The 121,896-nt window shown below is 38.8% G+C and overlaps 1 protein-coding gene across 1 annotated transcript; it reads left to right on the plus strand.

Moving 5' to 3' along the window:
* The first annotated feature begins 52,798 nt into the window (after positions 1 to 52,798).
* Positions 52,799 to 108,147, plus strand: CWC22 (CWC22 spliceosome associated protein homolog). The gene is made up of 20 exons (XM_081096276.1): positions 52,799 to 53,039; positions 61,543 to 61,681; positions 69,244 to 69,311; positions 70,816 to 70,926; positions 73,630 to 73,881; positions 77,964 to 78,092; positions 79,518 to 79,686; positions 80,046 to 80,099; positions 83,963 to 84,098; positions 84,192 to 84,398; positions 84,493 to 84,555; positions 89,768 to 89,872; positions 91,463 to 91,544; positions 95,594 to 95,654; positions 99,699 to 99,776; positions 100,145 to 100,297; positions 101,691 to 101,818; positions 103,340 to 103,441; positions 103,532 to 103,752; positions 106,484 to 108,147. The coding sequence occupies exons 2-20, from the start codon at positions 61,655 to 61,657 to the stop codon at positions 107,068 to 107,070; spliced, it is 2,733 nt and encodes a 910-aa protein (XP_080952402.1). The 5' UTR covers positions 52,799 to 53,039; positions 61,543 to 61,654; the 3' UTR covers positions 107,071 to 108,147.
* Positions 108,148 to 121,896: the final 13,749 nt, after the last annotated feature.

A 121,896-nucleotide genomic window follows, 5' to 3' on the forward strand; every position in this document is an offset into this window, starting at 1 on the left:
ATGCACAGTTGGTTAAGAATGGCAGGGAGCCCTGGCCTGTTTGGCTCAGTGGATAGAGCATCGGCCTGCGGACTGAAGGGTCCTAGGTTTGATTCCGGTCAAGGGCATGTACCTTGGTTGCGGGCATATCCCCAGTGGGGGGTGTGCAGGAGGCAGCTGATCGATGTTTCTCTCTCATCAATGTTTCTAACTCTCTATCCTCTCCTTTCCTCTCTGTAAAAAGATCAGTAAAATATATTAAAAAAAGAATGGCAGGGAGATAAAATAGTAGTAGAAAGGAAGAATATTGAGGCCACCAGGTTCTTCTCAGTCACAAACACAAAATTTTCCTTAAAAACAATGATACAGAAGGAAAATTGCCAATATGCATATGAAAAATGTTCAACATCATTATTTATTACGGAAATGAAAATTAAAACCACAATAAGATACACTATATAATAATGAAATGGATAAAACAAATATCTATCTATAGGTATTTAGCAGAAAAAAAAGTTTTTTAAAAATCAGTGAGGATAAAAGTTTTGAAAAACACCATCAACTTAACCTAAATGATACCTAACAAATAAGGTCTACATAATCTCCTCAAGTGCACATGGCACTCTATGCTGGGCCACAAAACAAAAAAATCTTAACAAAGTAGATTTTCACTACTTATTTTCCAAACTACTTCATTTCAAAGCTACAATAATCAAAACAGTTCATTTTGATATAAAGCTAGGCAAACAGCTCAAAAGAGTGTAACACAGAAATAACCCCACATGCAAATGATCAATTGATTTTCAACAAAAGTGCCTAAGGGAAAGCATAATCTTTTCACTAAATGACGCTAGAACAACTGATATCTATAGAAAAAGAGTCCCATCCCCTAATCTACACCACACATAAAAATTAAATTGATATGGATTATAGACCAAAACATAAAAAAGCTTCTAAAAATATGTCACATATCTTTTATGATCTTGAGGTAGGCAAAATTTTTCAGGTCACTGAAAACATTAGCCATTAAAAATGATAAATTATTCATTACAAAAAATAAAAATTCTTTTAATCAATGCAAGTTGTAAGACTTGAACAGACTAGCCACAGACTTTGAAAAAAGTATTTGATACATCTACTTGACAAAGGACAAAGTGATATAAAATTGACAATGCTTAGACACTCAAGAAGGAAGATATTAGAAAGGATAATAATGCTTATTAGTCATTAGGGAAATGCATGTTAAAACCACCATAAGATATGACTGCACACTTTCTAGAAGGGCTACAATTAAAAAGGCTAACAACACCAAATGCTGATGAAAATGTCAAGTGATGAGCACTATCCTGCGTTGCTGATGGAAGTTTAAAGGTGTCCAATCACTTTCATTGGAAAATTATTTGTCAATTTCTCCTACAGCTGAATAAGCTCTTACTGTATTATCCAGCAATTCTACTTCTAAATATATATCCAAGTGAAAATATATATCCTCAAAAATCTCTGTACAAAAATATTCTTAGCAGCTTTATTCATAGAAGACAAAGCTAAAAACAACCCAAATGTCTATCACCAGGCAAATGGATAAGCAAATTGTAGTATATCCATATAATAGAAAGCTGCTCAACAATAAAATGAATTAATTACTGAAACACACAAAGGCATGCTGAGTGAAAGGCACCAGACGTAAAAGAGTATCTATATATATAAAAGCCAAGCGACCAGAATGACGGAACCACTGGAATGACTGGTCGTTATGGCTCACACTGCGGTGGCCAACCAGCCTGATCGGGGCCCCTATCGGGCCCCCTCCAACCTCTCTCAGTACCTGCACCCCCAGCAGGCCCGCCCCTGATTGGCCCCCATCGGGGCAGGCCAGCCGGACCCCACCTGTGCACGAATTTGTGCACCGGGCCTCTAGTACACTGTATGAATGTACCTATATGACATCATAGAACAGGCAAACAAAATTTATGGTAAAAATATTCAGAGCAGCCACTGCCTCAGCAATTGTGGAGACAGCCTGAGAAGGGATGTGACGGAAGTTTCTGGAAAAGTAGAAATACTCTGTATCTTATTAAAGTTACATGGTTAGATTACGCAGTGAATGAGTTTATTAAAACTCACTGATCTATAACACATAGGATCTGTGTGTTCCATAGTATGCATTTAATGTTACAGAGAAAGTCAAAGGCTAATGTGTTATTTCTAAACAGTAAGCACCAATGTTGGAAACAAGAGGCCATTTTCTATAAGATACCTGTGGTCCCTCTTCAGTTTTACGAATCACTGTTTATGGAATGCTGCATACAATCTTTATCTCTTTTTAAAAGATGGTTCCAACTATAAAACCTGATTTTTGACCAATTATTTGAATAGTTGTTCAATTCTTAACCCTGTAAGTTAGGACTTCAATCTGGTCTTCCTACTAGGCCATTATGAATGTTAATTAAAAAACATTTCAAATGTAAAGCAAAACATTAGGACCATATGTAGGATAAAAAACTCCTCAAAAAATTTAAAGATAAAAAAAAAATTTAAAGATAACATTCTATTCAACACAGTAAGTATATAATTTTCTTAACCTCCATTCAATACCATATATGGATGCTTCAAGTTTTGATGTTTTAAATATTCTATTTACTATTTATTATTAAATATCTTATAATATTTCAAATGTTATTTTAAACAATATTATGATAAACATATTAGTAGTATAAATTTAAATTATATTACCTGCTCTTGCTAATTAAAAAATACAAATTATTTCCCTGAGCCTAAAATTGGTGAGCCTAAATTTGGCATGTCCATGCCCATCTAGCCTCATATATTTTAAAAGTTTATATCAGATCTTTCCTTTACAAGCACAATTGAGATGGAACATTAATGTAATTATCTAGATTTATGGAAGAAAAGAATTAAAAGCATAATTTTACTGCAATTATCTACATTTGCTATCTATATTAATTCCATTACAGACTGACTTGGCATGATCAGAACATTAAATAGCTTAATTTGAACAATTTAGACATTTAAAATTACATGTTTATATTTAAAGAGAGTAAGTAGCAGAGAAGAGCTGAAGATGAAGACAGGAAATTGAGAAAATAAAGTTGGAAAATTCATCAGAATTTCAAAGACCTAATCCATAGCCATAGAGAAGAAATGAAAGCGTAAGCAGTGATATACATTCGAAAATAGTGGGAAAATAATGAGAGTTGGGGGTGGGGAGGAAGAAAAGGGGGGAAAGATAAGAAGGAAGAGGAAAGGAAAGGAGACTTTTCCTATGAGTGATGTAACATCTAATCCAGTTTCTTAGGGAAATTTCAAGGTGGGCAATGTTGTATACCCGACAGTTACCAGAAGCTACATATAAAATGTGCCTTGAGGAACATCATCAGGCCATGCAAATGTCCAGTGATCTCTCCTTCCCACCTTTCTCTTTCTGCCTAACATGTCCCACATGTCTACAAGATTGATCATAAATTCATATATGAAAATTCACATGCTGTAGAAAATAAGATATAATCCCCTCGCTTTCTATCCTTCACATGACAGTAATAGTGCATTTAGATCAACTAACTGCCTTTGGACAAAGTGAAGCGCCCATCTAAGAGATGAGCTACCCAACAGATCTATTGTCAAAGTGTTGACAAAAGAAATGGAGCCACAGAGAAAGGGAGCACATACATGTAAGTCTTGGGTAGTCAGAGGGTTACCATAACCTGTGCAGGTTGGGTCATAAGTGGCTGGTTCCAGGCCAGAAGAAACCTAAAACAATGAGCAAGGACCAATAAACCAAATGAAAGAAAGTAGGAAGAGGAGGAGAGAAAAGGAGGTGGAGGAGGAAGAGGAAGAGGGGAAGGAGGAGGGGGAGGAGGGTGTATGCACACACCAGCACATGCATGTGTGTGAGGGATGAATCCATAAGGAAAATATCCATGCCTCTGCCTACAACAAAAGCAGTGAACATAAAATGAGGAGCTGGATGTGAAAGGCAAACCTCTGTTTTGCAAAGGGGTAGCCCTGATTCTTACTTTCAGAAATAATTTATTTTGTTTACGTGTCATAAATATTCTCAAAATTGTGGCCTTAAGCCACTGAATTTTCAAAGAGTAATATCCCAGTGGTTGAGACCTCTATGGGAACTAAAAAACCCTGAGGTTAATCAGGGAAAGAAATGGAGTTTTACATATATATATATTTAAAAGATGGTTCCTCTTTTTAAATTCTCTGTCCTAGAAATTACAGCAGGAATCTGTCCTTGGCATTAGAATAAAGTACAGCTTGTCTCTTCCTAGGAGAACTGTATTCCTGTCCACTGTGCTCAGTGGGGTAAGCCAGGAACAGCTTGTCAGATTACACAGCATCACTAAGCGCGTACTGCTCTCAGCTGATTGCTTTTTAATCAGAACTGGGCCTCTTTTGCCAGATATAAATCATCTTATATAAAAGAGCTTTTGAGTACAAAGTCAATGAAATATTTTTTTTTCTGGAGGTCTTAATGCAATCCTTATTTGATTATGGAACTCAAACTTGCTCACTGTAGTCCACGAAGCGTGCTGTTTCTATAATACAAATGATATAAATACGAAATACATGACCATCCTACTAAACTGCAAAATATTCAAATGCAGTACCCCCTAAATTGGAAAAATAAAGTAAAGCTTATGTTACCTATTTCAAATTATAGTGCAATTACATAGTCTCTATCTCAATTCCCAAGAGTGAAGTGGAAAATAGAGTACTGACATGTATATGAACACATGGGAGTGGGAATTGTGTTGGGGAGAGAAAGGAAGGAGAATTGGACAACAGACAACAAAACTTTGCCTCATTAATCTCCAAGCTGGTGAATGGGAAATACCTCCAAATATTTTGGAATTGACTTAGTCGAGTAGCCTGGGTTTGAAATCTAGGACAAATTAATTCTGAGGTTTCTAGAAAATTACTTCACATCATTGAGTCTCAATATCCTCAGCTATAAAGAAGTGGTTTGATTTTATCAAATCCAAGAATTTTATTATTTTCAGATAAACTGATTATACTGTATACATGTAACAACTGTGATCTCTGCTTGTCTTCCATACATTTAAGTCCTGGCTAAAATGTAAATAGAAAAGGAAAAGACTAGTTAAATAGAAATGATTCCTCAGGTCATTGTTGAAAAGCAACAAGTTCATTATTCAATAATTAATCACTGAGCACTCTCACATCCTTAGCACAATACAGGGTATTAAATTGTAGAGAAATGAGTAAATAAATGGTAGACTAAACAGAAGATGGGCAAGAAAGGAGGGAGGGAGTTAGCTAGTTGGTCCTCGAGCCTGTAATAAACCACAGAATGTGGAGAGCATGAGCACTGCACTCATAAAAAAAGCTCCCAAAGTAAATATAACACTGATAAAATATACTGAGATATGATTTTAGATGATATACAAAGAAACAATTTTTATTTTAGTGGTTATTATATATACATGAATTATACATATGAAATAACCATTAAAATGAAAAGTAATATATATAATTCTAATATATATAAAACATGGCATATCATACTTATATTTTCAGAAATAGTATTGATCAAAATAAGGTAACATAAAATAAGTGAGTTGAATTAAGATCAATTAAAAATACACTAATAAAAGAGAAACATGCAAATTAACCATCACTCTATCACTCCACCACTCCGCTACACCCACCAGCCAATCAGAGCGACTATGCAAATTAACCCAACAAAGATGGCAGTTAATTTGCATACGCAGGCTCGGAGTGACCACTGACAATGACTGAAGATGGCAGCAGCCACAGAGCTGGAGCAAGCAGGAGGCTTGGGTTGCTCCTGGCGACGGAGGAAGCCAAGTTTCCTGCTGGCCCTGGACTCTGCTCAAGCAGGGGCTAAGGGCCTGGGCTGTGCTCAAGGAGTGGCTGGGAGCCTGGGTGGCCACGAGCGACCCAGGCTTCCAGCCAGCCCTGGCCTCCACTGGAGGAACTGGGGGGGGGGGGGGGAAGGATTGACTGGGAGCAGCTGGAGTGGAGAAACCATGCCTCACTGCTGCGGCCGGACCAAAGGCCTGGGTCCCGGGTGCCAGAGGAAAACCAATGCCGGCAGCCAGGGGAAGAAAGGCCTATTGCGCGAATCTTCATGCAATGGGCCACCAGTTACATAATAATTCTGTAGCAAGCAAAAATCTTGAAGATGCATTAAAATGACTAAACATGAGAAAATATAAAAGATAAGCCTCTGATTTATTGCTTTTGAATTCATGGTCCTTCCCTAATTCTATAATTTTTTAACTCTTAAACTAGAAAAGAGTAGCATATCTCTAGACTCAGGTTTTAAGAATTTTACACTCACACATATACACCCTAGGCCAGCGTTCTGTCAAGAGATGAACTCTTATCTCAGTGTGAACATTACATAACTGGAAGAGTTTCCGGGGGGGGTTGGAGGGGAAAAAAGCTAGAATAGAAGACATAGTAAAAACAATAACCATTTATTGAATATCCACTCTGTGCCATGCTTTGGGCTTAACATTATTTCTAATCTTTATAACAACCCTAAAAGTTAGGGTTGTTGTTTTTTTCCCAGTTTTACCTATAAGAAAACTGATAGTGAAGTTTTCTTTTTTAATCTTCACCCAAGAATATGATTTTTATTGATTTTGAGAGAGAGAGAGAAAGAAACAGTGATGTGAGAGAGAAACATCAATCGATTATCTTCCCAAATGTGCCCTGGAACCCTCAACCTTTTGGTGTATGAGCTGATGCTCCAACCAACTGAGCCATAGTAGCCAGGGATGCTTGTCTATTTTATCTATCCTTCAAAAGTTACTTGGAAGATATGTCCTTCATATAGCCAAAATAATTTTTGAAGCATAATGCAAAGAGAATTATTGACAATCTGGTCTATAATACAGGTGATCTTAACATTAATATGTAATAGAAGGTAGGAGAGAAAACAGGAAAGTAAAAGTGCTTAAGTTTTTATTTAGATTAAGTTTAGACCTTGTTAGAATACTGTAAACAGATACACGACCTTATGTATGCACAAAAAATTTGGGGGTAATCTCCCTAAGAAAAGAAATAGAGTGTGTAACTTCCAAATAGCCAGAGAAAATTTTTAAAACAGTGTAATTAAAACACAATTAATCCAAGACAGGCAAGGAAATAAGAAGAAAAAATAAAAGAATATGACACGAATAAGTCCAAGATGAAATGACTCAATTTTTTAAAGAGAGAGAGCAACCACATGAAGAGGGCCATGTGGATAGGATCTGGATCTCTACCAGCATCTAGTCAACATCAACTGGCAGACATGTGAGTGAACACGTCTGCAGATAATTCTAGCTTAGAGACTTTGAGTCTTCCAGACACAAGCCATGCCCATTGGGCCCCATCCAAATTCCTGACCTATAGAATGCTTTTTGTATAATAAGTGGTTTTTAATGCCACTAAGTTTGGGGGGGGGGGGAATGTATTCTATACCTATAGTAATGAAATGCACAAATGCACACACATTCACACACTCATCGAGTGAAAGAGAGTACTAATTATAAAATGAATGGGTCGAAATAGTTCACAAACTATTAGCGAAGTCTAGTCCAGGGTATATGGGAGTGATTTTTACAACTTCTAAAGATTTGAATTATATCAAACTTTGAAGTTATTGAGGGCTAAATGAGGCCAATGAGCAAAAGTCCTCTATCATCTGTAAAGCACTCTGACAAATAAATTAATATTCTAGTAGTAGTTATTCCATGTAAAATGGTGTGTGAAGACCAAAACAGACACACAAAGATTTCACTAGAGTATAATCTTTCTAAACTGTAACATTTATGCTGCTCCCTGTTAATGCTAGACAACAGAAATAAGCATCCTGCCTGTATTTTTCTGCTACTAGTTGTTAATGTGTAAAAAATATTGGACACAGTACACAGTATTTAACGTTCGTTCTAAGTGAGATGTGCTATTTTTAAGAGAATTTACAAGCTTTTCTTTCTAATTTACTCTAATTCAATAACATGCCATGTTACAACACAAGGGGGCAGTATTTCTTTAAAAATTCCTTTGTCAGATGAGTAATGTAATTCACTGAGGTGGCACAATGGAACATCTTTTAATGATAGGTCAAAATCAAGACAATTTAGCACCCATGTCAACTATAACTCATAGCCACTGGGGTAAAGTCATAGTACTATATTTCTGGAAACACTTGAATAATTCCTAAAACAAGAAGTTTATGGGTTAACACAGATGTAGAGATGAAATGCCTCCCAACCAGAATAGTAAAAAACAAATATGTAGTTCTAGTCCCAGCTACTTGACCTGTCTTCTACTAGGACAGGTTAGGGCAGCCGTGGGCAAACTACGGCCTGCGGGCCGGATCCTGCCCGTTTGAAATGAATAAAACTAAAAAAAAAAAAAAAAAAAAAAAAAGACCGTACCCTTTTATGTAATGATGTTTACTTTGAATTTATATTAGTTCACACAAACACTCCATCCATGCTTTTGTTCCGGCCCTCCGGTCCAGTTTAAGAACCCATTGTGGCCCTCGAGTCAAAAAAGTTTGCCCACCCTGGGTTAGGGAGTGTGTCCCTGTTTAAGCAGCAGCAGCTATTAGTAGTTGGGTAAGAAACTTCACCACACTAATAGGGTCCATTTGGAAAATATCAAGTAAACTAAATGGCTATTTCCCTGGAAACGGGCAGCAAGAATCCCTCCAAAGAACTCTTTACTCCATGCTTAAAGTACTGACTTATATGAACTTCCATTCAGTATGTACAAGTAACTAGAGATAATAACCCATTATTTCATTCTGATGGTGGTCCTAATGGCCTTTTATTCAGGGGTCAAGTCATAGATCAACAGGAATCACCTCTCTAATGGGCTGAAAAAGTAAAACATGAAACACTACAGCATGGTCTGAAAGCAACAACCACTGAAGTGATTCTAAATAAATATAGGTCAAATGCAGAGCAGATCAGCCTCCTGAAAGCCATGTGGTATTATCAATATCTATGCAGTACCCACCAGGCCGGACTATCCTAAGCTTCATTTAGCAAATGTAATCTCAATAAGACTGAGGCAGATACTGGTACAGAGGCACAGTTTAAATAAATAGCCAGGGCTGGGCTAGAGCCAAAATGAAACCCAGAAGATCTAACTCCAGAGCCTGTGTTCTTAGCACATGATACACTGCTTTTCACAAGGCTGAGTTCTGTGCTAGCGTTTGAGCAGCCTGAATTTTAATCTTCCCCTGACACCATAACTGTGAGCTGGGAAAAGTGCATCATTTCTGGGCCTCAGGGTCCACTTCATCCCGCCCACTAACCACCACCACCACCATCACCTCCATAAATAAAGAAATTGGACTAGGTGATGCACAGGCCTTTCTTTGACTCAGTAATTCATGACAGTCTTATGAAAGCAGCTATCACATTGGTGCAAAGCATAGAATCTTCTATTTTTAGATACCTGCCTTCTGTGATCACTGATAGCCACAAAGACCACTTGGATTTTTTTTTTAATAATTTTTATTGCTTGAAGTATTACAAAGAGTATTACGTGTCTCCTTCCCCCCCCCCCCTTGACATTCCCCCGACCCCTACCCCCTAGTGTCTTGTGTCCATTGGTTATTCTTATATGCATGCATATAAGTCCTTCGGTTGATCTCTTAAACCTCCCCCCGCCCCCCCCCCGCAAACCCTCCCCATGCTTCCCACTGTAGTTTGACAGTCTGTTCAGTGCTGCTCTGCCTCTGCATCTACCGCTGTTCATCAATCTATACTGGTCCCCATTATCTGTCCCAACCTCACTGGGGCCGTCCCAGCCTCACTGGGGGTGTTTCGTTCTCACCAGGGCTGTCTTGACCTCACCGAGGCCGTCCCAACCTCATCGGGGCCGTCCCGACATCACTGGGGCCATCCCTACCTCACCAGGGCCGTTTCAACCTCACCGGGGCCGTCCCGACCTCACCTGGGCTGTATCGGCCTCACTGGGGCCGCCCCGACCTCACCAGGACTGTCCCAGCCTCACCGGGGAAACACGAAGTTTGGCACTCTGTCCCCTGCCCTGCGGCTCCCCACCAGACAAAATCTCCAGGCTTTCCTGGTGGCTGAACATCCAGTACGCCTGCTCGGACTTCGCCCTTCACCAAGTGCACAGACTGCCCATCTGCCGTCCCCCAGCATCCCACGCGAGACTGGAACCGGTGGGCGTGCTTGTGCACCTGCTGGTACAGCGGTTCCACATGGCCGGCCCAGCCGGGCCCGGCCCGGCCTGCCCTGAACCTGACTCTGCCCCCCGAGTGCGTCCCTCCTGGATGCAAGGAGTCGAAATCTGCAGCCTGCTGGGTTGGGCTCTGTACTTGGTGCCTCTGCACATCCTACTCAGTCTCAATGCTCTTCTTTCTTTCCTTTCAGTTGTAGAGCCTCCACTGGGCCAGCTTTCCCATGGTTCCGTATGATAGCTGTTTGTCCCACAGTTGGTAGCCTCGATGTTGTTGTGGGAGGCAGCACACACAGGTCTCTTCCTTACGGCGCCATCCTGGTTCTCCTGGGTCTGCTTCTTGAGCGCGTCTCCCATGGGTGTGAGGAGTTGAAGTCTGCAATTGGTTGGGTTAGGCTGCAAAAGCGCAGGTGGGTCTTTTTGAGCACCTGGCACAGCTTGGATGGGGATGTAAATTGATTAGGGCTGTCACCCTCAGGGAGTCACCAGGGCGGAGCAAATAGCAGTGGCGGTGTCTCCGCGGCTCCTCGCCACTCTGGGACACCGGGGCTTCGCGTCCCCCAGTGCCTGCGAGCAGCCGCGCGATAGAGCCTCCCTCGCTTTCTGCCCGCTGCAAGGCTGTGCCGCCTCTCCCCGTAGGGTCTGGTGGCTCATGATCCCGCTCAAACCAGCTCAGTGGATTCGAGAGTTTGTAAAAGCGGAGGCGTTTACTCTCCTGCCTCTGGCCCAGCCCCGACGGGGATGTAAATTGAGTAGGGCAGGGTCTCAGGAAGCCGCCAGGGCGGGGCAAACAGCAATGGCAGTGTTTCCACAGCGGCTCCTTGCCTCTCCGGGACACCGGGACTTCGTGTCCCCCAGTGCCTTTAAGCAGCCGCCAGAGCCTCCCCCGCTCTCCGACCACTGCAAGGCTGTGCTGCCTCTCCCCATGGGGTCTAGGACCTCAGAGACCAGCCCCGAGCATGCCCAGAGGATTCGAGGGTTCGTAACCACTTCCAAATGAAAAAATCCGCACATCCAGTTGCAGCCCGCCTGGTGCGTGACTGTGTACCTCTGTTTTTGGCGCCTCTATAGCTCCTACTCAGTCTCACTGCGCTTCTTTCTTTCCTTCCAGTTGTAGAGCTGCCACTGGGCCAAATTCCCCATGGTTCTGAATGGTGGTTGTTTGTCTTATAGTTGGTAGTTTCAATGATGTGGTGGGAGGCAGCACGCACAGGTCTACTCCCTACACTGCCATCTTGGTTCTTGGAACACTTAGATTTTTAATTTCTCAGTCAACGACATACAATAAATCACCAGGCTATTTTTTTGAATAAATTGATGGCTATGTCTTATCCACTCTTTATCTGCAAACAGGTGTTGGCATGAAAGACTATATATGAGCACTGTATTAAATGGGGATGAGGGGATACTCACATCAAGAATGTACAAAGGGCAGCAAATAAGGAAGCTCTGGGCAGTAACTATGAACTTCACCTCCCGTACTTCACAACTCTGACTTCAGCCGGCTCCTATCCTTTCACTGGACTTAACCAATGTGACGGCTTTGAGAAGCTTGATTATAGAACAGAACAGAAACTGCATGTGCTTTAAAGATTTTCTGACAGCAGTTGCTGACCTTTTCATTAAAGTTTTCTGAAATTTAATGCAAAACACTGAGATTGTATTAGGTAATTTTACAATCTCTAGATATTCTAATAGAATATAAATCCAGCATTCAACTGTACTGTTTCACCTTCATCATGAGTATTAAAATTGTTTCATAAAAGCATAGTTTCAAACTAGCCTTTTTACAAATGGAAGGAAATACTCTCTTCCTTTAATGCCTTTTTCAACTGTGAGTGTTATAAGTCCTTTGAGATTTTTTTAACATGAAGTTAATTTATTTCTGCTGATTCCTGTTCAGGCTGATGTTGCCAGAGGCTTAGTTGGAGAGAGAGAAAAAGAACATTACTTTCAAGTATAAAAAAATTTACAGCTCAACTAGATATCAAAATTGCTAAAATTTCATACTTGAAATAAATGCTAGAGGCTTAAAAATCTAGGGAGTAGCTTTTAAATAAAATTGTAAACCTTTAACATTTAGTATTCTAATTATGAAATAACAATGTCATCCTGTCAGACTTTATAATTCATGAATTAACTTTGGCATTTTCCCCTATAATGTAACTGCTGTAGAAACAACTATAAATTTTGAAAAAATAAGCTTCATTAAACACCTTACACCATATACAAGAATAAATTCAACCCATGCACCAAGCGGTCACCAGATTGATTCCTGGTTACGGCACATTCTCAGGTTGCAGGTTGCGGGCTTGATCCCCAGTAGGGGGTGTGCAGGAGGCAGCTGATCTATGTTTTTTATCTCCCTCACTCTCTAAAATCTATAAAAGCATTTTTAAATAAAAGAATAGATCAACCAATGGAGTTGTATGCATGCATATGAGCATAACCAATGGACACAGACAATGGCTTTGGGGAGTGAGGGCATGTGCTGGAGGGTGGGGGCTGCCGGGGAGAGGTCAATGGGGGGGAAAAGGAGACTTATGTAATACTTTATTTATTTATTTTTATGTTCTAAATTACTCTTCTATTTTTTTTGATTTTTTTAAATTAAATCTTTATTGTTCAGATTATTATATTTGTTCCTCTTTTCCCCCCTCCCCCCATAACTCCCCTCCACCCAGTTCCCTTTCTCCGCCCTCACTCCCCACTCACTGTCCTCATCTATAAGTGCACGATTTTTGTTCAGTCTCTTCCCGCATTCCCCTCACCCCTTTCCCCTCCAAGAATAGCCATTCCACTCCCTTTCTATGCCCCTGATTCTATTATAATCATCAGTTCATTCTGTTCATCAGATTATTCACTTGATTTTCAGATTCACTTGTTGGTAGATGTGTATTTGGTGTTCATAATTTGTATCTTTACCTTTTTCTTCTTCTTCCTATTCTTAAAGGATACCTTTCAGCATTTCATATAATACTGGTTTGGTGGTGATGAACTCCTTTAGCTTTTCCATATCTGTGAAGCTCTTTATCTGACTTTCAATTCTGAATGATAGCTTTGCTGGATAAAGTAATCTTGGTTGTAGGTTCTTGGCATTCATCACTTTGAATATTTCTTGCCACTCCCTTCTGGCCTGCAAAGTTTCTGTTGAGAAATCAGCTAACAGTCGTATGGGTGCTCCCTTGTAGGTAACTGACTGTCTTTCTTTTGCTGTTTGTAAGATTCTCTCTTTGTCTTTTGCTCTTGGCATTTTAATTATGATGTGTCTTGGTGTGGTCCTCTTTGGATTCCTTTTGTTTTGGGTTCTCTGCACTTCCTGGACTTGTAAGTCTATTTCTTTCACCAGGTAGGGGAAGTTTTCTGTCAATATTTCTTCAAATAGGTTTTCAATATCTTGCTCTCTCTCTTCTTCTGGCACCCCTATAATTCGGATGTTGGTATGCTTGAAGCTCTCCCAGAGTCTCCTTACACTATCTTCATATTTTTGGATTCTTTTTTCATTTTGCTTTTCTGGTTGGGTGTTTTTTGCTTCTTCGTATTTCAAATCATTGACTTGATTCTTGCAATCCTCTAGTCTGCTGTTGGGAGTCTGTATAATATTCTTTATTTCAGTCAGTGTATGCTTAATTTCTAGTTGGTCCTTTATCACAACATCGAGGGTCTCATTAGATTTCTTGTAGATCTCATTAAGTTTATCAGCAGTTTCAGGAAATTCTTGAAAAACCTTAAAAGTGTGGTTTTGAACTCTATATTCAGTAGTTTGCTTTCCTCCATTTCTGTCATTTGTGCCCTGTTTCTTTGTCTCCACTTTTTTTATGCTTCCTGTGTTGATAAAGTGGTTTTCTGTGCTGAGTGTCCTCTAGGGCCCAGTACTTCAGCCTCCCCAATTACCTGAGGAGGACACTCTTGGTGCACTCCCTTGTGGTCTTTGTGCACAGTCTTGTTGTAGTTAAGCCTTGATTGTTGTAGTTATCACTGGGAGGAACTGACCTCCAGGCCAATTGGCTGTGAGAATCAGCTGTGTCTGCAGTGGGAGAACTTCTGTGCTGGAGACACCCTTCTGGGGCAAGACTTGCTTCAATGGGGCTTTGGTGCTCACTGAGTCTGCCCTCTGAGTGTGTCCTTTATGGTTCCATGGAGCTGCGAACTGGATGGTCCCACTCTGACCTCTGGGTTTCCTGGCTCCTGTATCTCTAGGAAGGTGCTAATCTAGCCTTTGTCTGAAGCTATCCAGCAAAAGCCTCCCTGCAGTGCTTGGGTGGGGTGGGTCCCACGGGATCAACAGGGCAGGGCTAGCAGTTATGGCTGCTCTCAGTCCAGCCCTCAGAGGCTCTGCTTCTCATTGTCCTGGTAATCGCTGCAAGCCACTCAGAAAGATAGCTGCCCTCGAGTTCCGACCGATGCCAGACAGTCCTGCTTCTCCCATATGAGTCTGGGTCCCCAGAGACTAGCCCGGAACTGGAGCACAGAGCCTGAGACTCCCTTCTGATTGAAAACGACAACCGAGAGTGGGACCATCCAGTTTGCAGCTCCATGGAACCATAAAGGACACACTCAGGGGGCAGACTCAGTGAGCTCCAAAGTCCCATTAAAGCAAGTCTTGGAGGAAAACCAAGATGGTGGCATAGGTAAACACTGGAGATTGCTGCCTTGCACAACCACTTCAAAAATACAACTAAAAGATGGAACGGACATCATCCAGAACCACAGGAAGGCTGGCTGAGTGGACATTCTACAACTAGAGGGAAATAGAAAAGCATACCGAGACTCAGAGGAGGAGCGGTGCGGAAGTAGAATACTAAGGTGCGGAAGTGCATGCGGAGCGGGCTGGCGGCTGAGGGTGCGGTTGTCTTTTTCAATCAGGAGGGAGTCTCAGGCTCTGAGCTCCAGTTCCAGGCTAGTCTCTGGGGACCCAGACTCATATGGGAGAAGCGGGACTGTCTGGCATCAGTCGGAACTCTAGGGCAGCTTTCTCTCCAAGGGGCTTGCAGCGATTACTGGGACACTGAGAAGCATAGCCTCTGAGGACTGGACTGAGAGCAGCCATAACTGCTAGCCCTGCCCTGTTGATCCCATGGGACCCACACTGCCCAAGCACTGCAGGGAGGCTTTTGCTGGATAGCCTCAGACAAAGGCTAGATTAGCACTTTCCTAGAGATACAGGAGCCAGGAAACCCAGAGGTCAGAGTGGGACCATCCAGTTCGCAGCTCCATGGAACCATAAAGGACACACTCAGGGGGCAGACTCAGTGAGCACCAAAGCCCCATTGAAGCAAGTCTTGCCCCAGAAGGGTGTCTCCAGCACAGAAGTTCTCCCACTGCAGACACAGCTGATTCTCACAGCCAATTGGCCTGGAGGTCATTCCCTCCCAGTGTTAACTACAACAATCAAAGCTTAACTACAACAAGACTGTGCACAAAGACCACAAGGGAGTGCACCAAGAGTGTCCTCCTCAGGTAATTGGGGAGGCTGAAGTACTGGGCCCTAGAGGACACTCAGCACAGAAAACCACTTTATCAACACAGGAAGCATAAAAAAAGTGGAGACAAAGAAACAGGGCACAAATGACAGAAATGGAGGAAAGCAAACTACTGAATATAGAGTTCAAAACCACACTTTTAAGGTTTTTTCAAGAACTTTCTAGAAGCCACCGATAAATTTAGTAAGGCCCTCAAAAAGACTACTGAGACCGCCGATAAATGTAGTGAGATCCTCAAGAAATCTAGTCAGACCCTCAACATTATGATAAAGGACCAACTGGAAATTAAGCATACACTGACTGAAATAAAGAATATTGTACAGACTCCCAACAGCAGACTAGAGGATTGCAAGAATCAAGTCAACGATTTGAAATACGAAGAAGCAAAAAACACCCAACCAGAAAGGCAAAATGAAAAAAGAATCCAAAAACAACGAAGATAGTGTAAGGAGCCTCTGGGACAGCTTCAAGCATACCAACATCCGAATTATAGGGGTGCCAGAAGAAGAGAGAGAGCAAGATATTGAAAACCTATTTGAAGAAATAATGACAGAAAACTTCCCTTACCTGGTGAAAGAAATAGACTTACAAGTCCAGGAAGTGCAGAGAACCCAAAACAAAAGGAATCCAAAGAGGACCACACCAAGACACATCATAATTAAAATGCCAAGAGCAAAAGACAAAGAGAGAATCTTACAAACAGCAAAAGAAAGACAGTCAGTTACCTACAAGGGAGCACCCATACGACTGTTAGCTGATTTCTCAACAGAAACTTTGCAGGCCAGAAGGGAGTGGCAAGAAATATTCAAAGTGATGAATGCCAAGAACCTACAACCAAGATTACTTTATCCAGCAAAGCTATCATTCAGAATTGAAAGTCAGATAAAGAGCTTCATAGATATGGAAAAGCTAAAGGAGTTCATCACCACCAAACCAGTATTATATGAAATGCTGAAAGGTATCCTTTAAGAATAGGAAGAAGAAGAAAAAGGTAAAGATACAAATTATGAACACCAAATACACATCTATCAACAAGTGAATCTAAAAATTAAGTGAATAAATAATCTGATGAACAGAATGAACTGATGATTATAATAGAATCAGGGGCATAGAAAGGGAATGGACTGACTATTCATGGTGGGGAAAGGGGTGTGGGGGATGCGGGAAGAGATTGAATAATAATCGTGCACCTATGGAGGAGGACAGTGAGTGGGGAGTGAGGGCAGAGGGTGGGGTGGGAACTGGGTGGAGGGGGATTATGGGCGGGGAGAGGAACAAATATAATAATCTGAACAATAAAGATTTAATTTAAAAAAAGTAAAAACATAAAAAAGCTATATGCTCATTTGGGCACTTTCAGAAGCCTATAATCGATGTAGCATATTGAAAAAAATGATTGCCCATTTCTTTCTCTTTTTTGAGCTTGACTTTTCCCTTGACAGTTTTACCTTAAATGTCTTATCTTTGAGTCTGTATTTACCTTGCTGAAAGAGATCATTATGCTAAGAAAATATTCTATTCTGTTGATATTATTTAAGTAACTATTAATACAATTTCATAAATAGATATAATTAACTCAACACTGGCAATTTTCTTTGAAATTTTCTCTTTTCCTTCCTGAGCTTATTGTAATCTCTGACTGTAACTTGTAAACATCTGTCTAGAATTGATGAAACGTCCCCCATTTGGGTCCCAATCAGCTCAGCAACAGAGACTGTCATGTTTAAGAGCTGAGCATCACTGCAGTAAGGTAAAAATGAACAAACTAAAGTGTTCTAGTGGGAGAAGCTCACAGGCTAATAATCCCTCTAAAGATTCCCTTTATACAAAGCTGAGACTTTAGGAGGGAAGTGTTAAAGGAAAAAGATCACTAGAATAACATACATGTGATTAAAACACTCAATGTACCGAAAGTAACGATTTTTCTTATGAGTTTGAAATAAAATGTGCCAGAGGCTCCTCCAGTGTCCTCAAGCCCGCCTGCTCCCTCTCTGCCTCCATAAAGGGTAGAATTTGCCCCAACATATTACCCCACCCTTTGTACCTCTGCAGACATCCTTTCATCCAGAGAAGTCTTTTGTGTCATCTGAAAATGGATATTCAAAAGGTAAAAACACCTTGCAGCCTTACCGCAGGTCCAAACTTATTGCATCCTTAGCAAGTTCCAGTGGGAGGACGAATCATCTTCTTTCATCTTTACAGCGAGGCTCCTACCAGCTGGCTTTTCCTCAGTCTCACAAAGCAACCACACACCCGGAAACCCAGACTTCAGCCCTCCTCTGTCCCATCTTATCTGCCCCCAAAGCTGAGTGAGGACCGAACATAACTGTTTTTTAAAACGTTTTTATGAATCCCTTTGATTAAACAGTTGGCCATATTTTCTTTTGTTACCACAAGCTCTTCTGTTAATCCAGTGAACAAACATTTATTAAACACTTATTTTGTGGCCACTCACTGTGCTAGACTCAGGGAACACTATAGTTATGCTCTTCCCTTCATGGGAAAGACAGACAGTAAACAAGGCTCAGCCCCACTGTGGTCAGTGCTATGAAGATGACAAATGTGATGGCCTGAGTGAGACAGGTAGGAATGGATGGATCAGGGATATCTGAACTGAGAATTGGAGCATGAGAATAAGTCAGATTTTCCTCGCGCATGCATCTTATAGCGTTTTATTTTTAATAAAATATCAATCTAATATCCCACATAAACAAAAGTGTGTGTCTTTTGTTTTTTCTCAGAGTATAAGGGTCATGAGACCAAAAGTGAGAAAACCACTATGGTTTATCCCCAGCCATGATTGGTCCATTTCTTGCACTGACCTCATAAGGCACCATTGTGATGGAATTGCAAACCACTCCTATATAAGGCCCTGTCTGGGCCAAGGATTTCGTCCGTTATAGCCCAGGAAGCTGCTTGTGGTGACCTGTTGCACTTGGACGCCTTAGCCTGTTTTTGCCCTATTTTTTTTTTCATTTTTCTTTTATTTAATTTTTGTTTTTATTTTGTTTTCTTTTTTGTTATTTCTTTCTTTTTTTTTTTTTTTTTTTTTTGTTATTTTGGAGCTGCCATGTCTTCTGACTTCGCAACCTCCTCTTCTCACTTTTCAACCCCTCCCATCATCCAGGTGCACTTCGTTGGTGATTATGTGCTCCGGAGTATCATCGGCAAAGGAGCCTGGACCACAGTGAGCTTGGCCCGGCACGTGCCAACTGACACCGAGGTGGTTATAAAAGCTATTAGTCAGAAGGGCTGTCCTGGGTTCCCTCAGGAAGCCCATTGTCTTCAGAGCTTAAACCACCCAAACATCACGACATTATTTGAGGTGACTGCCACAAGTTTTACCTGGTGACGGAGCACATGAGGGGAGGGGACCTACGAGAGCACCTGGAGACCTACGGCCACCTGACGGAGCAAGAAGCGCGTGCCGCGTTCTGGCAGCTGGTGTCCGCGCTCCAGTGCTGCCACCACAGGGGCATCGTCCACCGGGACCTGAAGCCCGCCAACATTCTGTTAGACGCCAACATGACCATCAAACTGGCAGACTTTGGTTTCGGCAAGGAAGCGAAGGGCCAAAAACTGAGCACCTTCTGCAGCACCATCTACTACATGGCCCCCGAGATCTTGAAGAACCAAGACTACGACAGCTGCAAAGCTGAAGTCTGGAGCGTGGGGGCCACCTTGTACAAGATGGTGACGGGAAAGGTGCCGTTCTGGGGGGGCAACTTTGTACAACAGAGGGAGAAGATTCTGGCAGGGAAGTTCGAAGTGCCGCACTTCCTGAGCAGGCAAGGTAAAAGTTTCTTAAACAGGTTACTGACTGTGGACCCCAACCAGAGGCTGACTATGGAAGAGGTCATGGAGGACCCCTGGCTCAACATGGGCCAGGAGGAGGAGCCGCTGTGGCCCTACAGCGAGCAGCCCTGGGGGGACTTGGACCCCCACGTCACAGCAATGATGCTGGACCTGGGCTTCAAGCAGGATGAGATCCAGCAGTCAGTGACACAGAGGACATTCGACAGAGTGATGGGGACATACCAGATCCTAAGAATGATGCAGACCAAGATGACCGGCCGCACCATCCGGGTAAGGCCCTACCCCTCCCTTGAGGCCAGGAGCATTTTCTCCAGCCAGGAGGTGGGTTGTGGGCAGAGCTCAGGAGATCTATCTCAGTGCTGCGGCTGAAGCAACGCTGTGAGCACACTCCAGCGAACATGCTTCCTTGGTACACCAGGAAGTGGCAACGCCCGCCTGACAAATCTCCAGGAGCCACCTACTCTTGGCCCCGACCCTCACGCCCATTGGATAACATAGAAAGCGTGTCCCTATTGCATTGGCTGCTTACCCCTTTATATACAGCTGTACTTCCTCAATCAACTTGGATCTGTGTCTCTGAAAAAAAAAAGAAAACGACAACCGCGCCCTCAGCCTCCAGCCTGCTCCACATGCATCTCCGCACCTTAGTATTTTACTTCCGCACTACGCCTCCTCTGAGTCTCGGTAAGCTTTTCTATTTCCTTCTAGTTGTAGAATTTCCACTCAGCCAGCCTTCCTGTGGTTCTGGATGATGCCCATTCCGTCTTTTAGTTGTATTTTTGAAGTGGTTGTTCGAGGCAGCAAACTCCGGTGTTTACCTATGCCACCATCTTGGTTTCTCCTATGTAATACTTTAAACAATAAATAATTTAAATTTTTTAGAAAAGAATAAACAACCCTAGCTTGTTTGGCTCAGTGGATAGAGCGTCGGCCTGAGGACTGAAGGGTCCAGGGTTCGATTCTGGTCAAGGGCACATGCCCAGATTTCAGGCTTGATCCCCAGCTGGGGAGCGCACAGGAGGCAGCCAATCAATGATTCTCTCTTCCCATTGATGTTTCTATCTCTCACTCCCTCTCCCTTCCTCTCTGAAATCAATAAAACTATATTTTAAAAAAAGAATAAACAAAATGGATTAAAGACTTAAATGTAAGACTAGAAATCATAAAACTCCTAGAAGAAGACATAGGCAGTGAAATCTCAGACATTTCTCTTAGTAATATTTTTTTTATATATCTCCTCAGGCAAGGGAAACAAAAGGATAAAGAATAAACAAATGGGACTACATAAAACTAAAAAGTTTTTGCACAGCAAAGGAAACCATCAACAAAATGAAATGATTGGGAGAACATACTTGCCAATGATACATCTAATAAGGAATTAGTATCCAAAATTCATCAAGAACTCATACAACTCAACATCAAAAAACAAACGATCCATTTATAAATAGGTAAAGGACCTGAATAGACACTTCTCTAAAGAGCACATACAAGACGGCCAACAAACATATGAAAAGATGCTAATGTCATTAATCATTAGAGAACTTCATATTAAAACCACAAGATATCACCTCACCCCTGTCAGAATGACTGTCATCAATAAATTAACAAACAAATGTTGGTGAGGATGTGGAGAAAAGGGAACCCTCATGCACTGTTGGGGGGACTGCAAACTGGTGCAGCCACTGTGGCAAGCAGTATGGAGTTACCTCAAAAAATTAAAAATGGAACTGCCTTATGACCCAGTGATTCCATTTCTGGGTATATAACCAAAGGAACCCAAAACATCAATTCGAAAGAATATATGCACCCCTATGCTCATTGAAGCATTATTTACAACAGTCAGGCTCTGGAAGCAACCCAAGTGCCCATCAATAGATGAGTGGATAAAAAAGCTGTGGTACATATATACAATGAAATATTACTCTGCCATAAAAAGAATGAAATTTTACCATTTGTGAGAGCATAGATGGATCTAGATGATATTGTACTACATGAAAAAAGTCAGCCAGATAAATACAAATGCCATATGATTTCACTTATATGTGGAATCTAAATGCCAATATACATAAGCAAACAAACAGAAATAGATTCATGGATTCAGAGAACAAACTGATGGTTGCCAGAAGGAAAGTGGGTTAGAGGACTGGGTGGAAGAGGTGAAGGGATTGAGAAGTACAGATTGGTAGCTACAAAATAGTCGTGGGGATGTAAAATATAGCATAGGAATATAGCCAATAATACAGTAATAATTATGTATGGATACTGAAAAAATCAGGGGGACCACTATATCAATGGTATAGTATATCATTGTCTAACCACTATGCTGCACACCTAAAACTAATATAAAATAACATTGAATATAAACTGTAACTTTAAAACATTAGAAAAATATATATATATAAGCTATAAAAAAGAGAAAATAATTCATTAAAGCTGGACAATCCTCTTTTTCTATCTTCTTAATAATTTACTTCTTGTTGTATGGTACATTTATAAATCAGAAACTCAGTAAAAAAATAATCCTATATGATAGCTCTAAGGGCTGAAAATATTCTTTCCCAGACTGAACAATGCTAATCAAAATTTTGCATTCAGATTATGTTACATTTTCCTACCTAGAAGTAAAGAAATGGGCACAATCCTATAACATCAAAACTAAAAGAATTTTATTTCATTGCTATTATAATCTACTGTTAGGAAAGGAAATGTTAGGAAATAGTGAACATAATTTTAATATATTAAAGATTTAAATATACATCAATGTATTTTTATGAGCAAAACAGACCTAAAATAATAGTCAAATCTTTCACAGAATTCTTCTCTGAAATCCGCTCAAGTCTAATAGTTCTCAAAGGGCACATTAGACCAAACCAAAAAGCTTTTTTCAGAGTCATAAATGAAACTAGACAACAGGATTCCAGACAGTAATAACATAATGAGCAAACTAGCTCTATTTGTGCCAAAATTAATTGAAAAAGTTGTTTGGATTGATTTTTAGCTTGATCTAAACTACATTTAAACAAAACACTCAACACTGTATCTAGGCGAGAGTACTCAACTTTAATAAACTTCAAAAGCCATTTCGAATTTTATTACTTTATTCTCATCTTGTAGATTATATTTTTTCTTAAATTGTTATATTGGAAAGGAGAAAAGGAAACTAACATTCATTATGTTACAGCAAAGTACCAGTGGAAACTGAATTATCACTTAACCCACATAATTTCCCTGGAAGGAACACATTTTTTTCCAGAGATTTCAGAAGAGGGCCTTCCAATCTGAAAATAATGGTGACATGCTACTTATCATTGTACCTAAAAAGACTGACCGGGGAGCAAAAATCTTCCCATAGCACACTTCAGAATCCTTTATGTGGAAGAATGCCTGAACCAAGTGATTAATCTGGACTGCAGAAGTCATAGGATTGGCTGACAAGAGCCTGCCATACAATGGATGTGTCCTGGGGGCTCACAGAGGCTTTGGCAGGGAACTGGGATGAAGAGTAACACAGCATTCCTGGCCTTGGGGGCTTATAACTTGAGACATATATAGTGAGTTACATAAAGAATTAGCATTTACTTATATCAGTGGTTGGCAAACTGTGGCTCGCGAACCACATGCAGCTCTTTGGCCCCTTCAATGTGGCTCTTCCACAAAATACTGACTTCTGCGCATGGGCCACGAAATTTCAATCGCACTTATGTGCGCGCCCGCACGTGGTATTTTGTGGAAGAGCCACACTGCAGGGGCCAAAGAGCCGCATGTGGCTCGCGAGCCGCAGTTTGCCAACCATGGATTTAGATTCCCATAAAAGTCTGGTCCCACATGTGTTCTCCTTCTAACCCAAATTTCTCCCAAGTGCCTTCTAACCGTAGATAACGAGAACAAATCTCAGCCATACTCTGGTCTTTGATGACATCTTCTGGACCGGTCACATACCAACATAAACCGGCCTCTCTTTGAGCCCTGTGTTCTTCTTTAATGTTTGCAGGGGCTCTTGGACCTCTTCTCCATAGGGGAGGGCAGGACTCCGTTACATGAAACCTAGGCTTTCTGGACTAACTGCAAGGAAGCTGGAACTATGCACAACTTGGAGACTATATGTAATGGTGGCTCTCTGGTATCACTTGTGGGATATCAGAATAGGTTCCTTCCCAGTTCCCAAAAGAGCTCCTTTACTGGCTTTTAACAGCACATACAACTGCAAGCGTAGTCATTCCTTCACTAGATCTAGAACAGCCATGGCAAATCCATGGAGGGTGTTTGCCTCTTGGCTAATAGAATGTTTTGCAAGCGTACTGTGCAGTCCTGAGCCCAGGCTTTAAGAACCGATGGCTTCCACCTCTGTGGCATTTGAAGCATGCTGCCATGCTAGAAGGAAGTCTAAGCTATGCAGCTGGAGAGAAAGGCTGTAAGGAGAAGACCTGAAGCAGCTTGGCAACAGTGAGCACTAAGGCTCCAAACATGTGAAAGAGGTCTTCTTGGACCTTCTAGCCCAGCTGCAGCAGAACTCCCACTGGAATATAATGACATAAGCAACCGCAGCTACACTACATGAAGCAGAAGAGCTGCCCAACTGAGCCCAGTCCAGCCAGAGAATTGTGAGAAATAATAAACTGTCCTTGTTTTAAGGCACCACGTGTTGTGGGGACTTGTTTCACAGCAACAGGTAACTGAAATGGGGAACCTTGTACTTTAAGATGACAATAGTACTCCCTTCTCTCCCTCTCTTTGGGCCTTGATAAAAACATTCTAAAGGTCATCTGTGAGGCTACTCGATAATAACAGCCAATCGTTTTTTGAAAAGCAAAATAATGAGAGGATGCTTGACCTATGGAACACTGAAACATTTTTAAACTTCAGTAATCAGATAAAGAAGAACAGCTATCACGTATTGAATGCTGACAGTGTCTTAGGCATTGCTCAAAGTATTGCCATGACAAATAAATAATGTATTATTCTTCATGCTTACAGTTGAAAATCTGAAAGTAATATTCAAAGCTGTTATACTAATAATTATAGAGCATTAATGATAAACCAGAATAATAGAAAAGATAATAAAGCTACATATGTGTCAGAGTTTAAGATTAATTACATGTGTAAGAACACTGGTCCATCCATGCATTGTACTGAATGAACAATCATCAGAACTGAAGAGCCTTCAGATTTCTGAAGTGTTTCCTAAGGGATCTAGGACAACCATAACTCTCTCCCTAGGACAGTGATCGGCAAACTCATTAGTCAACAGAGCCAAATATCAACAGTAGAACGATTGAAATTTCTTTTGAGAGCCAAATTTTTTAAACTTAAACTATACAGGTAGGTACATTGTTATTCACTTAATTAGGGTACTCCTAAGGCTTAGGAAGAGCCACACTCAAGGGGCCAAAGAACCTCATGTGGCTCACGAGCCGCAGTTTGCCAACCACAGACCTAGGGGAAAAGAATGAATATTCCATGATTTCAGCCACTCTGTCATCTTGCTCTGTACAACAGGCTCCAGCAGATGTACAGTAAAGGGAACTGTAAAATGGCCTCTGCTTAGCACATAAACTCTGCTTTGGGAGAAACTCCCATCCTTGGGGCAAAGAGCCCATCACCTTCATTCATAAATGAAGGCTGGAAAAAACCTTTCCGATCAAAGAGCAATTCATTCATTCCCAGATGAAAGAACAGATGCCCAATGGGTAATGTGATTTGCTCAGGGTCACGTACTGGTGCCAGAGCTGTTCCCCTGACCCCACTCCCACTCTGCTCCAGAGGGAGTCTCTCCCTGTGTCCTCCCCACATTAAGCCCACTTTAGGAGCACCTCTCCAGCCCCAAACACTTCACTTTTATGAACCAACAGCCACTTAAGGAAAGAAGAGAGCAAAGGCAGTCTCTGCCTTTTTCACCTTGCGTCTCAGCACCTGGCACGATTCCTCTCCACTGAACACACTGGGGAGCATTGATCAAGGCAAGAAGTGCATATTAGCCAACAGTTACCTTCAACTCCCCTCAGCAAAGGCAAGCTATTTATGGAAGTGATTTTGTTGACTATGTCAATCATCTGTTAATACACAAACATTGATTTCTACGGTAACTGTTAGACAAAATAATTGTATCCTTTAAAATTAAAGATTTGTTTTCCCACCATAATAATGTTTTGGTTCCATAATTAATATAGTCATTAAATAGGAAGAAGTGCTTCTTTTCTTTTATCAGAAAGAGGACAAGATGTTTACTCTTAATTAATGATTGGGATGCTCTGAGGTGGGCAGCCTGCACTTTGCCTGAAGTGCCATTTCATCTCCAGGAATGCGACCCTCAGCTCATCAAACCATGTTAAAACCATACGTTTCTTTATTTAAAGACACCTGTTCACTAAAGTGCATGTTTTTCTCGTCCAGGTTTCTTCTCCCTACTGACGAGCACCACTGACATCCCAAAAAGTACAACAAACAAGCCAGACAGACTTATAGTAAGTTTAGATCAGGTTTTACAGGTCAACTACTCCATTCCAAAATGTCCCTTCACTCCAATTTCTTCACATTCCCCCCTCGTGGTTAAGAAAAATCAACAACTGCTATTACTTAATGATGTGATATTAAGACAGCTCCTAAATGGATGTTTAATTGATTTTCATCTAATTAAAACATTTGCTTGCAAATTTCACAGGATGGCAGTGGAAGGTATCAGTTACCAAGAATATGCTCTACCACAAGTTTTCGGTGTCTTTTCCTTTGCTTTGCTTTGCTTGCTGTTCCTTATGTGTTGATTAAGCTATCATAGTTTAAAGGAGGAAATACCCAAACTTAATTGCAGTTGACATTGGAAAATTTAAACTCATGCTAACTGGCTTCTTTGTTTGAACAGCCATTCTCATACTGAGTTTGTGATGTTCAGAAACTAAAGTTCTCCTATCAAATCACCATTCCTAACTTGTCTCAGTTCTTACTGATTTCTTTTTTTCCTTCCACATTTTTATGGTGGAATATACAAACATAATTTACTCTCTCAACCATTTATCAGTTCTAATGGATTTCTACAGGATATCATTCACAGGTGCAACAAAAAGCACACTATCTTTTATTACATTTTAGTTTTACCTCAAATAAACCTGATGATTTATTTTTATCAGACATTTTTCTTCAATTTCTGTCCAGCTCTCTTCTACTCCTCCCTGGAATTGCAGTTGATATAGCACACTCGCCTTGGCCAGTGTGGCTCAGGTAGTTGGAACGTCATCCCGTGCACGGAAAGGTTGCAGGTTTAATTCCTGGTCAAAGCACATACCTAGGTCCTGGGTTTAATTCCTGGTCAGGGCACGTGCCTAGGTTCTGGGTTTGATCCCCGGTGGGGAAGCATACCAGAGGCAATGGCTCGATGTTTCTCTCATACATGAGTTGCCCAGAGTTCTGTGGACTTAGAGATAAGAACCTTTTCTCTGAGGTTTAACTTCACTCTGGGTAGTCAGCAATCTGATCCCAGAGTAAACCTGACCTCAGCGGTGGTCCAGTCTGGGAGATGGTATATGGCAATAGGAGGGTTTCGGCAGTGCTGACACGCAAAGCTAGGGAGGCACCACCAGATCATCACATTATCCCCAAACAGACTCCAGACTGCAGCTGGGAGTAGAGAGGGCAGGGCTCCCTCTCTCCATAAAGAAGCAATTTAAAATAACTAACCAGATTCACCATCCTTATTAAACAGGACAGCCCTATAGCAGACTACCGTAGTAAGCGAGAAAAGGAGGCTAATCTCCAGCCTGGGCTCAGCCAGCAGGGATGTGGGTGGTATGCACCACTTGGAGGGTCCACTGGGGCTAAGGGCTCATGCTTGCCAAACCATACCGGTAGCAGCAAACTACATTCACAAGCATCAAGGAGTTTTTTTTGTTTGGTTGGTTTTTGGTACTTTATACCCTAGTTTTAATTATCTTAGGGATTTCTGAGCAGAAACCTGTGGGTAAAGGAGTATCAGAGACTATTATTGAATTTGGCTAAAAATGTGAGGGTGCTTTCATTTCTGGACATGAACTTGAGCTAAAGTATATAGACAGTATGGCAATAGCATTCATCCTTTACATAGAAGGACTCACATAAAGCCACTTCAGATAGAAATGGTATAGCAAGCACTGCTATTCTCCTTGGTTGAAGGGCAGATTAGAGTTCGTTACATTATGCTGTTTCCTAGTGGACTGTATCAATGCAGTTCTCAAGGATGATGTTGTGTTTTTTCTAAGTCAGTGATGGAAGCTGTGCTTTAAGGAGAACATATTTATTATTTGATACTATTTCCTCCTTCTTAATGTTTTGCATCTTCAGACTCATTCCTCTGAGTAGGTCTGACTCAGTGTGTCATCTGGCATATCCACACCTGCCACATTTCAGCCCTGCTCTGTCCAACACAAAAGTGCAAGCAACATGCTGTTTAAATGGAGCCATGCTGACAGTTTCCGTTCATTCAAATAACATTTGTGAGATTTGCATGGATTAATATTCAGATGACAGAAATCTAGTTTTTATTCAAATAGACAATTTATAACCAAACTCACATCTCCTCATTGCAATGAATCAGTGACTGTCATTTACCAAAGATTTTCCATGCAGCCTGCCAATAAATTTAGGCCAGGGTCCTTGTGCCTTTATAACGGAGATTTCTCTAGACATGCAAAGAATACTATTTTCTTCTTGTTGGGAAATAGCACTAAACTAATTAAAAACCTCATTAAGTGTCCCCTCGGCTCACTGCACCAAAAGAATCCACTTTTGAAATTGCTACATTTGTCCAAACTCATCCACAGACCTTAATTCTTCAAGAGGATGTAAAGGGCTGTGTAGATTAGAATGAAAGTCACCTTTCAGGGGTTGATTGTGGTCATTCAGATACCAATGATATGCTCTTTGACCTGAAGGAGACTGAAGAGGATGGTGGGAGAAAACGTAGGGGTAAAGATGCAGAACGCTGGGGTGCTTATAGATTCAGTCTATTGTGGGAGCTGATGGCCTTGGACTACAGATGCCTTGCAGAGAGGTGCCCATCAACATGTACAAGGACAATTTACAGAGCACCAGTCATAAGGAAGGTGGCTTTACGTAAGCTTCTTATTTGTGGAGCATAGGCCAGGTAGTCTTAGAGAGTAACTGCTTTTTATTTTCATTGTTTTAAATGCTGAATCATAAATATAAACATAGATAAAATCCTAGAATCTAGAGTTTATTGAACTCTTTTTCCCAGGCCATCCCTAGAGAAAATTGGGAGGTAGAGTACAAGTGCCTGATATTGCCTGTTGTTTGTTTCCACCATCCCACCAATGCCTCAGACACTCCCTGGGCCTCAGGTCTACTTTCTTTCTTAGCTCCATCAAAGCTGGTATCTTGTCTGGAAAAAAAAAAAATCAGAGTCATATTCACATCCACATTGAGCTTAAAAAACAATTACTGACTGTTGCTTTGCCTGAAACACATAGAAAACTGGGGGGGAGGAAGGGGATGAAACAATGGTTTTCAAGAAAGTAGACAATAAAGGACAGCGATCCCTGAGAAATAGGAGCCCTATGATGACCCCAACTTACTGCATTGCGAGAGCGCCCAGGCCGTGATGTGCTGGGAGGGGGAACCCAGCTGTAGCCTGGCAGTCCCTCTAAGTTGAGAAAAATGGGGATGTTTTTGGTTGTCTCAGTGCTGGGGATGCTGTAGACATCTAGTGGACAGAAGTTGATGGGGCAGTCCTAAATAACAGAATTTTCCCAACCAAACTGTGCAAGTGCACCGAGGAGGAACACTGGCAGGGGCTATCTGCCAGGAATGCTGAGAAGGCTTAGGGAATATCCAAGACTTTCTATTGTAATGACACTGGGGGAAATGTGACTTTCATGTTGTATATGTAGATAAAATCACCAGAATGTACACTTTATATATATCTTGTAGTTTTATTTGCCAATTATACCTCAATGAAGCTGAAAAATAAATAAAAATGTGACTTAAAAGATTGTTTACTTCATACGTCATTTGTCTGCTTTTCTCATTCTTGTGCTCCAACTCTAGTAGAAAGATAAAGATGACATAGGTGATAAGGGAAGGGATATGCAGTAAAATCTGCCTTGTGTTCAAAAGAATCTTGAAGCATTTCGTGAAAGCATAGGGGGCATAGTCTCTTGGTGGGAAGCAGAATGGGGCAAGAGGTACATTTTGGGAGATGATGGGAAATATTCCAACAATCTGAGAGAAAACAAGGGCAGGAAAGGGAACAGCAGCTGTCTCAGTGACTTATTGGCTTACTCTTCCCCAACCTGTCTTCAACATTTTCCCTTGTATTTCCATAGGATCTACCAGTACATTAGAAGATAGAGAATAAGCAGTATATGAGATGATTTTGAAAAAACAAGAAGAAAAGAAAGGGTGAAAAGATCCTAGGCTGGAGTAGATGAGAGGGAAGGGGGCAGCCTGAGCCCAGGGAATATGTCAGTGTGGCCATTCTGATAAATGGGAGATCCCATCATCTGGGCCAAAGTCCAGTGTTGTCAATGTTAGCCAAGCTAATCTCTCATGATTTCTCACCTGTATTCATGGTGGGCACTCTGTAGACATCGTAGCAGTGATGTGAACTAAGCATTTGCAAAAAACTATCCATGGTTAGGCACCGTTTTAGCAATGGTTTTTTCCTACTTCCTGTCTTAAAGCATAGTTTCAATTGTTATGTAATTCTAGACTCAAACAACTGAGAATAACATTTAAAATATTCACTTGGTTTCAAACACAAGGGTGTGTGTGTGTGTGTGTGTGTGTGTGTGTGTGTGTATTCTGGCTGGTTTATGTTACTAAAGTCAAGCAGAAATCTTTTCTGTATTCCTTTAGAAAAACAGTGAAATAATCAAAAAAAAAAAAAAGGAGAAAGAGAGGGCAGAAGTTGTTTTGTTGAATTCATTTTTGTAAATCTAACCAAAACATACTGAGTGGAACGTGTGACCTTCACTATTTTAACAAGGAAAAAGGAAGTCAACATCTCAAATTGACAATTTTGCTTGGAAGCCTCTCTGAACAATTTTAACTTGGTTGGTACAAATATTTTCTGCCAATTAAAATTGTGCAATATTCTCACAAGTGAAACTACTCTTGGCAACTACATCTCTTTGAGAAAAAATAAAATTAAGAGTTGAGTGTTTTAAGTGCTTAATTTAATAATATCTTAAGTAGGTATAGTCACTAATTATTTTTAAAAAATTATATTCTAAATTATTATTTTGGGGCACTGGGAACAAAAACCCAGAGATCTCTTCCTTATCAAAACAAAACATATTAAGTGCCTCATAGTTTGCAACATAATAATTTTCCAAGACAGAGAACTTCTAAAAATTATTAAAGTCATTTCCTGTTTTATCTACTACAAGTTTTTTTAAAAATATATTTTAGCGTGGAAGGGAGGGGGAGAGGGAGAGAAAGAGAGAAAGAGAAACATCATTGTGAAAGAGACACATCAATTAGTTGCCGACTGGGCCAAGATCAAACCTGCAACCCTGGTACTTGCCCTTGATCAGGAATTGAACCCATGACCCTTAGGTCCCTGGGCCAATGCTCTAACCACTTGGCAACCAGCCAGGGCTACAAGTTGATCTTTTTATCTGCTACCAGTCCAAGGCATTGGAAGTACGATCCAGAAGCATCAGCCTGATTTAGGTAAAATTTAGGTACGATTTACATAGCCAATTAAGTGGCTATGTAAATAAAACAAAAGACAAAGCATATAAAAAAATAGATCATTCAAATAAAAATAAATCCAAATGGACAATGAGAAAAAGATAGCATAACTCATTATGAAGAGCACAAGGCTTTAGTTTCAGAAGATCTAGGTTCAAGTCTAGGCTTTCACTTCCTAGCTGTGTGACCTTGAACAAGTTCCTGATCTCTCCATGCCTTTTCATCTGCAAGTAAAGATGGTCAGATATGCTACCTCACATGAATGCATACAGAAGTGAAGGAAGCAATCCATATATGAAATTGAGCATTACAATAAATGCCATGGTATCTGCACTCAATAACTGTTAGCTAGTATTGCTATTATTTTAAAAAATAGACTCAACCTCATTACCAATCAGGAAGCCACAAAGTACTTTATTTCACTATATTAAAATGGAAAATTTTATAAAGGATTGATAACAACCTGTGCTAGCAAGAGAGTAAAGAAAGTGGGGCACACATATATAATTAGTGGGAATACATATTGGTTCTGCCCTCTCTGAATGGCAAGTGTTCCCAAACTCATCTTATTAGAGGACATTATTTCATCATGATCATCATAATTTGTTACACTCTGTTCCTTGCAAGGCGTTAACTGGAAGTTGTTCATTAAGCTGTTGTATTTGAGGAAACAAGATCAAAAGAAACTGAGAACACGTAGACACTCATATTTGTGTGCGTGCTCTTTTCTAACCCAATTACAAACAACACTTGTATTTCAGTGAGTCTCTGTAGATTTTCAATTGAATTTATATTTAATAAAAGAACCATGTGGTATCTATTGGTTCTTTATTGTAAATACTCTTTGATATATATTACTTAATCTACATTTTTTTTCTTTCTCTTCTTTTTGTATTGGGAAATGTTCCCAAGACTTTATTCTTCTAACCTGAATCAGACTGAATCATACATCATATGGTGGCAAAATTCCCTTGGCTACAACGTTTAAAAATAAAACTAAATTAATAAAACGTTATGAAGTAGCTGTGGTGTAATGAAAGACAACTAGTGTAGTCAAGAAGCCTGAGTTGTAGCATGTTGAGCCCTCGGGCAAGTCTCTTAACCTCACTGAGACTCAATTTTCTCATCTGTAAAGCATAAGAATACTAAGATTTGCTGAAATTATTATATGGGAAACATATCACCCAAATTTGTTTTGTTAATTTTGGAACAACTTTCTCGTCTCAGTTTCTATGGCAATAGAGCTATGACCTTGTAGAGGCCTCCCTTGATACCATCCAAGTCTAAGAAAGGTAAGAATGTCGCTGGATCAGTGCTAAAATGAGATCCTCCAGTATTCAATATTATCATGACTGTGGGGGAGGGTTAGGAGAGAAGAGAGGGTTTAGAGAAAGGAGAGGGTATGAATTTAAAAGGAGATCAAAGTTCTTTCCCTCCTTTGGATCTTTACAGGGTGAAACAAAGGGATTACAAATCAAGCCAGAAGGATCAATTTTCTCTTCACAGCTCCTGGAAGAATAAAATCAAGAGAGGTCTAAGAGGAACGATGAAATAAATGAAACCTGGGGGTGTAAAATGGAAGAAAGCTTGGGCCTAAATTGACTCGAACATAAAAGTAATCCCTCAGATCTTGAATATGGGAAAAGAGGAGTGAAGCATAAGCAGGTGCAGAAATGGAGAATTTCCTGTGTCTTATTCATGACGTTCTAAACACAGTTCCAAGGGACTCTAAGGGCAGTTGAAATTTTAATATCGAGGCTTTGGCTCTAAATTGTATAATAAAAAAAGTTCAAGCTTTGAAGTCACACAAGCGCTAGAACTGGCCTCCTCCTTGCTTCTTCCTTCCAACACACACACAGGCTATTCACAATCCTGCATTTCCACTACATTCCCTATGATGACCTTGAACTCCTCAGTCTTAATGTAGGTTAGGACTATGAGGCAATGCCTGGAGGCCTGGTCTTTCATTACTTGAGGCTCTAGGTGTAGGAAAACTTGTTCTAGCAGAGTACAGAGCTTTAGAACTTTCGGGCATTATTTTTATCTCCCTGAACAATATCACCTCACTGGTGACACTGTGTGCAATTACAGTCCCCAAAAGGACACTCCTTTTTAGTATTGCTTCTTTTGGGGCATTAAATGTGTCTATAAAGACTGCTAAGTTTCTAAAGGCTTATTTCTCAAACATGAAAGTCCTACAAGCAACTCAAAGTGAGAGAGATCCAGAATCTCTGCATTCCTAAAGACTTATCCTGGCTAACCCTGGGGAACAGTATGGGAAGTACAGGGAGTGCACATTTGGGTCATTAAAAGTGATGAATATCCACCATTTCTTGCTGTCATGGGTTGATGCAATCTGAGGATGTGTCCCAAAACTATAAACGATGTTATTTAAAAATTAGTTAGCTAATACATAACCTTATGGCTTTTATATGTGTTAAGATCCAGAAGTGGTGATGCCCAGTTTGATGTCAACAGGGCAGAGTTAGCTGTAGGCAAATTAATGAAAAAGAAAAAGTCTTCTTTGGCCCCCTCCAAACACCATTTACTCTGCACTCTGTCTCTTTGACCCCTCAGCATGTAAATCCCTTTTAATGACTCTTGGGCTGCATACTCCTGTGCAGTGGCCTCCTCTAACTGGCCCACCCAAACAGGGCTCATCACCTAGCTCCTTACTTCACACTAACTTCTAATCAAAGCTTAGCTTGTCATATATTCTACTCTTAATAGACTCTTTTTATCTTAAGAATTATTTATTACTAAAAAGTGAAAGTCTATTAAGCAGGATTACTCATTGGTTCATTATATCATTAAAGTCGAACATATTTAAAAAATTTCATAAGAGCCACGATAATTTTCCACAGGACTCTTTGCCAAAGTTAGTGACGAAGCAATCTTCAGCAGCAGCCCCACTTCAAATGCCTCAAGCAAAGATTCTGTCATGTATCAAGGCACAATGCCATGTTGAGGACACATCATAAGGTCACCAGGAAATGATGCCTTGAACTCACCCTTCCCCAGTAGAAGCAAATGCAATGTGTTATGGGTAAATGAAGAATCACAGAAATGACATGACAACCTGCATTTGTTCTTCTCTATTGGTAAACCTTTGGTGATCCAGCCTTTTGTTTCAAGATACCTCTGTTGATAGCAGAGGGGATCAGGGTACAACCCAGAGAAAAAGAGGATTAATCTGGATGCCCACACCTTGGTCTTATGGTAATTTTAAGGGATGGTCATAAAAGAGGTATCCATGACTAACTCATTTGGAAAGGAAAGTGGGAAAATATTCAAGATAAAAGCCCTGTTTGGGAATGACAAGTGCATTCAACCAGGAATGTTTTCATTACTGTATCTCTTGAGTATCTAAGCATAGTAATGAGGACTAGAAGGTATGTGGGTTTCATGAAAGCAAATAAGGTTTTCAAGTGAATTACCCAGTGTTTTTTACTGACAATAATTATTGTTCTATATTATTCTATAATTTAAAGGAGGTCAAAGGTATTTCCCTCCTTTGGATATTTACAGGGAGAAACAAAGGGTTATAAATCATATAATCCTATAATCCTATAATTAAAATTTTTTCTTGTTCCTTTCTTTCTACAATTCTTTCTTGTTCCTTTCTTGTTTTGTTGCTTCCACACATGAAATCAGTCCCTCTTTTTACACTCAAGTTCATAAACTGAATTTTCTTCTTGTTTTTAACTTTTAGCAAGTTAAAAAGTCTTTCTCTTTCTCTTCTTGCAAGCAGAATTCTGGGCCCCCATTTGATCACTGGAAATTAGATCACTTCAAATCCAGTAGCAAATAATCTTCACAAAACAAGTTCATATCTATAAGAATATTTAAAGCTTGTCAGTAGAGACCTTTCAGCTTGTGCTATTTTCCCTTTGGGCACCATAAACACAGTGATCTTAATTTGTGATATTTGAGGGCCTTTGAAAAGTGAGAACATAAAAGAGTTATTAACTGAAAGATAAGAAAAGAAAAATAGACAATTCAATAATAATAGTTGGAGACTTCAGTACTCAACTTTCAATATTGGATAGAACAACTAACTATGCAGAAGATTAACAAGATAATAGAATACTGAAAAAACACTATACATCAATTAGCTTTAACATATCCTATATAATAAAAGGCTAATATGCAAATCAACCAAATGGTGGAACAATCAGTTGCTGTGATGTGCATTAAACACCAGGGGGCAGACACTCAATGCAGAAGCTGCCCCATAGTGGTCAGTGTGCTCCCACAGGGGGAACGCCACTCAGCCAGAAGCTGGGCTCATGGCTGGCTAGCGCAGCGGAGGCGTCCGGAGCCTCTCCTGCCTCCAAGGCAGTACTAAGGACCCCTAGGCGGGCCTAAGCTGGCAGGTGGACATCCCCCAAGGGCTCCTGGACTGCGAGAGGGCACAGGCCGGGCTGAGGGACCCCCCAAGTGCATGAATTTCATGCCCTGGGCCTCTAGTATCTATATAATACTCTACCCAAGAACAACAGAATGTACATTTTTCTCAAGTGCATATGGAATATTCTCCAGAATAGATCATATATTAGTACATCAAATGAATCTCAAAAAATTTTAAAGAGTTGAAGTAATACAAAATATGTTCACCAATCAAAATGAAATGAAAATAGAAATCAGTAACCAAAAAGTTGAGGGAAAACCACAGATATGTGGAAATTAAACAACATGCTGCTAAATAATCAATGGGTTAATGAAAAATCAAAAGAAAAAACAGAATATATTTTAAAATGAATTAAAATAAAGACATAACATATCAAAACTTACGAAATGATAAATGAGCCAAGAAAAAAGAGAGGAACTCAAGCTCCCAGAATTAAAAATGAAAGAGAGGACATTAATACCAACCTTAGAGGAATAAAAAGCATTATAAAGTAATACTATAAGTAGCTATATTCCAATAAATTAGATAACTTAGATGAAATGGGCAAATTTCTAGAAAGACACAAACTACTGAAATGACCTAAGAAAAATTAGACAATCTGAATAAATCTATAACAAGTGAAGACAATAAATTATTAACCAAAAAAAAAAATACCCCAAAGAAAAGCCAAGGCTCAGATGCTTTCACTGATGAATTATACCAAATACTTAAAGAATTAATACAAATTCTACACACTCTTCCAAAAACTGGAAGAGGAGGGAACACTTCCCAATGCATTATCCTGTATTACCCAGCTACAAAAAACAAAGACTTCACTAGAAAAAAAAGAAAAAAAACAACACCCTACAGACCAATATCCGCTACACATATGGATGCAAACATCTTCAACAAAATAGTAACAAACTGAATCCACAAACATAAAAAAATTACACACCATGACCAAGCGAGATTTACCCCAGGAATGTCAGGTTGGTTTAACGTCTGAAAATCAATTTATATAATTATATCATATCAATAGAATAATTTAAAAAATCACAACACTTTGGATTCTGACAAACTCCAACCCCTTTTCAGGATAAAGACACATGGCAATCAAAGAATACAAAGGAACTTCCTCAACCTGATAAAGGGCATCTATGTGGAACATATAACTAATATCATATATGATAACAGAAACTAGATGCCTTCCCCTAAGATCAGGAAAAAGACAAAAATGACCTTTTCCACTACTTATATTCAACATTGCGCTGGAAGATCAAGCCAGGACAATTAGTCAAGAAAAAAATAAAAGACATTCAGATTGGAAAGGAAGAATTAAAACTCTACACAGGTAACATAGTACTGTACATGGAAAATTATAGTGAATATGTTAAAACACCATTAGAACTAAAAAAAAAAATTCAACAAGGTTGCAGAATACAAGGTCAATATACAAAAATCGATTGTATTTCCACACACTGGCAATGAACAATCTGAAAATCAGAAGAAGAAGATAATTCCATTCACAAAAGCATCAAACAATAAAATATTTAGTAACACATTGAACCAAAAAAAGTGCAAAAAGTATTTAGAAATCTACAAAACGTTGAAATAAATTTTTAAAAAATCTAAATAAACGGGGGGAAAATCCAGGATTATGGATTTGGAGTTAAGATGGCAATACTCCCCAATTTGATCTATAGCTTTAAGATAATACTAATGAGAATCTCAATGGATTTCTTTATAGAAACTGACAGAATGATTATAAAATTTATATGAAATTACATGAGACCCAAAAGAGATAAAACAATCTTGAGCCAGCCAGCATGACTCAGTGTTTGACTGTTGACCTATGGACCAGAAGGTCACAGTTTGATTCCCAATCAGGGCATATGCCCAGGTTGTGGGTTCAACCCTAGTGGGGACCATGCAGGAGACAGCCAATCAATGATTCTCATCATTGATGTTTCTATCTCTCTCTCCCTCTCCCTTCCCCTCTGAAATCAATAAAAACATATATTTAAAAAAAATCTTGAAAAAAAAAGTAGAAGGACTTACAATTTCTGATTTCAAAACTTACTACAAAGCAATGGTAATCAAGACTGTGGTACTGGCAAAAGGACAGACATATTCATGAATTGGAACAGAATTTAGAGTCAAGAAATGAAATCATGTGTCACAGCCAACTGATTTTCAATAAGGTGCCAAGGCCATCTACTGGGAAGTCTTTCAAGAGATAGTGTTGAAATTACTGAATAGCCACAAAAGGTTGAAACTGGACCCTTTCTCCACACCACATACAATATTTAACTCAAAACGGATCAAATACATTATTGTAAGAGCTAAAACTATGAAACTTGTAAAAAAACAAATGGTAACTCCCATGACCTTAGATTTGGCATAATAGTCTTGGATATGACATCAAAAGCACAAGCAACAAAAGGAAAAATAGATCAGTTTAACTTCATCAGAATCGGAAATGTTTGTGCTTCAAAGAATACCACCAAGAAAGTGAAGAAAAAGAAAAAAAAATAACCCTCAAAATAGAAAAAATATTTGCAAATCATATTTGCAAATAAGGACCATGTATCCCAAATATATAAGAAACTGTTACAACTCAATAATAATAAGAGAATCCAATTTTTAAGATGAGCAAACATTTTGCAAAGACATTTCTCCAAGGAAGATATACAAATGGCAAATAAATGCCCTGGCTGGCTAGCTCAGCTGGTTAAAGATCGTCCTGATACAATAAGGTTTCAGGATTTATACCGGGTCCAATGACTGTATCAATGAGTGGAACAATAAATGGATATTCCTCTCTTTCTTTCTCTTTCTCTCTCCTCCCGCCCTCCCTCCTCCTCCCTTCCTCTTTTTAAAATCAAGAGATAGACTTTAAAAACATTTTAAAAACTTTAAAAATTCTTTTTGAATGGTACTAAGTGAATAAAAAGATGCTTAACACCGTTAGTCATCAGAAAAATGTTAACTAAAATCACAATGAGGTGCCACTTGATACCTGCTAGTGTCAGTAAGGATGTGAAGAAATTGGAACCCTCATACCTGCTGGTATGAATGTAAAATGGTGTCTACTAGTTCCTCAAACATTTAAACATAGAGTTACCATATGATCCAACAATTCTACTCCTTGCCTATACTCAAAAGAATTAAAAATAAGTATGCAAATAGTTGTATATAAATGCTTAAGCATGACCAAATGGGGTCTACCCCAGGAATGTCAGGTTGGTTTAACATCTGAAAATCAATTGATGTAATACATCATATCAATAAAATAAAAAAATAAAAATCACAACCCTTTGGGTTTTCACAAACTCCAACCCCTTTTCATGAAAAAGACACATGGCAAACAAAGAATACAAGGGAACTTCCTCAACTAATGAATAGATAAGCAAAATGTGATCTGTCCATATAATAGATGTGTTATTCAACCATAATAAATAATGAACTGCTGATACATGTTACAATATGAATGACCCTGAACACATTATGCTAACTAAAAAGAGCCAGTCACAAAATGACTACATATTATTCCATTCATGTGAAATCCCCAGAACTTAGAAATCTGTAGAGATAAAACATAGATTAGCAGTTGGTTGTGTAGGGCTGGTGAGGAAGTAAAGGGAAACCAGTAGGGAGGGTAACAGCTAAAACATATTTCTTTTGAGGTGATGAAATGTTCTAAAATTGATTATTGTGATCATAACATATATTTTTGAATATTAAAACCCATTGAATTGTACATGTTAATGGGTGACTTTGTGTAATATGTGAATAATATCTCAATAAAGTAGCTTTTTAAAAAACATTGCTCTAGTTTGAAAAATAAAAGTTATTGGCTCCAAGCACAAAAGAAAATAATTAAATGTCTACAAAGAAATGTTAAATTTACTTCTGATCTTTTAAATTTAATGCTACAAACAATTTAATTATCCTGGACAGCAATTTGTAGGTTAGATTGTCTCATTTCAAAATCATTCTCTAGTAAGCAGGATGATTCTTTAGAAATCAGAGCTAAACATAAATAATTTCAAAAACAAACCAATAAAAAGCAGTTACATTCTGTTCACTGCACAGAAATTACATTTAATGTGACATGTGGGTACATTTAAGTGTGTGTGATATGATGTAAGGCAGTATTTCGCAAAGTAAGTGACGGAGGCTAAGTTTTAAAATGTCCCTGCTTTTACCATGCCTTTCCCCCACGGGCACATGCACTGGCACTGTGTTTGTCAGTAAAAACGCCTTACTAATTTCAATCTCCTTCCTCTCAACTCAACACATTTTGGTTTCCAGGGACTCTGAGCTCCAGCTTTCTCCTCCAGGTTTTGAACATTAATTATCTGTTATCTTTCACACACTGAGGCCTACACTTTCAGGTAAGAAATGTGAACAGATAAACCATTGAGAAATTAGCTCATTTTCATGCAAATGTCTTTATGGAGAGAAAATGTCTTTGTGTCAAGAATGAAGACATAAAGCACCCAACTAAGAATGCCTAAAATGAATTTGGTATAGTATATATAATTATTCCTCCTTGAGATAAAATTATAGCTACTTAGTATTTTAAATTTGGCCAATTGTTAAGACAGAAAGAAGAGATAAACTTTAGAAACAGAATGTCCTGGGTTTGGATCCCTTGTCTTTCATTTACTGGTTATGTGATCTTGAACAAGTTGCCCAAGTTCAGTTCTCTTATCTGTATAAAAAAGGATAATGTATTATGCATGCATTATAACATTACATGGGGGAAAGGGCTATAACTAATAGCAGCAGGCACTCAAAAAACTTTTTTACCTTAATATTCTGGAATTTGAATGTAAAATGAAAATATCACTAATGGCACCATTGAGTCATTCATGAAATGTTGCTTGATCCCTAGTAACTAAGATTTATTTTGTTTGTTCTAAATACCAGAGATAGCCCTAACTGGTTTGGCTCAGTGGATAGAGGGTCGGCCTGCAGACTGAAAGGTCCCAGGTTCGATTCCGGTCAAGGGCATGTACCGTGGTTGCAGGAACATCCCCAGTAGGAGGTGTGCAGGAGGCAGCTGATTGATGTTTCTCTCTCATCGATGTTTCTAATTCTCTATCCCTCTCCCTTCCTCTCTGTAAAAAAATCAATAAAGTATATTAAAATAAATAAATAAATAAATAAATAAATAAATAAATACCAGAGATAGGTCAGACACTACTGATAAACTATAATAATAAATATCTTCCCTGCTCCCTCCTACTCTCTAGTATTTTATGATATCTAATAAAATAGTTCCAGTATAGTTCCCTGAACAAATTGAGAAGAACAGACTTGAGAGCAGGGCAATTCCTGGAGTACATGTAATAGGCCCTCACATTTGCTGATAGTAGAATAACTGGTCATTTTTTCCTCTCTTGTGTAGCATTGCATCTACAAACTGCTTTATATCACAGGGACATTGTGAAGAATTAAAGACCTAATAGAAACTCACAAGATGATTGCAGGCATTGAATAAATGAATGAATACATAAAGCAGAAAATAACTAAAGAAAGGAACAAAGGAAAGACAAAGTTACCTTCTGCTGTACGATTAAGAAAAAGCATCTTGAGTAAGGTCAGGGAACTTGTTACTAGAATGGTTAAGAGAGACCTAAATGTCTGCATATGTCTGATGTGATTTTGTTTCTCTCTCGACTTACAATTCTTTCTATTCCTGTTTTCACAAATTAATCCTTATGAAACTGTACTGTACCTATAAGGTAAGGGCACACAGTTAGTAATAGAAATTTTCTAATGGAATGTGGTGAGGATGAGAGATTCTGATCTTCTCATACACCTTCTCTGGACCATTCAAAGTTGAGCTCGAAAGAAATGGAATTGGGGAAAGCTGGGGCTTGATCTAGTTAAGTCAATTTCTAAAACAGCCGGGGAATGGGACACATGGGAGAGAAAGTGATTTGCTTGTTTGCTTGTTTTTGTTTATATTTTCCCATATGCAAACACAAGGTCTATATACTTCCTACTAGTGGAAGAAGGAATCATATAAAATTGTGAAGGTGTCTTTAAAAACAATTCTAAAATCTTGCCCATCCTTCCAGAAAATCTCCTGAAAGCTTTTGAGATAATGCTGACACCTTTAAGTAACCAATCCAGGAAAAAAAAAAATGAATGCAAATTGACTGGGGCCCAGGACCCAGAGTCTCATCCAGACCTATATTTCCAGGGAGGCGCCATCCAATCTTTGGTCCACACTGATCACTGCAGGGATGCCCGCTGATACTTGATTCGTGATGACTGCCACATCAGTACCAGGCTTAAAGGATGAAATCTTCACTAACCTGGGCTCCCGTCACCTTAGTGTGCAAGTAGTCATCTCGCAATCTTGCCATCTGACCTCTCCCCATATGCCAAGGCAATACCATTTGAATGGGGCCCAAATTCCCCCTACTTGCAGACTTACACCTTCTATCCCTCCTGCTTTCACTGTCTCTCACTGTGTGAGCCTCTTCCCCTCCATTACAGCATATGTATGTGCTGTATAACGACGCTTCAGCCAACAATAGGCCCACATATACCACGATGTACCATAAAATCATACTGAAGCTAGAAAATTCTATTGCCTAGTGATATCATAGCCATCCAATTGTTGTAGCACAAGACATGATTCACAGTTGTGTGGTGATGAGGTGTAAACATACTTGCTGCACTGATAGTTATATAAAAGTATAGCACATAGAATTATGTACAGTATATGATTTATAAGTAACTATGTTAGTGATTTATGCATTTACTGTACTATACTTTTATCATTACTGTACAGTGTACAGATAAAAAAAAGTTGCCTGTAAAACAGTATGCCATGTTATACTGGCAGCAGTAACATATTGTGTTTACTGCATCTCTTGATTGCATCATTTTCTCTTGGGTTTGCTTTAACCTCCTATTGCTTAAAATGTTTAGATACACAAATATCACAGGGTTACCACTGCCTAAAGTACTCAGTGCAGTAACATGCTGTACAGGTTCGTAGCCTGGAAGCAATAGGCCATACCATCTAGCCTAGGTGTATAGTAGGCTGTACCATCTAGACTTGTGTACACACCCTCTCTGATGGTCACACAATGATGAAATGGCCTAACAATGCATTTCAAAGAACACATTCAAGCCACCGCATGACTGTACTGCTTCCCAGAGGTATGGCCTTTAGAAAACAAAGGCAGCAATGTCTTAGGGCAAATGGCTTCTATTTCCAGACCTATCACTAACCTTCCCTGAGGCAAGAATAGCCTATCTGCAGGTTTGAAATGGGTTCAATAGAGTATATGGGGGAGGGAGGACCTCAGTACATTATCATATCATATTCAAGAGCAAAATCCTCTTTTGTTGAGGAGAAAAAACACACCACTTATTTAGTAATTTTCCTGATAAAGTCCTAATTTTATAACTAGTTTGGCCAATTTTGGCTAGCCTGGGACAGTACAGTGCCAACTACTATTTCAAGTGTTGTAGCGAATGCTGTTGATACTTTGATCATATTCCTTGGCCTCTGCAGAGGTCATCTGCAGCTCAGTGGAGAGTTCTCTAATGGCTTTTTAGCACAAGCACTGCCATCTTTGCCTGAGGCCTTTCTCTGGCTGTGGAGCCAGCTTGGCTGGAATGGACCAGCTAAAAGAAATGACCTCCCCCAGGAGTAGTTCTCAGTCAGTGAAGGATCACCCTGTCCTGTTGGGGGCAATGCCAAGGTATGTCCTCTATGCTGTCCAGTATAGTAGCTACTAGCAGACGTAGCCACTGAGTACCTGAAATGTGGCTTGTCCAAATAGATACACACTTTAAGTATAAACTACACATTGGACTTCAAAGGTATACTGTGAAAAAAATGTGAATTATCCCATTAATATTTTTATTGCCTGTAGGTTGAAATTACAATAGTTTGCTACATAAAATATGATAACAAACCTAATTTTACCTTTTTTTTTTACTTACTGGAAGATTTTAAATTACATGTGGCTTGCATGTCTACATATCCATTGAACAATACTGTATATCATTTATTAAAGGGTCTTCAGCAGAAATGAGCTGTAGATGCCCACACCAACAACCCAATCATCTTCCCCATTTTCCTCTGTATTGAAAATATTAAATATCTCTGTGATGGGGATTATAGAGAGGTTTTTATTTTTGGATGGAGTTTGGTGTAGATTGAAATTTGTGCCCTAACTGGTTTGGCTCAGTGGATAGAGCATCGGCCTGCGGACTGAAAGGTCCCAGGTTCAATTCCGGTCAAGGGCATGTACCTTGGTTGGGGGCACATCCCCAGTAGGAGGTGTGCAGGAGGCAGCTGATTGATGTTTCTAACTCTCTATCCCTCTCTCTTTCTCTCTATAAAAAAAATCAATAAAATATATTTTTAAAAAAGAAATTTGTGCCTACTGTTCTAGGTACAGAAAATTTATATTGGGGGAAAGACAGCTCTTTAGTAAAATACATTTTTATGGGCCACTAGGTTATGCAAAACAAAGGATAAAGTGGGAACTGAGAAGGGAATCTGCTCTATTTTTCTTGTTAGGTGTTATCGCTGCAGAGATTACGGCAATGTTGGCTAGGTTTTGTGTTTCCTTGAGAAAGCTGGGGAGAGGGGGGAGGGAGGGGGCGGGGCCTATACCCTGAGGATAGGCAGGAGTCAATGGACATCCATCTGGGGAAAAGAAGTCAAGCCCTGGACCATGTGGCAAAGTAGAGGAAGGGCAGAGATGGCCTTTCAAGGAGCCCCTTTGGAAGGGCCTGACTCATGGACTACAGGAGAAATGGCACCTAATTCCTTGCCTAGATTTGTGTAAGTAGATTTCTGAAAGTAGAGAACCATTCATGTTCCTCCTGATGACTCTTACTGTGACCCGTGCTTAGTCATAATTCCTAGTGATCAAACACACAAAATATGAGGAATGTCCTTTATTTATTTTTATTCCTACATGCTCCAATATATTGGATACCAACTTTCAAGCCATCCAGACAGTCAACATTTTCCCCAGAACAGCTTTGAGTGTATGACAAAATAGTCGTTGTATTCTAAGACAGTGTTAACTAGTCTGCTGACTACAGATATATGCCTTTTAAAATACTACCACGTGGTATTAAATTTTAACTCAATATAAACCTAAACTTGAGGCAGTGAAATCCCCATTATTGCTTTTTCAGGGTACTTTCATTCTATTTAATCCAGGGATTACAGAACACATGCTTCAGGATTGAATGAGGTTATAAAAACCTTCCCTTTTCATAATATACTGGGGCTATTTTCCTTCACTGACTTGCTTATTCAAATGTCCATCATTTTCACCAAATTGCTCACTCAAAATAATTAGAAAATATACCTTTTAAATAGGTTATGCCTGATTTAAGCAGAAGGAAGTTCAGCATTTGATCCATTCTTCCTTCCTGGCACCAGCTCTTTCCATACTGCTTTCCCATATATTTGGTCTCTACCCCAAACCTTCTGTTTCTATAAGAATCTAGGCTTTTGAGAACTAAACCAGGAATACCAGCAGACCTTCAGCTTCCCATTCTGCCATATCTCTTTCCTGAGGAATGAGCCAAAGAAATCAATTGCTTGATTAGGGGAAAGGGGAAGAAAAAATCCCGACGAGCAAAAAAAAATGGTCATTATTTCAAAATATTATTCTGTGTAAGATACTATGTCAGCATTTTACATACAGCATCTTAGTTCATCCTTAAACAGCTCAAATGCTGTTTATTGTATTGTTAAACGCTGTAAATGTTATCCTCATTTTAGAGTGAAGAAAATAGGCTTGGTAGGTTGGCTTAGCATAAAAAACAGCCTCTGAGATAACTTCCGGATAGGCACACCCTTGGGCCATCCCCTCCCCACTCTCTGGGCTATCATGTGTGGGATGACCCTAGCGATTTGACTCTAACAAAAGAAAGATGGCAAAAATAGTGAGACATCACTTTTGAAATTAGGCTGTGCCCTCTCTCACTTGTTCCCCCTGATGGAAGCCAGCAGCCATGTGTGAGCCGCTCCACAGAGGTTCACGTCAGGGGCAGGGAAGTGATGACTCCAGCCAACAGCCACTGAGGACCTGAGGCCTAACAACAACCATGGGAGGGAGCCAGGCTGGAGGCACCCTCCCCCAGTTGGGCCTTGAGATGACCGAAGCTCTGGCCAGCACCCTGATTGTGGCCTGTGAGAGGCCCTGACCAGAGGACTGGGCTCGCTGCACCCGATTCATGACTCTCAGGAAATGAGCTAACATGGCTGCAAGCACTGAGCATTAGGGTAATTATCCGGTACAATTAAACTTGGCTGCTTTGGCTCAGGACATGCTCTGCTGCTCCCTGGGACGTGGGATCGGCTCTCTAAGCTTCCCTCGCAGAGGCCGCCGCTTGTGGCTGGGCCTAGTATGCCGCCTCCTGTCTCCCACAGGCCTGGGCAGTGCTGAGATTCTGGCACACAGCACACACCCTAATCAATTCCTTCCCTTGTTCCAAAGAGAGATTCCTTGTTTTCTTGCTTGTACTACGTTACTGATAATTACTTGCACTATTGATAATTCCTTTTGCATGATGACTCAGAAATACCCATTCTTATTACCACTTCATTTATTTCTCTTTATTTCTCTACCTTCTCTTCTTTCACTGCCTTCAAGCTCCTTTGTTGCTCCTTTTTACTCTTCGGTCCCATTTTCCTCTTCATTTCCACTTTCCCCATAAACTGTTTTTTTTTATTGCTTCTGCTTTCACTGACAGAGAAAGGCACGACTTGCCTTCTGGAAACATAACATTTGTCTGAAAAGAACAGCTTCCTGGAAACATCATCAGAAAGAAAAACACGGGTGAGGGGGGCAGTGGTGCACGAGAACCTCTTCTTTAGTGGGTTTCTTGTTTTGGTTCCCACCCACCTCCCATATCAACACCTCCCCTGAGGCACTTCAAAACTGCTGGCCACCCCAATGGAAGTGCTTTCATAGCAGCTGTCAGAAAGAGTTCCAAGCGTACTTTTAAGTTATGACATGTGGGTTACATAAGCACTGGAGACTTGTTAAAACGTTCAGAACATGATACGAACTGAGTCACACAACAGTGGGACAAAGCGGCAGCTTTTCAGGGTGACTAACACGGTCAGCCAAGATTTAGGCACCCTGGACAAAAACACATCTTATGGAAAATCAGTGAAAGAACATATTTTGTTCCTTCCAAGCACCTATACTCCTAGCTTCAAAAATACCTATGGCTACAATGACTTGGTATTTGGGTTAATTATGCTTTCAAATATAGCTGTAACAGAACCAAATCACATTAGAAAATGGATATGGGATCCAAAGGTAATTATTTTATTTACATTAGTCTTATCTTCCCCAAGACCCCTACCCACTTGAGTATCTTCAGGGGAAATCAACAACAAGAAAAAATAAATGTTAAGCCACTCCTCTAAACCCAAGTGACTTAACTTCTTTCTGTATTTCTCATAATAACGCAAATGGCATGTGAGGTGGGACAGTTCTTCCTGGAGCTCTGCAGGCATTTAGCATCCTGTGCTCGCTCCTCATCCTTCTTCTTTTACAAAATGCAAGTAACATAGCATGTGACTCCACCAGCTTATCCACCCTCACTCATTTCCAAACACCCCCTTGCAGGTTAGTACTGCTGTCGCCCTAATAAAAGAATCCTAAGTAATGCTCAGGTACTTAGGCAAACCTTCTAGATCCATCCCCACCCACCTCCTCTCTAAAAGGGCATCTGGGCTTTCAAGGAAAAGGGGCCAGTGAGGATCCTCAGATGGGCGCAGTGTTCCCAGGTCCTCTGGTTTCCAAGGAAGTGGTCACTACTCCGCTGACTGCCCTTCCCAGCTAAAGTCAACGGCTGGTGCCATTCAGGAGCTGGTCACCACATAGAAAGTCAACCCTGTTGCCACATGATTAAATGAATATTATTCTCAAATGTGACACTGAGAATAACCTTGTTGCACAACTGATCTGTCCAATTATACCTTGGTAAAAGGGGGAAACATTCCTCCTTTTTTGATAGAAACATTCTTTTTTGAGAGAAAGTTATAATGCTATGACAGTAGGACATTCAGTTAAAAAATTTCTCAATTCTTAGGTATTGGTGAGAATTTCAGTCCCAAAGGTGGAGTGTACTAAATTAAAGATTTGAAATAGCTTCAGAAGAAAAAGAAAGGGCTCACTTATACATCTACAAAGAACAGAACATTAAAATACCCAAAATATTCTGAATAAATTAGCACATTGAAATTTCTTTCAACAGTTTATTAAGGTCACTGTCATTAATTCTTATCTCGCTGGGCCTTGGATGAAGCAATAAGCTTTGATGACATATGTCTGCTTTTGCACAGAAAAGAGCCCTGAAATACTGACGTGTTCCACTAGTCCGGTCTAAGTTTCCTAAGCAATGCCATCCTAGTAGATGGTATCTAAGACTTTGTTCTTTAAAAAACTTTTTTCTAATAAAGTACAGTTGGCATACAATAGTATATCAGTTTCAAGTGTACAACATAGTGATTCAACATGCATATGCCTATGATGTGATCACCACAAGAAGTCTAGTAGCCGTCAACATGCAAAGTTATGATAGCATTAACCACATTCCCTGTGCTATACACACTACAGTCCCTGTGGCTTATTTATTTTATAACTGGAAGCTTGTACTTCTTATTCCCTTCACCGTTTTCACTCACCCCCCCACCAACCTCCACTCTGGCAATCCTCAGTCTGTTTTCTGTCCCTATGCAAACAGGACTACATTAAACTAAAAAGCTTCTGCACAGTGGAAGAAACTATCAACAAAATAGTGACAACCTACTGAATAGGAGAAGGTATTTGCAAATGGTATATCCAATAAGGCATTAATATCCAAAATATATAAGGAACTCATACCACTCAAAATCAAAAAACAAATGATGCAATTTTAAAAATAGGCAGAGGACCTGAATAGTCATTTCTCTAAAGAGGACATACAGATAGCCAATAGACATATGAAAAAAATGCGCAACATCACTAGTCAACAGGGAAATGCAAATCAAAACCAAAATGAGATATCATCTCACACCTGTCAGAATGGCTATTATCAAAAAACAACAAATAACAAGTGTTGACAAGAATATGAAAAAGGGAGCCCTATGAGATTGTAAATTAGTGCAGACATTATGGAAGGGAATATGAAGGCTCCTCAAAAAATTAAAAATAGAACTACCATATGACCCAGCAATTTTCCTTCTGGCTATATACAAAACAAAAAAAAAAAAAAAGAAAGAAAACACTAATTATATATGCACCATATGCTTATTGCAGCATTATTTACAATAGTCAAGATATGAGAGCAACCTATGTGTCCATCCATAGGTGAATGGATAAAGATGTGGTATATATGTACAATGAAGCATTACTCCGCAACAACAACAAAAACAACAAAAAAGACTGTTCTTTGAAATACCCATAGTTCAGAGCACCTAGTTCAGTCTTTTCCACAGGGCTCTGAGACTTTTGTTTTTTCTGAAGACTCAATCACTAGCCTTTTGCCTAAACTAGAGTCTCAGACAAGCTTCAGAGAGAAGCAGAAACCTGCTTAATAATGAGACTGAATTGCTGTGGTCAATTTATTACAGTACCCTAAGAGCTATTTCATAAGGGTTTAATCAATGTTTCCCATGAACTAAGAACCTATTATGGATAGTGAGGGCAGTGACAAATTTCCAAGGCCTTCTTGTAAAATCTACAATTTCTGAAAATTTTAAATGAACTTAACTTAGTGAAGGCTCTGTCTGAAGTTTTCCCCATGCAATTCTTACAATAGCGGTGAGGTAGTTAAGAAATATGCAGCATACCACACAAATCTACATTTTTCTAGTATCTCTCTAGTGCTAATACTATTGTGGCAGATAGAGAAATGCATCCTTCAGATGTTCAGACTTTTCTTCAAGGAAGGACTGGTGGCCACTGGCTATTAACTCCTTCAAGTTGGCCTCAGCTTTTGAGTTTTGGCAATGCTCTTCTTGGCGTGGCCTCTGCTAATGACCAAGAAAGAGATGCTACAAGGACCGAGATTTTTGCCAAGTACAAGACACTTCTATTAGGTAATCCTCATGTTGGACCTTTCTGTTGGGCTTCCAGAGACTTTGTCAGATCTGCATTGTTGTCTGTTGACTATTCCTGCTCAATCTTGCTTTCTGCCTTTTCCTTTCACAGGTGTTACTTCTGTCTCTATCTCTGTTCACTTGTCAGAGGACCCAATAGTACCAGGATTGACCCTAAAAAGTTGTAAGTTGGGATTTTGAGACTGAATCCCTCACTGCCTGGCTGGCAAAACACACACACACACACAACAAACACACAAAAATCAAACAAAACCACCATCCCTGGTGATATATGGGGCACAATGAGTCCTTGGCCCAGTATGGTAGTGCAATTGCTAAAGCTCTTCACTGCCGGAAGCCGGTCCATCCTTGCTGCTTGACACAGTCACTGCAGGGAAGAAACATCTGCACAGCATATGTTTCAAGGGACCTGGCATATATGGCATATGTTTGCTCCCCTCTTAGTGCTATGTGTTTTAAACAGATCCACCCCCCTGAGAAAGGTTGTTTCCCCAGGTGAGGATTTTCCCCTGTGCTGGGGTCCAACCCCAGCAGGTCCAGGGGTCCCCAAAGGTGTGGACGGAGTCAGGGAAGAAGGAACGACACAGAGGCAGCGCTCAGTTGATCAGCAGCCTAGCCAGGATCTCTAGCCAAGTTCTGGTTAGGATCTCCAGCGAAGTTCTGTTAGGATCTCCAGCCAGGTTCTGTGTCCATGTTCTCTTGCTAGGTTCTCCAGGTTCTCCAGCCAGGTTCTGTAGCCATGTTCCCTCGCTAGGTTCTCCAGCCAGGTTCTGGCCAGGTTCTCCAGCCAGGTTCGGTCACCAGATTCTAGTCAAGTTCTCTTGCCATGTTCTATCCAGGTTCTGTAGCCAGGTTCTGTCTCTAGGTTCTTCAGCCAGGTTCTCTCGCTAGGTTCTGTCTCTAGGTTCTGTGGCCAGTTTCTGTCCAGGACCTTTTGCCATGTTCTCTACAGTGAAGTTCTTCTGTCTCTAGGTTCTGTGTAGGTTCTGTGTCTAGGTTCTGTGTCCTGCTGTCTTGTTACACCTGTATTTATACCAGTTGATTCCAATCCTATCAATCTCTATTCCAAAGGTTAGGGCGTTTCTTATCTCCATTCCAGGGAGTAAAGATTATGTAGCTTAAGCATGATTGTTCCTAGTTAAAGTGATTAATTACTCTCCTGGCACTTAGTTAAGGGGTTTTATTCCCTCCCTAACTTCAGGGGAAAATCCCTACCTGGGGAAACAACCTTTCTCAGAGAGGTGACCTTGGTTAAAACACATAGTGCCAAGAAGGTGAGCAAACATATTAAGAACAGTATGCCATATATGCCAGGTCCCTTGAAACAGCAAGGATGGACCGGCTCCTGGCACCCCTGGAGTTAGGGATTAACAGGATTAAGGAAGGGAATAAAACCCCTTAACTAAGTGCCAGGTGGGTAATTAATCACTTTAACGACGAACAATCATGCTTAAACTACATAATCTTTACTTAGGATAAGTAAAGATTACTCCTTTAGTTACTTCCTTGTAGCTTAACAGAACAATAGAGTAGTGACCTTGGAATGGAGATAACAAATGCCCTAACCTTTGGAATAGAAAGGATAGGATTAAAATCAACTGGTATAAATACAGATGTAACAGGAGAATAAAGAACAGAACCTGGCTGGAGACCCTGACTAGAGAAACTGGCTAGGCTGCTGATCAACTGAACGCTGTCTCTGTGTCATTTCTTCTTCGCCAACTCAGTCCACACCTTTGGGAACCCCTGGACCTGCTGGGGTTGGACCCCAACACTTCACTGGCAGAGAGCACTGGAACATAATACTACACAGGTTGAGTTTATTGACTTTGGGGAATGCTCTTTGAATATAGGATTAAACACTCTGGAAAGGACCCAAGGGGGTGGAGCAAATTCTCTGCCAGGGTGACTTCTAGACACCTAGAGAAAGCACTGTCCCCGGAATGTGTATAGAGTGAATCTCCATGGAGCAAGAAGTGAACCTGTTATGGGTTCACTCAGCGAGATAGACCACCGACTCAGAATTTAAATTTAAGAGCCTTTACTAAGCTGGCCAGCTGACTACAGTTACAGCACCCTGCCGAATCAGAGGCTGAACTGCAGCCCTGACTACTACAGGAGTTACATTTTATTATTAAATTCTGTGGAGGCCCAGAGAAACATGTGTCTTTCAATTCTGGGCCCCCCAATATGAAGGAAACTCTCTTTACTTATACTCTTTCCAGTCCTTTGTCTCTCAAATTTGGAATCAGACTTCTGGGCCTTCTGAGAAAGAAGGCCTGAGTGCTGGGAAGGGGCCATGAGACCATATCTCAAGGCCTGGCCTGATGTCAGTACCTTCCTATCTGTGTGTTTTAGGAACAGACAGCACAGCATGACCCGTCTGGCCAAAGCACCAGATATGCAGCCCAGCACAAACCATGACAGACACAGAGATGTGCTACTCAGATACCTCTTCAATGACAGCCTTCACCTGCTAACACTTTGAAGTCCACCTCAGGTGTTGAGGCCACATTCTCCTTGTGCTGGCTCAGGTCAATGACTAAGCAGGACTGTGTTACAAGGGGCTCTTACCCTACCAATTTATCCCAGTGTGGGACTCCCACCCCTGCCCCATCCAGTTTCCTGCCTTTTCCTCTCACCTTTCCACATTCTTAACTCTATCCACCGTTAGCTTCCTGAAGGACCTAATGTAGAGGCATCATCTTCTCTCTACAGAAATAGCTTCTCCTCATTGCTACACTTTGTTTATGGTCCAATATTTTCCCATTCATTTAGGCTTCAAATCTTGGAATTTAGTACGCATGTAACCACTTGGTAACATTTTTTTGCTTAGATTCTCCATCTAATTACCGAAAAAGTCTGAAAAAGGGAGTCTGCTCTGTTTAAAAATTTCACAGGAAATAACTACTAGAGTTTTCTTTTTTGCAAATGCGAAGAAATGGTTTTAAAGCAGATTTTGACATGTCTTAATCCCTACCAGGATTCCCATGAGCCACCTGATGGTACTCTCTGGCGCTTATCCAGAAGAACTACAATTCCCGTCGTACATTGCGGCATTCACATACAACTGCTTACGTCATTTCCACCCACACAGGCGGTGGATGCTGGATTTTGTAGTTTGTGTCAGCTTCTTTTTTGTCGCTGTCTGGGGAAGGGAACAGCGTGACCGGATAGACTGCTCTGATACGGTTTTTGAAATAAATCACTAGGAGAACGTATCAAAGGCAATGCAGCGTCAGGTTTTTATGTGTTTCACGTTTCTTTTTCCTCCTCCTGCCGTGGCCGGGAAGGGGAAGTGACGTACTTCCGGTGTAATGGCGGCGCGGTGGAGTTCCAGGTAATTGTCTAATTCGGTGGACCCGCCACCGGCGGCGAACCAGAGTGGGGGTGGTGGGTTGCCGGACCGGGTGGGAAGATCAGCGGGCCCCGGGGTGGGTGTGGGTTTGCTGGGGGGGCTGTCGGCGGCGCAGGGGCGCGCGCGGCCGCCTTCCCGCCGAGCGCCGGCCTGGCCCGCGAGGTTGGAGGGTGAGAAGCGGCCGGCGGAGTCTGAGCGGGTGGGTAAGGGGCGACCGTGAATGCCCGTCCGCCTGCGCGGATGGACCCAGCTTCCTCGCGAGGTTGTGGGCACTGTGCCTCCGCGGGGCCTTTGTTGCCGAAACCCTGCAGCGGCGCTGGCTCTCGCCTCCGTGTGGGGTGTGTTTGGGGCGCGAACCACTGGGAGCCTCTCGAGTCGTTCGGGCTCGCGGCCCCGCTCCGGGGGCTGCGCCGTGGCGTGGGATTCATTGTAGTTCCTGGAGAAGCAGTGGCAGTGCCGCCCCTGTGCTTCTCTCCGCCGTCATTTCCCGGTGACTGCTGCTCTCAGATGCCCGCAGTCCTTTCTTTTCCCTACGCGATGATTGTGCTCCGAGGGGGTCTCTGTTGCTCCGTATGGGCTGCCCTCCGCCGTCATCCGCTTTCCCCCCGTTAGCTGACCCACCTCCAGTGCCTGGAAGCTCCGAAATGGGCTCCCCAGTCACCGCCTCCCCGGAGCCCGGGCCTACACTGCACTTGCGCGTAACAGGAAAACAGTCGCCCGTGTCACCGAGGCTGAGCGCAGCACCGCCCCAGCGACAGCGAACCTAGGGCACGCGTGCCAGAGGTGACATGCGAACTCACTTTTTGGTTGATTTTTCTTTGTTAAATGGCATTTAAATATATAAAATAAATGTAAAAAACGTAAGTCTTTGTTTTACTATGGTTGCAAATATCAAAAAATTTCTACATGTCACAGGGCACCAGAGTTAAGTTAGGGTTTTTCGAAATGCTGACACGCCGATTCAAAAGGGTCGCCATCACTGGAACCTATTGTCACATAATCCTCACGACAACTTTTTGGGATCCACGAAGAAGGAAAAGGTTGGGGGAAAGACTATTTCAGATGCCAGACCTTGGTGATTGCAGGTGTGGTAAGGATTCCTTTTACATGGGTAGGGATCCCGACCAGAAATAGCAAATGGACAACCAAGCAGACTTGGGCTTCTGCAGACCGTCACCCTGCCTCCTCCTTACCTGGCCGGATTTTAGGACTGTCTGTGAGCTGGAGAGTTAACCTCAGTTACCACCCTACCTGGGAAAGCACCTTTAGGATTGCCGTTAAAAGTGTGATTTTGATCAGAAGCAGCATTGTTTCAGGCACCGTCTGGAGGAGGAGACAGATTGTGTTGGTGCTGGGGACAGAGATTTCCATCCGCCTTGAGCATGTTTAGTTAAGTCTCTCTCTCTCTTGGGGCAGGTTCCCTAACATCTTTAGTCTCGGCATCCTTATCTGAAGGTTGTGGTTAAGAGTAATACCTACCTCACTGGGTTGTTCTGAGGATAAAGGGAAGTAGCTCATGTAAGGAAGGCATTGTGCACAGTGCCGTCTTAGCTGCTCTATTATTGTTGCCACTGTAACACAGTTGATGAATTCCCTGTCTCGGTTCTTGTTCTTCGGTGTTGAATGTCGCCCTTCCTCTTCCATGTGCCCATGCCACTGTTACGGAGCCTTTCCCACTTCCTTTGACTGGAGCTCTGAAACTTGAGAAGCCAAGGACATGGGCCCAGTGGTTCTGAAAATGTGGTCTCCTGAATCAGCGGTACTAGCATCTTCTTGGAACTTGTTAGTAATGTAAATTATTGAGCTTAGTTAGCCCAGACCGGTTGATTTGGAAACCGCGGAATGGGTGGATCTTTCGGTGTCTTTGTTACCAAACCATCCATGCGATTCTCATGCCAGTTTGAGAGCCGCCGTTCTAGCCCATCTCCTAGGGATCTGTTATGGTCCACCCCGCCCCCGGAATTAGGTCTGCTGCCTTCCCTGTTGCAAAGGATTTCATCTGTAGCCAACCGGTACGGCCCTGGTACGCCGCCTGTGCCTCCCCACTTTGACTAGTTTCGTCCTATCATTTCTGAAATTCTGACACTTCCTGGACTGCTTAACTGTCTTTCCTAAACCAGCCAGAGCTCTGTCAGTTTTCCCAGCTTTTGAATTGTGAGAGGTCAACTCTCCTAGCTGGTGATTGTGCACTGCCAAGTGGCCTCCAGTGGCTGTTGTACCGGAGGCCACCTAAGAGCACACAGTGACACATTGTGTATGTATAAAGCCCATGCCTTAATTTGAGCATTGTTCTCTGTTTATTGCCCACTTGTATTTAGTCTAAATTTTGTACTACTTGGTGTAACCCTCACTTGGTATAAGTCATGGCTAGCCTAGAGCTAGTTTAAGAAAAAAGTGATTATTGGTAATAGAGCTGATCCCACTGATGACTTGGTGGGCTTTCTTGTATTTCTCTACTTTTCAGTTCCAGTCTGAGAATCCTAGCATGGAAGGGTGGTGGAACCAGAAGGCCTCTGGCATAGGAGTTTCAGCAAACTTCCAGACTTACTAAACCTATAGCCGAAATATTTTACCTCAGTATGTGTAGTTCCCAAGTGGACATTGGAAGAGACATTTCAATGCCTACGACGAAGGGCAAAGTTTCAAAGCATTCTCTTCAGAAATAATACATCAGGAGGAAGCAATGGATTAAAGCAAGCCTTTGCCCTTTGTAGCCAAGCTAATAAGTCTTTCCCAGTGAAGAAATACCAAAAAGATCATATGGGCTGTTTCGGCCTAGGGACATGTGCTCCTGTCATAGAATAGGTTAGCTGATGGGAAGGAGAGGCCCTTTGGAGATTTATGTTTAACTTGACTTGGAGCCTAATTCATAAATGTATTAGGCTAGGCAGAGCTCAGCACTTCCACCTGAAAAGCTACCTTGACTGCTCTTCCCTAAATTAGTTTATTAGGACACCTTTTTACCAGGACAGCTGGTGACTGGAGCCTCTGTGGTGGAACATAGTGCTGTGTGTCTAGGGGCTACTTCATAAATCTCTGGAGGCTACCACCTCCAGATTTCCTTGGAATGTGGTTTGCTAAATGGCTCTTGAATTAAATACTTAGAAAGCCCACTTTGAAAGCGGTGCACACCCCAACTGGGTATTGAACCGGAAAGCTGGGTATGTGCCCTGACTGGGAATCGAACCAGCAACCTTTTGCTGCATGGGATGATGCTCAACCAACTGAGCCACATGGGCCAGGGTAAGAGTGGTTTTTATAAATGTTAGTTGCAGGTGTGGAGGTAAAGATGTTCTTCCAGTGGGACTGTGGAGAAAAGATAATGACTATTCATTTAACAAACATGTATTGAGGGCTTTCTATATTGGGAGTATGGCAATGAACAAAACAGACAAAAATCCATGAGCAAAGATTAACCTCTACAGCAGCAGTTCTCAACCTGTGGGTTGCAATCCCTATGGCGGTCGAATGACCCTTTCACAGGGGTCGCCTAACACCATCCTGCATATCAGATATTTACATTATGATTCATAACAGTAGCAACATTACAGTTATGAAGTAGCAACGAAAATAATTTTATGGTTGGGTCACAACATGAGGAACTGTATTTAAAAGGCCAGAAGGTTGAGAACCACTGCTCTATAGAAAAGTAATGTTAGAGGGGTGGAAAGAATAATAGAGATAGGAGGAAAACCAGGTGAACCCAGTGTCCATTTAAGCAAGAACTTCAGTAGGAGGAGCTTAGCAGTACCAAATTATAGAGTAATCCTTTGTAATAAAAGGGGAATATGCAAATCGACCAAATAGCGCAATGACCACCAGGGGACAGATGCTCAATGCAGGTGCTGCCCCCTGGTGGTCAGTGCGCTCTCACAAGGGGAGCACCGCTCAGCCAGAAGCTGGGCTCATGGCTGGTGAGCGCAGCGACTGGTGGGGAGTGGGTCTAAGCCAGCCGTGGGCAAACTACGGCCCGCGGGCCGGATCCAGCCCGTTTGAAATGAATAAAACTATTGAAAAAAAAGACCGTACCCTTTTATGTAATGATGTTTACTTTGAATTTATATTAGTTCACACAAACACTCCATCCACGCTTTTGTTCCGGCCCTCCGGTCCAGTTTAAGAACCCATTGTGGCCCTCGGGTCAAAAAGTTTGCCCACCCCTGGTCTAAGCCATCAGTCAGACATCCCCCAAAGGCTCCCTGACTGCAAGAGGGCGCAGGCGGGCCTGAGGAACCCCCTCCCTTTTCGAGTGCTTGAATTTCGTGCACCAGGCCTCTAGTGTCAGGTAAAAGAAATGGTCCCTGGGTTTAGCAACAAAGAGGTCATTATGTAACTTTGATAAGTACTTTGTAGTGGGAATAGAAAACCAGATTTTGGTGGGTAGGTGGAGTTAATGGATGGTTAAGAATTGGAGGCATCAAGTGTAGACTTATCAAAAAAAAATTGGCTGTTTAAGGAAAGATAAGGAGTATGGGACTAGAGAGTGGACAGAGTAAAGGGAACTTGCCTCATAAATGCAATGATAAGTTCAACATGTAGAATATTTAAAAACCTCAATGGGAAATCAATACTATAAATCAAGAAATAGCTGATAGAAATTTTGAAACAAAAATTAACAAATTCCTGCTCTCATAGAGCCTATATTCTGGTAAAAAGGAGCACAGTAGAGGATGTTCCTATGTAACAGCAAAATATTTTTTTAAAACTTTAAGTAGTGTCCAGGTCAGTGTAGCTTAGTTGGTTGGGCTTCATCATCCAGTACACTGAAAGGTTGCCCGTTCACTTCCTGGCAGGAGGCCTGCAGAAGCAGTCAATCAATGTTATATTCTCACATAGATGTTTCTCCCCCTCTCCCTTCCTCTCTCTAAAAGTTAATAAACTATTAAAACATTTTAAGTAGCATATCAAAATGATCACATCACTAACTTTGATTTCTTTAGTTACTTAAATACCAGCCAATACGGACTTGCTTGGTGATATAGGAAATGAATGGTTATTCCCAGTTTATAATGAGTTCTTTTTAGTATGAATATTGGTATCACTGAGTTCATTAAAAAGATAAGAACTTTTAGACTCTTGTTTTTTGTTGTTGTTGTTTTAACTCATCAGAATCTGTCATGAGATGTCCTCAAATTGGTGTGGACTCCTCTATACATAGAGTCACAGACCAGAGACAAGTCAAACGCTTTTATATTGTTTGTTCCTCATCACTTACAAAATCCCAGCAGTATCCAGATACTGTCTGCACAGCTTCCAGCCCTGTACTTGAACATAGGAATATTCAGTCATTGAAATGGTTATGAGTGTGCAATGACTAAGAAAAAACAATAGGCAGTACAGGTCTGCAATTTTTTATTTGTAATTCTTGAAGTCAGAATGTTTTGACATTCAGAATTTTTCAGATTTTCGAGAAGAAATTTTAGAGCAGATTTTAGTGAAAATATGTTATGTAATCCCCCTTTTGGGGTTCTGTCCAAGTCCTCCAATCAAGCACATTAATATTTCTGCAGCACATCAAATGAGAGTCTCATGAAGTCTAAAGTTGGTGCATATCAAGAGTTGCAGCCAGTTGAGTTTACAACAAGCTTAAAAAGAAAAATCTTTCTATTTTCAGATTTCAGAATTGCAGAAAAGGGATTGTCACCCTGTAATACCTGGTGACTTTTTCTGAAAGGGATAGGAGTGTGTTGGCATTTTTTCCCCCTGAAATTGGGAACTATGCTAAAATCAAATTACATCACTTTCCTTTATGTGGTATACCATGGGCAGATTTTTTCTCTAATATGTACATATATAAAAGCCTAATATACAAATTGTGCCCTCTGGAGTTTGACTGAAAGACAGAGTTCGATTGCTTGCTATGACATGCACTGACCACCAGGGGGCGACGCGGAATAAAAGAAGGCCCCAGCTGGCAGCTAGCATCCAGGGAAGGGAGGCCCCGGCTGGCAGCTGCTAGGGACCTTACCCGTGCACAAATTTCTTGCACTGGGCCTCTAGTGTACATATATTTAAAAAATAGCAAGAAAAAAATAGAATGGTTTTCTTAAACAAAGGGGTTTTCCTTCAGTACCAACAGGGAAAGGCCCTAACAATCTTGTCATTAATGTTTAAGAACTGTGGCCAATCTGCTGCTACTGTCTTTTCCCTCAGAAGTAAAATCACTGTTCGGAAGGGGCAGGGGTTTGGATCCTATTTGAGGATTTTCCTCAAGATCTCCCCCCCCCCCCCCATTATATATTTTTTGCATTTAGAACAGATTTAAACTATATATATTTTGAATATTGATTAATATTCAATTAATCAATAATCAGTTATTCCCACTGGACAACTATGATTTATGGATTTATATATTTTTATTTTTTTAACTGTTAAAATGTCTGAAATTTGTCCAGTCTGCTGTTACTGTGTAGAATGCAGAAGAGCAAACTCAAGGGAATCCACTCCCCTTTTAACAATTTTATGACAGTATATTTTGGTGAGTTTCTCTAACCTGGGTTGAGGACTTATAAGGGATGATGGTAGAAATGTTGTTCTGAAATAATAGAGAAAACAGAGTGCATTTTGGCCATTGGTTGAATATATTTGCATTTTCTGAATTTTTGAGATAATTGCAGAATTTATAGTTTATTCATTTCCAGTTAAAGTCCTTCTTACAAATGTTATTAAATATTTGCTTTCTGACATAAAATTGTCATCATTTTTAAACTACATCTCCTTATAAAATCTCCTTGCTAAGGAAAGGAGGTGTGGTTTTGCTGAGTTGCTTACTTGTGACAAGGAGAGGAAAATTTAATAATTCTTCATAAAATCCTCATAGTGATGCTAAAAAGAGCAGTGAGAGCTATAAACTCTGGATAAATTGCTCTCGTTGCAAGAATTTCCAATTAGACCAAATATCAAGCATGTACATGTTGAACTCTAAGAATTTCCCTAGAGGGAAATTTATATAAATCTTGATGGTGATAATACTTTAAACATTTTGTTGTTGTTGTTAGAACTGCAGTACCAGTCTACCTTTCAATATTGTCAATTTCATACTTATATTTTGGGACATGGTATACTTGATTGCCAGAATTTTATTTGGTGATGATGATTGAAGGGTGGTAGAAAGAGGAAATGACACTGATCAGAAAGAAAACTAATTAAATTTAAATAACTAAGGTACATTTGAAATAAAATACATAGAAAGTTGCTTTTTTATTTTATTTTTAATGTGTTGGTAGGTTGAGAAGAGAGACCAGATTTAAGACCCAAGAGGAATATCAAAGGAAAATGTTAAATTTTGCACAATAGTTATGTGCTTTAGATTGAAATTATATTTTATATATTGTTAAGTTTATAAAGTATGTTACGTATATTGTACTTACTAATATTGATACCATGCTAACTATTGTAATAGAAACTTTCCTTGACTTAGTGGTTGTGTACATCCCCATCTATATTAAATGGTAGCAGCTCTATGTCACTTTATAGTGTCAAGGTTATTTGTGTACATGGTCTAATGAAAAGAATACTTATTTACCTGTCCTCAGGCTAGGTTTTTACTTATGGTCCACCACTAACTATCATAGCTTAGGGCATTAAATGAGTTATCTGACTTTCATCTTATCTTTAAAAAGAAGAAATTGTACTAGATAATATGTAACATTTTTTGCATTAAAATTAATATTTTTCCTAGTTGTATTCAGTTTTTTTGGTACTGAGAACAGTTCTTTCTCTAGATTCTTTATCTTAAAATTGTTCTTCTATTTTATATTGTTTTTGTAATTCTGTGCTATGCACCATATTATAAATCATTTAAATATGCAATTCTCATAAGCCCTAAATGACTTATACATGTAACTCCAATAAAATACTTGGAAACATAACTATCAATTTAGCATTTTTCAAAAATTCCTAAAATGTGTTTAACAGATGGATAGTGAAATTTAATTTTAGCATTTAATGTTGATGACTAGGTTTATTCTGAACAAATACTTAGTTCTCATAAGTGCATATACCTGAAGCCTTTGAGACTTGATTATGCTAGCTAGCTTGATTATGCTATTATTATAGTACCTTATATTTTCATACAGAGTATATTTATCTCTGATTGATCATTATTACAGGAACATTGGATATTTTACAATTGCTTCCTCTGTTCACTTGTTTTTTGTGTGTGTTTTTTATAATGTCACAATACTATTTTATGATGTAGATATATTTCTTTCATTGAGAACAAGTTGAATAAAGTTATCTGACATTAGTTTTTAAATTAACTTTTTTCTTCTCAATTATAAGAATAAAATACCTTATTGCCCTTAATATACCCTTCTTATTATTTGCTCTCTTGTTCAGAATCTTTGCTAATAATATGTGTTCTTTATACATTATTATGTGGAGCTATTTAAGGATTTTTTTATTATTGGTTATATCTATGCCTACTGACTACAAAAAATAAGTTGGTCAAAGTTAACAGAGCTTTCTTTGGTATATTTTATAGGTGATCCTTGCAGACAGAAAAAGTATACTGTCAGAAAATTCATACCATTTGGGACTTGTTATTTGGACCAGCTTACGGAGTCTTGATTGATAGGATCAGCGGGCAGCAGAAAATGAAAAGTAGTGTGGCGCAGATAAAAGTAAGTCTTTGAAACGTGTAATAAAAAAATAAACATGTAGTCAATTACCTATCCTTTAAACAAAAATGCATGTATATAATTCAGACAGTAAAGTGACATCGTGCATACATCTAACACAATTTCAAATGTGCATACTTGGTCAGGTGGGAGTAATAGTGTTCAAAAGGACAGTTGAGAGAACATACAGGGTGTGTATGCATGAATCAAGAAAGTGCATGTTAGTGGGCACATGAAAAAAAATAACAGGGCAGGAAATCCTTAATGCACATGAAATGAACTGTGATGCCCAAATGGTTATAGTTCCTGCATATCTGTCTACAAGTGAACCTTTTGTTGCATAGTTCATTATATATATGAGCTCTATATCCTGTGCTGTCCTTTAGACATTATACATTCAACAAATATTCACCGGATTCTTACTGTATCTCAGTGACTGCTCTAGGTACTTTGGGTAAAAGGGTGAACAAAACAAATCCTTGCTCTCATGGAGTTTGCATTTTAGTGGGAAGAGAAAATAAATCATAAACTTAACACATAAGTAAATTACATGGTCTGGTAGAGTACTAAGTGCTTGACTGTGCTATGAAGAAAAGAAATAGGGTAAGATTGAGCAGTAGCACTGGAGGTTGCAGTTTTTAACCCCTAGAGTGCCAGGGAGCGCAACTGCGCTCCTCCTGTCTTTCGCCAAAAGTGCCGGGAGCACTATCGCGCGCCTCCTGCAGTGTCACTGTTAGATGCTACTAGTTCACTCTTTATTGACAGATGACACCTAAGTGCAGATTACTTATGATGCCAAATGTTTGTAGTTCTAAAATTGACCACTGGCATTTATCTGCCTAATTTTTTACAGGTACTACGATTTTATGAAGTTTACTCAGATTTTGTAGCCCTAAAGCTTCGAAATGGCGTCCAGTTCTAAGTCTGCTTTTATTATCTAAATATTTTAGATTTTTTTTAATCAAAATCTTATTAAAATTTAATATCTTCATTCATGTATTCAAAGTCAACATTAATTTTATTTTAACATGTTTTGTTCAAATTTTTTTCTACTAGTATTTTATAATACAATCAGCAAACAATATATGTCAAAGATGAAAACAAATGTAGTAAGGTTTCTTTAAGTTTTTGAATATGTAACTTCATGTACTTGCGATTCATAATTTTTTTCCTAAACTGCTGTAAAACCAGCAAAAATGTCTTGGCAATTTTAGCATAGTTCCTAGGATATTGGTTGGCACTCAAAGGGTTAATTGGAAAGGCCCATTGAAAAGGTAGCCATTTGCCCTGACCGGTTTGGCTCAGTGGATAGAGTATAGGCCTGCGGACTGAAGGGTCCCAGGTATGATTCGGTCAAGGGCATGTACCTTGGTTGTGGGCACATCCCCAGTAGGGGGATGTGCAGGAGGCAGCTGATTGATGTTTCTCTCTCATCGATGTTTCTAATTCTCTATCCCTCTCCCTTCCTCTCTGTAAAAAATCAATAAAATATATTAAATAAAGAAAAGGTAGGCATTGAAGCAAGGGCTTAAAGGATATGAGGAAATTAGCCATGCAGGTGTTTGGTGGAAGCATGTGCCAGGCAGAGGGAACAGCAGGTGGTGGTCCAGTCTGGCTGGAACAGGTTATGAAAAAGGAAGCATAGGAGGCGATGAGTAATGGGTCAGTAACTCCAACTGCTTTCAAAATTGTTTCTCTGCCCAGATGGTGTGGCTCTGCGGTTGAGCATTGACCTATGAACTAGGAGGTCACAGTTCAATTTCTGCTCAGGGCACATGCCCAGGTTGTGACTTGATCCCCAGTGGGGGGCATGCAGGAGGCAGCCAATCAGTGATTCTCCCTCATCATTGATGTTTCTTTCTCCCTCTCCCTTCCTCTCTGAAATCAATATCCTATCTAATAATAGACAAACATGGTAATTAACCATACCTCCGCTATGCTTCCCATTGGCTAATCAGGGTGATATGCAAATTAACTGCCAACCAAGATGGCGGCCGGCAGCCAGGCAGCTGAAGCAAACAGGAGGCTTGCTTGCTCCAGTGATGGAGGAAGCCAAGATTCCCCGCCTGCCACTGCTGGGCTCTGAACTGCACTCTAAGCAACGATGTTGCAATTATAGAAGCTAACCAAACCCCAGATACCTGCTTTCAGCCGTCAGAGCTGGAGCTAGCAGGACTGCAACAGTGTTTCAATTATAGAAGCCAAGCAAACCCCAGATACCTGCTTTCAGCCAGCCGGCCTGGGAGCTGGAGCCGCAACAAAGTTTCAAGTACAGAAGGTAAATAAATCCCAGAATATAAAAGAAAAAGAAAAAAAGGAGCGACTGGGGGCTTCAGTTGCAGGCTTGGCTCACCTGAAAACAGCCCTCAGCCCCTCATCCAGGCTGGCCAGGCACCCCAGTGGGGCCCCCCACCCTGAAGGGAGTGCGGGCAGCCTGAAAACAGCCATCAGCCCCTCATCCAGGCACTCAGATTTAGACTGACATCTTTTCTACAGAAGGAGAAGTGTCTAGTCCAGCCGTGGGCAAACTATGGCCCGTGGGCCAGATCCGGCCCGTTTGAAATGAATAAAACTACAAAAAAAAAAGACCGTACCCTGTTATGTAATGATGTTTACTTTGAATTTATATTAGTTCACATAAAAACTCCATCCATGCTTTTGTTCCGGCCCTCTGGTCCAGTTTAAGAACCCATTGTGGCCCTCGAGTCAAAAAGTTTGCCCACCCCTGGTCTAGTCTCTCTCAGATCTTCCTGCTCCTCTTAGACCAGCGGTTCTCAACCTGTGGGTAGCGACTCCTTTGGGGGTCAAACGATCCTGTCACAGGGGTTGCCTAAGACCATCGGAAAACACATATGTAATTACATATTGTTTTTGTGATTAATCATTATGCTTTAATTATGTTCAATTTGGAACAATGAAAATACATCCTGCATATCAGATATTTACATTATGATTCATAACAGTAGCAAAATTACAGTTATGAAGTAGCAACGAAAATAATTTTATGGTTGGGGGTCACCACAACATGAGGAACTGGATTAAAGGGTGGCGTCATTAGGAAGGTTGAGAACCACTGTCTTAGACTATGCTTCTCCACCCTTCCCTCTTGTGTTACCAATGGGTCCTCTGTGATCCCTTGAGCCATGGTTTGGACCCTCCCAGTCATTTCTCAGTTTAGGGTGTTTCCCTCTATCCTGTAAGCCACAGGCAGGTCCACTAGCTGGGTTGGAACCAATCTTGCCTCAGGGGAAGCTCAGATCTTCCTTTGATGTTCTAAGCTCATCTGTTAGGCTCAAGAGGCTTGAGCTGAGGATCTTTCTTTTCCCATTGAGCTTTACTGTAGCTTCCTTAGCTAGCCAGAAGCAAGGTCCCTACCTCCAGCCATCCTGTCCCTTGCTCTTGACTTGCTCCCTGAGCCTAATGTATACCCAGAGCTTTGGACTCAGGCTCCCTGCTTCACTTACCTCCTTGTACTGCTCTCTCTCCATTGTTAGAGACTACAAGTGGCTGCGTGGTATACTGTATTTGTTTTGCTAAATGAACAGGATTTTTAAAGGTAATTTTGACAATAAGTTATTTTCAACTATTGCTCTGACTTACAATCTAACTCTATGATAGAGGAAATTGGGAAATTCTGGTTATTATTATTTGGATCTTACCTCAAAATGATTTTTCACATAGTGAAATCCTGTTCACCTACTAAAGCCTAGTTCAGGTCCCCCTTACTCACTGTCATCCCTTAGTACTCTGTACCGTGGTGGTTGTGCCCTACTCAAGATCTCCTGTTAGCACTTACTACGTGTGCCAGTCATCCATTAACGTCATCATATTTATGAAATCCTGATTCACGACTTCAATATTTTTGGTTTATCTTTCTCACAACAGATGTTATGGAGATGTGTTAAAAATCATTAGCACAGAATTGAGGCCATCTCCCTAATGTAATAAAAGTAATTGCAGTGCCTTGTAAAGGAAAAAGTAGAGTTTGCAGTTTTAGTGTCTCTTTCTTTTCCTCTTTCCTCTTTTTTCCCCTCCTCCCCCTCTTCCTCCTCTTCTCCTCCTCCTTCTCTTCCTCCTTCTTCTCCTTCTTCTCTCTCTTTCTCTCTCTCTCTCTGGAACATATAATCTGATATGTTTAATTGTGGAAGTCTTTATAACCATCTCTCCTACAAGATCATAACTTCCTTGAGGGGTTTCCCTTTGTATTCTCCAGACTATACAGGAAGGCCTATGTAATATAATAAATATCAGTAAATACTATGTTTGATGTTACCATGACTTGAATTAGTCTTGTGTTCCATATTTGGCTTAAGATCTTGATGTCAGGTTTTAAAACCTGTGTGTGTGTGTGTGTGTGAGTGTGTTTGTGTGTGTATATATATATATATATATCCTATATAATAAAAGAGAAACATGGTAATTAGCCGTACTTCCACTACCCTTCCCATTGGCTAATCAGGGTGATATGCAAATTAACTGCCAGCCAAGATGGCGGCCAGCAGCCAGGCAGCTTGAAGTGAACATGAGGCTTGCTTGCTTCAGTGACGGAGGACTCCAATGTTCCCCGCCTGCTGCTGCCGGCCTCTGAGCTTGCAGTTTGAAACATTGTTACAAATATAGAAGCTAAACAAAACCCCAGAAACCTGCTTTCAGCCAGCTGGGATCTCAGAGCTGGAGTTGAAACAGTGTTTCAATTATAGAATCCAAACAAACCAGATACCTGCTTTCAGCAGCCGAGGCCTAAGAGCTGGAGCCAAGCCTCAGAGCTAAAGCTGGCCCAGAATAAAAAAAAAGAAAAAGAAAAAAGGAGCGGTTGGGAACTTCAGTCACCCGCCAGCCTGAAAACAGCCCTCAGCCCCTCACCCAGACTGGCCAGGCACCCCAGTGGGGACCCACACCCTGAAGGGTGTGTGACCAGCTGCAAACAGCCATCATCCCCTCATCCAGGCTGGCCAGGCACCCCAGTGGGGACCCCCACCCTGATCCAGGACACCCTTCAGGGCAAACCAGCCGGCCCACACCCGTGCACCAGGCCTCTATCCTATATAGTAAAAGGGTAATATGCCTTCCAGCACTGGGATCAGCGGAACCGCGAGGCTTCCCGGCACCGGGATCAGCATGACGGGGCAGCGCCCAAACCCCCTGATTGCCCTGCGGCTCTGTGTGTGACAGGGGGCAGGGCCACAACCTCCTTATCTGCCCTGCTCTGTTCGTGACAGGGGAAGTCGCCCCAACCCCCTGATCAGCCATGCTCTGTGCCTGATAGGGGGGAGCTCTCCAACCCCCTGATTGCCCTGCGGCTCTGTGTGTGACAGGGTGTGGCGCCCCAATCACCCCCCCGCCACGGGCCCTGCTCTGTGTGTGACGGGGTAGAGCCATAACCTCCCCATCAGCCCTGCCCTGAGTGTGACAGGGTGCGGCGCCCCAACCGCCTGATCCGCCCTGCTCTGTGTGTGACGGGGCGGTACCCCAACTCTCCTATCGGCCCTGCTCTGTGCATGACAGGAGGGAGCTCCCCAACCCCCTGATGGGCCCTGCTCTGTGTGTGACAGGGGGGAGCTCCTCAACCCCCTGATTGACCCTGCTCTGTGCGTGACAGGGTACGGAGCCCCAACCCCCCTGATGGGCCCTGCTCTGTGCATGACAGGGTGGCACCGCAACCTCCCCAATGACCCTGCCTTGAGTGTGACAGAGGGCGGTGCCCCAACCCTCCAATCGGCCCTACCCTGAGTGTGACTGAGCGTGGCATCGCAACCTCCCGATCCGCCCTGCTCTGTGCATGACAAGGGTTGATGCCCCAACTCCCCAATCAGCCTGAGCCCAACCAGGGGCTGCACCTAGGGATTGGGCCTGCCCTCTGCAACCCGGGAGCAGTCCTAAGCCAGCAAGTTGTTATCTCCCGAGGGGTCCCAGACTGAGAGAGGGCACAGGCCGGGCTGAGGGCCCCCCCCACCCCCCCGCCCCAAGTACACAAATTTTTGTGCACTGGGCCTCTAGTATATATATAATAGAGGCCTGATGCACAAAAATTCATTCAAGAGTAGGCCTCCCTTCCCCTGGCTGCTGGCACTAGATCCCTCCAGCACCCAGGACTCGGGCTGCTTCCTTCAAGCTGCCCACGGGCACCTGGACCTGGCTGGCTTCCTTCAGGCCTCCCACAGGCACCTGGAACCCGGGCGAGCTTCCCTCGCCCGCAGTCACCTTGGACCCCTCCGGCCCTGGCTTAATCAGGAAGGATGTCTGGAATGACATCCGGAAGATATCTGGTCTAATTAGCATATTACCCTTTTGTTATTATAGATGATGTTGAACATTTCTACTTCATTGTGTTGTTAAGTGAAATAATTTAAAAACTTTCTTATACACATTAGAAACAGGGTTTTAAGATGGTTGCACTGAGTATAAAATGACAGCCTAACTATGGCTATTGTAAATTACAGATTTGATCACATGCTTATTTACTTACATAGATTAATCTAGTTTAAATGCTTCCTTCAATAGTTAATGAGATTGGAAATTTACTTGTGATAATGTTAGACTCCAACTTCTGTTAAATAGATAATCATAAAATAAGATGAAGTATGAGCACTTGTTTACATTTCTATGCAGTAATTTTCTATTTTTATATATATCTTTTCCCATTAAGAAGGCAAGTATGCAGAACAAGTTACTCATTATTTTATTTACTTTTCTTAGATTTCTAGATTAAGATATTTTAAAAAACGTACTGTTTTTCTTTTCTTGTAATTTGGTTAATTAAAATTATTTTAGTTCGTTTTAAAAACCTTGTCAATATTGATGTTGATCAATGGTATAAACATTTACCTATTTATAGAGGTAAATATTTTGGCTTCTTAAACATATTTGGATTTTTAAATTAGTATATGTTCTCAAACTAGATGGTTCATTTCTCCGTCTCACGTGACATGTCTCTTCAATCTCATGTTTATTGAAGTTATTTGTATGTCTGTTATTTTTAAAAGGAATTGACACAGGAGCTATATCTTTCAAGTTATATCTTTGAAATCCTTATAGCCTAATGTAGTGCCATACATATCAGACACTCGAATAATGTTTGCTGAAAACATGAATGAATTTCATAAATATATTAGAGTTTGTTTCTTCTAGCCATTTATTATATCTAGATTCATTAACTTGGACTAAAATTGTGATTATTATAAGCCAAAGGAAATAAGAAGGCCAGTGCAGTAGTAAGTCTTGGGCATAACCACAAAAGTGAGCTCTTGCTAGAAAACCTCTGGCCCTTAGTCATGTTTTTCACCAAAAGAAAGTTTTGATCTTATTTTTCACCAGGGGAGGTGAAATAAAAGTGGTATCCTATACATTTATAACATATATAGGAATAAAATATCAGCAAGGTGGCATGTGAGAAATATTTTCATCTACCTTGAATTTTGGGGGGTTTTTTGCTCCATAGTGAAAACAGATTTTTGAAAAATATTTTGAAGTAATTTCTAAAGCATTTCCAATTTTATGAGATATATATTTCATTGGCTATGTGTTAACATGATTTTATAAATACTTCTTTCTTTTCTTTTTGGAAGCATTCTTCAGGTCATGACAGAAGGGAAAACAACAGTTCATATCAAAGGACCGTCTCTCCAGAAGACAGGTAAACAGTTTTATGTGTTCTGAATTCAATTTAAATGTTTTATAAGTTTAAGAAATTACTTAACTCTTAGTTTCCCAATTTTAGAGTGGACAACTTCTTTTTTATGGTTTTATAAAGAATATTGAGTGGACTTGAGTATGAATCATTCTTGACTGACGTAGGTCTTTCTAGTAAATAAATCTAGATTTTAAGTAATTTTTTAGGTAAGAGGGAAGAACTTTAATATCTCTCTCTAGAATGAGTTTATAAAATGGAAAACTGAGTTGAAATTACATTATTTTGAGGTGCTGCTTTTGCTGTTACTACTATCCTTTACATTTACAGAGCTTTTTATAGTCTTTAAAATACTAGTATTGTTTATATATCATGTTAAGATCAAAGATGCAGAAATATTACCATTATATTCATCATGCTTTCATATGGACTTAAGTTATTTCACTTAGTAAACCGTGACTATTAAAAATAATTTATGAAGGGAAAAGCACCCTCCAAACTTTCTTTCATTTGTCTAATCTGTTCCTCTCCTTGCTAAAAATCTCCTTTCTCTGTGCTAAAAATCTTTCTTCATGGGCAAGTTAATTGCCATGGTTTGCAACTACTTACTACCTTTCATCAGTCATCTACTCTCTATATTTAAAAAAATAATCTCTCCAAACAAAGACTTAAATGTGTCTATAAAATATTGATTATGTTACTATGTATATTTATTATGTGGGTGTGTATTTAACTTCTGTTAAGGTTCTCTGATTTTACTGATTTTTAACATTCAAATAGCAGATTTTGTACTATTCATCCTTGTTTCTAGTAATTTTAATCCATTGCCACTGCTATCCAAAAATGCAGTTTCAAGAATAATCCTATATAATAAAAACCTAATATGCTAAGTGTCCAGTCGACCGGTTGGCCATTCAATCAATCAAAGCGTAATATGCTGATGATATGCTAAGGCTGCTCAACCGCTCGCTATGATGTGCACTGATCACCAGGGGGTAGACACTCCGACCTGTAGGTTAGCTTGCTGCTGGGGTCTGGCCGATCCGGGACTGAGCAAGATGGCTGGATACGCTTTGGAGCCCTCCTGCAGTCCCTCCCTTTTGGAGTGAAGTTAAACTGGTCTTTATAGACACCAACTGATGACATTGATCTCATTTATTCAGTGTTTTGATAAAATGAGTAGCTATAGACTAAGCAAAAGAAGTCATTTTCAGGATGAGTGTTTTTCATGCTGACTATATACGATATCCAGATACATATCTTGCTAAGGACAGTGTGAATCAGGATGACAAGTTTGGTTAAGTGAATTCCAGCAGTTGTTTTATTGTTGGGTACAACAAAGCTTTTATAATCAAGACTGAATGAATGGGTGTCAAATAATGAGCTGTCTGTTAAAAACAGTTTGATAAGACATATTTTAGTCATAGAGTTGCTTTACATTACCAATGTATGGCTTTCCTAAGTGTAACATAGCTGTTTTCAACTTTGGTTTTCTTATTTGCTGTGTTAGATATGCAGAACAAGAAAGATCCCCCCGGGATAGAGATTACTTTGAGTACAGCAGGTCAGACAATGAGCGTTCAAGAAGAGGACGTTCTTATGATGGCAGCATGGAGTCACGGTTAGTATTGGAAATTTTAACTATAGAAAGAGTGTATTAGTTTAACTTTTCTTTATTCTTTATAATAAAAACAATAATAGCATTAAGTGGATGATCTTCTAATAAGGACTTCATGTAAATTAGTTCTATTGCAGTAAGTGTATGATGGTGGATGCTGTTATATCTATTTATAGATCAAGAAACAGGCTTAGATGGGGGGTAACATGGGGATAAGGACACATGTAATAACAAAAAAATTTTAAAAAAAGAAACAGGCTTAGAGAAGTTAAAACATTTGTGTGTGTTCTAGAAGCATGTTAGTCTCAAATCTGTCTGACTCTAGAGCCAAAGCTCTTATTCATTATACTGTACTGCAAGAGGAGTTGGCTCGTGTGTTTTGAGGTTCTTTACTGAATGAAAGGAAGTTGTTTATATTATATGACCTAAAGTGATCTAAATTTACTTTCCTGCATAACGGCAAATGAACATTGAAAATGAAGTTACCAATCTGTGGTTTTAATCTAAATATGTTATTATTCTTAGTCTTGGAGAACTTGACTACCCACCTTATTAGTCATCTAGCTTCAAAAACTTGTCTACTATGTTTTAGTGTTCACTAAGTTCTTACTGATTTTGATATCTCTGTCAGTACCTAATCCATGACTTCTAAAACTGTATCCCTACTAGAATTTTGATCAAAACTCTGCAATTTGGTGCTTAAATGGATTATTTGATATCTGCAGCTCCAATTTCATTTTCACTTCTTTTACTTTTATATATATCTCCAGTCTTCAAATGTCAGATTAAATGAGCCTCCAAAAGCCAATCCCATCGTCTGTCACCTTAATGACACCTTAATAAGAACAACTATTATCACCATATTTAGTGTGCTAGGCTATTGGTCGGCAAACTGTGGCTCTTTGGCCCCTTGAGTGTGGCTCTTCCACAAAATACCGACTTCTGCGCATGGGCCATGAAGTTTCAATCGCACTGTACATGCGCATCCGCGTGTGGTATTTTGTGGAAGAGCCACACTCAAGGGGCCAAAGAGCCGCATGTAGCTCGTGAGCTGCAGTTTGCCAACCACTGTGCTAGGCATTTTGAATACTTTCTCACATATGAGCTAGATACTGTTTTTTCACAATTTAGAAAAGAGGACTGGTTTGAAGTGATTTGAGTAATTTACCTGAAGTGGCAGTTACCTGTCTGGTAGATGATGAAACTGGGATTTGAACTCATTTCTCACTCTAAAGCCCATGATTTTTCATCATCCCTGACTGTATTACTTCACTGTAGGTCTGTGTTTGGTTCATTTTATGTTCAAAAAGTCTCATTTGACCCACACAGTCACACTGAAGTATTAAGGTGGAATATAATGGCTAACAGTCCAAAAGCATTTGAAGAGAAATATTTCTATCTGGATTCAAAGGAGACTGTGTTGCTCATGCACTCTAAAGGAACCAGCACTATAATTATAAGGAGACGATTTTATCAGCCAGTTAATAGTTTTAGTCGGTGGTTCTCAGAAGAATCATAATCATTGCTGTTAGCTACTCTCTTGGAACATTTTATCTTCATAACAGGAAGCAACTCCATTGCAAATCAGTGCCTAGATTTCAGAGCACCTGACTTTGTGACTAATTGGGTTTCTAGACATCATTTTCAAACTGCCTGCTTTTCTCTGTCTCTAGGTTGCATTACTGTATATTAAGACAGTAATCTCACATGCCGTCTAGATTTAGGTAAAATCTATTCAGTGGTTTCCTGGTTGTGCAGCCCTTGCTTTCATATAAGATAATATAAAACAGTTTTTATTTACTGTATTCATATAACTCATCGTTGCACAAAGTGTGAGTAGAATGACCTGAGTTTCCAAGGCAGTATCTGTATATGTAAAAAATAGGTAAGTGGACAAGCTCTTCTCTGGGGAAAGATAGCAAAAATCAAGGATTTACCCTTTCCTGTTATTCTTGATAGTTTCAGAGAGCAATATTCTAATTATTTTAAAAGTGTTAGCTTAAGAAAGAATACTCACTTGCATTAATAGGGAAGAGTAATTGTGGCTAGAAAATGGTTGATTTTCTTTAAAAATTGTCTCAAACAGAAACTTCTGGTATTCTGAAGTTTTTGATAAAAATACCAGTTATATCAAGAAACAATTTCAAATGTTACATTTTTATGATAGTCTTACTCCTAAATTGTCATTATTGATGATAAACTCTGGTTTCTCCTTTATATAGTTTATATCATGTGTATCACAAGCCAATTTGTCTTCTTAAAACACTCTTTTTATGTCACTATTCCACTCTGAAACTATGTAAAGTGTATTGCTTGTCTTCGAAAATTTCAGCCTGACTTGAACACATACTTCCAACTACTGTTATACATGATTCTTTATTGTTTCCTGATTGTTCTTTTCATTCTGGCCTGAACACCCTTGCTCAGTTTTCCATTAGTTATTTTGTCTTCTGCTACTTGCAGAAAGCCATTCACCCTTCGCTCTCCCCTTGTCTTCTTGCCCCCAATATAAATTGTCAAGCCTTGATGACATAAGTTAATTTAATTACATTTTCTTGTGAAGTACTTTCTACCCATTCCAAACCACTTTTCCTTCTCTGAATTTATTGGGCCCACTTATGGTCTCACTCATTTGGTATGCAGAAATACATTTAAGATTGTATTTTATATTGTCTTTTCTCCATTTTCCAAAATTTAATGTTACAGAAGTAGGGACAGAGAGAAACGCAGAGAAAGAGAAAGAGAAAGAGATGTGGATCGGAAAAGGTACCGGAGATCTTCATCGCCCGGGAGAAGAAGCCCAGAACCATCGGTGACCCAAAGTTCCTCTGCTCAGGATGAGCCTACGGCAAAGAAGAAGAAAGAGGAGCTGGATCCTCTTCTTACTCGAACTGGTGGAGCATATATTCCTCCTGCAAAGCTCAGGATGATGCAAGAACAGATCACAGATAAAAACAGGCATGTTCATATCACTAACTATACAAGGCAATGATATCTCATTGAAAAACAAAAATCAGCTACGGTCTAATTAACCTTGGCTGTTGAGAATTTACATTAGTCCACAATGATAGATCCCTCAAATTAGACTTCTTCCCTTCTTCACTCTATAACCTTCATTGGAATGCTGCATACTATTTGTCCTACTCTGACACATTAGCTCAGCACTTCTTTATTTCTTTGCATGTATGAATTTAAAAATTTAAGGAAATAACACTTAGCTATTTTAGATTATTTCTTTCATAGTTGCATGCTTACCTATTGGTAGTGTCTCTTTTTCCTGGATAATCAAGAGTATTGATATTTTTTACCTAAAATGAATCTTCAGTTTTACCAAACCAGGAGTTGGCATACTTTTTCTGGAAAAGATCAGACAGTAGATATTTAAGTCTTTGTTATTCTATCTTTGTTGCAACTACTTGATGACTCTTGGGAATACAGCCATAAATAATATGTAAACAAATGAGCAGCTTTGTTCCAATAAAGCTTTATTTACACAAACAGGCAGCGGACCACATTTGGCTCATGGGTGTAATTTGCCAACCCCAGTATTAATCCATGGAACTAAGTTTACAATTTTCTTTTCCCTCCTTTTCTTTGACCATAACATCTTGGATTATAATGTTTTGCTACAATAAGGCAGACATTCAAAATTTATATATGACTATTCACACTGAAAATACCTTTCCTTCCCTTTTTAAAACAATTGGGATGTTGAGGAGCTATATAGGAAAGTGCAGTTAAGTTTTCTCTCATGGGATGAGATAACATCTAGGTGTAAGATTGAAATGCCCACTCAGTTGCTAGGTAGGTAGTAAAAAGATTGGGCTAGAAGATAGCTATACTTTAAGAAAAACAGATTCTAGGTTTGTCAAGAAAGAGTGTTCCTGCATCTTTTGTGGGTATTTTAATGGCAACTTGAAAGTACTTGATAACCTTGTATAAATGAAGTCTAAATGTGTTTCAAAACTGAGCTTGAAGTAGAAATGTCATTTGTGTAAGTGTAAAGACTTGAGATAAGTTAAAACTTAAAAAGTTATGTGCTAGAAAGGGATATTAGATGACATTAAATTTAAAACTGGTAAGTATGTTTCTCTTCATATGTCATGTCCCAACACTTGGTAGTGATGCTTGGAGTGTTATGCTGAGGAGGGATTTGGAGATGGCCTCTGTGGTTCGTGGGAGCTTCATGATCACATAGGCGTTTAGCTCTTGTAGAAGCAGTAGTGGCAGCATTAGTGAGAAGTATTAACTGTCCCCAGTCCAGCCCAAAGCAATCCTAATTGTAAAAAACAAGAAGCATTGTTAATGCAAGTTTTTCTTATGAATAAAGTGGGCAGTCAGCAATATGTGAAATTTTAAGTAATTCCTAGAACATAATTTTATCTAATCTAATAATAGACAAACATGGTAATTGACCGTACCTTCGCTATGCCTCCCATTGGCTAATCAGTGCAATATGCAAATTAACTGCCAACAAAGATGGCGGCTAATTTGCATACTGCAGGCAGGGTGGGCCAGCGCAAGCTGCCATCCGGCCCCCGTGTGCCGCCTAAGTCCCGCCCCCAGCCAGGACCCCTATGTTCGGCCCTGGGTGGAGGGTCTTGGCGGCGCAAACAGGCCACCTAAGCCCCGCCCCCAGCTGGGACCCCCGTGTGCAGCCCTGGGCGGAGGGGCTTGGCGGCGCAATTGGCCCGAGGAAGCCCTATTCTTGCAGGAATCCTCCTGCAACGGGCTTCTAGTATATATATATATATGTTTGAAGTCTGTTCAGAGGCTGTAAAGGGGACAAAGAAAATTAAGTCTCTAAGAGAAATCTATAGTCTTTGCTTTTAGTAGGTACTTAATCAGGTGAATTGTAGGCTTTCTAATTAAGTATAATTTTACTTGATACAGTTTTTTGATGAAAGTTTAATAGAAGTGATTATCAGTAATATTTTATTGGTCAAGTTGGTTATTAAGCCATAGATATATTTCTTTAGAGATAGTAGCATACCAAAAGGTTGGGGTTGAGGAACAGTGGGAGTGCAGGCACTAAGGGGTACATGATCTATAGCAAATTTAGAAACAGTAATAAAATTAACTACAATTCAGTCTGCTTAGTATCCTCAGTGTTTGCTGAGGATAGTATCAGTAATAAAATACTCTCCCCATCCCTCCTCAATATCTATAATAATAAAAGCATAATATACTAATTAGACTGGACGTCCTTCCAGATGAAGCCGGGGCTGTGAGGGAAGCCCAGGTCCTGGGTGCCAGAGGGAAGCTGGAGCCAGCAGCCAGGGGAAGGAAGACCTACTTTTGCACAAATTTTGTGCAAGTGGCCTCTAGTCACTCCAGAATAGGGAATCTTAACCTACACACCTTTAAGAGATCCATGAATAGAATTCAGGCAGTTCATGAACATAAATGGGGGGAAATGCATCTTTATTTTTACTAATATCTAACTAAAATTTATCATTTTTTTTTCTACGGGAATGTAGGTAACAGACCATAGTATTAATAGACTATTAGTTGCAAATATCTCATAATAATTCTTTATGCCATGGTATTTGGAAATTAAAGAAGTTATTAGGCCTACTACCAGTTCTTGTTATTTAATGTGTTAAGAAGCACAGAGAGTACTATATCAAACTTTTGTTCTTTTCATGTTTTAAAAACTATATTTCAGTATGATTGCTATCCTTTGTAATCCTATACATTTGTAAATATTATCCCAAGAAGTCTATCAGCTTCCTCAAAAATTTATATGTAAGAAAAAAAAATTAAAACTGCATCTGAAATGACATTCCACAAAGAAATAATTACAAAAAACCATAGAATCTTAGAGCTTTAGAAGGTTTTAGACAGTATCACGTTCAACCAAAGAAACTTTAAGGCTGAAAAATTTACCTACGACTTTAGTTAAAAAGTATAGCTATCTGGCATTCAGCTGGTACAGCTATGGGATTATTACATAAATGTAGAGACGTTCTTTAAATATTTAGAACAGTCTTTCAGCCCACGATTTCATATGACTTTCCTTTTCCTATAATTATTATTTCTTTACCAGAGGTCCGGTGCACAGGATTATGCACTAGTGGGGGGTGTGGCCTGCAGGGATCGGCCCACTATAGGGGTGCCGCTCAGTCGAGCAGCTATGGACCCGCCCTCTAAGCTGCTGCGAGAGCAGCCGCTCATCCCGGTCAGCTGAGTGGCGCTCCCACTGTGGTAGCGCACTGACCACCAGGGGGTAGTTCCTGCATTGAGGGCCTGCCCCCGGTGGTCAGTGTGCGTCATAGCGACTGGTTGACTGGTCTGGTCATTCTGCCGTTTGGTTGCTGGGCTTTTATTATATAGGATAGTTTAAAATAATTTTGTTTTCTCATGCTTTTAGGAGATGGAACATAATAAAAATTTCCTTTTTATGGTTTATATGTAGGTATTTCAGATTATAATTTAAAATAAAAAATAATAGCTTTTATCTAAAAAAATTTTTAAAGACAAGTTTGTATAAAGTGTTATAATGTAAAATAACCATGTATTGAATCTGATTAATGAATTAAATGTTGTAAAGTGCAATATATATGATTATTCTTATATGTCCTTAATAAATGTATGTTATTAAAGGGAAGCAGTCTGTGTGTAAGCATTATATGTACATAAAAATCAAATAGCTTAGGACAGTGGTCAGCAAACTGCGGCTCACAAGCCATATGCGGCTCTTTGGCCCTTTGAGTGTGGCTCTTCCACAAAATACCAACTTCTGTGCATGGGCCACGAAGTTTCAATCGCACTGTACATGCCCGCCTGCACGTGGTATTTTGTGGAAGAGCCACACTCAAGGGGCCAAAGAGCCGCATGTGGCTCGTGAGCCGCAGTTTGCCGACCACTGGCTTAGGATATAATCTGTGTTTATTTAGTAATATTTTACTGCATTTGTGGTCATTTTATGGAAATAATGTTAAAAATAAAGGCACCAAGTATTTTTTATGTTCAAATAACCTCTTGTTACTGTGATTGCTGATGGAATTTTAATCTTTATTAAAATCTATTCTTTCTAGCTTAGCATACCAGAGGATGAGCTGGGAAGCCCTAAAGAAGTCAATTAATGGTCTTATCAACAAAGTCAACATTTCTAATATAGGTATTATTATTCAGGAACTCCTTCAAGAAAACATAGTTAGAGGGAGGTAAGCATCAGCTATTTTATTTGTAGTATTTCATAGTGGTTTTTCAAAGGAACATAACCTACATGAACCATAATTATTGATTTATTATGCTACCTTATTTTAAAGGTAATTGTGGATATTTAAAATGCAATTTTTGTAAAAAGGTAACTATTAACAAATAGCCTGTACTTAACAATTGAAGGTTGTATGGAGATTTTGCTTTTAAGAAGCTTTGATGTGATATAAGATTTTTGAAGATATTTATGTATGGAATACTTCTAATAACTTAAACTCATGAACCAGTTTAATTTCTAATGAAAGCAAAGTGAGAATGTGAAAGAAGTGAGGAAGGTAAGTAATACATTTTAGAAAAGCAGAAGAGAATGACTTAGCATTTTCTTTGCGGTTTTAAGTAGTTGGTGATGTTGAAAAGGGTCAGGAAACAGATATCCTGTATTCATTCTATTTATTATTTAAATCTGAAGTCTGTTTTCACGTGACCCTGATTCCTTTCCAAACAGCATTGGGCATATAAACAAAGGTGCAGCATGTTGTGAGGAGAGAGGAAGGTGACCTAAGGTAGCCCCTGTTCTCAGAAGGAGGTAGTGCTCTTTCATTTTCTGAGAACTTATGTGGCTCGCTTAAGATCTTACCACTTATTAGCTGAGTCCTCTTTTCTCATTTTCTACTCTAATGATTTAATTGTCACACCTTAACCTGATGACTACTAAGACAATGTTTTCCTGCCTTTTGGCAGTCTAATAATTATTTGTCATTATTTTGCTAAAAATAACTGTTCAGCCCACTTTGCATCTTTCTCCTTGTCAAATGCATATAGAAACATGCTTATTTTAAAAATGAGTTAACAAAGAACTTTTTATATTTCTGTCACTGTTTTAGCATTATTCTTGCATTGCTTCCAAATCTTCATTTTTAATTTACTGAAAATAGGCTTAAAGATGGGAAATACCCAAGTTTGTCTTTAATCACATAATTTTATATAAAATAATGGTCCAGTAGTGGAAATCTTATTTTGTTTAAGTTTAGTACTTTTGAAGCAGGTCTTTTTTTCTTATACTATTTTGCAAATGTTTAATTACTTCTAAGAAGTTTAAAAAAACTCAAATTTATAATTAGATATAACAAACAGAAATTGGAAAAGAGGAATTATATTGTGAGAGAAAATTTTTTGAAGAAAAAATTGTAGTAAAATCTGTTTTGTGAAAGCACAAATTGAAGTTTGTTTTCTCAAAAGCAGTTTTTATTTGTTAGAAAGATAAGCTTTTCTCCCAAATAAAGTGATATAAATTTAATCCTGATTTAGCATTTGTGATTATTTACAGAGGAATAATATTACTGGATTTTAAATGAGTTTTTTATTCTTCTAATCAAATTGGTGATTATTGTTGATGTTTTTTTTTTGTGTGTGTGTGTGTTTTTAAACAGAGGCCTGCTGTCCAGATCTGTTTTGCAAGCACAGAGTGCTTCTCCAATCTTCACCCATGTTTATGCAGCCTTAGTGGCTATTATCAACTCAAAATTTCCACAAATCGGGGAATTAATTCTCAAGAGGTTAATTCTTAATTTTCGGAAAGGCTATCGAAGAAATGATAAGGTATATATGATGGGCTTGTAAGTAAACTGCCATATAAGGACAGATTAATAAATCAGTATCAACAATAGTGAGCTATGTTGATTTCTATGTAGGAATGCTTTTTTAAAACTGCATATTTCATGAGAACTTTTTTTTACTCTATTAAATATCTCTGGCTGCTAATGATGAGCCACAGAAATTTTAACTATTTTGCCAGAAATGGCACTCTTTCACATCTATTAGTTCTTATCCTTTAACTTTAATATAAAAATGATCCTGTGTATTACATATTTTAAAGAATGTGTAAGCTATAGATTTTTAGATAAATGAAAATTGGTTTTAGTTTATAGATTAACTTTTTCTCTACCTTCACTTACCAGCAACTTTGTCTGACTGCTTCAAAATTTGTGGCACATCTTATTAACCAAAATGTGGTAAGTAATTATCTTCAAAACTTAGTACCTTGTAGTGACATTAGACCACACAGACTTGATGCACTTCAATGACATATCTCTGTTTTTGTTTTGATTTTATAGTCTTTGGAAAAGTATCTTGGATAATATTTTAATGTTAAAACTATAATAAATGCCTTTAATATTATTTAATATGAAGAATAACCAGACATTGTTTTATCAAATTGATCTCGTAATTCTGTTCATGTTCACTTAACTACAAATCATTTTTTCAGAGAAAGTAATAGCACTTGTTTTTATAAAGCAATAAAGTTGGTATTTCCTCCACTCTTTCCCCCTGGGCATGGTGTTTATGAGAACCTAATAATATCTAATAATAAAAATTCCTGATCCCTGCAACTAGTATATATAGTATATGTAGCCATATATTCATAGAATCAGTTTATAAAATACTAGATGCCCGGTGCATGAATTTGTGCACTGGTGGGGTCCCTTGGGGTGGCCTGCAGAGATCGGGTCCCAGCTTGCGTCCCCACCCTGCAGCCCCACCTGGCATCCTGCGTTGGCCTGGCGCCGCCCACTCACCTGCTCCACCATTCCACTGCGGTCCCACTCTAGTCGGGGCCCATTGGGACCGGCAGCGCCTCCACTGCTGCCCACTGCCAGCACTGCATCGTTTACGCCTGCCATGTTTTGTGCCCCCCCCCCCCTGGTGGTCAGCACACATCATAGTGAGCAGTCAAACTCCTGGTCTCCCAGTCAAACTCCCGGGTTGAATGACCGTCCAAGGGGACAATTTGCATAATAGGCTTTTATTATATAGGATAGTAGATTAAGTAATTTTAAATACAAATAATGTTATCCAGTTTTGTGTTTATTTTGTATTTAATCACTATTTGAGAGTTTTGATTCTGTTTCAACTTGAAGGAGATAGTAAAATTGTTCTTGTTCACATTCAAAGTTTTTTTCAATATGTATTATGTTTGATGGTATCTATAAGAACAATTTTAAAATCACACTTTTATCTTATTTCTCTAGCATAAATATTATTTTAATTATTTCCTATGTGAAATTCTTGTCAGTGTTTACTCTTAGAAACCTTTTAGATTGTAACCTAATTAGTTATAACAATAATAACATGCTGTTTAAGACTATAAAAACTTCACATGTCTATGTCAGCACAACTATATGTTTCAGTTTTATAATGTATATCTTACTTTATATTAGAGATACTTTGGCATTGTCAAAAACAGTTAAAATGATAAATATTTTCTTCCCAACTGTGATACAGGGTGATGTTTTCTTGTAATTTATAAGACTGTTTGCCCCCTCCCATAAAAAGTAGTATGTATTTTTTATCTTGTGCTCAATGCAAAAAAAAATAATGTATTGAGTTGAAATTTAGACTTTTTCCCTTCCCATCTTAAATAAGTGTCCGACTTCAGAAAGGCTTATGTATAGTGTTTTTGAACATTTCTAGTTCATTTTCACAGCAAAGCTTCCCAATAGAATTTTATTCCCACTCTACCTGGCATTGTTTATAGGTGTTAACTTTTTTAATATGGTCAGTGTCAGTAGTTTGATTTTAGTCAGTGCCAGGATGTGGCATCTGTGACGCAGTCAGCATTCCTGTGATTCCGATGGCCACAGTCTTCCCTGCTTGCCAGTATTTGCTGCCACTGGGGCAAGGCTGGTCCTCCCAGGAAATTAGAGGAGAAATGGTAGAGCCCATATAGGGTTTCCATTTTAGTTTTCCAACAAGACAGGGACATCTGGGCCTTCATTTGGAAACATTTTTAAGTCATGCTTTAGGTAGAATTATAGCTGACATGCAACAAAGTGCAGTTTTCTCGTGTGTACTATTTGGTGAGCTGGATGGATGGTTAAAGCTGTAAACCAGCACGTGTGAAAGAAGCATTTCCCACTTATCTACAGCTTAGGGCCAAAGTAGACTTACTCAGGTGAGTATGCAAAACACAGAATTTATTCTCTTAATTTTTTAAAGAATATATTTTATTGATTTTTTTACAGAGAGGAAGGGAGAGTGATAGAGAGATAGAAACATCGATGAGAGAGAAACATTGATCAGCTGCCTCTTGCACACCTCCCACCAGGGATGTGCCCGCAACCAGGGTACATGCCCCCGACCGGAATCGAACCCGGGACACTTCAGTCCGCAGGTCAACGCTCTGTCCACTGAGCCAAACTGGTCAGGGCTATTATCTCTTTTTTTAAAAATATATTTAGCCCTGGCCAGTTTGCCTCAGTGGACAGAGTGTCAGCCTGTGGACTGAATGGTCCCAGGTTCGATTCTGGTCAAGGGTACGTGCCCAGGTTGCATACTCAATCAGCAATGGGGGGCAGGAGGACACAGCCGATCAATGATTCTCTCTCATCATTGATATTTCTATCTCTCTTCCTCTCCCTTTCTAAAATCAATAAAAATATTAAATATATATATATTTAAAATGTTTAAAAACATTTTTATTGACTTAGAAACAGGAAGGGAGAGAGAGAAATGGTGATATTAGTAAGAAACATCGAACTGCTGCCTCCTGCACGCCACCTACAGGGCATCCAGGCAGGCGTGTGCCCTGAGCTGGAATGGAACCCGTGACCTTTCAGAGCAAGGGATGGTGCCCACCCCGCCTCGGCTCACTGGCAGGGGGGAGTTTCTGCTTGTATTTTTATTTTTTAATTATTGTATTAGTTTCCATGCCAACAGCTCTACACCTGCTTTACCACACTCTGTATTTACCCCCTCCTGCCCTTTCATAATTCCTCTCTCTCTCTGCCTTCCCTGGCCCTCCATGCATTGATTTTCCTTCCTTTGCAAGATGAGTTCATATCTTTCACAGTTTTATGGTCACTGGAAGGTGTGTAGTCTTCCACAAATACTGGTCTACTTCAGCTACACAGTTACTTTGAGATTCAACCACTAATGCTTATGTGAATAATTATATTTTATTGCTGAGTACTCTGATGTTCTGTGGGTAACCACTTGATCCATTGATCTGTCTATGCTTTTTGTTATTTCCATGTTTGGGGCATTAAAAATAAATCTGCTGGAAAAAAAAAATAAGAGATATATTTAAAACTATAATTTCATACCAGAAATTAAGATATTTTCTGATAAAATAATTATGCATATAATTTAAGAATTGTTTTCTAATAGTTGCTGATAAAATGAAATGGACAATGGATATAAATATTTGTGCTTATAGAGAATCACTATTCTTAATATAGTGACTATGAAAATATCTCAGATTAAAGAATTTTAATTTATATTTTGAGGTTAATTATTGTATTTCCTATAGGTAATAAATGTTATAATTTTTTATATTATGTATAAGAATATTTCTCCTGGAGGTAAGTCAAATAGTTTTATTCAGTGCAATACACTAGGAATTTTGTAATAATCATTTGGGACTTCTTAACAGATGCATAATGAAAGCAAAAGAATAATTGTATTTCATATATGCAGTATTTTTATATACATTATAAAACTTTGCTAATACAATATTATCACTGCAAAAAACAGATTTAGTAACTTTTAAAATTACTGTTGCCGAAACCGGTTTGGCTCAGTGGATAGAGCGTCGGCCTGCGGACTGAGAGGTCCCAGGTTCGATTCCGGTCAAGGGCATGTACCTGGGTTGCGGGCATATCCCCAGTAGGAGATGTGCAGGAGGCAGCTGATCGATGATTCTCTCTCATCGAGTTTCTAACTCTCTATCTCTCTCCCTTCCTCTCTGTAAAAAATCAATAAAATATATTTAAATAAATAAATAAATAAATAAAAATAAAAATAAAATTACTGTCAATACTAGGCTTATAAATGTTAAAACATTTTCTCTATTCCATATGTCTTTATTCTATTTAAGGCACATGAAGTTTTATGCTTAGAGATGCTCACTTTGCTCCTGGAAAGACCAACAGATGATAGTGTTGAAGTAGCTATTGGTTTTCTCAAGGAATGTGGCCTCAAATTAACACAGGTGTCACCAAGAGGAATCAATGGTAGTGTATATCCTTGTTTTGATATCCAGCTTTTGTTTGAGTATTATAATATTTATTGCTTATTTTATTGTCTTTTCTTTCTGCTTAACCTAGCTATATTTGAACGCCTTCGAAACATTCTCCATGAGTCTGAAATAGACAAAAGAGTCCAGTACATGATTGAAGTGATGTTTGCTGTAAGGAAAGATGGGTTCAAGGACCACCCTGTTATTCTAGAAGGACTTGACTTAGTGGAAGAAGATGATCAGTTCACCCACATGCTTCCGCTTGAAGATGACTATAATCCAGAAGATGTTCTTAGTAAGTTAGGGGGTGATGGTTGGGAAGTAGGGCACCAAAAGGTATAAGCACAGAAAATAAAAACTTACTTAAACTTTTAATTTATTTTTTTAAGATGTTTTCAAGATGGATCCTAATTTTATGGAGAATGAAGAGAAGTACAAAGCTATTAAGAAGGGTATGTAGAATTTTATTAAATGATTTTATTTTGGATAAGTTGAAGCAGTTTTTGCAGTTATATAATACTGATAGAAAGATATATATAGATCACTGACCGCGCCTAATTAAATCTCTACTTTTATTGAAGCCATATTCTTCATTGTTTTTGTATGCATTATTTTTCTGTTTAATGCTTGTCCAATGTACTATTTCATTCTAAATTATTTACATAGTTTTTTTATCTCCTCTTTCCCTGTGTTTTAATTGTGTAACTCTTAATTTTTAGCCCTCTTAAGAATATTCATGTATTACTAGTACACTTTATTTGACTTCACTACCACCTAAGAATTACTACTTTAAATGACATGCAATTTATTATTCAATTAAGTGCTATATTTTATTATTTCTTTTTTCTTTTTTTTTAAATTAAATCTTTATTGTTCAGATTATTACAGTTGTTCCTCTTTTTTCCCCCCATAGCTCCCCTCCACCCGGTTCCCACCCCACCCTCGGCCCTTACCCCCCGCTCCCCCACTGTCCTCATCCATAGATGTACAATTTTTGTTCAGTCTCTTCCTGTATCCCCCACACTCCTTTACCCCCCCCCCCCCCCGAGAATAGTCAGTCCACTCCCTTTCTATGCCCCTGATTCTATTATATTCACCAGTTTATTCTGTTCATCAAATTATTTATTTACTTGATTTTTAGATTCACTTGTTGATAGATGTGTATTTGTTGTTCATAATTTGTATCGTTACCTTTTTCTTCTTCTTCCTCTTCTTAAAGGATACCTTTCAGCATTTCATATAATACTGGTTTGGTGGTGATGAACTCCTTTAGCTTTTTCTTATTTGTGAAGCTCTTTATCTGACCTTCAATTCTGAAAGATAGCTTTGCTGGATAAAGTAATCTTGGTTGTAGGTTCTTGGTATTCATCACTTTGAATATTTCTTGCCACTCCTTTCTGGCCTGCAAAGTTTCTGTTGAGAAATCAGCTGACAGTCGTATGGGTACTCCCTTGTAGGTAACTGACTGTCTTTCTCTTGCTGCTTGTAAGATTCTCTCTTTGTCTTTTGTTCTTGGCATTTTAATGATGATGTGTCTTGGTGTGGTCCTCTTTGGATTCCTTTTGTTTGGGGTTCTCTGCACTTCCTGGACTTGTAAGTCTATTTCTTTCACCAGGTAGGGGAAGTTTTCTGTCATTATTTCTTCAAATAGGCTTTCAATATCTTGCTCTCTATCTTCTCCTGGCACCCCCATAATTCGGATGTTGGTACGTTTGAAGTTGTCCCAGAGGCTCCTTACACTATCTTCATATTTTTGGATTCTTTTTTCTTTTTGTTTTTCCAGTTGGGTGTTTTTTGCTTCTTCGTATTTCAAATCTTTGACTTGATATTTGTGATCTTCTAGTCTGCTGTTGGAACTCTATAATATTCTTTATTTCAGTCAGTGTATGCTTAATTTCTAGTTGGTCCTTTTTCATAACCTCGAGGGTCTCACTAGATTTCTTGAAGGTCTAAGTTTTTCGGCGGTTTCTAGAGAATCCTTGAAAAACCTTCTGAGTGTGGTTTTGAACTCCATATCCAGTAGTTTGCTTTCCTCCATTTCTGTCATTTGTGACCTGTTTCTTTGTCTCTGCATTTTTTATGCTTTCCTGTGTTGATAGAGTGGCTTTCTGTGTTAGGTTTCCTATAGGCCCCAGTGGCTCAGCCTCCCCAATTACCTGAGGTGGACACTCTTGGTGCACCCCTTTGTGGGCTTTGTGCACAGTCTTGTAGTTAAGCCTTGATTATTGTAGGTATCACTGGGAGGAATTGACCTCCATGCCAATTGGCTGTGAGAATCAGCTGTGTCTGCAGTGGGAGAACTTCTGTGCTGGAGACACCCTTCTGCGGCAAACTTGCTTCAGTGGGGCTTTGGTGCTCACTGAGTCTGCCCCCTGAGTGTGTCCCTTATGGATCTGAGTTGTCGTCTGGATGGTCCCACTCTGACAACCGGGTACACTGGCTCTTGGATCTCTAAGGAGGTGCTAATTTAGCCTCTGCCTGAGGCTACCCAGCAGGAACCCAGCTGTGAAGCAATGCAAGCTGCTGTGGGGCCTTGGGCCTTCTTTTGGAAGTTCTGGGTTTCTCTGACTCGGCTGCAGTTTGTTAGGTAATTTTCAGATTGCAAAGGGCCAGGCCTTTCATATGCAAAAGCCTCTGCACACAGCTTGGGTGGGGCGGGGTCTCTGGGGATCAACAGGGTGGAGCAAGCAGCTATGGCTGCTACTAAGTCCTACCATAAGAGGCTTTGCTTCTCAGTGTCCCGGTAATCGCTGTAAGTACCTCTGAGGGAAAGCCGCCGTTGAGTTCCGACCGATGCCAGACAGTCCAGTTTCTCCTGTATGAGTTTGGGTCCCCAGAGACTCGCCTGGAACTGGAGTTCAGAGCAGTCAGGAGCTTGAGACTCCCTCCCGATTGAAAAAAACAACCGTGTTCTCAGTTTCCAGCCCTTTCCACGTGTGTCATGTCCTCAGCTGCCAGCCAGCCCTTTCCACATGCGCTGCATCCTCAGTTGTCAGCCCTTTCCACGTGCACTGCATCCTCAGCTGCCAGCCCTCTCCACGTGCGCCACGTCCTCAGTTGCCAGCCCTTTCCACGTGCGCCACGTCCTCAGTTGCCAGCCCTTTCCACGTGCGCCGAGTCCTCAGTTGCCAGCCCTTTGCGCTTGCGCCTCTATACCTCTGCACTTTACTTCCACACCTTCTCTGAGTCTCAGTATGCTTTTCTCTTTCCTTCTAGTTGTAGAATTTCCACTCAGCCAGCCTTCCTGTGGTTCTGGATGATGTCCGTTTTGTCTTTTAGTTGTATTTTGAAGTGGTTGTGCGAGGCAGCAATTTCCAGTGTTTACCTATGCCGCCATCTTGGTTTCCAAGTCTTCTTTTTTATTATTTCTTGAGAGCAGGTTGATAGACTTCTGATAACATCAATCACAGTGCTAGATATCAGTGTTTAATAAATAGATAATTATTATTTGTACACCATTAATATATTGTAAGCATATACTTTGGACAGAATTTGGTTTGTATTTTGTCTGCCATTACTAGTTAAGTGACCTGGAAGAGTTACTTATTTGATGTAAGAGTAAATGTTCCCTGTTTGTGTGAAGATAAACAAAATACAGTGCTTTGTATTGTCACAGAACTAGTATTTAGACAATAATACTATTTTGTTTCACATTTCTATCATTTATTTCCTAATGCTAATAATCAGGGCTAGTTATGTAATTATGTTTATATTATTTTATTACACACTTAAATATTATAATATTATGATAACTTTATAGATTTATTTTCCTGAATTGTGATTTTATCTGAAAAGTACTCACTGCTCTGAAAGCTCCTAGGAGGAGAACTATAGGTTGTGAGCCATTCTTTGAAGTAAAAATGAAAAAAGCTGATTCATCTTGAAACTCAAATGATTGCATAAGTGCTGTTCCTTGAGATAACCATCATCTTATGCCTGTCATTAACAGCAGTCCTATATATGAACTTCATGTTTTGTTACTCTGATTATTATAAAGACCTACCAAGGGCTGGAATTTAATAAAATCAATAATTTGTCAGGGTCATTGTTAAGAGAAACGGGCTTTCCCCTACTTTAAGAGCAAAGAACACCACTGCTGGTGCAGTTTGATGCTTTGATTTGTGCTCAGGTTGCCCCAGTTTTAACCTCTGATGCTTTGGGCCATCATTACAGATGTCAGCATAGTGAAAGGTGGATGATGTCTTAGCAATACTATGAAAATAGTTTTAACCTCACAGACCACCTGACAGGTATCAGTGATTCCCCACCTCCATCCCTACCTCCCCAACCCAGAGACTTACAGACTATACTTTGAAACCACTGCTTTATCCAGTTAATGAAATCTAATTGTCATTGCCTATATGCTTTCAGTAAGTAGATTCTAAAGTGAACAGACGAGAAGAGGATGATGTAAACGACTAGACAATTCATTTGACCTTCATTCTTTCATAAAATATCCTTCTAGAGCTGGCATAAAAAAATGGTCACAGCAGGAAGTGGGCACAGCTTTAGTAATTAGCACCTTAGAGTGACTCAGGTGTACTTGTGTTTTAGGTCTTGCAGCATTTGGGAAAACAGCAGGAGTGCCTGTCTTCCTTCTATTGAATACTAAATAGTTTCCTCTTTTTAAAAGTCTGTCTAAAACCATATTATATAATAATAAACTAGACACTTCAGTTTATTTCTAACACTTGTTACAAATATTCTTGAGGATATTTGTATATTGGCTAAGGTCTGAATGACAAGTCTCCCTGCTTGTACAATGATTTATTCCTGATAGCATGAAGTTCTCTACTAACATTCAATATTGTATGTGGCTCCTGAGTTATATACTAGTATACTGCTTAGTAAATAGAAAGACATTAGAAATTTTCTAAAAATGAATTGGCCCCAAAACATTTTATTAAAAATTCTCTGATCATAATAGAAATGGAGAAAATGAAATGTTGGCCAGGTTTTAAAATCTTTCATCAGACTAATAGAGCACACATGTGATTGAACAAAATATAATTTTAGTTTTTGTTACTTGTTTTATATAGTCTCTTATTTGCATCACTATTTTCACCCAGTTCTGAGTGTGAGCTGTATTTTAAGAGGTGATAATTCAATGAAGTGCTCATCTTACCAGTTTTCCTAAAGACTTTTTAAACTTTGGTTTTTGTTTTATATATAGAAAGTCTTTGGATTAAGTGTGATGTTCTATTTAATAGGTATACATTTTAATAAAAATCTCATTAAAATGAATGCTAAATTATGCAACACTTTCTTCTCTTTTTTTTGTCTTTCATAAAACATTCTTAGCTTAAATTCTTGTTTTCTATATCAAGAATTAAGCTTTTTGTAATATACTGTCTTCTTTCTGATGATAAACTAGGAATATTTTGACGTCAGTATGCTCTTGCTCTTTTGAAAACTTTCATCTACTTTTTCTTTTTCATCCCCCCTTGTTTCATGGTCACTTTCTGTCTGTCAGAAGAATGACACATGGCTCTTTCTAGTCAAATTAGTTATAATGTTCTCTGACCACCTCGGCAATAACAGGAGGCCTCTGTTATTATCTGTATTGGTTGATAAACAGATTTCTGAGAATTGTCTTTGAAGAAGGAACTGCAATGAGTATCACTTCCTTGTTGATATTTTCCTAAATTTACTTTGGTTTTTTAGAAATTCTTGATGAAGGAGATAGTGATTCAAACACAGATCAAGATGCTGGAAGTAGTGAAGAGGAGGAGGAGGAAGAGGAGGAAGAGGGAGAAGAAGGCGAAGAAGGTAAAAGTATAGCTTACTTAAATAGTACTGTAAAATACTCTGAAATTGAATTGATTCTGATGAAACAATGGTTCCCAGTGTGTGTGATTTGGGAGGGTCTCTTTACTGTCATCTACTGGATAAAGGCTAAGAATGCTGTTAAACGATATTACAAGTCAAAAGACTGCCCCTCCTCCAACCAAGTATCCAGCTCAAAATGTCAGTATTGCCAAGGTTAAAAAAACTTACTCTACAAGTATTAAACAAGAAAATTCATTTTCAACATCAGCATAATTTTAATTTGACATTTTCTGTCTTTGATTATAAACTATGAATAAGGTACATTCATGTTGAGTGCATATGATTTATGTAACCCTAGCATTAATGTGACAGATGAGAATGACTCGATATTTGCTGTTCATTTGACAAAATAAAGTTGGGAGGCCAAAATCTATATTTATACAAAAATAGGCATGATGTTCTTCCTCTTCAACTTTGATTACCTTATATTTCACAGGAAAATTAGCTCACTACTTTGATTGAGTTTCAGTTAAAACATCAGAACATGCCTACACTGGTCATTATTTACTTCCATTACGTATTTGAAAATTTAAAACTATCTCTTTCCCTTTTAAGGCATAACATACTTAGTTCTGTCTTATCTTAAAGTGTAACTGCTTTTTATAATGTATTTTATAAAAATAAGTTTAATTTTGCTCTGTTGTCTTATTTGTTTAAAACATCTTGCTATCCATGTACTATATTTTACTTTAGAATTTCTTTGTTTTAGGTGAAAACTAGAGGTCTGGTGCATGAAATTCGTGCACTGGCAGCAGGGCGGGGGGGAGGGGGGGCCCCTCAGCCTGGCCTACACCCTCTTACAGTCCAGGAGCCCTCAGGGGATGTCTGACTGATGGCCTAGTGATGCACTTACCAGCTGTGAGCCCAGCTTTTGCCTGAGTGGTGCTCCCCCTATGGGAGCAGACTGACCACTAGGAGGCAGCTCCTGCATTGAGCATATGCCCCCTTGTGGTAGTGCATGTCATAGCAACCAGCCGTTCCGCCATTCAGTCGATTTGCATATTAGCCTTTTATTATATAGGTTACTGTTCAAATAAAACTGATTAAATATTTAACATTCATTAGATACAAGAAAATTTTAACAAATACACATATTTATTTTGGACCCATCCAACTTGTCACAATAATCCTAATGTTCTCTGAAACTGTACTTCTACCCATAAGTTATAGTTCTTCCAAATTATGAAGATACTTTTTAGAGCTCTGGAAATAATGTCTTACTAAGCAGTATCATAGGTGCAGCCTTTTATAGTGTCTAAATGAGCAAGTGACACAGAAACAAAAGTAGCTTTTCTGGCTTGGTTCTGAACTTCTTTGAGCTAACAAAACTTACTAAAGTATTTTAAGATATGATAATAGACTTGAAATAGTCACTTTGAATTCTATAAATACTAATTTATACTGTAGAAAAAATATTGTTATTTTTAAACTCATAGATTCTAAATGTAATTTGAAAATTATTATACAGAAATACATTTTCAGTTCTTCACATTTATTTGCATACTTGCATAATTTTCTTGTTTCTTTCAGGACAAAAAGTGACTATTCATGACAAAACAGAAATTAATCTAGTCTCATTTCGTCGTACAATTTATCTTGCTATTCAATCAAGGTAAGATAACTGTATCTCAGTTAATTCTTACTTTTGATAGCAAATGAACAAGGAGATGGGATTTTTAGAAACTGATGATAGAAAACTTGATACTATGTTAGTGATTCTCAAACTCTATCCCAAGCCAAGCTGATAGGTCCGTACTCTTGGTTCTTTGCTTCAAAAGCAAATTATCTTTATTTACTTGGAAGACCTAACTGTGTTACAGAATTTAATGGGTTTTTATTTGTTTGTTTTAGTTATGTCATTTCTTTTTTTTTTTTTTTTTTTTTTTTAGTATATTTTTATTGATTTCAGAAAGGAGTAAGATAGAAACATCAATGATGAGAGAGAATAAACAATTGGCTGCCACCTGTACACCCCACACTGGGGATCAAGCCTGAAACGCAGGCCTGTGCCCCCACCAGAATCGAACCATGACCTCTTGGTTCAGAGGTCGATGCCCAATTCTGTGCCACACCAGCCAGGCTAGTTATATCATTTCTTATAATTAGATAGCACTAATAAAAACCTAAAAACAAGTCTATATTATAGATCTAGCACAGTATTAATTGTGTAGTGGAAATTTAATATTTTATATGTTTCTGTTTTCTAATTCTGGTTTTAAGGAGAGAAGCACTGTTATGTTAACTCTTGGACACTGATTTTGTTGTGCAAATAGAAATGTATAGAAATAGAAATTAGGTTTAGGAAGGTTTTTAGGACCCTTTGAGTCAGTGTTAAGTAAGAACTATTATCATGCTATGAAAACAAAACCTGTTCCCTTTGAAGCCTGTGAGTTTGGTTTTGAAGAAAAGTAAATGAAAATGTAAAATGTTTAATACATCTGTTGTTTTGTTTGTGCAGCAATCTATTGATTTAGTGGGCAGTGTTTACATTTTACTCTGGAGGAGAAATGTTTTCTCTATTTTGCTTTGTTACTAGGTTGTGTATATTTCCATTTAGTATGATGTAATAGCAATAATGATTCATAAGTAGGAGTCATCTTGTTTTTTTCTGTCTGAAAACTTTGGCTTAGATTCATCTTCTAAAAGAAAAGTTAAATAGCAAACATTGGTTAGAAATTTTTTGGTTTATCCTTACCTATTGCTTTGCCTTTTGCATGAAAGAAAAATAAACTATTAAATATTTTTTTTTTCATGAAGAATTAAAGTGGAAGATGAGAATTTTTGTTATAGATAACTGTTTTAGGAGTTTGACCTTTTATTTGTATATACATTTTTAGAAAATTAACAGTAGTAAGTTGTAAACAGATTTATTGTTTTAATATTGCTGTTAACATTAACTTTGAAGGGTTATAGTGGAGCTCTTTGAAAGGTTATTTAAAAGCAACTTTTTTTTTAAGTTGACCTAACCTTAATAATCTCTGAATTACAGAAAAGACTTAAATTTAAAGCTTTTTTTAAAAAAATATATGTTTTATTGATTTTTTACAGAGAGGAAGGGAGAGGGATAGAGACTCAGAAACATCGATGAGAGAGAAACATTGATCAGCTGCCCCCTGCACACCTCCCACTGGGGATGTGCCCGCAACCAAGGCACACGCCCCTGACCAGAATCGAACCTGGGACCCTTCAGTCCGCAGGCCGATGCTCTATCCCCTGAGCCAAACCGGTTAGGGCAAATTTAAAGCTTTAAGACACAGTAACAGCCACTATTATGTAGTGATATCCATCATAGTAACTACTGCCTTATGTATTGGTGTTTGTTAAGAGTTCTCAGCCTCTAAATGCCTAGTCACAATTATTTATATATGACAAAGGTTATTAAACTTAAAAGCTCATACAGATTTTAGGAAACACAAAGACTGATAGAAAGGTATTTCAAGGATATGGTTGGGAGATTCATATAATGGATTGTAAAACATAAAAAATATTAGTCATAAGACATATCACCAATAAGTGATGTTATCCCTCATTAAAACAACTGAAGTGGTTTATTTCATTAAAGCAACAGTACTCAGTACTAATGATGATTTTAGTGAATTATACATATAAGCCTTACTAGTGGGAATTTAAATTCTTTATGGGAAGCCTTTCAGTAACATGAATCAAGGTTTTAGTGTCCATTCCATTTGTCCCTTCTTTTTCATTATTATATTTCCTAAAGGCATGCATATTGGTAGGAAATTATATACAGAATTGTTCAGTGTTAAAAAAAAAAAAAAAGGAGACAGTCTTATTGTTTGGCACAAATAATCAAAATGTCTAGTTTATGCCACCATGAAAATTAGGCTACCCCTGGCTGGGTTGCTCAGTTGGTTGGAGTGTTGTCCCATGCACCAAAAGGTTATGGGTTCAATTCCCCATCTGGGCACATACCTAGGTTTTGGGTTCAGTCCTTGCTCAGGGCACATATGAATTGATGTTTCTCTCTCACATCAATGTTTCTCTCTCTCCTTCCTTTCTCTCTCAAATCGATAAACATTCTCAGGTGAGGATAATAAAAGAAAAAATTAGGCTAATGGAGCATTGTTATTGATATGGGCAAGTGGTCTGATATAATGTTAGGTGAGGGAAAAACTATAGAATATATATTACTGTGCCCATAGTATATCTTTACTGGATAAATAGGTAGGCATATTTTAGAAATAATATATTAGAAAAGAAAATGTCACATCCTTTTAAATACTTTTTGGTATCTCTATGTTATTAAAGTTTGTCAATTATACTTAAATATTTTAACCTTAGTGCTAAATATTGTTTAATATTATCTGTTATAAAAGTTATTTCCTGATAAATAAATTTTCCTAAAGTAAATTATTTCCACTTTAGTTTTTTTAAAAAATTCAATTACATTGTATCATCTTGGGTTATTATCCTACTAGAGGCCTGGTGCATGAAATTCGTGCACTCAGGGGGGGGTCCCTCAGCCTGGCCTGCACCCTCTCACAATCTGGGAGGAGCCCTTGGGGGATGTCCGACTGAAGGCTTAGGCCCGCTACCCAGGGGGAGCGGGCCTAAGCCTTCAGTCGGACATCCTTAGTGCTGCCACGGAGGCAGGAGAAGCTCCCACTACCACCACTGTGCTCACCAGCCATGAGCCCCGCTTCTGGCTGAGTGGTGCTCCCCCTGTGGGAGCGCACTGACCACCAGGGGGCAGCTCCTGTGTTGAGTGTCTGCCCCTTGGTGGTCAGTACTCGTCATAGCAGCCAGTGGTTCCGTTGTTCAATCAACTTGCATATTAGCCTTTTATTATATAGGATTGTGCTTATGAAACACAATAAGTAACAGAGGCTGATAAATACAGATATCACTGTTATCAAAATAATTAGGGTTTGAAAATTCTACAAAAAGTCCAAATATATTAGCATTATTCCTGAATCAAGTTCACATCTAGTTTGCTAATTCTCTTAGGTCAGTTGTCGGCAAACTGCGGCTCACAAGCCACATGCGGCTCTTTGGCCCCTTGAGTGTGGCTCTTCCACAAAATACCGACTTCTGCTCATGGGCCACGAAGTTTCAGTCGCACTGTACATGCCCGCCTGCACGTGGTATTTTGTGGAAGAGCCACACTCAAGGGGCCAAAGAGCCACATGTGGCTCGTGAGCTGCAGTTTGCCGACCACTGTCGTAGGTGAAGCATATGGATGTAGAAGCCCCATGTTTGGGTATGAATCAAGATAACTTGTAAAACTGGTGATTAAGCATTAGATGTCATGCTGGGCTCCTGGAGCATCTTCTACCATTTCCTGACTTGGATTAGAGAGAAGTGGAAATAATTTAGTAGTGTAATAAAAGTTTAAGTCTACTTTTCTTTGTATATGGATTTCCTTTTCAGGACATTTTATATAAATGGAATCATACTATATGTGGTCCTTTGTGTTTGACTTTTTTCACTTAGCATAATTTAAGATTTATCCATATTATAGTATGTTATCAGTACTGCCTTTGTAAAGAGCTATGTCTTTTTTATATGTATAATATAATATGAAATTATAATAAAAAGTATTTAATACAACTGTTAAAGTAAGTTTCTTTATCAGAGTACTACAGTTTAACTGCGCTGCAAGTTTTTAACCTAACGGCTGTGAGCATTTTATCTCTGCAGTTTAGATTTTGAAGAATGTGCTCACAAATTGCTGAAAATGGAATTTCCAGAAAGCCAAACAGTAAGTTAATTTTTTTTCCAATTAGGAAATATATTGGTTATAAAAATGTTTAGGACAATTAATAGGTTTCATGAATTGAAATTACAACTTAGTACTAAATCTTTATTTAAATTTAGATTTTTCTAAAATTTATAATCAAAATGTAAAATAACTCAAAAAATTTAAAATAACTCAAAACTTAGGAGTCCTGGTGTGTTTCATATATGTTACTCCTAGTGAATTAAATTGGCTGCTTGAATGCGATGTGGGAAAAGGAGGAGGTTACTACACTTTACATAAATTTCTGAGTGGTTACTGTAAATCAAAATGTGGCTTAAATACAATAGGAAATTTGTTCTTTAATAAATTATCTGGTCTATCTACTTTATGTACTAAAACATTATTTTCAGATAGAAATTATAAAGATCAATATATACATGTTGTTACATTAATTATAGAGAATCTATATCAGTTTTTTCATTCATTCATTCAACAAACTGTATTCAGCATATACACTTTGTCAGGCACTCTGCAAAGTGTCAGGTATTTAATATCTATAAAGTACATATTAGACCCCCTTTAGCCCCTAGGACTTGTATAGTCTTATAACTGAGCATACCTCACTTCAAAGTACCATAGAACTCTAATGCTAAGGATAATAAATACTGGACTAAATAGATTATCTTGGCTACTTTTTTCTAGTTGTGCTCTTGTGTATGTTACTCCCAGTCCCTCTAGACTTTATTTATATATTTATTGTTGACAGAATTACAGATGGATTCTTGGAACCTGAACCAACGCTTTGCAGTTTTGTTTTTCACACCTTGCTTTACATGTGCTAGACCCAGCACAGATGCTAGAGTCTAACAGGCTGTTTGGTTTCTAATTCTTCAAAAAGATCTTAATTATCTTTGCTAAGTTACCATTAGTTGTAAGTCCTTTGTCTTAAGGCTTTTTTTATTTTCAGCCTTGCCAAAGCAAGGCCTCCAAAAATTAGGTTGCCTCCCAAAAACAAATGGGAGAGAGAGAGTATGTCTTAAGGCTTTAAATATGATCTGTGACAGGGATTGGCAGACTGTGGCCTAGGCCATTGCCCATTTTTATAAAGTTTTATTGGAATACAGCCATGTCCTTTGGTTGTGTATGGCTTCTTTTGCCTTATAACAGTAGAACTGACTAGTTACAACAGAGACCAACTGAATGGCCCCAAAAATCTAAAATATTTACTATCTGACCTTTTACAGAAAAATTTTGCCAAACTTTGTTCTAAAATGTAGATTTATTCTTGAAATGCCATAATATGGAATTTTGAGAATAAATATTTTCAAATTAAAAAAATTATTTTTTCCTCTTAAAGTTTGTTTACTAATCCTATATAATAAAAGGCTAATATGTAAATTGTCCCCTCTGGAGTTTGACCAACTGGGAGTTCGACCGCTCGCTACATAGTGCACTGACCACAAGGGGGCGGCACGCAACAAAGGAAGGCCCCAGCAGGCAGCCGGCAGTTGGGGGAAGGATGGCCCCGATTGGCCCTGATCACCGGCCAGACCTAGGGACCCTACCAGTGCATGAATTTTGTGCACCAGGCCTCTAGTATATTAATAATAGTGTACCTATTCATACTCTAGGTTCACTTGATTGTTATCATTGGAAAGAAATAAATTTGTGAATTAACCTTTAAAATTATACTTGAAACTGAAATTACTGTATGATCTTGTCACATTATTTGAGGATATAATTAAGTCATTATAAATGTCATTAATATTAATCCAGAGGATAATATTAGGACTAACCTCAACATATTTTGATAACATTTGGATGAATATCTTAGTGCATCTATTTTTAGGCACTCAAAAGACTCTCCTAAAACTGCTATAATATTTAATTAAAATGTTAAAATATTTAATTATTATAAGCCACAGGGAATAACTCTTGTAATTGCATTTAGTCTAGGGAAGAAAGTAATTTGTTTTATAACTAGTGCTGGCTTTATTAGCAATGCTATCAGCTTATTACCATATTACAGTGTTTACAACCTGATTAACTCTTATGTTATTGTAAAATACAGTGTTGGTAGAAAAGCCGAAAATGCCTTTTAATATATAAAATTAACATACTAAGGCAGAAGTCAGAAAAACATCTTTCAGTTTTTAGTACTATTCTAAATTTTGACAAAGTACATCTTTTCAAAACTTATACACTTATTTAATTGAGGTAACTTGTGACTAATCTTTTAAAAAATAATCTGTCAGTATAAAGATATCTAAAAATTACTCTGTATTGTGAAGTGAGGCCTTTGAATAGCTTATTTTATATATAGATTATCAGCTTCTAGAACAGAGCTCTCCCAAAGAACTTAGTGCAGTGGTGAAAATATTCATATTCTCCTGTGTCCAGTGAGCATCCACTACTCACAAATGGCTTTTGAAAACTTTAAGTGTGGCTAGTGTGACCAAGGAACTAAAGTGTTAACTTCATGTAATATCACATAATTTAAACTTAAATAGCTGCATGTGGCTGCAGGCTACCCTCCTGGTCAGAACAAGCTAGAGTGTATTCTGTGCTTCTCCAGGGCCCCCTTCCTCTCCCTTGTACGTAAATAGATGTAGTAAGTATATATTGACCTAATTTTTAAAGTGTTTACAATATCTACTTAGGTTGCAGCTCATGCTATTAAATATGACAAAATGTCAAAGTTGCTCATTGAAAATATAAAGATAAATTAAGTAAAAAAAATGAACTGAAAGGTTATATATTATATTTTATAAGCTTGCTTTCTGTTTATAGAAAGCAAATATATTGCAGTTACTGTGTTTGAAAAGTATAATTTTAAACTTTCCAATAAGTATTTTATAGAAAAAAATGAGTCAATTCTACAGCAGTGGTCAGAAAATGAATTTATGCCTTTTTTATTTTGTCTCCATTGATTTGTCCTTGTTGCCTGAATGTCTTCATCTATAAAATTGCTATAATCAATACATATTTCATTAGGATTATTTCAGGAATTAATAAATAGTATTTGTTCATTATAAATAATTTAGAATGATATTTCTTGATCCTGGATTTATTCTTGGACTTACTAGCTTAACAGAATTTTCACAGAGGAATTTTCAAGGCATATACATAGCTGATTAAACAATATATTACTCCAGCAGTTATGAAATGATTCCATCTATTTGTATAGATTAAGCTGTAGATAGATCTGTATATAAAACATTTGTTTTGAGGCTAGAAAATTCAGCCATAGAGATCTTTTTCTTTGTTCTTTTAAATATATTTTTTTCTTTATTAACCAGTGTGTCATTTAAGTAAATATTGAAACTTTTGCCTATTTACGCTTCTGTAAAGACTCATAATGTTCTGCTTTTTCCATACTAAACTAAATATATTTCCTAATAATGGAGTTTAAAACTTTAAAAGGTGTATAGCTTAATTTTTAGGTGTATTAGTGAGATGTCATATTGATGACCTGTATTTAAAAGAATTCTGTATGGAATCTTTTTAGAATACAGTTTATTCAATATCTTTTTGGATATGTCTGTTTCATATACATACTAGGTTCTCTTTTTAAAAAAATATATATTTTTTATTTCAGAGAGGAAGGGAGGAGAGAGAGAGATAGAAACATCAATTATGAGAGAGAATCATTGATTGGCTGCCTCCTACATGCCCCACACTGGGACTCAATTCCCAGTATATGCCCTGACTGAGAATCACACCATGATCTCCTAGTTCATAGGTCAATGCTCAACCACTGAGCCACACCAGGAGGGCACATACTAAGTTCTCTTAAAGTGATTCACACTTACATAAATTTAGAACTTTATAATCAGTCTAATTAGCATGAATGACATATGGAAACTGTCTGCCAGACTGAAGGCTTTAAAAAAACTACTTTTAGCATAGATTAATTTTTTTGTCTTAATCACTAAAATTTGCAGTCTTAGAATTTTTTTAAAAAAAATCTTACTTAAAATTTTAGATGTCTCTATTATATTGATAAGTTATACAACATGAATTCGTTGTGTTTTGAATCATTATTGTTATTTGTTTCCCAAATAGAAAGAACTCTGCAACATGATACTGGATTGCTGTGCTCAACAAAGAACATATGAGAAATTTTTCGGCTTATTAGCTGGGGTGAGTTCTAGCTTTCTTTTTCTTACTGGAATTTAATGGAATCACTAAGGCTGTTCTTAAGATAACAGTGTCTTAAGGGAAAGAGGGGTGGAGATAGGTGGAGGTGGGCAAAAAAAGGGGAAAATGGAGAAGGAAAGAGATTTTGCTTAGTGCAACAGGCACACAAGGCACTGTGCAAATGATGTTTTATTGAATTGTACAACTGAAACCTATATGGTTTTGTGATCCAGTGTCACCCCATTTCTTATTTGAGCATCTCATCAAATAGCACAAAAAGATGTACAAAATATTTACTTTTGATTCAATAAATTTAGAAGAACTTAATATGCTCATAATGGTATTGATTCTCATTTTTTTTTAATTAATAGCGATTTTGCATGCTAAAGAAAGAGTACATGGAATCCTTTGAAAGTATATTCAAAGAACAGTATGATACCATCCATCGCTTGGAAACAAACAAATTGAGAAATGTTGCTAAGATGTTTGCTCATCTTCTATACACTGATTCACTTCCATGGAGTGTAAGTAGATGGAGTTCAGTGTTTACACTTCCTTCCTAATTTCCTGTTATTCTCAAATGTGTATTAAGTATAATATACCCTTACTTTTCCTATGTAGGAAATGTACTTTAAAATGAAATGTGTAGCAAACTTTTATTATAATAGCTGTCTTTGAGATTATGTTCATATAACATGAAATAAAAAAGCTAAGTGCATAAATATATGAATGTAACCATTCTGGATGATATTAAAAGTTTAGACATGTTGGTGCTTTTTAATAGCGATGGCTGTGAGTATTTTCATGGAAATGATTGTAGATTTTTATCTTTGTACACATACATGTGTACACACTGATGTTAATAGGAACCCAGGTTTGGTAGTCATGCATTGCTGAGTTACTGCTTGTTTCCTGAGGGACATGAGAGAAATGTTTGTCCTAATAAGACATGTTCTTTTTAGCAGACAATGAATTTTGGTAAGCGTTTGGAATTCTTATAACCATAGTTAGAACAAGGAAAGGTGTCTTAATGAGTCAGCGTACTCTTGATTACAATTTGAAATGCATTCATTAAGCTGGCATTTATTATATAACTGCTGTTCATTCAGCCAGCAATAGAAAGAAATTGCATCCTGGAGGAAAGAAAGAAGAGGATCACATTATTGACTACCAGAATCTAATGGAAGAATGAAGCAACATCATTGAGCTTATAAACACTGGGTAGATTTTTGTAATATTTTAAGTACTAAGTATATCCAGCTACATTAATAGCATTTTTTAAGCTAACATAGGAGCCAAATCGTAATTTTTTAAAACTTATTTTTCCCCTCTTTAGGAAAATGAAATTAAAATTTTACAATTGAAGCACCAGAGCTCCTAGAACACATAACTCAACAAGCTGGAGGTTGCTTTTATTTTTGTTTGTTGTAAAACATCAACATGAGCTTCAGTTTTTAAGCCTCGGTCTTACTATTCAGAATGAACTATCGCTCTTCCTGTCTTTACTTTTGTCGCATATTACATATGCTGTACAAAACTATAGCCTAACGCACTATGTGGCATTTTGCCTCAAAACCTCACATACACACATTTTGATGAGGCTTAGGAGCTAGTAATCTCTGCTGCACCGTTATACACTCAAGACAATATATTCCTGCTCTAAAAAGCACAGTACTCGAGAAAGAGAATGAACTCTATTTCTGTAGCATTTTAACATTCTAAAAATTAGCACAGAGAAATTGTCTTAATCTTTGCCAAGAAACAGTACATATTGCCACTAGAGAAGTTATTCAGAGATAATTCTGATTGAAGATGAGACTAAATCATCATTTCAAGAGAAAGTTTGAGTATGAATATTGGTCACTTTGTCTTAATCTTTTAAACAAAATTAAATTGTCTATTTCATTTAATTTTCAGGTTCTTGAATGTATAAAGCTGAGTGAAGAAACCACTACGTCCTCTAGTAGGATTTTTGTTAAAATATTTTTCCAAGAACTGTGTGAATACATGGGTCTTCCTAAACTTAATGCAAGATTAAAGGATGAGTAAGTTTATCATTAAGCACTTTTTATTCTTACTGTCCTCCGGGTTTTCCTTCACTTCAGTGACATGTCAACCCTGGGCTGGTAAAGCAAGAGTTATGCCCCTAGGACTTTTCTTCATTACTTACCATTCTGAATCTCATGTGTGGCCAAGGACAACATGCAGTTTTTAATGATGGTTTTTAGTTCAGTAGAGAAAACACAGAATTAATGCCTTTTTTAATTTAGTTAAAACCCAGAAAATTACTTTTGTATGCTCATTGGAGTTCTTCAGTAATGAGTATTTAGAGTTCTTACCCTAATTTTGAGCCTTAGAATGATAATTAACTTTTTTATTATCATTGACAATTGTGAATATATACAGATGAATATGTAATGTATCATTACACTGTCCCAGGACTATTATGTAACCTCTATTCCAGCTTCAGCTGCTGTTTGTGCAGGTTGCCCATTGCTGCTCACATTGGCTTCTCCATTCACACTCCTTTCAGTTCTCTAGTGACAGCTTGCCAAGTCAAGTCATCTTCCCCAGTCCTCACGTCCCTTGATTCTCAGCCTCACTTACAGAGCTGACCACGTGCTCACTGTGGCTCCTCATTTTCTTCCCATTCAGCCTTACTCCTCTCAGTCTCTCATCCTCAGCCTGCCTCTCCTGTGCACCATAGGTCTGTCCTGGTTCTGCATGCTCTCCGTGTTATCCCATCCATTTTCCTGGGCTTTGTGTACTCCTTTCTTGGCCCCTGCCTCCTGTCCCAGGCTCACCTAGTGAAGCCCCTTGCAGTGCACTGTGCTCCAGCCACCCAGCCTGGCCCAGAGCGTAAAGCAGGCCTGGCTCATCGCGCCTCGTTACCTCTGTTCCCAGAGCTGGGATTCCTCCCTTGTTCTGTCCAGCAAACTCTCATTCTTATTTGTCACCTTTTCCTATGAAACACTTTTTCCTGCCCTGCTGGTTAGTCATTCACTGTGGTACTCAAAACCACATATTGTTAATATTTTTTGTTTGTGCCCCTTCCTAGAAATAATAAGGATATGTTATCAATAGGTCATTGAATAAACATGATTTCTCCCTTTTGTTGATACTTTTTTTCTTCCCCCAGTGCCTTGCCCAGTGCTGTGTGTGTGTGTGTGTGTGTGTGTGTGTGTGTATGGAGAATTTTTTTACTGTTCTATATATACATTCACATATATACATGTACATATGAACATAGATATATGTTTGTATGTTACATACATATATCTACTCTGTGTTGGTATAAATATGAAAAAGTTTTTTTAAACCTTTGTTGTATAATTACAGAAATCAAGTTTAATAAATTAATGAGTGTCCTTACTCATTTCATTAGATACCATGTAGCCTAACCTAATAAATTATATAAATCATTTACTTGGTTGTATTTTATTTACTAATTTAATACGTAGAAACTCTGAAAAGTGACTGTATGAGAATTTTGCTTTTTAAGTAAAGAACTTTATCTTTCAGCAATCTGTTCTCTTTTGTTCATTTTCTTTTCTTTTCTTTTTTAGAACCCTACAGCCATTCTTTGAAGGGTTATTACCCCGAGATAATCCCAGAAACACTCGTTTTGCCATCAACTTTTTTACTTCTATAGGTCTCGGAGGTTTAACGTAAGGATTATTTTTAGAATTTTATTTTCAATTACAAAATTATCTCATAATTTCCTTCTAAGCAAAATCTAACATTATATTTTTAATTAGGGATGAATTGCGTGAGCATCTCAAAAATACACCAAAGGTCATTGTGGCACAGAAACCAGAAATCGAGCCAAATAATTCCTCCCCCTCCTCTTCCTCTTCCGCATCCTCCTCGGCAGAGTCCGACTCCTCTGCTTCTGGTTCGGACAGCAGTGACAGCAGCTCAGAGTCTTCCAGCGAAGACAGCGACTCCTCATCCGCCAGCAGTCAGAGCTCTGCCTCAGGTATTGAAACCCATCACCCATCGTGCTCTTTTCTAACAAGTATATTGCTGGTGATGTTTACAATGAGAGAAGTAAATAATTGCATTTTATATTTATTTTAGAGTTCAGTTGTTTAAAAGCCACAGTTAATATAAATGATCATCGACCATTGTTGCAGTCTATAGTAAATTTTAACATTTACAATGCTAAGATTACCTTTGGAAGCCTTTTCATAGAAATGAAGATGTTTCATTGGTAAATATTTATTTGAATGGTGACTGAAATACCATTCATAATGTCTAATCTAGTTGACAGGAGCCTTCCTGATGTTTATGTTTTAAGAAATTTTAATATTTTTAATAGTGACACTTTATGGTAGTTATTGATATGTATCACACATTTAGTATGTATCTCATAAGTGTACAGCTATATAAAGAGAATGTGCGTTTTTGGCTAGAATACCATAGAAATTATGTGCTCTTAGTGCATCTCATTGAGGAATTTATAATGTTGGTGTATCTTATTGGTGACATTGACTTTGATGACTTGGTTAAGGTGATGCCTGTTGAATTTCTTCATGGAAAGATTTTTCTCTATAAATTAGATCTTGCAGGGAGATAATTTGATGCTACGCAAATCTCTAACTTTCACTCTCCATTTTTAGTATCCATCTTTGGATCTTGTCTGGAACACTTAATACTGCTTTTAAGTAAAGAATTTGGTGTTTGCCAAATGATGATTTTTCTACTTGTCTCTTTTCTACATTTAATAGTTGAATTTCTTCTGTAAGAAAGAGTTGTCCCTTTCCCCCATTTACTTAGTAATTTTACTTTATATTTTATCACTGTGGACTCATGGATGTTTATTGTTTTCTGTGGGTTAAAATCCAATACTGTATTTTATTTGCTGTTAAAATCATTTCAGCCTTGGCAATTAGGAGTTCCTTCAAGTTGACTCCTGTGTTCCTTGGACATACCCCTATCCCTTTTCTTAAGGGCACTGCCTTCCTTTATAGCCTCTCAAGTTCAAGATCTTTACCTCCTTTAAGCAGAGATTTTAAATTTATATCCAGCATTTCTAGTCGTTCTTCAACTGGTCTACAGCCTTCTTCATTCTACTTGGAACTGGAAGTGCTATAGTAAAGGATTTTTTCAAATGTGCTATTTTCTGAAAAGTTCTGTGTTGTTTTCTGCAGGGTCAGTATTTTCATCTCTGTTTCAGAGAGGGGGCACTTTTCCCTATAGCCTTAGAAGGTTGGAAGCTTGGTCTTTTATTCTCATTCCCTGGCTTATTACACTTCAAAGTATTTTACATATTATATGGCAGCAAGAACTGTGGGACGCTCAGTGTTTTATATTATTAGAGCAAGATTCCATTTGCTCACGGGAAGTCTTCTTGAATTGAAATATGCTAACATTGTTCATTTAACATTCACCTCTTTTAATTCTAAAAATTTGTTATTTCATGATATCTGTTTTGAGAACAGATGATAACACAGCATGGATTTCTGCAATAAGGAAGCTTGCTGATTCAAAATTAATTTGCCTCATCCTACAATTTCAGTAGAGAGCTTCCAGTTTTATTAATAAAATATTATATAGCCTAAAAGCAATATGAACTGCCCCCAAATTGGAAAATTGTAAAGCAGACACCAAAGAGAGAAGAAATTGCACATTATTATATGGCACAGGTTTTAATGTCAACAGAGCAGTGAGAGCAGTGTGGAATAGGGTCAGAGGGACATGATTTCGCACAGAGCCAGATGGTTTCTGCTTGGGTAGCTGCAGCTCAGCTGAGTTGTTTGATAGGAACCAGAGAAATAAATCCTTAGTGGCAAACCGACTGACTGTCAAGGGTAGGCATTTGGCCAAGGAAATACAGGTTGGTACAGAGATTTAGGTGGAGTAGGATAAGGGTAGGTGATCTTCCACCCTGTTTTCTTCTTTCTATACACATATGAATGCAACAGAAACTTTGGTCATCAGCATCTTTGATTTATGTACCCAAACTAAGTAACACAGATAAAGCAGTTAAATTTGTTTTATAGCTTAAAATGGTAAGTTATTTTATTGCAATTACTTAACATTTATATTTGTGATGACACATCAGTAAAATAAGATGTTCAAGGCTTTTTTTGAAATCAAGCCATAGTGGCTCATATGAAGCCTGTGATTGTATATCTTACCCTGGCTCCTCCTACTGGTACAGCTGGTGCTTCTCTAATGCATTGGAGAGCAAAACTTGTTTTTATAGGAAGAAGTTTATTTGAAATACATATGTTTATGCTGTTAGGCCAACCCAGTCATCCCACTTCCTCTCATTTAGGAAGTGATTGTTGCTGGTGTGTGTGATCGATCATTAGTATTTTGATTATGTACCAAATCTGACATAATATTTTGTATCAATAATTCACATGGACTGGATTTTCTGTTTTTGAATAAAATTTGTAAGTGGAAATGTTTTATTTTAGTTACTTCATAAAAGATTTTACAATATTTGCTGTAATTAAAGTTCCTGTTCACTATTTTGAGTCTAACCATCAAAACATTACTTCGGTAACTAATGCTGACATATCGTATACTCTCAAATATTTTGTGAAATGTTCTGTCATTAGGCTTTTCATTCAATAAATTTAGCTTTGAATCCAGTTTATCTGAATTAGTAAACCTACATTATATTAATGAATGTGATTGTTAAATCATGAAATTAAGATTAAAGTTAAAACTAACTATATTTCATTTTACATGTGCAGCTAAAGCTATAAGAAAGAAGGGACAAGGGAACACCAGAAGCAAAGAAGTAGATAAACTGATCAGGAAACAACAAATAAATGATAGGAAGCAAGAAGAAAGAAGATCAGAGCAAAGGCACCAAGAAACAAGGACTGAAAGAGAAAGGAGATCAGAAAAACTCAGAGATAAAAATTCAAGGGATCCAAATTGGAGAGATCCTGTAACAAAATACACTTCAGACAGAGATGTTCCTTCTGAACGAAATAGTTACAGTAGAGTCATGAATGATAGAGACCAAGAAATGCATCTAGATTTGGAAAATGAGTATGGTGATCTGAAAAAGAGGAGAGGAGAGAGAAGAAATTCTTTTTCTGAAAATGAGCATAGATACCGAAATAAGGACAGTGAAAAATTTAGAAGAAAAGACAGATCAAAGTCAAGAGAAAAGAATAGAAAACATTCAGACTCTAGAAGCGATGAAGATAGGTATCAGAATGGTGCTGAGAGGCGGTGGGAAAAATCTAGCAGACACTCTGAACAATCCAGAGAATCAAAGAAAAATCAGGACCGGCGGAGAGAAAAGTCTCCGACAAAGCAAAAAAAGTAATTCTACAAAATTACAGAAACTGAACATGCCTTATATTCAGTTGAAACAAATTATTTTTTACATTGATTATTGAACTTTATAGAGAATTGTACAAAGTACTGGTTTGTATTGTACATTTTAAAAATGTTTTCATTTTAATATGGTTTATATAATTGATACATCTCAAGGCTCTCCACATAAAATTATTTGAAAAGTTTCGCCAGAGACGAATGTATTTCTGGCATATATTTTGTTAATAAAGTGATTAAATACTTACTGAATCAGTGATTTTTTTTATTGACAGATTTTTTTCTGATAATGTTTCCAGTTGTCATAGAACTGTTATAATTTTTACTGACCAAAATAAATAAGCCATTTTAGTTTAACATTTTTGCATTGTTAATGAGATGCTATGAACCTTCTTGAGGAGTCTCTTTTTTTTATTAAATAGAGGAATTATTTCAAGTTTTATATTGTGTCTTGAACAAAAGAGGTATATATAATTTTTTTCACAAGTGTTTTGCTGAAGTTAGGTCTATATTGGTCTTTAGACAAATACACAGCTATATTATTTATAATTAGGACTTCTCACATTGATAACAGCTCTTTTTGGACTGCTAGATTAATGTTTACTTGAAATTCTTTGTGACTAGTGCTTTTTCTCAGACTTGAAGTTATGTCACTGTTGGTAAATTAAGGTTTTTAATTTTTAATCTGCATTAATATGTCATTGGAAAACATAAAGTCATAAGAAATGTGAACAGCCTAATTGTGAAATAATTACAAGTTTTTATAAGAATTTTAAGAGTTTCCATCGTTATTCACCATTATTATGTGACCATATTATTTATTACTTTTGAAATAAAATATTGCCTCTGAAATTTTAGATTTGTTGACAGACATTTAACCCTACTTACTAAGTAGATTACTTGTGACTGTTCCCTTTAGAAGTTCATAAAATCCATTTTAACCCACGTCTGGGCTCAAAAATAGTGGGGCCACCATCTTAATGTTTAGCTTTCAGGCATACTCTGATTCAAAATGTTTTCTATTTTTGTTGTTTAAAAGCTTGAGTATAAGTAAAAATAAAGTCCATGTAAATAAAGAAATATCCTCTCCTCCTCCAATCCTTTTGCCCCCCCTATTCTACTTATTTGGATCTTTTTGCTCCTCACTGTTTTATTTACTTTTAACAAAAGTAGTTAACAAGATATCTAACTACCTTCAAGCAGAAGTAACTCCTATGGGCATGGTGAAGGTAGGGTGCAGAACTGCCATCTGCCTTTGTGCCATGTTTCTGCAGCATTCAATACGATGTGTTCCTGTGCACTGCCTGCCAGTCAGGCAGAATTTCACCTGAATCCTTCTAATATGCAGACAACAAATATGTTGCCTATATTTCCAAGTTGTACTTTTTTTTTTTTTAATATATTTTTATTGATTTTTTACAGAGAGGAAGGGAGAGGGATAGAGAGTTAGAAACATCCATGAGAGAGAAACATAGATTCAGCTGCCTCCTGCACACCTCCTACTGGGGATGTGCCCGCAACCAAGGTACATGCCCTTGACCGGAATCGAATCTGGGACCCTTCAGTCCGCAGGCCGATGCTCTATCCACTGAGCCAAACCGGTCAGGGCCCAAGTTTTACTTTTTAGGATTGGCATTTCTAAAAGATTAGCTGAGTTCTAAATATTTTGCATACATTCCTCATCATTTTTCAGTTTCTGGACTTCCTTGCCTTTAAAGTTTCTCTATGTCTACTATATCCCTAGCCACCTGCTCCCATGGTGCTCCCCTTTACGGTGACTTCACCGTCCCTACCACCTCTGAAATCTCGCCTGTAAGTGCCACATTCTTGACTTTAATACTTTGTGCCATTTCCATCTTGACTCAAGTATTTTTTTCCTATTTCATGATTGCCTCGTACTTTTATGCTTTCATGCATCAACATCTTTAGGACCCACATGCTTCTTCCCCCTTAATCCTCGCTTTTTCCAAGGTAGTCAGATAACTCTCTGATCTTTCAAATTCTCTCATTCTGTTTATTCCACTGAATGTTTCTTCAGCCAATTCATCCTTCACACCAGTGATGATTTAGAAGATAGCCCAGAGTGCCCAGGGTGACCTCTGGGAAACCTCTGTTTGCTTAACAGACACATCTTAGCACACCTCCAAACCCTTCCTGCAACACTGCCAATGTTTTCCTGGCTCTCCTTGTCCTGCTCCTTGCGTCCCATCAGCCTTGCATATGCTCTACAACTTTCGTTTATACCCATCCACTTGTTTCTTTTTAAATCTTAAACACCTTTGAATGCCTTGCCTCTCTCCAGTCAGAACATACATTTCTTGCAATTAGTCCTTTCTGTGCATTTTATGTTTTCTGCAGATAAAGGTAAGGACTAGTCTACCACTACCACATGCCTTGTGGAGAGAGGAAACTCGAGTTGCCTTAGTTTCGCATAGGTACACAGAGTCGCACAGGGGTGTGTGTGTGTGAACCCACTGCAGAAAAGCGCAAGTCTTTGTGGCTGAAGTGGAGGAGCTTATTTTTAGAAAAAGAGGTTCATATAGAATCTTACTGTTTAATTTGGGATACTTTTGGCTAATTTATGTATGGGTTATCTTACCTATCCCACTTGCTGGCTATTGACTTTTGGGCAGGTCCTTTAATATGTAAAATGGTATAACAGTAGTAACTTCCTCAAATAGTGAGTTAGTTGTGGCTTACTTAGAATGGCCTGGAACCAAGTGCTCAGTGTGCTATTATTTTTTGTTACTGCTTTTATTGTTATTGTCATTAAAGCAGATATAGTACCAGTAGACCAGGAATTGCAAGCTCAAATACCTAGAGAGGCCAGGTGGATAAAACAAATGAGACAAATCCAAGTGGGTAGTGAACTGGAGTCAGTTAAAGGCAGCAAGAGTTGCTCAGCTCTATCCAGTTGTGCCTATAGGAAAGAAAGCTGAAGGTTGACGTATCTGCCTAGTTTTCAAGACATTCATGCTGTGAACGGTAAGAGTTCTTTCTTCTTTACAGCAGCATTGTAGTCCATTGTGTAAATGTACCAGTTTTATATTTTTTAAATTCTTTTATTTTTTTAGCTATCAGTTTTTATTTTTTTAATTTATTTTTTTCAATTTTTTATTGATTAAGGTATTACATGTGTCCATATCCCCCGATTGCCCCCTCCACACCCCACTTCCATACATGCCCTCACCCCCCCAGTGTCTTGCTTCCATTGGTTATGCTTATATGCATGCATACAAGTCCTTCGGTTGATCTCTTACCTCCCCACCCCAACCCTACCCCCAGCCTTCCTGCTGTAATTTGACAGTCTGTTTGATGTTTCTCTGCCTCTGTATCTTTTTGTTCATCGGGTTATAATGTTCTTTATTATCCATAAATAAGTGATATCATGTGGTATTTTTCTTTTACTGACTGGCTTATTTCACTTAGCATAATGTTCTCCAGTCCCATCCTTGCTGCTGCAAATGGTAAGAATTCCTTCTTTTTTATTTTTTTTTTAAGCAGCGTAGTATTCCATTGTGTAGATGTACCACAGTTTTTTAATCCACTCACCTGCTGATGGGCACTTAGGCTGTTTCCAAATCTTAGCTATTGTAAATTGTGTTGCTATGAACATAGGGGTGCATATGTCCTTTCTGATTGGTGTTTCTGATTTCTTGGGATATATTCCTAGGAATATATCTCAACCTCACTCTTAATATTTGTTCTAGGAGCTGCCGCCCTTTGAACTCTGCTATGTAGCAGTACCTGCTTTTTGCAGCAATAACTGTTAGGTAAGGGATATCCTAATTTTACAGCTTGCACACCAGTGTCAGCCCAGCTAACCCTAGGCAAAGCCATGACTCCACTGGCCACATTATCCCAGTGACAGGTGAAAGCATGTTTTTCTTAAGACTTGCTCCCCACACACACCTGCTGTAGCCAGACTGGTTACTCAAAGAAAAGACACTACTCTTCCTCCTCCCTGGATTTCTGCCTCCTTCTACACGAAAAATTCTTTTCTGGTTGCTTGTCCAAGTCTTTCAAATCTTTACATTCACCTCGCTACTAACATGAAGGGTGCTCTGATGGAGAACCCAGCAGTAGCTTTTCCTTCTAGAGCACATGATGCCATTCAAGGCACACTTGGCAAAGGACTTGTTATTAGCACTTACATATTATACAGTGAGCTCATTATCTTACCCTCTAATTAGATATGCCTTTATCAGGGGCAGGAGTTGTGTCTTAAATATTGCCTTTGCCTGCCCCTTGCTAGAAACCAGAGTTTCTTAATTTCAGCACTATTGACATTTTGGGTCAGTTCTTTCTTCATTGTGGAGGCTGTCACGGGCATTGTAGAATGTTTAGCAGCATCCCTGGCCTCACCTGCTAGATGCCAGTAGCACCAATTTTCCAGTTCTGACCCTCAAAGTGGTCTCTGTTATATTGCCAAATATGCCCTCAGAGGCAAATCTATCCTTATCTGACTACCACTGCCATGGACCTAGCACTTAGAAAATACTCTTCAGTGGACCACAATGATAGTGCTTGTTCTGTGAACATCACTGTGTCCACTCATTTGGACTCCGTTGTCTTCTTATTCTGCCCTCTTGTATTTGTGAGGGCAAGATTTTGTTTTAAACGAAGAACCCATCATTTAATAGAGTGGTGGACAGTGATATTTCAATGCTCTTTGGCAAAACATTCTGATATCCTAGGGATGACATTCTGATTGACATTTTAAGAGGTAGGTTTTCTTAAAATGGAAGCATGATTGACCTATTAACATAATTGTCCCACATCGGTTCTGGTTCTCACTGTAGCTGTTTATTATAGCTAACTCATTTTCAAAATGGAAAACAGCCAGCTCAAAGTATTGTATTATTTTTAATCCTATACTAGATAATTCAATTACTCAAATGTCCAAACACCTTACTTTTTGATCAAACACTTCAGGGGGCAGTCAAGTGGTTATTAAAGTGAATAAACTAGCCATTTAATGAGAAATTTCATGTATTACATGACTTAAAAATTGGGCAAATGGGATTGAATCTGCTGTGAGTTCACGTCCATCCTAGAACATGTGTCTGGTATGAATTAGGAGTCCTTATGAGTCCCAGGCTTTATACAGTGCCTAGTTTTGCTTAACCCAATATCTTTCCTTCCCTAGCATTACTGTTATGACTAATACCCATGAAGCACCCGTGAGGGCTGTGCTGAACATTTGCTGTTTTTGTCTGAGGATTATTCCTTCTCCCTGAACCTGCCAACGAAAGACCTTCCTGGCCTGGCCATACATAGTGCCTGACCCCCTGGGCAAGGTAATGAGTTCTGGAGTGTGCATATGACTTAATCTGGACCACTCAGGATCCTTCCTCAGTAGTTTCTCAGTCTAGAACATGGAACACAGGGCCATGTTGAAGGGCACACAGACCAAGAAGGGTGTTCACTGAAGCTGGAGCATCCACTGTGGAAAAAGCTCATCAGTAGAGAGGGTCGTGCAGCCCAAAGAAAACAGCCCTGTTGGAGGAGAGTTGTAAAACTTTTGAGTTCCTCAATTGAATTTGCTGAAGCTAGACTTCTCAGTTTAGTGGCACTTTTCTCCTTAAGCTTCTTGATTTGGATTTGTAGTACTTGGACAAAAGCATCCATATTAATTCAGGGTAATCCCCATTGGTGGACAGGTTGGAATCGTTTGGGTGGTGAGGACAGCTATTCTCACTTTACTGTACTTTCGCTTACATATTTGTTCTTGCAGCCCTTTCTTTAGATGATAGATGGAAATGGCCTGTGGAAAACAATACAACAAAGGACCTTTGGTGGTTCTTAACTGTGGAAACATCTAAGTCAGTGATTTTAAATGAAGTTAATTTTATTACTAGTGATTTTAAATAAGGTTAATTTTAAGAGGGGTTAATTTTATTACTAATGCTCCATTTTAAAAATAACAGAGAATCTCAATTCTCCTAAAGCACTCTCCTCAGAGCTTGAATTGTATTGCACAGATGCAGCAGTTCAGTTCACAAGCAAAACTGGTTTCATACTACCAGAGGAAAGGACTAAATGAAGCTATTTTGGGAGCAGTAATACCTTCTTAAAACCTCAAAGATACTTGAGCACATTACCTTAACAACTAATGTATTCTCCTGATCATTGACAATATGAAATACTGAACAGTAAGAACACTGTGAACATTTTTAATTTTCTTACACAAAATAAATGTAGTCTGAAAAGCCCATTATACACAAATACATGCAGAGACTCTTCCTTAAAATACAGGGGAAAAATGTGAAATGTATATATTGCCACAATTCCTTAAGTTTTGAGAACAGTTTTGCTCTTGTCCTGAATATGATTTTTGTCCATAAAAGGAGAAAATGAAACTCTTAGGGATAGTTATCCAAAGAGGGGAAATAGAGGAGGGAAATTGTGTTTGCGGTTAATGAGACATGGTGCATTGCTAGCCTGGGCTGGAGGCAAATACTGGTAAAGTGATTGGAGACGTGGGAGGCACCAGAGAGGAGAAGACAGTTACTGATGAGCCATTTCCTACTGTAGATACTTCTTGGAGGTCAGAAGTTCAATTTTACATTCCGTTGTTTACATGCCTTTGTATCTCCAGGTTCAAATCTAAAATCACTCATGGGTGCCCCATAAGCATTTGATGAATGAATGGAGAAACAGATCACTTCAGTTTATGGCTAGGCAGAGTAGTTTGGTATACTTTGGGATTCTTCAGGTTTTATGAAATTTTAAATGCAGGATCAACTACTATCAACCATGTTGGAATCCTAATGTAAGTATTTTATGTTAGAGTAAGAGAAAGTAGAAGGCAAGAATACATTAGCTTAAAACCTAGGCACCAAAACGAAGATAAAATATATTCATAACTGTGTTAAAGGGAAAAATGCATAGAAGTGGTGGGAGTATAAATGAGTAAAATCTGTTTAGAAAATGGTTTGACAGTTGAGCATCCATGTTCCCTGTGAGCCAGCAAGTCCACTCCTGGGTGCCCAACAGAAAAGTGGAACTTCATGTGGAATAGCAGAGGCTGGGTAAAGGGTACAAACTTGCAGTTACAAGATGAATAAAGTCTGAAGATCGGATGTATAACAGTGTGACTATAGTTGATAACACTGTATTATATAATCGAAATTTGCTTAAGAGCAAAGAACATAAATGTTCTCTCAAAAAGAAAAGGGTAAATATGTGAGGTGATAGATGTGTTTATTAACTTGATGGGGGGATATCCTGTCACAGTGTATACATACATATGTTAGTACCTTTATCTTACAATTTTATTTGCCAATTATACTCAATAAACCTGGACAACAACAATAACAACAAAACACTACATGCTGGGTTCCTAGGTCCCTGAACAGTAAGAACACTGAACATTTTCAATCTTCTTTCTTCCCAAAAGAAATACATACAAATGTGCACCAAAAGACATGTATGAGTATTTTCAGAACAGCATTATTCTAATAGCCAAAAATTGGAAACAACCCAAATGTGCATCAGTAGTAGAACGGATAATAAATTTGTGTCTTATCCATGCAATGAGATACTATACAGAAAATAAATGATAAAACCACAGCTATATTCAGCATCTTTAATAAATCTAATGTGCATATGTTGAATAAAAGAAGTCAGACCCAAAGAAACACACACTATCTGAGCCCAACTACATGAAGTAGGAAAACAGGCAAAACTAATATAGTCAGAATAGTGGTTAAGATTGGGAAGTAGAAAGGGATGATGCTAGGAGAAGGGGTAAATGGAATTACTGAAGTGCTGGCATAGTTCTATTTGCAGACATAGGTGTTAGTTACACATGGTTCTTCCTTTTGTGCTAATGTGCTGAATTGTAAATCCTTAGGTCTGTACACTTTCTGTTCAGTAGCAAAAACAAGTTAAAAGAAAAAAAGATACAACTATTTAAAATCTCTTATAAAAAGTTGACCTTCTTTCCAACTCAAATACAGCTGTAATCATTGCCTCTTTACTATAAACAAATTCATGATGGGGGAGATAGCATCATGGCCACAAATTTCTCTAATTGCTCCCTGCATGCCCCTTATCATTAAGAGGTATGCTCTATGACTCCACCATTGGGACCAATAGAGAAACCCATCACTGAATCTGAGTTTTTATTTGAACGCTAGTTAGAATTTCAGCCCTTTTACAATAGGAATATATTTTTACATCTCTGCAAGAGGTTTTAATTGGGGTGTATCACTTGCTTTGGCCAATGGATCATTAACAAACATGATGCACAGGGATGCTGGAATAGGTCTCATTCAAGGGGCTTGGCCTTTCCTGATGCTGAAAGTCTTTCTTCCCCCAAGTTCATGAGCCCAGGCTAGCTTGCTGGTTAAGAGACCAGGGCCATTCCCCTGGCCCACACAGAGCTAACTGCCACATATAAGTGAGCCCCTACCCTCAGCCCATCAGCCTGCTAAGCACCAGACATGAGTGAGCCCTGGCCTGTCTGGTATAAGCCAGAAGAACTACCATGCCAACCCTCAGAACTTTAAGAATCAATGAATGTTTGCTCTCTCAAGCCACTGGTTTTGGAGTAGCCTGCTTTACAACAGAAGCTAAATGATATGCATAATGATCCCTGAACTCTGCCAAGCAACATAACCCCATATTCTATTACACAATTAATAAATGCTTTGAATTAATGATGGAGATTTCTTCTTGTTCTTTTAGTCTCTTATCCTAAATAGTCAGTTTTACAACATAAATCCCAATATTTCGCTTCACACATGTTAAAATATTATGTCTGTTGCCTTGTTTTATTAATGTGCTTTGTTTTGTTTTGTTTTGTTTTGTTTTACTATACCAACCTCTGAAAGCTCCTAGAATGACCTTCAAATATATTAAGGTTTTCCCCACAAACTGTCTTCTGTTTAGGAAATAATAGTCAAAACTATTCTAAAGTACCTGCATCAATTTTTTACTTAAGGGAAATATTTTCTGTCAGAGAAATGTTGAACAAATTTACTAGGAGGATTGTGATTATTCTTTTCTTTAATCCTTTAAAGAAAGACCTCTCCTTTTGGGGCATATCTATATTTTTTGGGGGGAAGGGGGGCATGTCTTAAGAATATCTCTTGATCCCAGCAACCCTATGACTTCAAATGAAACATAAAGAAGAAAGTCCAGGAAAAGAAAGTTGCATACATTTATTGCAATGTAGTAAAACTGTCAATTTTTTTTTTTACCCTCACTCGAAGATATGTTTATTAATTTTTAGAGAGAGAGGGGAAGGAGGAGAGAGAGAGAAACATTGGTCGGTTACCTCCTGTAGTTACCCCAACTGGGGATCAAACCTGAAACCCAAGGTATTTACCCTGACCAGGAATTGAACCCGTAACCTTATGGTGTATGAGATCAAGCTCCAACTAACAGCTGCCTGGGCAGGGCAGACTGTCAATAATTTTAATAATGTCCTTAACTTTAAAAACTGTTGGCTTCTAATATGAGTTTTTAGGAATCCTACATAATCAATTAGATCTGTTGACTCTACCATTTTAGGTCATATCCCTATCTCTTGGTCCCTGTCCCTCTGTGGTGTATTATTGATCAGAGGTGCAGGATTAGGGAGGTGGGTGAATGTGACTTCAAGGAGAAAACCTACCCTGGTATATGCTCTACTGTTAGAGGTTCAATAGCAACATTTATAAACAACTTTTATCAAGAGTTATTTCTCAGCCCTAGACAGTTTGGCTCAGTGGATAGAGTGTTGGTTTGCAAACTTAAAGGTCCCAGGTTCGATTCCAGTCAATGGCACATGCCTGGGTTTCGGGCTTAATTCCCAGTAGGGGGCATGCAGGAGGCAGCCAATCAATGATTATTTCTCATCATTGATGTTTCTATCTTTCCCTCTCCTTCTCTGAAATCAATAAAAAATGTATTAAAAAGAGTTATTTCTCAGCATCATTAATAAATGTAATGTCCATCTATAATAATAAAAGCAGATTATGCTAATTAGACCAGACAACCTTCCGGACGAAGCCAGGGCTGTGAGGTAAGCCCAGGTCCCGGGTATCAGAGGGAAGCTGGTGCTGGCAGCCAGGGGAAGGAAGGCCTACTCTTGAATGCATTTCATGCATCGGGCCTCTAGTTTGTAAATAAAAGACAAGTTCCTAGATAATAGGATCATCTGCATTTCCTATTTTATGCAAAGATATTTATCATGTTGGAAAACATATGCTTTCCTTTTTTAAGTGTATAATTATATTTTTATTAAAAATTTAATAGTTTCATGTCAGAAATTTTCAAAGTATCAAAAAAGTTGGGAAAGTAAAAATACTCAGTCTCATGACTCCAATGCAACTACAGTTAACCCTGTGGAGCATTCCTTTTAGGCTACTAAAATGTTTTTTATCAAATACAACGTAAAAAAGTATAATATTTTAAAAGCATACAGAACAACAGTAGGTACATTGTCAAGCTTAATAGATGTTACCAGTATATTTAAAGCCCACCATGCCCACATAATCCAATTCTTCTCTCCATTAAATGATTTTGCAAACTATAATTTAGGTAACTAATATTTTATAAATGTTATATTTATCATTTCCCTGCTTTTATTTATGTAAATGATAAATATTAAATTTAGAACATTAGTTTACCATGTATGTTCTCCCCTAATCATTCTATCACCTCTCTTAACCTCTCTTACATATGCTATTTCTTTGACTCTTTTTGCAATATCCTGGATATTCTTTTAGATATGTCTTCTGATTTTTCTAATTCTCTCTGTCTAATATTCTGTTTAGCATATTTACTAAATTTTTTATTTCCATTAATTTCTTTTTCTAGAAGTTCCATTTGTTTCTTCAAATCTATTTTTTTCTTCTATTTTATTAGATTCTCATTCTGTTCTCATATTTACAATTTTTTATTTTTGAAAACAGATTTAACTTGTTTTCTGTTTTGTGCCTAGCTTAAATATGTAAGGCTTTGGCAGGTCTGATGTTGCTCTGTGTTGTTTCTTACTGCCTTGTTTTCTTGTGTGTTATTTTCTTTTTTAAATGTGAGCTAATATTTTTAACTTGTGTTAATTTTTGAGGCTGAGTTTTAAGTGTGTTCCCACAGAAAGGATGTATATTACATCAGTCAGAAGCATGGGGATAGAATCAACTGGGACCACTTTTCAATCTTTTTTAAAATATATTTTTATTGATTTCAGAGTGGAAGGGAGAGGGAGAGAGAGAAATAGAAACATCAGTGATGAGAGAGTCATTGATCGGCTCTCTCCTGCACGCCCCCTACTGGGAATCAAGCCCGCAACCCCGGCATGTGCCCTTGACCAGAATCGAACCCGGGACCTTTCAGTCTGCAGGCCAACGCTCTATCCACTGAGTCAAACCGGTGCAGTGGTCAGCAAAATCATTAGTGAACAGAGCCAAATATTAACAGTACAACGATTGAAATTTCTTTTTTTTTAATTAAATCTTTATTGTTCAGATTATTACATTTGTTCCTCTTTTTTCCTCCCATAACTCCCCTCCTCCCAGTTCCCGCCCCACCCTCCGCCCTCACTCCCCACCCACTGTCCTCATCCATAGGTGCACGATTTTTGTCCAGGCTCTTCCCGCATCTCCCACACCCCTTTCCCCCCCAAGAATAGTCCATTCCCTTCCTATGTCTCTGATTCTATTATGATCACCAGATTATTTGTTCACTTGATTCTTAGATTCACTTGTTGATAGATGCATGTTTGTTGTTCATAATTTGTATCTTTACCTTTTTCTTCCTCTTCCTCTTCTTAAAGGATACCTTTCAGCATTTCATATAATACTGGGTTGGTGGTGATGAACTCCTTTAGCTTTTCCTTATCTGTGAAGCTCTTTATCTGACCTTCAGTTCTGAATGATAGCTTTGCTGGATAAAGTAATCTTGGTTGTAGGTTCTTGGTATTCATCTCTTTGAATATTTCTTGCCATTCCCTTCTGGCCTGCAAAGTTTCTGTTGAGAAATCAGCTGACAGTCGTATGGGTATTCCCTTGTAGGTAACTGAGTTTCTTTCTCTTGCTGCTTTTAGGATTTTCTCTTTGTCTTTTGCTCTTGGCATTTTAATTATGATGTGTCTTGGTGTGGTCCTCTTTGGATTCCTTTTGTTTGGGGTTCTCTGCACTTCCTGGACCTGTAAGTCCATTTCTCTCACCAGGTGGGGGAAGTTTTCTGTCATTATTTCTTCAAATAGGTTTTCAATATCTTGCTCTCTCTCATCTTCTGGCACCCCTATAATTCTGATGTTGGTATGCTTGAAGCTGTCCCAGAGGCTCCTTACACTATCTTCGTATTTTCGTATTCTTTTTTCATTTTGCTTTTCCAGTTGGGTGTTTTTTGCTTCTTCGCATTTCGAATCTTTGACTTGATTCTTGTGCTCCTCTGGTCTGCTGTTGGGTGTCTGTACAATATTCTTTATTTCAGTCAGTGTATGCTTAATTTCTAGTTGGTTCTTTATCACAATATCGAGGGTCTCATTAGATTTCTTGAGGATCTCACTACATTTATCGGCGGTCTCACCAGTCTTTTCGAGGGCCTTACTAAGTTTATCGGCAGCTTCTAGACAGTTCTTGAGAGACCTTAAAAGTGTGGTTTTGAGCTCTATATCTTCCATTTCTGACATTTGCGTCCTGTTTCTTTGTCTCCACATTTTTTTATCTTTTCTTGGTGCACCCCCTAGTGGTCTTTGTGCGCAGTCTTGTTGTAGTTAAGCCTTGATTGTTGTCGGCAATACCGGGGGTGATTTGACCTCCAGGCTAACTGGCTATGAGAGTCCTGAAATTTCTTTTGAGAGCCAAATATTTTAAACTTAAACTATATACGTAGGTACATTGTTATTAACTTAATTAGGGTACTCTTAAGGCTTAGGAAGAGCCACACTCAAGGGGCCAAAGAGCCGCATGTGGCTCACGAGCTGCAGTTTGCCGACCACGGGTAGGGCGACCACTTTTCAATTTTGATTGAAAGTTTTATGGGCCATAGTGCTAGTATAAGTTTTAGGTCCTCAAACTTCCCCGAGGGTAACCTGGTGGTTAAATTTGCAGGGGTGATAGTTTGCCATTCACACTCCATCCTATCATCAAGTTTGTTTCTTTGATGATTCCTTCTGTGGAAGGAAGTTTATTTCCACTTACCTCTTATTCTCAGCATCTCGGCTTTACGTGGTGCCTACCATTAGACTCTCTAGATTCTAGAGACCCTAAGCTTTGTGTTTAGTAATATGTTGGTAAATGCTTAAGGACTGGCCCCCCAGAAAAAAAGAATCCCTGAATTTCCAATTACTGTGTTATAAATACTCACATGGCTGATTTCAAGCTACCAACACGATGCCTTTGAACATGAGGTGGGAAGAAAAATGTAGAGCCAGCCCTGGGGCTGGCTGCAGGCAGTTCCATCACACACTGCTTGCATGTCTCCTGGCTATGAAAACTGAAGATAATTTCACGAGGGTTTGGCATACCCCTCAAGTGAATGACAGTTGAATAACTAATTACCTCCTTGCATTTCCTCTTTGACTTTGTTTTAGGTTTATGTATATCTCTACCACCTTGCAATATGTTTTAAAAGGAGGGGTTTGATTTATTTGTTTTGTTTTTATTTTGACCCAAAATTTGTTTTTAGCAAAGGGACTGTTTAGGGTACCTTGTCAGCCCTATTGCCAAAAATAAAAGTTATTCTCTTTGTTTCTTTCTTCATTTTTTAAAAACACGATGTATTGTTTTTCTTTTGTAATTGTAAGGATAATACATTTTAATGTTAGAAAATTTGAGAAATATACAAAGTACAAAGAAGAATATTAAAATAATTCATAAGCTCATAACCCAGAGCTAAATACTGATAACATTTTGGTGCATATCTTTCCCATCTTTATATTATGTGTGTGCATGTGAATATCTGTGTGTTTTTATCTAGTTTCTATCATACTGTATCTCTCATTTTGTAATCTGGTTTTTATTTCTTTATAATATTTAATGAATATTTTTATTTTATTGAATATTTCCTACAACCCATTTTTATGGCTTCATGGTGTTCTCTTACGTGAGTGAACCATAATGCTGATAATTTGTATTATTTCTACTAGTAACTCATCATTATAACCAATGCTGAAATGAACTTAAAAGGTGTGCATCTGGACAGTTCCTGGGGGCAATGAATTTTTTCCCCATCCTGGAATTGAGACAATCTTCCTCTATGGTGTTAGGCCATTTTTCTCTTTTCTTATTTCTGCTTTGCTCAGCTGTATCTCATTCTGCAGCAATTCAACTTTTGCCTACTGTATCTCCAATTCTTCATGGTTAGTAATCCTTTCTATATCTAATATCTATATTTTTGCTTTGTCAGCCAAACATTAACCATTTAAGAAATGGTACCATGAGGGGATGTGTGTGTGTGTGTGTGTGTGTGTGTATTTAATACAGTTTTTTTAAAAGGCCAAAGGAAAAGTCTGCTAAGTCTTTTTTTCTAGTTCTGTGTTCTCTAAAATCAATTTTGCTCCTAGATATTGATATAACCCCCTTATAAACTATCAAACATATTGCTTCCCATCAAATGAAGATATTGCCAGCCCGCTGTGTCCGTCTTTGGCAAAGGTGTAGAGAGACAGCACAGCTGATGCACTCAGTGAAGCCGGTGTTTGCAGCAGAAGAGTCATCAGCTTATGAGAAATTACAATGTAGGTCAGTCCTTTCTCCCTGAACACTCTTCATCACTCCGACTGCCTGTGACTTGTGATAGAATCTCTTCTTGGATGAATCATCTATCAGGAAAGGGCAAAGCAAGAGGAAGTGAAGGAATGGCTCCAGGTTGACCCCTG

This window comes from Myotis nattereri (genome assembly GCF_964212035.1).
Source record: "Myotis nattereri genome assembly, chromosome: 7".
NCBI lineage: Eukaryota > Metazoa > Chordata > Mammalia > Chiroptera > Vespertilionidae > Myotis > Myotis nattereri.

Bases quoted from the DNA above. Each gene is read 5' to 3' on its own strand.
- CWC22 (XM_081096276.1), top strand. From the start codon at position 61,655: ATGAAAAGTAGTGTGGCGCAGATAAAA. The intron at 79,687-80,045 runs GTATATATGATG...TTCACTTACCAG, and splicing joins GCTATCGAAGAAATGATAAG to CAACTTTGTCTGACTGCTTC. The intron at 84,556-89,767 runs GTATGTAGAATT...TTGGTTTTTTAG, and splicing joins GTACAAAGCTATTAAGAAGG to AAATTCTTGATGAAGGAGAT.